The sequence below is a fragment of the Centruroides sculpturatus genome, unplaced genomic scaffold (assembly GCF_000671375.1).
Source record: "Centruroides sculpturatus isolate CEXI.00-Female unplaced genomic scaffold, Cexi_2.0 scaffold98, whole genome shotgun sequence".
Lineage (NCBI taxonomy): Eukaryota > Metazoa > Arthropoda > Arachnida > Scorpiones > Buthidae > Centruroides > Centruroides sculpturatus.
In genome coordinates, this window is record NW_019384476.1 from 833,994 (window position 1) to 978,172 (window position 144,179).

Sequence of the window (144,179 nt, forward strand, 5' to 3'; positions counted from 1 at the left end):
GTTTTACGCGATTCCGAACGTGGCGTTAATTAAATTCTGGCTAAGGTCAATTCTCTATGGAAAATCGTCATAATTACGCGCCTACACTCGGCATTTGGATAAGTGTAGGAGGATTCATTGCGATTTGTCAGAGATCTTACCCGAAATTCGAGGAAAATGTCAAGATAGTATCTCGAACTTTCCCATAACGTTAAGTTTAAATTTGACTCGCCCGATGATTTCCGGTGGCAAGAAACAGTTTTAGAGATGTCCATCGATTAATTAATTTCGTATAACCGGATAACTCGTTCCTTGGAAGAAGAAATAATAAGGCCGTTATATAACATCCAAAGTATCGACTCTCATCTCGCTCCGAGAAAGATTCTAAGAAAAGATATCGGCTATATCGATTAGAAAAATACAAATAACGATGACTACGACCGGATTATTTTGCTCCCGAAGTCACAGACATAATCTATACGTCAGAAATTAGTTGTAAGAAGTAGAATTTACCAACCAACTCTTTACATCGTAATTTCTCCGATCTCTACAGATTTGCCAACGTTCTTCCGAGGTACTCCGAAATAAATTTATGCGTAGCTACTGTTTCGATTAAGAAAGGAATCTGTAAAGTTATAAAGAAATCCATATCCATATTAAAATTTGCTATTGTTAATGTAACAAATACTGAAATAAATTAAAGTAAAATCTTTTTTCAAAAGAAATCTTTACATTATCCAAGTTTGAAAACCGTAGCTGCCAACGATAGCAGTAAGATTCTCTTACAGGGATCTTGTAGCATCCTTGTCGGAGTTTGTAATGGCTTCCGATTGGATAACAGCGAGAGGTCGTTGTAGCAATTATTTATTCACTAACCGACGAATAAACTCCTACCTGTTCGCACCTTACTTCTATTTTCTTTCTGCTGATAAGATTTGGGGCATTGCACAGTACATTTACATTCGCGCTTATATTTCTCGACGTAAGCAACGAGAAGTGGAAAAAAATCAAGTTTTCCACAAGAAATAAAAAAATTACGCGTTAACTTTGAATTACAAATAGGTAAGGCGTGGCGTGTATTAATAAGGTGTTTGCAAATCTTCTATTATTTCTTAAAATATTCTTCTTATCCACTTATTTCCTTTATTTATCGATGAAAAACCGAACGGTTTCTCGGTAAACGTAGATTTTACCGACTATTGCTAGCAGGAAAAGTATTACGTATAGAAGCGAGACACTACTAATTTGATATATTTTAAATTAAATAAATTAAAAATTGTAATCCGGCAATGTGACGATTTGGCAATAAATATTTGCTCGTCTTTCCGTTATCTTCCCCCGCGTTTGCGCGTAAACTACTTACCACGTCGGAGGGTGACCCCATTCGACCGATTTTTCGACACGTGCGTCCCGGGTCCGGCGAGAGCAACACCCGCGGCCGATGCATCTTTTATCGGTTCGAACGGCGCGCCGGAAGCGCTCGGACCCCGCGATCGATAAGGCGGACGCCGCGCCGGCGCGTTCGGCGCTTCCTCCCCACCGGATGGACTCTTCCGCCGGTTTATATAGGGGTGGCGGTGGAGGGAACCGATAGGTAGACGCGTTCCGTCTGTCGGACGGTTAGGCTTCAGGTAAGAAGTTGCTTCCGCACTTTGTGCCTCGTCCGCATTCCAGTTTAAGAAAGATCGGGAGGTCGACTCCTCGTCTCCCGGCAACGCGCGTTCAAAAGTGCCACCGTGTTAAAGGTGCGAAGGAAATTTACTCCGGGGTTCGAACCGGAGTGTTACGAAAGAGAGATTCGTGTATAAACTGGATTTCGGAGGGTGCAGAAATTCCACCGGGTTTATTATCCGATTAGTCGATGACCTTTTCTATCTTTTTACTCGACAGGTGGATAACGTAACGATTCGGAAGGTCCCACGCGAAGAGGAACTCCGCCTCGTCGCATTTGGTCGAAGGTAAGTTTCCGGCGCCTCCTCCCTCGAAAACTATCCGTATTCCTTCGGATGGAATCGCGCTATGCCCTCGCTCCTTCTCGTAACTCGCGACTTTCCGGACGTTAACGTCATCTCGCGTTGTCGCGCCTTCTCAATTGAACGACGAGTTACGAACGTTATCGTTATCGCGGTAAAGATGGCAGAATTTAGAAAAAAAGAAAACGGTCCGAGTATTTTTATCGTTACTCATCTTTTATGTAACTTATTTTCCGGGTCATATTTAAGATTTATATCAGTTTTGTTGCTCGTCCCCTCGGTTATAAAGAAGCGCGTACCCGTCTCCGTGACGCGTTATTCCTTCTATACCCGAGACAACTGTTGCACTCGTTTACCAAACGCCGTCGAGGCCGTCGAACTTGCCGGGAAAGACGAAACGAATCCTTTCTTCAAGAAACGATCTCGTTCCTTGACGGAAACTCGTGTATCTTCTCGTATAATACGCTCATCTGGCATTTTACCTTCTTTACATTGGCAAAATATTGTTTGTCTCCGGTGCGTAGAAAATTGCGAATAAATTACCGTCATTGTTTGTTACTGTACTGTATAGGATGGGTAAGCGTTTTAAAATATTTTAAAGCTATTATGCAAAGAAAACGATGCGATATAGAACGAATTATAAGTAAATTTTCTATATTTCTATGCGGCGTATCGAGTGGGGAGAAGAGATGCGCTTCCGTTACAAATTTTGTTTATAGACTAAATCGATATCCTACGATGCAAAACACGGTTCAAAATTTCCCATCGAAGCGACTTTTATTTATCAAACCGTAATTTCAATTGTTTTTTTATTATAACGACCAGTCGCGCACTTCTTGCCACCTTAATAATTTCTACCTAATTCTTAGCTAATGTTTCATTTCGTCCGGTAAAGCGGTTTATTTTCTCATTTAATCGCTTAATTGTTCGAAACTTTCCTAATAAAATCGAAGAGCGAAGTTTGGAAAAGTTCTTAATTGGATTAAATTTTATGATAATTAGTTAAGTGGTAGGAAAAGAGACGGAAGTTTTGTTTTCCGGTGGCGGAAGAAAGCGTGGAAAAGTGGCCCACGTTTCGTTTGTTTATCGTACTAAATATTTCTAATTTTTAGAAATTAATTCGAGTTTTCTGAGCAGAAAATGGAAATATACAAAAACCAATTATTTATTAATTCTAACAGCGGAATACGGTTTCTTTCCTTTCTCTCGGGAACCGTAATTTTCTTTTAATTTATAGCCTTACCTTCTCTCGGCTCTTCGTCTCGGACACGATTATAAATTTGTAAGTCGCGTGGCTGGGAAAACGTAATCTGTATCGAGACTAAGCGTAACTAACGTACAGAAAAGTATTTTTTTCGATTTTAGTCGATTCGTCTCGCTCCTTTCGAAACTTCTTCGCCGTTTACTTCACTCTCTCGACGATGGCCGTAACATTTCGAATTGCACATTTATCGACGTTTGTAGGAACTTCAATTTTTTACGTAATCGATGGGAAAGTGGAAGGTAAACTCGTGTTTGGCCAGTGTATTTTTCACGCGCAGGAATTTGCCAGGTGCAGAAAGGAAAGAACGTAAGATTTGCAGTCTAACGTAATAAAATCGCTAATTTTTCGTCTGGTTTAAAATATTTCGCTCCGAATGTAATCGATCGTACGAAATCTTCCTTAATTTGACTTACTGGCAGCGTAAGATTAATTATGTTGGAGTAAAACGACAATTAGAGCGCAAAAGATTGCGGACGTATGTAAAATGCTATAGGGACGGGCGAAAAATCAATAATAAAGCGATACATTTTCCGTTTATATTGGTTGTATGTACTGTATATACAAACGAATTGCGAAATTCGTTTTTTATATTTTTTCTGTATTAAAAAGTGGCGGAAATTATCTTCGTATCCGGAATTAATTACGGTAGTTTAAGGTTAAAATTTTGGGAAAGAACGTCCGATTATTCCCGAAGTTTTATTAGCCGAACACGTTTCGACACCTCCGACTTCTTTTAGTTTAATCGCAAAGTCGTGTCCGACGTCGTCCCTCGGAAAGGAGACGACCTGGTTAGCGGGGATCGATAGGAAACGGGAACCGAATCCTTCCTCCTTTTTTCTCTCCTTTGCCACGGAAGGAAAATATGTTTATGGAATTTTTATCTTTTTATAAAGTCGTTTATTACGAGACAACGAAGAGTAACGATAAGGAACGATTTTTCTTCGATAATTAGAACAAAAAGTTTTCTTTAAAAATCGGTCTGTAATTAGTGGTCGGAAGAAATTGTCTTCCCTTTTCGCCGATTATTAGCGACGAAAGAAAAATTGACATTTCTCTTACTTTAAAAATCATTCTTATCGAAGAAAATCGGTGGCTACCTTATTCAAAAACCTTTTAAATATTGAGGACGGTAAAATACCTCGACATAATTTGTCCCGGTTAAGCCCGAATTTTGCATTTCTGCATTAACCGGTTGACGTTATTTCAGTTTCTGTACATTTCTCGTTGGGTTCTCGATCAATTTCTCTGTATTTTCTCGGCGACCCCTAGTCTCTGTCAAATTACGACACCATCGTTTATATAGGGCATTAAATTATAGAAGCCCACTTACATTCGATCTCATCCGTAATCTAATGTACGAAATTGCGCAGTAATTTATTTAATGATACGAAATTACCGATAAGCCATTTATTATAAACGTATTCGGAAGTTAAATTGGAGTTGGACAATGTTCGATAAATACTGTACTGTATACGTTTGCATTATCTCCGGAACGATATAATTAGAGGATAAGTCGAAAAGTTTTGATATTGTTATTTAGGAATTCTTATCGACGTCGTTTTATAATTACGAAATTTAAGTTAAAAAGAATCGTTTCGGGACACGTAAGCAATTTTCCCTTCTATTCATCACCGACTTTCAGTGACTGGCGGCGAGTACCATGCATTAACTTCGTAATCGCCGCCAGTTACTGGAAAACTCGGACGTTACGCGCCCAATATCGATCGTTTGACGTGTAACACCGGCGCGTGAATAGAGGCGGACACTACGTTCGTCAACTTTCATTCCCCGCGTGACGTTTTTACGCGTTTATAAAGAATAATTTACAGCGTGGAACGCGAAGGGTATCGACGACTTAAGACCGGGGACACGCCATCGTACGAACTACACCCGTTGTGGCATTATTACGTTTTCTGTTACGAACCACGCGCTTTTAAACGGACGTATGACGTTATACTATTTGTCATACGTCTAAACCCAAAACATACCGTACGTTCGTTTGTCCGTCCAATTTTATCTCCGTATTTACATCGTTGTAACTTTATATTTTGATGGTTTTTCTTGGTCTTTTATTTTGTTTGGCGGTAGAAGATGGAAACGTACGAACGTGAAAGCGAGACATTTCGAGTGGAAAATAAAAAGATATATTTTGAAAAATAATTTCGAATTGTTAAACGAATAAAGAAAACTGGAAAAATATACTTAAATAAATCATTTTTGATTAGTTTTCTGGAAAAATAAACAATCTTCCTTCGAATCGTATATCAGAATTTTGAGAGAAGATTGTTTACTTTCTTATTTTTTAATAAGGAAGGTGGATGCAATTTACGAATTAATGAAATTTGATGAATTCAAAATAGGATTTTTGCCTTTTTTCATGTTTCTTTTTAATTTATTCTCCATTAAAGGCCGACACGAAGCCTTATTCTTCTTATAAAAGTGTATAAAAGCTCTCTTCTTTACAATTTTCCCTTCGACTTCGATTACGTATTTTCAATTGATTTCGTTGGAAAAGAAACATTTTATCTTTTACAGTTTTTATTTTTCTGCTTTTAAAAACAAATTCTATTTATATTCAAATTTATCTATTAAAATCGCAATCGTCATTTATATTTAAATACAAAAATGGATAAAATATTTGCCGTTTTTCTTCGTTTCTTCCACTCCGAACGATCGCATCCATCAATTACTTAACGACTTCTTCCCCTTACGTTTATTTACCATTTTATTATTTATAATTTTTACATTTATATTCCATCGTCAAAATTATTATTTAAACATATTTACTTATTTATTTATCAATTTTTAATTTATTTTTCTCTTAAATATTTACTTAATATCTAATAATATCCTTCTATTATTAACTTTGCTTTTTACGTTTTAATATTTTGTAATTTATCGGAGTACTTTTCTTAATTTCTCTCGAATGAAAAGAGCGTTTCTTTTGTTTTAAAATAAGTAAATTTACTTTGTTATAATTTTTTTATAAAATAAATAATTTTTTTGTCATATGACTTTTATGTCTAATTAAAATGATTAATTTCTAGTTTTTATAGCATTTTTTATGTAAAAAACTGCAATGTTCGAAATTAAATTCGATACAAAATAATGGGCAGACTCGAATGATATTTAAATTGCGAATTAAATTAATTTCTTTTCTTACTTATTTCGTTTTTTAATGTCCGACAAACTTATTTATTACCGAACTTATCGCGCTTATCTTCAAAAAATTCGTCTCGAATTACATTTTAAAATTATATTTTTGTCTTTTTAATATTTCAAATAGATTTTTATTTGTTTTATTTTAAAAATGCGCAAAAAACTTTCTTGTTTTCTATGAATAATTACGTGTTTTTGTACTCGTTCTTACGCTCCAAATTTACGTGGAATTTCAGATGCTTCCTCTTCACCAGACATTGATAATTTAATTTAAGTGTTATTCATTTTCTACTTAAGCCGGAAAATATGGAAAATAGACGAATGAAGGGTGCATAAATTACGCTTTGGAGATACTCGGAAAGTGAGAGATACCAACCTTCCGACATTGTTCTTTCCGTAGACGAGTTGTTCGGTGGATTTATGCGTAAAAATAAACTAAACTTTAAGGATTTTTTTCTGTTCATTTAATCCGAAATTCTCGAACCAGTAAATTAGCTACGGGCCAGGCTTTTGTCTTTAACTGCAGATAGAAAATAATGGTCGAAGCGGGGAGACCCGTTTAAAAACGAAATTCATTTGAATAAGGCTTACGATTATTTTTTGCTCCGCGTATTTTCGTTTGTTTCTCTCGTTTTTCGGTAACAAATGTTCTCTGGTGTTTGTCTGGTGTTTTCTTTTTCCAACGCGTGACTCGACTAGAGCCACGTGATTGGAGGCAGAAAAGTTCTGTAAGTAAAACGACGAAAGAGTCTGTTTATATATATATATAATTTGCTAATTTTTAACCGAATAAAAAAGCAGTTAAGTGTATTTATCCTTCTAATTTCCTAAATTCTTACGAAACGTCGCCTCAACTCTTTATAAAAAGTTTTATACCAAGTTTACACTGGCGATAAAGCTTTTATACTCGCGACTAATTTTAATAATAAAAAATGTAGAAAGACAAATATCCAGTGGCGGTAGAAGTTTCTTCCGTTGCACCGAGGAAGAAGTAGAAGAAAAATTGCGATTTAAATAAAGTAAATAACGGTTTTGCATCCGGTTCCCGGCCAACGAAGCGAAAGATTTCAAATTCTTTTTAATCAGAAAATGCCTTTTCGGAGACAAAAGTAGAAATTTCGAAATGGCGAAAAGTTTCCACCGATACTTTATATAATAGGACCGGGTCGAAAGTATTTAATTTTAGTCGCGTCGCCTCTTCATTTGTCATCTGTCATCGCTCGGAACAAGAAAAGATTCCTAAAGTACCGCGGCGAAAAATAACTTTTCCGAGTTCACCAAAGAATAAAAAATGAAAAGTAAAATAAAAAACACCCGAATCCATCCCCGTCTTCTCCGGTATAATTATTTATTGTACGCAATCTTTGAGCATAAATTGGGAATGCGCTCGATAAATCGAATATCTAAATCACCGTTGGATATATTTAAACTGGTGTTTGGTATATAAAAAGGAGTGGAAAATAAGATAATCGGATTATTTGGCGAAATTTGTTTCCGTGTCGGAGGAAGAACGTAATTGAAAACTTTTGTAAAAAGCTCTCTTATTGGAATTTTCAAGTATAAAATTGTTACGCTCTTAACCGTAATCCAACAGGCGTCACCGCTCGCTTTCGGCGATAGGAAAGGAGAAAAGGAACGATAACAAAAGTTAGTATGAAAAATGGGCGGGGTTACCGTCGTTTTTCGGTGTGAAAAAGTTACCGAGCGGCGACGACAGACAGAAATTCCATCAAGTCTGACGTCGCGATCGAAGTAAGAAAACAGTTTTCTACTCGGCGCGGCGCGGTAAAACGAATGTTATCCATCCCTCTTCTCGGAATAACCGGGATTACGGGAGTCGTATCCGTAAATTCCAGATTCAAATTTGAAAGATAAACGCGTTACTATGAAAAATGCTGGAGGGTTTTCTTCTTCCCGTAGATCGATAAAATTGGCAAGACGTCGCTCTTTCCGTAAAGACACTTCCGGCCGCTCTTCCTTCTCTCCTTCTTCTTCCTCGTCTCTCTTCTCTCTAATTACGCGCAAACACACTCGACCGGTAATTTTCCGGATGCGTGCGAAGAAAAAGAAGGAAAATGTCCGGAAAGTAAAAGTTTTAAATAACTTTATTGCCGTTTCTCCTTCGGAATAACAAAATAATACATCTGTTGTATGTTTAGATTCTATTTCTTAAATTTAATTTACTTTCTCTTCGTAAAAAAATCGAGTTTTTTACTTCCGAAAAATAAATTATTCTTTTTATCTCTTATAAAACAAACTCTTAAGAAAGTTTTCTTGATTATTTTAAAACATTTTCTATTTTAAACGTAACTCTTTATGCGCCTATTTATTCTAGAATTTACATTTAAATAGATTTCCGTGTAAACTGCGGCCTAAGACCCACTAATGCTGTATTACCTTTATCTGTAGACGAGGGAGACGACCGAAGGGGGTCGGTCGTGTGGCGGGAAAAGACATTTAATCGCGCGCGTTACGCGCGATTCGTCTGGCTGGTAGAGGAGTAAATTATCTTCCGTCGTATTGGGTAAAGTGGATGTCGGGTGTAGTTTACGTGCCGCGTTAAGACGGATTATTATATTGTCTTTGGAAGGAAGTAACAGACATTGTAGAGAAGTTATCGCTTTTGTTTTCGAGATAATTGTATCGGTTTTCTGTCAAAATTTCTTTGTTTCTAGCACCGGAGCCGAATTAAGACGGATGTTTCGGCGCAATTGTAGCGGTGACTGGGTTGTCTATTTATTTCCTATAGGAATTACTACGGGAATCGAATAGATAAAATGGTAATGCCGGGACTTTTAAGCGATTTTATTCATTAACATTAACTAAAAAGTAGCTGTTTCATTTCTTTTAACGTACTCCAAATGAATATAAGATTACGTACAAATTAGTCGACTTCTCTCCTTTCTAGATTTTTGCTCGGCGTAGGAAGCGCATTAGCTTATTTAATTATAAATAAAAACTCGATTTATAAAGTTTCTCGGCTAATATCTACGTAGGCTTTCCGGGCGAAGTGACTGGAAAATATTGACGTTAATTTTTAATTACATACTTCGACGAGAAACTTAACTTCTACTTTATCGTCGGAGGCGACGACTTATTACGTAATTTTCTAAATTTATCGATAAATAAATAAAAGGTTTACTATTTTTTATTTATTGGGAAGAAAAATACCTTTATTTTTTCTAAACACTTCTTTTCCAACACGCCTTCTAAAAGTCAAACCCGTTATTGCGCCGAATACACTTAATAATAAGGTTTTAATATATTTCTGGATGTCATATTGGAGATATTACACACCCTAAGAGGGAATGCAAAGCGTATTTTTCATTGGGAAACTCTAAACTGGGGATGGAATAACGATAGCTCGGCCATTCTCAAAAATTTGAATTACAAAAGTTCCCAAATATCTAAATTTGAATTTTATGAGAATTTTAAGCATTAATTCTAACGATGATAGATCGGTCGAACGTACGCGATTTGGATTACATCGGTGCGCACATAATATAAATGGGACGGAGCTTTCATTTGTTAGAGTTTAGTTACGAAAAATCAGAGCGGAAACTTAGAATCGTGACATACTTTCTACTCGACTAAGAGAAGGTTTCGTTAACATCAAACGTCATAATTAAATTTATTTCTTCCTCTCGTACCGTACGTTGCATTATAAACTTTACGGTTTCGTTGTTAGTAAATACTAATAGATTCGAACTCGTTTGTTGGCCAAAGACGTATTCTTTATTACGTGACCTACTTTCTTTAAGTACGTGATGGGGTGATTACTGTCAGAAAAAGAATTACGTAGTTCACGATACTCTCGTTTCGTAGCCAGGTATAACTTCTGTATAATAACATTCTCGCATTTTTATGGCTACGTCATCGCGGGATGTTAATTATTTGTCAAGAAAAGGTAGGAAGAGCGTGTATCCGGTAGAACACAGTAGCTAACGGCATTTAGGTCTACAGAATTTAACAAAGTTTTTGGTCTCGATGCTATCGATCGGAATCGGTAGAGTCGATAAGAAGTTTTGTCGAACAAACGAGAGTTCTGGAGAACCGAAGGCGCGAAAGTGGCCGAAGAGAGTAGAAATTTTGATATTTCGAATGTTAGAGTTTAGAAAGTCCAAGTGTGTGCAACGGGACGACATTTTAAATAACGTATTCGGAATCTTTACGAACTCAGCGAATTGTTTGTTGGGTGTTTTAATGCCGACGTTGCGGTTTCTCCCTTTGGAAACGACAGTTTTCTCAGGTGACAAACGAGGATTTAATGCGGTCGCCTTTAATAGAAATCCGAAATTAATGGTCCTCGGAAAATTTCGTCCGTTCCTCCCTCGAGGAAATTCCTTAATTAAGCGAATATTTGCTGTCGGATAACACTTGCCACGGGAAAGAGTTCGTAATGGAATAATAACGATCCGGACCGAGGTGTGTGGAACAAAGATGTCACCTATTACGGCGCTCGTCTTTTCGCGCTATGTAAACTTTAGACATCGTTTTCCCGATGATCCAAAAATCTTTTTCTGTTTTCGCATCACTTATATTATTAAGTTGCTAGCCACTAGTAAAAAAATATAATGTTAATTTACTGGAATCGACTATTACGCTCTCATTGCGCTGCAAGGTAGAAAAACATTTTCATTGTGTTGTACAAATTTTTAAAAAAGTTGAAATAATACAGAAAGATATTACGAATGTATGTAAAAAGCATTAATAATTCATACAATGTCTGAATGCATACGGGTGTCTCGATCCGTAGAAAATTGAATAAACTTTTCGAAAAAGAGAGAGAGAGTCTGGAAGAGATAAAACTAGAAGAAAAGAACGGCACGGGCTAGATGTTAATGTTAAACGTAGAAAAATATCCAAAAAACCCGCATCAATTAAAAAAACAGAAGAATTTCTTCTATCGGCATTGGCTTCGATTTGAGAAAAAGTTTGGAGTATGCGGGGAAGCATTATAGAATAAAGTTAAGGTGGCGAGTACCTAAACCCTAAGACACCCGACGATTTTCGATAAATAAGAAAAAAATTTCTGTTCTGTGTCTGGAAGAAAAGCTCAATAAGTTATAATAACATCGTCCTCTTCGGGGTATGCAGTAAATAAAACGAAAGGAAAGGAAGAAACAAAACTGCGACCGCAAGAAGTAAACATCTTCCGGTGTTGGCAGAGGGCCTAGAAATAGCGCAGTGCCGTGTCAAAGTATTCCCCGTCCCAAACTACATAAAAGTTTTATGAGCGGAAAAATGCCGCAGGAAACGGAGAATTCCTCCTAGACTGTTGAATCAAACATTTCCGGGTCACAGATATTTTGGCAGTTGCAAAAACTATTCGAGGCCGATTTTTCTTTTTCTTCTTCGCAATACTCTATTTTATTTTAAGAAAGTTTTTATTCTTTCGTGTTCGAACGTATTAATTTAAAGAAACACTCGGATGTAATTAGTGACGCAAACGTAAATTTGTGAAATTGTGTAGAACGTCGGATTATTCTTGCCGTCTTCAAAGTATAAGACTTAATTATAAGATGATTGAAATGCTTTTTTAATAAGAATAATAAGGTAATTATTAATGGTTAGACGAACAAATGGAAGTTTTTACACGTTTTTTGTGGATTAGAAGGGCGAGATATCGGGGTATTGTGTCGGGCGAATATCTGTTGTGTATAACACCTTCTTTGCGTAACAAAAATTGTTTTAAATTTCTCTTTATTCGTGTTATTTTATAATATTTGTATAAAGAATAATTTATCGAACGATTTCACCACCGAATCTTTACGATACACTATGAAAAAAATCTAGTAATTCGTTATAGATCTACGAAGTTTTTCGACCGTATTCGCTGTTTCAATTTTACAGACAGACTAAAGAAATGCGTCTATTTTTAATTTAAATTTTCATATTTCCACGTTGTTTTTCGATAATCGTTCACAAAAATGAAATCTACGTCACTCTTGGCACGGCGAATCTCTTTGTTAATTGGCCGTTTATTTCCAATCTATTTCTGTGTTGCTGCAGTAAAGCGAAATATTTCACTCTTTTAACTACTTCAAACCGGAATAAATCACTAAAAATTGGTACTTGGACGAACTTTTCACTTACTTAACGCCCATTTAACTGTTCAATCGCGTGTTAAAACACTTTTTAACCGAAAATTTGTTTAGGTAATACGTTTTAATTTAGGAAATGACCAACTGTTTCGTAAATTAGAAAGTTTTCGTAGTTCCTTATCGCATTTACGAAGATCATCGAAAGCTCTTAGAATTATTACTATTCCTCTGTACAGTTATACAAGCGAATGAATGCATCTCACGGGGATGCACAGATCTACAGAAAATTTAATTTTATTGAACTCTCCAAGTTTTACCTCGATTACGACTTTCTTCCATTCCAGACCACATATAAAACAAAAAAGATTTTTTGAATTCACTCCGGTCGGAGATACGGTTATTTTTCACAAGGGGATTGAGTACACGCCGACCGGAAATGGTTTCCCGCGTCAGATTAGCCACGTGATCCGAATACTCCAATAACAAAAGTCTCAAGCATCCGAACGTTTCCTTACGTTTCGATTAGGTTTATTGACCATAAATTGCGTTTAAAATTAAATTATTTTGGCGGAGACGGTAAAGCTGGATACGTACTCTTATTTAATTATAATCTACCCAAGCTCTGGCGTGTCGTCTCAATCCGTGGGAGACGAGGTAGACTCTGGGGAAAAGAAGAATTCTTCGGAATCTTCTCCCTCCGTGACCCTCCAGATGCTGCAAAGTTGCCACTAAAGATATATTTTATTGCATAAAACTTAATTTTAAAAGCCAGTCGCATTCCTATTTATTGGGCTTATATGAATAGTTGATTAAGATATATTCGTTAAGTCATTCATCAATAAATAATTTAGGCGAAGAATACGAAGAATTTAATAACGTTCGAACATTCATTAAATAAATCATAAAATCAATAAAGCGCTCCGGATACGTTTTCTCGTCGATACTTTTAAAAAGAGAAGAAAAACAGTTATAACATTTCACTTTTTACGTGTTTTAACATCTTTTTCTTATCGATTAACTTAAATGCGAGGAACACGTGTAAAGCGGAGTTTTGTCAACAATTCAAAGCTAAGCGATTAAGTGTAATGTCGAGACACGTCAACAAAGAAAATTTATTGTTCTTTTATGTCATTCTCCAGCCTTTGATCCCGAAGGAGCTTTAATTTGCGACAAAAGAAACAAATAATAGATGAAACGAAAAACAATTCCAGCAAAACTGCCGACATTTTAAATTCACTTTCATGTTTTAATAAAGTAATTCGTGTAGTTTACTAGGAAATTTATCAATTTTTGACGTTATTCGAGCTTAATACTACTCGAATTACATAAATACTTTTGTATATAATAAAGTTACGATGTGTAATAAAATATTTTTTGCGGGCTCGAATCATTTTTGGCTTAAAATTTCTACTTTAACGCGGTGAAAAGCTCGGACGGATCAATAAATGTAGGGATTAAAGTAGCTGCGGCAATGTGCGGAAATTTTAATACTAGTTACTTTTTTGGGGTCCGTATTGATTAGAATGAATGAATGCGGATAATGCGATAAATATGATAAATTCTTCTTGCGTGAAGATATTTTTTTTAAAAAAGGAGTTTATAGAAGTAAATTTATTCAACATTAAGCAACTTTTTTTCTCCCATTGAAAAGAAGGCGGCGGGCGGCCCAAATACCCGCTTTTAACTTAATCGAAATTTATACCGAGTGACTTAATTGCTTCGTCGTCTTCCATTTTCATTTCAGATTAAATGTAAATTTATATACGGAATAGCCCAAATATGCGTTAACCCAGTTAACTGACTTTTGAGTCGTCCCGTATAAATAGAAATGATTTTCTTTTCATCTCTATCATTACTGTACATTCTTCGTTTCGTAAAATTCTAAATGGGCATTATTTTATGTTAAAATATGTAGCGATTTTGTGTTTAATTTACGATAATATCTAATAAAAATAAATATTTTGTTTTAGTAACTGAAACAACAGGAAAGTACAGAAATCTTTTCAATAATATTTTCTAACCGCAGCGTAATTCCATAGAGAACACGGTCATTTATCGAATTTTATTTATTTGAAATGACGAAAATAAATTTTACTTTCTTTGGGCTTCTTTGCTCGGTATAAGTTATAGTTTATCTCCTTTTTTTTATTATTCTATTAATATCTTATCATAACGCGCATTAAACACGATTTTGTACGGAAAATGTCCGAGTCTCTTTCTTCGGAATCTCTCTCTCTCTTTATTGTTTTGGAGAGGGGAAAGAAGGAAGGATGCGGATAAAAAAAAATGAAACTTCATACACAATAGAGTAAGTTAAATTAAAGAATATATACAGTTATCTCCTTACGGTTCCACAAAGACGAAGAACGGAAGAAAGAGCGTAGAGTCGAGGCGCTTCCGGGAATGATCCTGTAATTCTTTAGGTAAAGATTGTTGTCGATCCACGGGATTGCCTTGTTTATTTCGTTTCTTTTCGGTTTGTAAACCGCCAGACGTCCGACTCGTCTTTTGTTCTATAAGCCAACCGACAAAATTCCTTTTCTTCGACCAATTCGACAGATCTTTAATGATTAGAAACCTTCTATTTCTTTCAAATTCTTTGAAAAGTTTCGTGGCGTCGTCTTGTGTAAATGCGCGTGCCTTATCTCTTCCTTCTGGTGTTTTATCTCTAAAACTGACCGCAATTGTTGTAATAGAAGTCTTTTCTTTACTCTTATCAATAGTCATCTGTAACTGGTGTTTGTTTTTTATTATCCGGAGTTCGCATATTCTCGGATATCGAAAGAAGAACCGAAGTTTCGTTCTTTTAAATATACGTCCAACGGGACCGAAATTAAGGTGTTATCGTAAATACGCATGTATTTTGGTAGAAGGATGATTGCAAAGATTTAATTCCGATAAAGCATTTATTGCAAACTTAGACATTTATAACGTTTGCGTCATATTAAACCAATTATTTAACGAAAATCTGAAGAAATTCGGTTTTCGTTTCGGTTCGGCGGGTACGGCGAACGAATCAAAGATATTTATAAGAACAAATTAAAAATATTGAGCCGATGCGCGTGTTCTTGGCGCCAAACGACGAAGGACTACGGACGGCTTTTGGGCAGGCAATCGAATCTTCTCTCGAAGAATCGATTAATCGAAGAAGTCGAGACAACGAAAGAGACGAAACTCTGTAGGGCAGAACGACGGATGCGGAATGGTATCCCAGTTTAAGCCCCGAATCGTAGTTTCGGTAATGTTTGCCTAGAATTACGATGGACCACATCGCACCCCGTCGGCGATTAGGTCGTTTCACACGAATACCGTACGACAGTGACGGTTTGCTTTATCGAAAGTAATTGGTGGCGAATGACGCTCTTCATATTTCCTTTAAACGCAACATTGTCCAGAGGAAGGAAGATTGGGCTTCCGACGGGCGTCGCCGTCTCTGCACCTTTCCGTTTCTTCACGTCGACCCACGGGCAGCACTACTCGTGGTCCGTAACAATGCGGAACAAAAGGATTACCTTTGATGACAGACGACAAAGCGGAGGCAACGCGCCGATGGCGGGCTTCGGTGAAATCTTACTCCCAGCAACAGCGTGTATGGTTAACGGGAACACGACGCTACGAAATGATATAATTGGATGCGTGGACACCAACAATTCCACCGAAGTAAGAATTCGGGAGAAACGAAGCCGCACGAATTTATGCCTCAATTGAATAATAATACCGTATTTCGTCTTATTAACAACCGGAAACAGTAAGAGGAGACATTCTCGATTGGAAATTAAATAGAAAAATTTGAAAATTTTCGTATTCGCGAATTTTAGATGCAGTTTTTACGTATCGACTTTAAAAACAGCAATTCGTTCTACAGACTTCGTCTTTGAAGATCGAAATATTAAATTTAAAAAAAATTTTTTTACGTCACACTCAATTTTCGCAGTTATTTTTAAAAGAATTCCAACTCGGATTAAATTATTTATTTATTTATTTAAATTCTAACGGGAAAAACATTTCGATACCCCGTGCCGCGTATTTTTGCCATAATATATTGCGAACGATCCAGCTTAAGTTACGTTAATTACAATAATAAAATCATAGTCTCGAGATCGAATTTTAACACCAATCGTTTACCCCATTACTTAAAATTATAACGAGAAAGTCGTTTCTAAATAATAAACCGAGAAAGTGCTTAAAATAGATCTTTGGATGCTTTTCGGGAATCTTAAGTAGTTAGTTACGAAAACAAGAGAAGACATTAAACGCGTAGTGTTCTAGTATTGTGGAGATTGGCAACTTAAGTTTAGGTTTATACGCGTCAACTGTCATAAGCGATACAGCTGGCTTAGATATAACTGGAAACGTTAGTCGTATACTACGTTTTCGGTTATTACATATGTAGGAAACTGTAGCGATAAGGGCGAGTTATATACCAAAGAGGTGGTTTTATTGCCGGCAATATGTAAGTAACGGCTTCTAGCTAATAAAGGAATAGGAAAAAAAGATAAAGTTATCGAGGCTACATTTTCCTATAAACATTTTTTTATGCTTTTCTTCAATCTCGAGTTATTTTCGGTCACGAAAAAATAATATTCGTGCGACGAAGCGAAGTATAAATATCATCAAATGCCTAACGCTCGGCTAAGTCTCCCTTATATATTTATTAAAACAAACCTTATATACGAACCTACTCCGCAACTACGCTCGGTGGAATTAGAGGAGGAAGTACAAAAATGTTTAATATGTATTTCTCGAAATAAAGTAATAATTGGATGGAAAAATATCTTTTGAAAGTAGTGACGTCCCTCCGGAAAAGGAAAACGAGAACCGCCGACGTAATGAAATATATGGAGCAATTTTTTCGAAAAAATGAATAAACGGAACTTTATACGCAATTGCAAAATAAACATTATACTCCGAGAGGAAGAGTACGATATAAAGCAAACGAATGTAAGAAATAAGTCGACTTATTCACTGGTGTTACGAAGTGTTCTTCTCGTTAGTACGTGCTTTTGTATCAACGAAAGTATTTCTGAGAGTTCGCTTTTAAAAAATCAATTAAATATCATCGGAGCAATTGTTTTGCTTCGTTCACCCTTCGTCGGAAATGAAGTCGCTCTAGTACCAGCGCATTTCCGTTTTATTTCTGCCTTAAAAATTGTTTATAAACAATATTATTTTTTTCAATAATTTTCTATACAGAACTTTATATTGTATTATCTATCGATTAAGTTGGCAGTATTTATCCGCATTTATTTACTACGCGACCTCACAACTAGTCTATTTAAATTTTATATCATTTAATTGCGTAGTGCTTTAGTTAAGAAATTTTAACTAATTACTTTTTTCTAAATATTTATATTTTTATTCTTAAAATCAAAGCTTTCCTTTTCGTCGGATTAAAGGTATGTTTTCATTTATCAGATTATACCTTATTGCATTTTTTCTACTTAAAGTATTTAATGTATTGGCATTTTACAACAAAAACAAAAGTTTTCTAATGTATAAAGTTAAACTAAAATAGACTCGTATTTTTCCTTAATACAAAACATGAGGCAGCTCTTTGTTAAAGGAATAAGTCGTCCTCATCCATTTTGTTTTTCGGGCTACAAATAATATGGAATTTCTCCTTATCGAATTTTATTTAGAGGAATTCTTTATTGGATATTTTTAGAGAATCTCTTTAGAGGATCTCGTTAGAGAGGTTCTTCGAGGTTTTTTTTTAATAAAAAATCTTATGAGTTTATTTAGAGATAGAGATGTACTAGCTTCCCGTGTATTTACAGCTACATTATACAATTGCGACTATAAACTTCGGACCACCCTGTTATGGGTTTATTTAGAGGATCTCTTTAAAATGATTTTTTAGAAGGTTTCTACAATTTCCAGTTATTTTTTAAATAAATTTCATAGAAACAAGGCTTAAATTTATCACTGGCTTTCGTTATTTATTTTTAAAAAATCATTGATTTTCTTCTACACAATAAAGAAAAATAATTTTCTCAGCTACAAATGAAAGGTTTGTGTTTCCTTCACAAATCATAATCATTAATTTTTAAAGATGAAATTTTTATTTGTGTTTATGTAAGTAAACGCATTTATCCAATGCTAAATCACAAACAAAACCGAAATTTTGCTTTCGGTTGTCCGTTTGTTTTGTTTAACAAATCTACGCATTAGACTTTATCGACATAAAAAATAAAAGACTACAGCTTTCCAAATACAGCGAGAATCGAAGTATTTTTATGTATTTTAGAGAAAAAAGAAAAGAGAAAATGATGATAATTCGATATTTATATAACTAGGTGTTTACATTACTCTGTTTACGCTGTACAACGCGCTCCCCCTCTATACCTGGAATAACGATCGTTTGCAAGAACGAATAAACATATTTCTAATGATGATAAAACGAACAAATAGTTTTTGGTTGATGACGTCACAAAACAATAAGCGAATTTTTGAATTCGCTTATTGTTTTGTGACGTCATCAACCAAAGACAAAAGACTTTGGCAACGACTGGATCGGATTAGGGGATTCGATGTGGCAATGAAATTCAAAATTTGAAATTTGACTGTGACATTGAAATATCTGTATCTGCGTAAAACCCTTCCAGAGTCTACTTTTATAGAAGATTGAGTGCCGTTGATAACGTGTATGAAATATTTTATTTTGGACATACGTTCGAATGTACATCCGACGAATATATTACATAAATCAACATCAATGTATAGGATCTTACTCGTATTCTTCGTATTACAGTTTTGTGTTTATGTTTTCTTTTCGTGTCGTACTTAAGACAAAACGGCTTTACGGTTCATAAATCCTTTATANATCGTTTATATAGGGCATTAAATTATAGAAGCCCACTTACATTCGATCTCATCCGTAATCTAATGTACGAAATTGCGCAGTAATTTGTTTAATGATACGAAATTACCGATAAGCCATTTATTATAAACGTATTCGGAAGTTAAATTGGAGTTGGACAATGTTCGATAAATACTGTACTGTATACGTTTGCATTATCTCCGGTACGATATAATTAGAGGATAAGTCGAAAAGTTTTGATATTGTTATTTAGGAATTCTTATCGACGTCGTTTTATAATTACGAAATTTAAGTTAAAAAGAATCGTTTCGGGACACGTAAGCAATTTTCCGTTCTATTCATCACCGACTTTCAGTGACTGGCGGCGAGTACCATGCATTAACTTCGTAATCGCCGCCAGTTACTGGAAAACTCGGACGTTACGCGCCCAATATCGATCGTTTGACGTGTAACACCGGCGCGTGAATAGAGGCGGACACTACGTTCGTCAACTTTCATTCCCCGCGTGACGTTTTTACGCGTTTATAAAGAATAATTTACAGCGTGGAACGCGAAGGGTATCGACGACTTAAGACCGGGGACACGCCATCGTACGAACTACGCCCGTTGTGGCATTATTACGTTTTCTGTTACGAACCACGCGCTTTTAAACGGACGTATGACGTTATACTATTTGTCATACGTCTAAACCCAAAACATACCGTACGTTCGTTTGTCCGTCCAATTTTATCTCCGTATTTACATCGTTGTAACTTTATATTTCGATGGTTTTTCTTGGTCTTTTATTTTGTTTGGCGGTAGAAGATGGAAACGTACGAACGTGAAAGCGAGACATTTCGAGTGGAAAATAAAAAGATATATTTTGAAAAATAATTTCGAATTGTTAAACGAATAAAGAAAACTGGAAAAATATACTTAAATAAATCATTTTTGATTAGTTTTCTGGAAAAATAAACAATCTTCCTTCGAATCGTATATCAGAATTTTGAGAGAAGATTGTTTACTTTCTTATTTTTTAATAAGGAAGGTGGATGCAATTTACGAATTAATGAAATTTGATGAATTCAAAATAGGATTTTTGCCTTTTTTCATGTTTCTTTTTAATTTATTCTCCATTAAAGGCCGACACGAAGCCTTATTCTTCTTATAAAAGTGTATAAAAGCTCTCTTCTTTACAATTTTCCCTTCGACTTCGATTACGTATTTTCAATTGATTTCGTTGGAAAAGAAACATTTTATCTTTTACAGTTTTTATTTTTCTGCTTTTAAAAACAAATTCTATTTATATTCAAATTTATCTATTAAAATCGCAATCGTCATTTATATTTAAATACAAAAATGGATAAAATATTTGCCGTTTTTCTTCGTTTCTTCCACTCCGAACGATCGCATCCATCAATTACTTAACGACTTCTTCCCCTTACGTTTATTTACCATTTTATTATTTATAATTTTTACATTTATATTCCATCGTCAAAATTATTATTTAAACATATTTACTTATTNTCCCCCTCTATACCTGGAATAACGATCGTTTGCAAGAATGAATAAACATATTTCTAATGATGATAAAACGAACAAATAGTTTTTGGTTGATGACGTCACCAAACAATAAGCGAATTTTTGAATTCGCTTATTGTTTTGTGACGTCATCAACCAAAGACAAAAGACTTTGGCAACGACTGGATCGGATTAGGGGATTCGATGTGGCAATGAAATTCAAAATTTGAAATTTGACTGTGACATTGAAATATCTGTATCTGCGTAAAACCCTTCCAGAGTCTACTTTTATAGAAGATTGAGTGCCGTTGATAACGTGTATGAAATATTTTATTTTGGACATACGTTCGAATGTACATCCGACGAATATATTACATAAATCAACATCAATGTATAGGATCTTACTCGTATTCTTCGTATTACAGTTTTGTGTTTATGTTTTCTTTTCGTGTCGTACTTAAGAAAAAACGGCTTTACGGTTCATAAATCCTTTATATATTTTTTTTTTTTCGAATAAATGCAACAACACGAAAGAGCTGCCATTAAGAAATTCTGGTATGGATTTCTGTATTTAAATGTTTTTGCTGTCGTAGAATAGTCTTTACTAAAATTTCCTCTGCGAATGTTAGGGAGATTGAAAATGAGTAACCAGTCCTAAAATTTTTTTATCTTTCCGGTCAGATGCAAATAATTATCGTATTCTACTTCACTGTTTAATAAGTTGTATACTCCGGCCCAAAAGTCAGTTAACCCGTTTATGTATTATACGTACAATTGAGTTAACTGATGTTTTGGCCTCCCTGTACTTTAATAAATATCATAAAATTTATCCTTCGATCGATATAATAATTTCTCTCGATTCTCTCAATTGTTTACTTAATATTACACTCTAGTTAATAATATTTACAGATATTAAATATTAAAATGTCGCATGCAGTCTTATTTTAGTTATTTAAAAAGAATACAAAAATTGTAAATAACAACCTGTAAATTGAAGTGTATGGGTAAAGATATATTGAATAAATCACAATCGATAGGCTTTGGAAAAGGCTATTCTCTACAGATGTATTTACTCGTTACAAATGCTTGATAAGAGAGTAGTTACATAAATCTAATCTGGTAATTACCAAGTAAGTTGAGGCTTGCTCCGTAATCGCGTACAAATTATAATGTTATGCAATCATTCATTATGCATTGTGGATATTTAATATATTGTACTTATATATCTTGTTATGGAAACCGTACAACTCTTTGCTACATAAACTCAAACTGCAATATCAGACCGTGCAAATTAAAATGTAAATCATATGTATATAGTATTAGTATATTAATTTCAAGCCTTTTAAATAAAAATTATAGTAAATGATAACGATTTTCGTGTAGAAAACGAAACATAAATTTGACTGAACCTCTTAAAGTTATGGTTTGTGATATTAGCCAACAGGTTTCTGGTTACTCCAGAAGGATTAATTGATCAGTTTACGCTAGGTACCGGCACAATTGGGCAGTATGGCGTGCCACGTACCGAGTGGATTCATTATAATAGATGGTCACCAGTAATCCTGTCCTGTTCATCCCTTCCCCAAATAATTTAATATATAAAATTATCCGTTCGCACGTTGCCAGAAGCTAAAGAAGTCGATCAGTTTAATGTGTATACGAAAAACTGTTCTCATTACCGAAAATATGCAAATTTGCACCTTACCACGTGAGGAATTTTGTAAATGCCTTGTTCCAAATACTGGAGAACTAAGTCGAGTCAGTTTGCTACATTCTTGTGTATCTACTTTATTTTACTCCGGAGGTTTCTTCTCAGAAATATACTCGAATAATCCCTTTCGGACGAAGGTTTCTTGGAATTCATTTTCTTAAAATATGCAGAAATCTGCCGACGAAAAATATGAAACTAATAATAATTACGACCAGAAAAGTTTTGGCTTCACTCCACAGTTGTAACGATAAGTCCAATTTTTGTTATTTTCTTCCTTCGCAAATCATTAAATTATCGACTACTACGAAAATATAATTCCCGGATAATTGTTTCCGAAAGTTTTCTACACGATAATGGTATTTGTGACTTGCCTGAGACGTCGTTATCCACGATATTCCGAGCCAGTCTAATCTTAATAATCGCGCTTCCTCTCTCTGCTCGAAAAGTTTGTCATTTTTAATGGAAATTCTTCATTAATTGCCTAATTTTATGTATATTATATTCGATTTTTTTTAAATATAAATGTTCGAATGAAGTTAATATAAAACGTTTTGCATGTCTGGACTCCTGGTCTTATAACATAATAATAATTTTATTTCCTTTTTTTTTAGATGTAATTTATCGGTTCTACGTGTTTTTCTCTTAAAATTGTAATAATAAACCGGTAAAAAAATTGTAGTATATCATTTCCTTCCCACTTCTATCTTTTTTTGTGTGTCCTATTCTCCAGTTTCCATCGATTTCTTAAAGTTTTAAGTTGTTAAACCATTAAAAATGTTATATATACATTGGAGGAAAATATGGTTTTATTTAATAAAGTTATAATTAATTGAAAACTTTGATTATTACACCTAACATTTATCATTTGGCAGCCTTGTTATAAATTTGGACTGTTATTACTCGTTTAGCAGAAACAAATGTGAGAATTTTCGTAATTGGTTTAGCCGTTAATTGGAAGAATTTCGTATTTAATTTATTATTTTAATAAGAAATACAACTTTTTCGTTGCTTCGTTTATAAAATTACTTATTATTTCGCTTTAGGTGTTTGTTGTAGAACATGACCAGGAACGAAAAATTTACCTGTTAATAATACGATTATAATTACAGCAATTTTTATTAATTTCTACTAAGACAAACTTTCTTTTATAATTGTAAATTCTACCGAATTCCAATGTAAAATTTTAACGTTTATAGAAAAAAGTGTGAAGTTGTTGCCTTGAATGGAACCAAAAGTGAATAGCCAATGCTCTTGCCAATAATTAGTCATTGTCATTTGTTTTAATTAAGAATTTAAGTCGATAATTAATTGTATGCAAAGAGAAACTGCGATTATCGAAAAGAGATATTAAAGTAATTATAATTTGCGATGAATGTAAATTACGATTACCGGGAGACCTTGATATTTTACTGTTCTGGGTATAACTATGGGATCAATATGTGCCACCGATAACTGGGACGTGTTCGTTTAAGGCTTTAATGACGTCTTACGCCATAATACTAATCGTACTAAAAATTTCATGTAATTAAATAAAATAAAGATGTTTTAATGTATCACGCATACATTCTTAAGTACAGGTACAGAACGTACTGTACGTATCGACTTATACTCTGGGTTAAATGTGCCCATCTATTAGAGTTCCAAACTATATAAACTAGAAACAATTTTTTTACACAGTTAATTGTTTAATTTAGCCTTAAGAATTAAAATATCAAAATTATTTTGAGGGATTTAATTAATTCCAAATTAAATCGACTATCAATTTTGTTAGCTGTGAATGATAGTTTACAACGAGAAGAAAGCTAAATTACCGAATCGACTTTCGACTGGTAGGACCGGAATGTTTCCATTTACACTGGTTTATTTCACAGTGATCTGTCCAGTATGCTGTAAACACCAGCATACTTTTGCTAATCCTCGAAACATTTTTCTCTCCATCTGGGCGCGGTGGAAAGAAGAGTAAGTTCTCAGAATTAAGAAAAATATCTCAAGGATTCCATTTAGGATATTTACTAATGTAAAATTTCTCCTTTTTGTGTTTTAATAAGATCGACATTAACTAAACAGCATTAAGATGGAAAGTTCTTTAGCGCAGTTAATTCCCTCGATGTCGTGGAGGGCATTAAGACAATTCAAAATTCATAATTATCTGTACTTTTTCTTATTCTTAAAGAAATAAATACGATTTTCTACTCGTCTACATCTTAAATTACATATAAGAATTTTTTAATAAAGTTGAATAAAATACGAAAGTAAATTTTGCTGTCGATAAACTCGATTTTACGTTGAAAAATAACCGTAATTATTAAAAATATTTACTGTAAAGTAATTATTATAAAATAGACGTTTACGGCAGTTGCGGGTGTCTATTTGGTAAGCATTGGGTTTCGGTTGGTGTTTATATTTGTAATTATTACATTTAATAACTAAGTCGAAACGAGCAAAATTAATAATTACGGTTACGGAAATATGCAAAATAATGAGAACGAAGTGTATTATCGTCGATAATATAATTTGGGGTGGTTAAATTTCGTTTTAAAATATTCCGTGGGCAATACAATTTTAAATGCAACAATTAGAGAACCCGTAATTGCCAAAAATATAAATACTGTAATTAACTTATATTCTGGACGCGGATCAGAATTGTGTTAAAGAATCCATGAGTTTTGATTTCACTTCTTGCCATAAAAATTAAATTTCTATAGGAAGAGAAGGGGCAGTAAACAGTTTCAAAGTGGAAGATGACTAGTTTAAAAATGGGATTAAAATTTTAGATAAACGTAATCTGAATAAACGAGGGTATCTTTGTTTACAATTTGTAAAGATAAATACCTCAAAGTCGACTATCTAGGGATGAAAATTTTAATTTAATTTAAAATTCTCTTCGGTAATATACTCGAAAATATTAAAATTTCAAAGTAATTTACTTATTCAAAATTTTTGCGATTAAATTTTATCTTAAAATATAATCAAAGCCGAGTGTTTGTCGTTAAGGAAACATTAAACAGTCTTTGGTACACGTCTCATTTAATTTTGTAATTTCTAAATTTCGAATAGCGTTACAATGTTTCTTTTCTGATCTTACTTTATTAAATGATTTAAATTTCTTTGTAAACTTTTAATGATTTTTAAGTTTAATCACACATTCTCGTCTTTATTTACCACGTCGACGGGATATCCGGATAACAACTCGGTATCCGCCCAACCAACTTGATTTTCATTAAAGAAATGGGGGTGGTTGGGGTGGAAGAACCAACTTATTTCAGTACATCACATTACACAATTGATATATCGTCAAAAATAAAATTAACGCGGAACTAAAACGTTGCTAGATTTTATTCTAAATTCAAATTAAATATTATAATCGTTCTTTATATAACGTATCGGCTTATAATTACCGTACGATAATCATTAAATGGTATGCGAGGGAACGGACAGCGAATTTGTTGAGTAAACAGGTATTTACAGTTAAACATTAGTTATACGTGGAAATTGCTCTTAAAATACAATTATTTTTTGATATTTTGAACGTATCCGCTTAAATTTTCCAGGAAAATTACGAATTTTAAGGTTATTATCTCGAATTTCTTTTAGAAAATTCTCGTATCGAGTACAATATTTTAAGAATTAATACTTATAAATTGTATCTAAAACAGTTTTATTTTAATTAGAATAATTTGTAAATGTTAACAATCGAAAGGCATTTCGTAATTACGTTTCTATTGCCAAAAAGATAAAAATTATATAGAAATAAAGAAATCAAAGAGCAAACTTCTCAAATGAATTTTATCATTTTTAAAGTTTGTACGGAAAGAGAAAAGAATTAACCAGTTAAAGTAAAAAGATCGTTTCGTGTGAAATTACATCACTTTAAAGTAAATAAAGTAATTATCGAAGATTTTTTCACTTTCATTTTGTAAAAGTGTCGGTAAATAATCTTATGGTTATTAAATTAAATGTGATAAATTAATTCTTGTGTTTTAAATTATATTCAATTTAAATAAATGAGAATGCAAAGAGATTTAAATTGAAGCCATTCTTCTAGAGAAAGTGATGAATCGTCAACCAAATTTTATTCGTGTTTCTAATTATAAATATTACAAATTAATTCAGTAATTTTTATAACCGAAATTATAATTATTTAATGATAAATGTTTTAAATAACTTATGAATTTTAATCGCGTTCAACGACCTTAAATGCTAATTAATAATAAGCTAAATTATATAGTTTAATTATTAGGTAAAATTGTAATTATTTAGATAATGTTTTCATTTCGCTTCGGTAAGTGAAGGAGAAGAAAATCTCTTAAAATGAAAAATAAACTACTCCAACACTATCCAATATCGCTGGAAGGTGGGCTATTTTCCAAAACCTGTTTCTTTCTTGTGGAAAATGAAGAAACAAGATACGAGTGACGGGAGGACGAGGAAAGAAAAAGTAGAACAGGATAACACTCTTAAGGTTCTATAGTTTTTTACAGTTGGCCAACGGCTAAATTCCTTTCTAATTCTCCCTGGTTATTGTCTTTCGTAGCTGTCGAAAGTTTTTCGAGAGAGACGAGACACTAATCCAATACTTTTTTTGGAATTTCTGTAATTAATCATTATTTCTTCGCCAATACCGGTTTGGCCACGTCTTCCTATCGTTCTGGATGATTTCAATCTCTTCCAATAAAGCAAATCGACCCCGAACGACCGTAATCCCTTCAAATCTACCTTTGACCTTCTCCATTTCGTTTTGAATTATAAAGACCACCCTAACTAATTCATCCTCCATTATTTAGTATACAGTATTTCAAAGGAATATTCGTATCTATTCATATTTTTGTTGATCTTTCGTCAATACTTTTCCTAAATAATTGCGGCCGTCGGAATTGCTTCGGATAAAAGGAGAGTGCAATTTCCGTGTTCGAACAACATTTATTCGCCAAAATACCCTCCAACGTTTTCTTCTTCTCTGGGGAATCGATATTCCGACGTAAAAAAAAATCCATGTTTACATAAAGCAGAATTGATATAGACTGCATTTGTCACGGATTTCAAACAGTCTGACAGATCAACAGACGGATGACAGCCCGAAAAATTCCTCTCCATGACTAGTTTTGAAATTTTATTCCGTAGCCATTACATTTATTGAACTTATGATCGATAGAAATTTTAGTAATTTCTCTTCTTAAATATCACGTTACTATTAACTAACAGATTTTAAGATAATTTAAATATTCTCTTCTCATTTTCCAGATAAAGTTTTTGGTAATCTTAGTACCGGAATTAGTATACTTTCTTACGCTGCCATTCGCCAATTAATACGTTTTTTGTGACTTCTCGATTCCAACCTGCCTGTGACGTCGCAATAATTAACGAGTTAAAAAATCTGTAAGAAATACATCTTCAAAATGACAGTATCCCAATGAGTAAAGTTTATTTTTATTGTCAAGTGGCAAACTCGTAATCTGTAAAATATTAGGGAAAGATGAAATATGCTAACACGTAAAATCCAGTACACGTACAAAGTACACCGTATTAGCGGTTGTAAAAATTGGAATGTGAAGAAAATCAGAAAAGTAGTGCGCCTAATTCGGCTGGGCTTTTATCCCCGGGGCAAGGGGTCTCTTGTGCCAAATGTATAACTCGCACCTAAATAATTAAAACCCAGGGAGGATGGAGTAGCGGTATTCCTTTACAGAATAGTCAAAATCGGAAGTAGTGCCAATTATAGCCGTTAGACAAGACGAAACAATATTGCAGGCAATTCTTTGCCTTCAACATTGCTCAGTCTAACAGTTTAAGTGTATTTTGTACATCCGAAGATCTACGTGGCGCCCTAAGAGCGCTAGTTACCCACATCTAACGTAATTCGGAAAATGGTTAGGGATTAGTACCGGGATTAGCAGAACACTCTAGTGTCTCGGAACTCTTGTATACTAGGGCATTATTGTTTGTTTCTACCACTAAAGAGAAACTGTTAATTGATACAGTTCGGAATGCATATGGTGTAAGCGCATCTCTTCGATAATAAAAAAAACGACTGTTGAAAAGATCTGTGTAATTTTATCATACTTATCGTTTTAAAGTTACTTTTATTTTGAAGTTTTTTAAAATTATATATATATATAAATATATCTTTTTAAAAATACAGTTACTAAATATTGTAATGGTTTTTCAATAAAATATTTCGTTATCCCATTAGCGGGAGTTGTTAATAATTTATTAATTGTCGTATTTAATTCTTAGTTATGGGTAAGTTTTTAATAAAGTTTTCGTTTGAGCGAAATAAAAATATAAAAAACAAGCGGTGTTCCCGAGCCGAAAGCTTTCTTTGCCGGAATATCGGTATCGACGAAATCCCGGGTATGGCCATCCCTATCGGAAAGATTCGTTGAACTTTTACTTGTGGAGGAATCTTTCTTCCACAAGTACAGTGTCTCGACCTGAGATTCCTGCATCGTCCGCCGTATAAATACAAAGAATTTCCCACTTTTCACCGAATAAAAAGACGTTTTCTGTTTGTTTACTCTCCTCTCGGCCATTTTCGGCTTATTTTTCTTCCCGGTCCAACTCGCATTTGCACTTTCTTTTTCCCACTTTCGTCTTTTCTCGTCTTCGACGTTCCTTAATTTTACTTCTTCTTTATTCGACGTCTTTTTATTCTATCGTATTTGGCCGCGCAACTATAAATTTCTTTTTCGGGAATAGAACGGAGGAGATTACCTAAAAACCGGTTTTATAATTATACCCCAAATAGTAAGAAGCTACACACAATTAATTATGTTACATTCCCGAGATTTTTTCCGTCATATTTATTGAAATAACCCAAAAAACATTTTTATTGATGTTTTTATATCATTTTTTCCCCCCTTCGATCAATCGTGTTCTCCCACCGATAACTCGAATTTAAAAGAAAAACCGAGCTCGTTTAAAGAAAAGGACGACTCTTGTGTTTTTCTGTATTATTGTTTTACTATTTTATATTTATGTAATAAATTATTTACGGGAAAAAAATAGAACTTATGAAATAAAGTTCTCCTAATCCATTTTTATAGACTTCCGTTTTATAAATCTAAGAACTTTTTCTGATATCGTTAAAGAAGAAATCTGAAGAAAATACATTTATTTTTTAATACGAAACATTATTGTTTTAGTTTTTGTTACTTGAAATGAAAGGATAGTGTCGTGTCTCTTTATATCTCTTTACCACACTTTTTTCGTGACACGTGACCTTTAGCTCGTTCGTCTTCACTCGGCTACTTATAAACACCTTTTTCTTTCGTTTCCTTTAACAAAAATTCGTTGTATAAATTCTACCGGGCCACGAATTTCGGAGGAAACGTCGATCGTGGCTCCGATTGTCCCGGCGAGAATACAAATCGTTATTTCGGGAAGGTTGACGTATTTTAACCACGTCTCCACACGTTTTTATAGTTAATTGTAGCGGATTTGTTTAAATTTTATTGCCTGTTCGCGCGAGTTTAATTTAGTTTGATGCGAGATAATTAATTATTAAAAAAAATAAAAAAATATTTTATAGATCCTTAGTGTTGATAGTGTGAAAAAGTGCGGCATTAAGCTCTTCACTGGCGATAAGCAGCGACTGCTTATCGCCAGTGAAGTGATTAGTAGTATTTTTTTTACGTAGTGATTGTGTTTATTTAATTTTTAAAAATAAAAAATTAACAGGAACTGAAAAATTCCTTTATAGAATGTTTCTTTATTCAGAAAAAGAGTAAAAATGTTTAATGCTTTTTCATAAAGAAGAGTTGAACATTTTAACTCTTCTTTGTGAAAGAGTTTGTTTAAATGTTTATCAATGCTCTAACCTAATAAAAATAAAGATAAAAAGTAAATGTCTCTATTCCACGTTAAAAAAAATGATTTTTTGTTCCCGATACAGAAAAAAAATTTACTTAACTGCAACCGATCAATTCGGTTTCTCTCGAGCTACGCGCAGTGGAATTAAACTACACCCCGTGTGTCTTTATTGTTATTTTGCTCTTGTTTATAATCAAAATAATATTTGAAAAGATTTATTTATTTATTTCTCTATCGTTTTATCAGTAAAATTCTAAACTTCTCTCGACTTAATTGGAAAATGTCTTTTTGATGAATTTCGTTTTCAGTTTTTTTTGAGAACGTCCCCCAAAAATTGCATTTTAAAACGTTTTTTTAGGTTTTCTATACACTTTATTACTCTTCACAAACAGCTGTTTGAAGAGAAATCCATCCCTCTTCTAAGTTGGAATTGAAATTTAAAAAAAAAGAAAAAAACACTGTAATTACAAGCCTGCCTTTAATTAAATAATTATAAAGATGCGAGTTTAAATAATAAATTAATTATAAGACGTAACTTCCTTGTAGCTTTTGTTTTTGTATGCGACAATCTTCACGCAATTTATAAAGTTTCAGAACTTTGTTTGGTTGCAGCGATTTATATCTTCCCTATAACTTGCCCAGGCTAAAAATGGCGCCTTATTCGTTTTCCTCGAATGACGTAACGCTTATATACAGACGTCACTCGAGAAAAGAGAATACGGCGCCATTTTTTCGACTAGGCTCAAAAGCACACGCACGACGCTGATAAATACAATATTATATCTGCGACGTGTGCCTTTCCGAGGGAGGTGAAAAGACAATGTTTAGGTGGTTGAAGAAAATTTTTTACAATTATTTTCTAGATATATATGTAGAAAATAATTGAAATCCTTGCCTTGTTGTAGGAAATTGATATTTTTATCCAGCTAATATTAAAATTGGCTCGTTTTTGGTATTGAAATACAATATTCGAAGAACATCTTTACACAACTAAAATAGTCTTCAAAAACATAAGTTTGATTTCAAAAATTCTCTCTGTCAGTCGAAATTCTACCTGTTAAATTCGTATTTTCATTTTTCCTGGGCGGTTTTCCGTTAGATGACGTCAATCGGATTTAGGGAAAATCCGGACGAGAAGAAATCCCCTCAAAATCCGAGCCAACAAACGATTTTTGCCAGGTTATCTTAAATCCGATTTCATCTCTTCCCGCTAAATCGCGGTTTTAATCGATCGGGGAAACTTTTATTCTCTTTACACGAGAGGAAAGGTTGTAGGCAGGTGAAGAAAGAGAAGAAATTCCTATTTTGTCTCTCCACTTCCGGATCCGGCTTTCCGTAACGGATCGATTAGATTGGCGGACGACCTCGGTTTCCGTTTTCCGCGGTCGAGAATTGGTTTATCGTCGGTCGAACAATTCTCTTCCCTCTTCTTCCGGTTTCCGTCACGGCCGACCGAACAGAAATTCGAAACCGGACTCATCCGGCTCTTGTCGATCGGTTGACCTCATCTTGTTTTCTACAAGAGTTATGACACTTATAACGTAATAACGGGGGAAGGCAATAGAGAAATGAAATTTTCTATAGTGAAGTGCCAAGTATTTTCGGTAGCGAAATGTCACGAGTAATTAAGAAGTGCCTTTTTACCAGTGCAACCAGCTTATTGTTTGGTACGTTACGCTTCACGCTTCGTCGTAATTGACTCGTCTACAGTAAATTTATTAACTACGAATAATTTCGTCTAGTTTTGCCGTTGCCTATCCATTTTCCATTCGTCCGTAATTAAAATTCACGACCCGTTTATCGTCCCCACTCCCTCTCGAGATATTAATGCCTCATTAAAGAGTATGTTTTTTTACATAACGTCGTTAGTAATTTATAATCGTTCGGTACCCATTAATTATCTGTAACCTCAAGAGTAAAGTTGATTTTTTATTAAGTAAATCACTATATTAATTGTGTTGAACGAGAGCCATAAATGAATTAGAATGATTTACATCCGGATAACGTTTTTCTGGCTTCTCGTCGATCCGCATGGGGTCTGGCGTAAATTACGTAAACGTGACGTTACATCCGATAATTTTCTAATCGTAACGAATACAGAAGAAATAATATTATTCAAATATTGAAAAATAATACTAACTCGCATCGAGATAAACAAATTTATTTTGTATTCTTTGAGTTTTTGGTAGAATTTTTCTATCAAGTCCGAGGGAATCAATTGAAGCAGTAAATCGACAACTAAAATTTGTGGACGTCCAATAAACATTTCTAAAAATTTAATATGCAAATTTTCAATGTATTACAGGAATAAGCTAAAAGTTGCTCCGTATTTCTCTTTAAAATAAAGCCTAGAGGCCAATGTAACAGACCCCTCATCAAGAAACAATCTAGCAACGAGTTGCGTAACTTTCCTGGCAAGAGTTAACACTGCGTATCTCGCCGTTTGTTAAAAGATTTCGTTAAAAAAAACTTGTTATATTATTAATTATTACAAAATGGCAGAAATCTTAATTTCGAGGGTAGAGACGAGTTTAATAACAACAAAACAAAAACACATTGCAAATGATAATAACCATTCTTCACTAACTCCGATCCCGCTCCCGATACGAGCCACGACTCTGTCTATTTCTCTATCCCTGGATCTTTGACCACTAAAATTTATTAGCATCGTTTCCCCTTGTACACAAACCTCCCTGAAAAATTTCGGAAGTTTTCGACAAAAGGCAGGGGAATTATTAAGCTCGAAAGTTGGTGAAAAAGACCGTACCCCCGCACACAAACATCCACACGTACAGAAACAACCCACTTTTCTTCTTATTTCTCAATGTTTCGAGATCTCCGAGTCCAAAAGTGTAAAAATCTTGTGGGTCATTTTTTTATCCAGGCCATATTTTCCCTCCGTTATAGATAACAGCTGGGAAAGTAATAAGCTTGTATCTTTCATCCACTCCATATATTATTTTCTTATTTACTTATTATTATTTTATAAAATAGCTTAAATTGGATAAACGTGACGTTATTCAATTGGCACAAAGCATCGTTCTGTAATTTTTGTAAACAATTAGAATGACGGCAAGCGCGTTTAGACAGACGTAAATTAGCAATATTCGCTTTATCCCTCTTGAAATTTATTCCAGAAAAATATAAAAAATTCTAGATAATTCCGTTTTATGACTACTATTATCATTATTTACTTTTATAATGGTTAGTTTTGACATAAAATTGAATCAATTTACTACGTTAAATGGATTTAAGGAAATATATTTTTTGTAATTTCATCTTTCCTCTCTTTCCTATGCCAAATATCATATTCGTAAATAGAAAATTAAAGAAATTTAAATTTTTAATCTCGTTAAACTAATATAAACATTCTACACTTAAATCGCCGGTACGTACCACTAATTTATTGAGCTATTAACAATTAAAATTATATATATAATAATTTAAGGCGTATGAATGATCAAATTGAAGACTGTAATAAAATATTTAACTATTTGCATATATTTTTCTATTAAATTCCCAAATAATTATTGCAGATATTGCAGAGAAATGAAGTTTTATGTATTACTTTTAGAATATTTTAATACTTCAAATGCTTAAAAATTAATTTTAAAAACAATTTAAAAAACAATTACAAGTCTCGAAGAAGTGCGCGTAAACCGGGGGTGGAGCATTTGTAACGCTATCCTCGATTTACGCGCGCTTCACGTTAAAACGAAAGTTACGGCATCGATTTATAATTTAATATTTTGTATTAATTTGCTTTTTTCTGCTCTTTAACTATTTATTCGTTCCTTTAACTTTGTGTAATTGGATTTAAATGTCGTTTGAAAAACGAAGAAATTGAATTACCCGAATTTCTTTCTTTTGGGATTTCTTAACATAATTCTGATGAATATAAACATTTGTAAACTCTTAGGTTTAAATCTTTAATAGTTTATTATTCGAAAGGCATTTTCATGTAAATTAAATTACTATTATTCTTAAATGACGTTATTTAGAACGACCGTTGACCATAAATCTTCGTTTCCTACATACACATTCTACGGATAATCGAGCGATATTTATTGAATTAACTAAGAAAAAGGAAAAAAATTATCCTATAATTCGAATTAAATTACGTAGCAATAGTTATTTAACAAATATATTTTACAATATAACATAAAACCGTGGCTTAAATCGGTGAAGATGACCAGGGCCGTTCACAAATTTCAAGTTACGACTCTCTCCACAACTCTCTTTAGAGAGGGCATAAAACCAAATATTTCAGCACTTATCAATAAAAATTTTAATTTTGAGGGCCTTTCCCCTTCGGGACCCCAAAATTTCAAGAAAATAGAACAAATAGAAAGGCAGCATTCAGTTATAATTAGCTGGAAGGGGAATCGTCGAGGCTGAAAGTCTCCTATCTGTTCTGTCTTTGATAGTAATTTTAACGTGATATTTCTGTTTATGTTAGAATAAAAATATTTGCTCAATTCATTGTATGAAATTCATTCTTTTCTGTGAAATTATTATTAAATTTTTTAAGTAAAAACGTTATCGAGAAAATAAGTTTACATTTTTATTATCAATGTAATATACACTAAATTATTATTTATCAGAAAACATTGTAAAATATTTACAGGAAAATATCAAACTTCCGAATTTGTTTACTGATATTTTATTACAATTTTTTGTAGATTAAAAATATTTTCGTAGTTGGAAGTGTTTTTTAAATGTTTTCTTAAATTAGTTTGTGGATTTTTATTAAATTTTAAAAAATATTATTCTTATATAACGTATTAAAACATTTAAATATCGGTAATTACGTTTTTTATTTAAAAATACTTAATTACTGAGATTAATTAAGATAAAATTAAACATTAAAATGACGTTACGTAAAGATAAATGCTAGTAAATTGCAGATGTTTCGGATTAAAATTAATACTTTATCAAAAATTTCAATTTTAATTAACAAATCCCCTTGATTATAATTAACATAAGAACATTTCCGTTAGAAATCAATAAAATTAAATGTCTTTTGAATTATAAAACTTAAAATTTTCTACAGTAGAATGTCTAGACTCTAGAGTCGAGACTAAACCAGCGATTCTTATATTGAGTGTACAAGCCAGACTTCGTATTACACGTGTTTAAAAGTATATGCATTTAATTATAGTAAAAAATATATATACTTAAATAGTTTATAATGAAGCACCTTTTGTGAAAAAATTGCCATTATTTACTTAATACATCACTAAAATCCACCTCATTCCGTATCTATTCGAATTTTGCGTCAGAGCTCTGTTCGGGGGTCTTCAATCATTTAAACCAAAATACGTGCGAAAAAATATGACCACCCTACTCTTAAATGAAAAATCAAGGAATTTTTATGGGAGTGCAAAAACACACTTAAAAATCCACGGAGTGAGAGTCGGAATAAATGGTCGAGAATCTCTACACGCTTCTTACCTTTAAGTCATTCATCATAATTTGCAAAACTTATAAACAGATATACTATACTTTAAAATAATTAAAGTAAATACAGAATGATTTAAGTTACTATCGTTAACGTCGCTCTTACCATTGAATAAGATGACTTTTTGTATTTAAAAGACGGCGCATCCTCGCGTATCTCGCAATTATCTTGGCCGAAACTTTACTGTGCTTTAATAACGTGAATGCTCTTTGGTAGTTAAGCGATCGCTCGTTTCGGTTCTTAGCTACGAGTCTGTAATTTGTATATGTTCGATAATTGATGGGTAGCATCCATCGATGAATCAATCTCCATTGACGAGTGTCTACCGGAACGTACGAGTAAGTGACGAGGAAGTGATTAACTATAGCAAATGCACGTGTCGAAATGTTAATTAAGGTGTGCGTCTAATAATTACCGAAGCGTATGGCCCGAATGCAAAACGTGAGACTAATTAATGGCGGTTTCTAATTGCTACTAAACAAGTGATTTTATCGAACACCTGTTTCTAATTTTTTTTATTCTTATATAGCGTTTCCTCATTCTTAAAATCCTCACTGAAAACAATAGTAATCGTTCGGTCGAGTTACGCTCTACGTCACAATACAAATTCGACTTCTGATTTTGCGTTAGAGCTGACAAATGCAGAAATCCATCGACATTTCGACGTTTCAAGTTTAATATTCAAATCCCAGTAGTGGATTTTAACGACTTTCTGAGGCACTAATGCTCACTAATGGCGTTCGATTAGGATACGTGAATTTATGAGCCAGTTGCCTACGCGTTGTTGAGCAAAATTCTTGTATAAAATCTTAAACAAGAGCACAGAAAGATCCAAAAATCTAAAAAAATGTTTTAAAAGTAAGAGAAAATGATACGAGTTACATATTTCCTTATCGAATTACACTCCAATAATTTCGGGCACGGGGGGTGGAAGTGTAAATAACGAGATAAAACTTAATTATTTTTTATATCTGTAATATTTTACTAAATCCTACATTTATTTATTCGAAATATTGAGTGCAAAAGGTTACTTTCTACCGTCTAAGGCTTCGTTTCGAGTAACAAACGATTGTACTCGCGACACACAGACGTATTGTACAGTACAGTACGTCGAAATGAATATCGATGCTACCTACGGTTTAGGAATTTTTTCACGTAAATTATTGGAGACAATTTTCTAAAATATGTAAGGTAATTTATATTATTAATTAAGTTACTTACAAGTTATCGCAGTAGAAAATTATATATTGGAAGATTATTAATGCCTGCGGAAGATGCCATCAGTTATAAAAAAAAAATTAATTTTTCCTTCGCAACAACGGAAAATAACTCAAAATCAATAAAAAAAAATATCATTGCGGTATAATGTTAATGTCGTTTATGAATTTTCGGGAATTTACATCATTTATTATGACGTAGAATGTCTAGCGTAACATCGATTTCCGAGACGTAACACTGTTCAAAAACTTCATTTCCAACTACAATCGATAAATTTTTGTAGGGGTTTGAATACTTTGCCAGTCTTTTTTGTAATGAATTCATTCTTACGTAATTTCCACGTCATTTTAATGAGATGGAAATTTCTTCTTCGTCTCAAAATAATTCAAAAACAGTACAAATTCGGGATTAAACGAGGACTTTAAATTAAACGCCCAACCTTGGAATAACCAATTACACAATTGGGAATCAGGTAAAGTTAACGTGTTCTAGTGTTATCTATTGATAGAATTTCTTTCTTGACCTGTTTTAGAACAAATATAGAAGAAAAAAACCCAGATTATAAAAATTAAAATATGTCTGGGTGACGAAATTAAGTAGACAATTGATTTTCGGCAGATAAAGATGAACAAATCTGTTACGACTACTTAGAATTTTGCTTTTTTTCTTTTAATAATCGACTCGTAAAATGCATTTCTAGAAAACATCCGCTGTTTAAGATACATTAAAGTGTTTATATTTGTGGTAAATTATCGATTTTAATTGTTTTATATTTCTGTATTTTTTCGAAAGTTACATTCTCCGAACACTTCAAACGTAACGTCGACAAACCGGAATTTTGTATTTATTTTTTAATTGTTTGCAAATAGAAATGAAACATAACTAAGAAAACCAGTTAAATATGGTATTAATAATCAAAATTATTCTTAAACTGTCACGCAAGAATTGATAAAGAAATGTAAAAAAATTCAATCTCGTTGAAAGAATTCCTTAAAAATAAAATAAATGAACAATTGCTTATTATGTTGTATCTTTTCTCGTTAATGCAGAGGATGTCTTACTACAAAATCTGTTGTAGAAGATGCGATAAGATGCGATAAACCCTACTCGATTCGTCTCGTTTTTCTTTCGTTAAAGAAGAATCTCGTTTCTTTTTATAAACGTTAACACAGACAAACACATTTATGGTATTAAAGATAATACTTTCTCGTATATTCCTTCCTCGTTCGCAACTGCGTGTTTTTCAATTTAAAGAATTTCGAAAGTTTTATTTAATATCGCTTTCATAAATTTCTCGGTACCTTATATTGAAAAATGGATATTGTTTTTATTCCAATATATATTTTCTATTTTTCATTTCTATATTTTTACTTAGTTCCTATCTTTGCGAATTGAATTCAACCGATTGCTCGATAATAAATCTTAATAAAACAATTATCTCAATATATAGGGGAGAAGTGGAACAATATAGTCGTATAGGAAAGAAGAACAATATACTTTTTCTTCTCTTTCTCTACGCAAGAAGAACGAATTTTATTTTCTTGAATTTTTCAACTACCGATTTTTTTTTCTCCTTTCGGTTGCATATTTTTCCTCGCCAATACCTTAAAATGGATTTGCATTTCATTGTTACGCGTAGACATATCTTAATACTCGCGTTGCTTTTATGGACTTTCATCGCATAAATGTAAGATAAACAATTTTGTATTCAAACCTGGGTTTAGTGCCACCTAAATTAGCGTTAAATCGAAATATATCGAGCTATAGGAATTATCTATGGTAAGGAGGCCTACAAATAAGTTGGAATTTCGACGTCACGTGATCTAGTGGCACCGCATTTGACGAGTCGAAATGGCACAGGTAAGTTATGTAATAATTCACACATTAAGTATTATGCAAAATTTCTATTGGCACGTTACGAAGTGACGCTATATCGGGGTTAGATTATACTTTACAACAAAGGACGAAACTAGTATAATTTTTTAAAATCAATTTTCATCGAAAAGATTTAATCGAGACATCTGTAAGCGTAGAATATGCACTGTACAGTATCCTATTACTTCGGTTTGACGTCACTTTAAACATTCTCACTAGAAAAAATGCAGGAAATGACGTAAAAAATGACACTATTTGGTAAAACGAATGCATCGGCATGTAAATTTTAATATTTTTCAAGAAATCAAAATCGTTTTAATTAAAATATTCTTAATCGCTGCAGTTTTAATAAGTTGTAAGAAAAATTTATAAAACTTTTAAATTTTAATTAGTGAAAACAAAAGATTTTTATTAAAATTGATTATCGTTAAAGGTAAAAACTTTTTCTTGTTATCGAGCATTCACACTCGAATTATCCTCTAATTGAAATGTATTTTTATTGATATAAGTTATTAAAATTACTCAAAGACTGTAATTTTGATAATGAGAAGTGACGTGGTTTCTGGTACATATTTTAAAATATCTTGAATATTTTTAAGTTTATTAAAAATATTATGAAAGCGTCTAAACAGTGGAAACCGTCGTTAACCGGGGGTGTCCCAAAAATCAATTAGCCACATTTTCTGTCTACGCCCGTAAATACATTTAAGTTTTTAAATAAGACAATTTGATTAAGTACAGTACCTTTATTAATTAATAAAACAAAGAGAACTTTAGAAAAGATGCCGACATTAATTAAAAAAACAACAGAAAATGGTAGTAAAATTATTAGAACGAACATAAACAAAAATCAACGACAGAAATTTAATTATAAAGACTTTTCGATTTAAATTAAATAAAAATTTAGTAAGTAGCTTTTAACGGCAAAACAATAGAAATTAAAATTCCCTTTTCGTATAGCTAATTATAGAATATTTTTCCAGTTAAAGTAGGAGAAAACCTCTCCGTCGGGTCATTCTTACCGTAAATATATTTAAAACATAATAAATTTTTATACAGCTTGATATCCTCCCCCCAAAATATTAAATTGTCTCGTGACATTTCCTTTTGTATTCGCAATAAATAAATAATAATGCTGGAAAGAAGTGTATAAAAACCTGTAACTAGACAACTCAGACCCTTAGTCGAGTTATCTACGAGACGTGTTTCAAATTAGTTGCTGTAGTACGGTCGTTGCTAAATCTTATTATCAATTATCTGTTAGCAATTAACTAGGAATTCCGAGTTTAGCAACAGTTGCAAACAGGAATTAGATAACGAGACTTAATAATTGGCTCGTTGCGACTGATTCGGAATAGATTCCCAGCAACATTTCTCCTATTTCGTGATATTTTTCCAAGACTGAGTTACTACTGTATTTTTAAGTTTTAAGTACGTGTAATTCGATTATATCTATGTCATTCTACAAAATCTTTCTTCTTCGTTATCAAACATACCGAGAATGAACGATTTTGTAAATTCTGGTGGTGAAGTATGCGAGCTGACTCAAAAGTTAGGCAACCGTATTACGTACTGTACAAGAAATTCAGCATCGTATATACGAATGAGGATCCCCTTCTGAAATTTTTTTAAATATATATCCGTATACGGATAAATATATTCGAAGGAAATCGTTAATTTTCGAAACGTCATTTAAAATGGCACGCGGTTAGTTACGTAACTGTTAACGTGTCTAATCTGTATTCATTACACAGACATTCACGTGGTTATTTGTGTATTTAATTTATTAGTGAAGAAGTTACTTAGAGTTTCTTGACATCAGATATTTTTGTTTTTTTTTTAATTTAATTTCCGTATATTTACCGAGATATATTTATTCATTTTGATGAATTTTTGTATTTATTTTCCAGGCATAACTGTTTACAAATGGTAAACAAATGCGCTTTGTCCTTCTTTGACCTTTCTTTTCTTCTTTAGGAGATTAGATTTATTTCCAATTATTTGTAAATATTACTTGAAAATTTTTTTACAATTTTCCCGAAATTCTTGAACTAAAAACACCGGTAAGGAGGCTTCTTTCGTAGTAACGACTTTCCTAGGCTGGAATTATCGAGCCACCCTGATATGTAAATAATATAAATTTTCGAATAAACCAAAGAAGGTAGGAAGTTCATCGAAAAGAATTTTAAAAAATCGGTAATAAATATTTTAACACGAGGAAGTTGGCAACGACGCATTTGCCATAATGCGACACGCATTTCTATTACCTTATTATAGTTTACTGTTTCCAGGTGTATAGTTACGACGATATAAATGCTAATGTTAACAATAGTTTTGTATCAATATTTGCTACTCCGAAGTCACTCTTTATTACCCCTTATAATGGTTATTAGTAATAAAATTCTCGTTGTATACTATTAAAATTGAGTATTGGACAGAAGGGCGAGAATAATTGAAAGACGAGAGATCGACTACGTCATCAAAAAGTTTCCATTTCAAATAGGCCTACAAAGAAGTCTTCATATTTGGAGTAGGGATTTTTGTCCTCTCCATCTGCCAATGGGATTTGCGCTTCTTTATTCTTCCGTTTCCGGAGCTTACCGCAACTCAAATTTTTCTGTTCTTCTTCGTTCCCATTTTAGACACAGACAATAAACAAATTCTCCAGACGGAGGAACGGTATTTAAAAAATGGGAAAGTCCTATTTACTTTTTCTGTGACAGCGCAAAATGATTTCGTAACGGGTTAATGATAATTAACTCGTATGAGGAAACCTTCCGGATTTTGTCTCGGGGAGGGCAAAAACATACGATTTACATCCATTGAGCGCCGAGAAACTTTAAAGAGATTGTTTTTGTTTACGTATTCTTCATCCTTCCTCACCGGAACGAGTAAGAAACGAGTATAACAATAAAAAAAAGTTAACTACCCCATAAAAAGTGGACTGTGAAACAACGCAGAGGGAAATGTCAGCGCGCGCAGAGCGTGATTATTTCTGTAATAATAATAATAATAATTTCTGTCTTGGCAGCACAAATCGATCCAGGACGATTTAACTAAAAATATTTTTACATAATTTATTTGAATAATCTTTCCTTCCGGTCCTCCTAAGCTCGTATCGATATTTGGCAACGTCTAAAGTCCACAGTCTTGCAAACTGTGTTTGGTTTATATCATACGTAAAATTACAGAGAATCGTTTGTTTATAATGGAAGGTTTTGAGTTTTGACAGACGGAAGAAAGAAGAAGAATTTTCACCCGTCACATTATCCAGTGGAAAGTACAGAACTTTTGTGTAGTGATACGAGAGACGATCCCATCACTACTAAATTGCGTTTTCTCTCCGAAACAATAGCGCGGATGAATAAATTATAACGAAAATAAGTGAAATTAATGTGGAATTTTACGAGAAACGTAAAATATATAAATTTAATTTGACTTCGTTATCGAATTTGTCCATTTGTCAAAGACGTTTCGGATTCGAATTAGGTACAAGTTGATGTAAAATTCTTCGAGGCTTTTAAATGTCGATTTACACAATTGATATTTCGCGTTTCGTAAGCGTATAAATAATTAATTATATATTAGAAGATAGAAAGACGTTCACGCCGGTAACGGCTTTCCTTTCAAAAAGTTAAAATGAATTTACTCTCGAAATTTCGCAAGAATATTAAATAATAATTATTAATCAAAATGTTTCGCCTGTCGAAACTCAGTTTATTTTTAACCGTTGCACTTTTGATTTGACTTTTAGTCGGTGCTCTTTGTTTCTTTCGAATGCTCTAGATACAAATTCGCATCTCGTTCCGAGGAATGAAATACTACTTTCGTCGTCTTTATCGTCGTGATCGAAGAAATCGTCTCCTTTATTTAATCCCTTCGCTAATTACAGCGCTTTTCTTAAAAATTTTGCTGTTGCCCAGTGCTTTTATTTTGGATTTTGAATGTCCGTATGTTTGCTATTCTCCGGTATTAACCTTTCTATATATAAATTTATGTAAGATAATTAATTATATTTCGCAATTATAATTTTCTTACATAAATTTATATTTAGTGACGTAAGTAGCTTCTCGCGGCTTCGAACTTTACGTAACTTTCTTTTGATAGAAAAAAGACGAAAAAATAATCAAACTATCCGTGGCAAAAATTACATTATTATAATTTAGTTCGTCATAATTTAAAAATTATAATAAAATTAATCCTTAAAGTCATTTTGCAAGTATAAAAGCACTTTGTACGGTCTACTTTGTACGTTAGTTCCTTACAAAGACAGGCTTATAGACTACATTTCGCATGTATAATAAAATGAAGATAGGCTTTGACTATCAGATATAAAAATTCGTGAATTTTCCCCAAAATTAAGTTCGTTACGTTAAAAATTATCAGTTTATACGAAAACAGAAAGTAATTTTAATGTTAATTTTCTCAATTATTTTGTTAATGCTCCCGGTAACGCGCTTTGTGATACTTGTAATGTGGATCGTTACGTTTTATATCACGGTCTTGAGTTCATTACTCGTACTATTTTCCTCTAGACGTTTCCAAAAGGGCCATTTTCTGTCATTCTTCCAATGTACTGCATTATTAGTTAATTCCCAAAATGTATAGTCCGTATTCAATACGTAGAATTTGTTGATACACAGGAGTAATTGCCTCGTCGATTTATCATGGCAATAAAAAATTATTACACATATAAATAAATCATTATTAAGTTTATTTCTGCGTTAATACACCAACTTTTAATAATTCTTTATAAGGATACGCTTGAATGTCGAATTCCGATCGATCTTTGGAACTAGTTGATAGTTACCTTCCAACTTATTGAAAGAAATCCAAAAGTTCCGACGTCCTTTAGGAACCCGACCGAATAATCTTTCATTTTTCGCTTCCTACCCTCTTTATGGTGAATGGAAATGGTGGTTCGGAGCACCAACATGAATAAATTCGAAGTAAAATTGATGTAGGAAAAAATTAATACTCGCGTGAAGAGTTGTCGTCACGCAATAATCGATAAGCGACGTTCAAAAGGAAAGAGATGAAAAGTATCTACAGAAGATGCGACCCTACAAATAGCCAATGAACTCTTTAAATCCGAAGTAATGCCAAAAGTTGGGGATTGGAGGAAATTGGCTGGCGAATCGCCGAAAGAAGAAGGTAAGAACGAAGGTACTTTGCGAGAATTGGAGGGTTACGGAAGTGTTTAGGTTGTTAGCGAAGACGTCTGCTTTGAATCTGTTTCAATTCCACCGACACTTTTATATATTTGGGAATAACTTTTATACACACAATTTTTGTCAATTTATTTGTCTTCACTATTTTCTGTTTGTTCCACATCTCATTACTCGTCCCAATTTCGTTAAACACCTCTAAATTTGTTTCAGATCCAAGCGGATATTCCAATCGCTTAGATTTTCCAATATAATATTTAAAACGTCACATCTCGTAATTTCAATCTTCTCTCCCCGTAACAGCGCACACAAATTTTGATAAAAGTATACTAAAATATGTATAAAATGTGAAAAATATACAGCAAAATTTCAAAATTGATTGCGTCCAGTGTCATTTATGGTAATGAAGAATAAGATGGTCTTAACTTTAACGCCGCATCTCGCATTAGCCATTACCATCGAAGATAATCCAGTTAAAGATTTAGTGGAATACTTAACAACGTCGGCAAAAATACGGAAGATAGTGGATCTACGTCACCGCTTTACTACCTCCAACCAAATCACGTCACGTGGCATTAACGCTTACCTTTAATATTTAATAGAGAGAAGAATATAGAGAAATTCCTCGATTAATCTTAAGTTGTGGAACTAGAAGTGTCGGAAATTGGAGTCTCTTAATGGAAAAATATTCGATAGATAAATCACCGTAAGTTGGCTTCTTAAACGGAACTTTCTATATGGTCTGTTAAGTGCTTAAAAGAGAGTCGCCAGCTTTATTTAACGCGGTGACCACTCCTTAAACACGTTGGAGAAACTTTACTATAAAGCAATTAAATATTTTAAAAACTTCTAATGGTTCGATACACGCCATCTTAATGCTGTACTTAACAGAAGTAGGCAAAGTCTCGATGCTCGAGATACCTCTTACTAATTTTGACGTTAATTACTCGTGGCCACACTTTATAACGTAAAAATTTACTTAGGAATTTCGCCAATAGCTTCATTCTAGCAAGTCTTTGTGAGCATTTAGAAAAATCCGAATGACTCGTGAATTTGTATCGCGCTTGAGTCTCGTGCAAATTCCAGAGATGAAGGATTTTTGCCTTTCGAGAAAGGGAAGTAGTTCATACGTCATTTCACACGTAACCGATGGAGAACAGAAGAGACCTACAATAGCCGGCGGCTCATACAGTGTGTCCCAAAAGTATTGATAATTAATCTGTATGTTTTTATTCTTTTTAAATATTAAGTATTTTTTAACAATGCGAATGGTTATTATTGTTTATTTATAGCGTAATACAACATTATATAATTATGTTTACACTATATGACAATTGCATAAAGTATTAAACACAAAATATTTATTTTGTGATGTCCCAAAAATATAGATAAGTTTAAACTTTGAACAACAGTTCTTAACATAAATTAATGAAAATTGTTTTAACGTGAAATAGAACTGCTATTGACTGCTTAATGACTTCCAATATGCAATTAGGCATTAACTTAATTAAATTCTGCAAGATTTCTAGATCCATTTGAAACCTGCACTCAATGATTTCTTGTTTAACCTCCGAAACTGTCGTACAATGCCTGTTATTCGAATAAAAATGCCTGACAAATTCTCAATCGGATTAATGTCCGTGCTTCTTGCCGGGCATTTCACTACTCGAATATTGTGATTTTCGAACCACTTAGTTATTGAATGTGAACAATAAATATTGGCATTGTCCTGTTGGAAAATCCAATCGGGTCCTCCAATTTATTCTTCAATCAGTCAATAAATTATTTTTTAATACTTCTTGATAACTTTTAGGTATCTGTCTACCAGTTAAAATCACTAAATCTGATAATCCATTAAATCCAAAGTAGTTTTACACCATAACACAACCACTACCCTGTGATCTGTTGAAAAGCTGTACTCTTCTTTCCTAATATGCCAGTAACGAGCTCATCAAAATTAAATTTCTTTTCATTACCGAAAAGTACTTAGAATTATTGGTCATTCCACAGCGTAAGATCTTTAGCCCACTGCATTTTTGCCAATTAACATTGGTTTTTTCATCGAGGTAGCAAATTTCATATGTGGAGCTGTTGAAATTCTTCGACGAACAGTGCTTTTTCATATTTTTGTTATTTTTGATACTTTAACGTTGATTATATGTACTTTTGGGACACATTGTAGTAAACGGGGGAGAAGAAGGGACATAGAAAGATATCTGCAGTTAGAAATTCGGTAAAATATATACAGTTTTAAAAGAAAAATGTTATTCGGAAAGTTACAACTATTAGATACGTCTCATTATAAATTCTGGCAATGATCCGTTCGTAAGTGACTCTGCCTGAAGAAGTTTAAGTTCAGATATACGCGAGTTAAATCTCTCCTTCGGGAATTTCTGCACCATTAAATATGGAGAAAATATAAATATTGTAAATGTAGCGGGAAAATATACGGTTTTCCACTATTTTAACAACATTTTCTTAATATTTTTTTAATTCTTAACAACAATACGTAACATAAATCACGGGCTATAAATCTATACTCAAAACGTACAGTACGTGCGTGTATCGATGTCCAACGGAACTATCGGAAGATGACGTTAAAATAAATAAACCGCCTCTTTTATGACGTAATATTTTGTTTTATGATAGGAAAGACTCGGTGGCGTTACGTCATTCCGGTGTACTGCGACGTCCGTCACGGCGCCTAACGTCGATTTCGGTTGTCGCCATCGTTTGTCCTCGTTAAGCCCATTAGGGAAGTCCCGAAGTCAGGCGGTGGCGTGTTTTCCGGATAAAAACGAACGGTAATTCGTTTTTATCCGGAACGGGTCACGGATAGCTTTCTATGACGTCACTTTGATATCACCTAACGAAACGAAAAGGCGAAGGAAATTTAAAAAAGAGTCGAATATCGGCTAGCAGTAATAATTGTTCAAATTAAATAGCAGTAAATGTAAATTGCAGATTTGCGGATCGAGTGACACCCGAATATCGGAAGAAGCGAAGAAAAGGATACGTGATAGTGGCATTCCCGTCCACAGGGACGAATACACTCGACAAGAAGACCCAAAGGAATTTTTTGGGTGTTCGAAAGGAGCATATTCTTCCATTAGCGGAAAAGCATTAACTATAAAATACAGTCTTCTCTTAACGACAGAAAAAAGATTCTTTGCTAAAATCGAAATCCTCCCAAAAAAATGTTCTGAACATAGCATTTTTGTCTTCTCTTTGATGATGTCTTTGTTTCTTATTTTCCTATACCGGCTGTTGTGTAACGTATATAACACGGGAAAGTATGTAATCTTATCAAATTTGATCCTCCAGGATTTTTGCAAATCTCGACGTTTTGAGACTCCCTGGATTCAAAAAGTCAGAAGAATGTAAAATTCCGTATGTGTGTGTGTGTGTGTTTGTCATTTAATACCTCAGGATGGGGCAGTGGCGTAGCTAGGGTTCTCCGGGCCCGGTGCGGAACCAGATTTATGGCCCCTGTAAACGGACTAAAATATTTTTGTGTAGTGGTTACATAGTGTATAACTAGATTAGAGTTGAGTTGATACTTTCCTGTGTAATAGGAGCCTCAGCGGTTAGAGCAGCCAAATGCGAAATTTTGCTTTGTTCTGATTGCCGTGAAAAATTTTTTGGTTTTTTTCTTCTGATTTTGGGCCCCTGTGGGCCTATCGCTTTCCAGGGGCCCGGTGCGGACCGCACCTACCGCACCCCCTAGCTACGTCACTGGGATAGGGTAAATATTAAGAAACGAAATTTGGCATGACTACTTGTATATAAGGGGCATCGATGATATTAAATTAATATGTACTGTACAGTACTGTACTGTACTCGAGGGTTGGGGAGTTAGAGGAGGGTCATGTGTCGCATCTGAATATGGTCAAACTTAGCGAAAATTTTACTCGTTATTGGCGTTTACAATATTTTACAAAAATTTTTACAAAATTTTACAATTTTTAAAAAATCTACCCTTAAAATTTAGTCTTTTTGCCTTTTTATAATAACTAATAATATAAAAGTTATTAAAAATAACTTTCATATTATTAGTTATTATAGTTCCTAGTACCTAGTTCAGGCTTTTAAGAAACGACACAATATATAAATTCACGATCCGGCCGCTAGGAATGGCAAAATTAAACCTTCCTGTTTACAACCTGTAAAACATTCAACATTCGCGGAGGCATTGCCCATCAACTCATTCATAACGAATGGTTGAATAAATGCCAACACAGTAGCGTGCATCCGAAGGACAGTAGAGTGCAGCCTTCGGGTTCTGACGGTTTATTTAGCCCAGCTTTCGTCTGCGGGCCATCAACTCCAATTGCTTAGTTCTACAGATGCCAGGCAACGTGTGTAGCGGCGTTGCGGTGTTTGCTTCCATATTCATCACAGGCAACAAAAAGCCAGTCGGTCTATGGATGTGGCACAGATGCCATTCTTTACGGACCGGAAAACGGCCGAAATTGTTTTACATATCATGCCAAGTTATTTTCCAATGTCAGTACATATACCAGCATTTTGAGTTCAAAAATGCTGGTGTATATACTGACATTGGAAAATAGCTTGGCATGATACTCAGATTAAATATCGTTTCCGGTTTCGTAACAAGAGTTCATTATTTTATAATTGGACTACGATACTGGTACTCGAGAGCATAATACTGTCCGCTATGTCGACTACTAAAGACTAGAGGGCTTTCTCATAATATTTTTTGTAGGGATGCCTGTATTATTTTATATGTTTATAATCCAAGGTTCACAATTTTCTACTTTTTAACCCTGTTAAATTGAAATCGGAACAAAAGCATTTGACCGAACACTAAATCTTGTGGCTGTTTGCAGGAATATTCGGAAGTCTGTCGATTACGGTCCATCCCTTCTCTTCCGCCTTACCGAATAATATCAAAGTGTTCGATTACTTGTTTGTTCCCCCGGATCTTATACGTTACTCCATCGTTTTCTTGATAAAAAAAATTGATACCATCCTAACAAGAAATTTTATCACATCCCTCCATCTGACGTGCCGAATTGACTTTCAAATTTGACTCGACTCTTTGCCCTCTTCTCGTTTTCGTATCGCCTCCTTACTATGCGTAGTTCGTGACCCGGAAGTATTGGACAAAAACTCCTTCCGACACATCTACTTCATTGTGACGAGTAGTTTTTTTGCCGGATCGATCGATACCGCTTCCAATTGTCCACCTACAACTAGAGAATTTTCTAACGTCGCTCGTTCCAATAATTGCTTTGTATCCTAAAATTATTGAGTAAAGTACATTTAAAGTCATTCGATGTCGCTACACTCGCCAGAACTATTGTCTTTCTCTTGTCTGTAGAAATTTCTACATTCATTTCCATATTACGGTGCGGAAAAACCTCGTATTTCGCCCATACCGAGTATTGAAAATTGTTAAGTTGGCGCAGACGTTGGGTTTGACACGGAGTCGTCGTCTTCGTCCTTTGTCAAGCCGCTTATCGCGATTTTAATTAACCTCTTAACTCCGGTGGGGCGTCTTCATCTTTCTTGTTTAACTAGCACTCGCTTGGCGCTGCAGTTTTCTACTCTTCTTCCACGAGAATCGGATAGGAAGGGTTTGTTCAGCTTGATTCTCTTATTATAAGATGAAATTCAAAGTCGGATGTATTAGGATTTAGTTTTCGTAAGAGACTACAAGTCGAAAAAATCTAATTGCAACACGAAGGGATTTCTAATTTTTCCATTATATCTCGTGGTGTTTTATATTTAACATGGGTCAAATACTTAAAACGTGCAGTGAGTTGTAAATTTCGTCGGAATTATACGACACTTTAAGCATAAATTTAGTGTATTTTATTCGAAGATGGAGCGTGTATTTGGATATTTTTCGGAATTAATCCCAAAGGATTAATTCTAAAAAATTACGACCAATACGCCCGACCTTCGGGACTCGTATCCACTTTATTTGGAGGTTTGACAAGTATAGAAAACGACCGAGTTGTTAGTTACGGCCAAGTCGTTAGCGTGTTGTAATCACCCTTTGTTACTTCCACTAGACTCTACCGTGTCGTGTTTTTGTGCGAAGTTACTAGAAAAATAATTTTGTAGTTTTGGTAGACGAAAAAATATTTAAAAAGACATTTAAAAAGATATATTTTAAGAAATTAAATAAACTTCTATAGGAAATTCGTTGTTGACAGTTACGCCATTAATAGTGCTATAAAAATAAGAAAGTGAAATTACTTGTTTGTTACTTAATAGCTTTCCTTTATCTTCTCGCTTTCAAACATTTCAAATTACTCGACATAGAATTTTAACGTCCATTTCTTATTTTTAATCTACAAGTCACAATTAATGCCTTAAACTTCACTCGAAGGGTGAAGAGTGACGTAGAAGAGTAAGGAGTACTGTGTAGTACGATTCCGTCGACGTCACGAAATATTAACGTCGAAGAAAAACGATATTGGACGGTTCTATCGGTAGCCGTACTTATCACTTATCATTGTTAATTCGTATCGACTCGGGTAATTTCGAGAATGTCGACGTTTCTTGCCAGAGAAATTTGTTACCGACAATTCTAGCCTATCCATAAACATCTTGTTAACGATACTTATCCATATGAAAATGCTTGACAATTTAAATTTATGTTACAGTGGATGAAACTTGTGGCCACACTCGGAGGAAATACCGGGTACTTGGCGAAAATAAAAATGGGAGAAAAGAAGGATACGGCACGCGGCGCAAAAAATATTTATTTGTTCGAAAAAGTGTTATACAAACACGGCTTTGTGGTTTAGAATATCCAGGGAGTCGACAATAAATGTTTTCGTGTGATCGAAGGCGGTTATCTGCCAACCACATACGGGCAAAGGAATCCATAAGTTCCACTCGGCTGTTACAGTTTCCGCTGTGTAACGGCGCCTTCCATTTGGCCAAAGGTTTCTTCGATGGAGTTTAGTCGGGGCATTAAGGTGAAAAAACTGTAGATGAGGCCCCGGGAACGGTAGCAGACGACGTCAGTAGATGACGATCCAGTGGCATCATTAGAGGTGTACGGGGTGCGGCCGCACCGGGTGACATCGTCGAAGGTGATGACACCAAACCGACCGCTTAGCTCTTTTTGTGCAATGTTTCGGCAGAAATTTATTATTATTTTCTTGAATATTTCTGTAGTTAGCAACAAAAACATTTTTTGAAAGCTCGGTTACGCGTATCAATATACAATGTCTACAATGCTAAAAATATACGCTAATTTACTTTTTCCGTCGAGGTTATCATTATTACCAGATTTCATTGGTAATAATTACATTAAAAATACAAATATACTACAATTATAAAAATAAATTAAGTAAATGTATTAGGTATACGTCCCCGTACGATATTGTAATTTAAAGGCGTACTTTCAATGTTGTCAGTTGTTTATGTTATCGCCATTACATTCGATAATACACGGAAATTACGATTTACGAGTATCATTACAGTAGTAAAGCACAAAACATTGATAAAGATTCTTTACGGTCTGGTATAAAAAGGGTAATGCGTAAGTCGCGTATTGGCTGGTCCTTCGCGTTATTTGCCCTTGGAATTTATTACGTCCTCTCACATTTCTGCATTTCTTCGCCACTACAAATACGACCGACCGCATATTGAATATAATTACTCGATAAAAGTATTTGTGCCAAAGCTATTTAGGCCCAAGGACGAATTAGTACATTTTTATAATGGTAATCTTACACGCATTACGACTTTTCAGAAAATCGATTATTTGCTTATAACCGAAGAACGATCGAAGCTCGAAACCTCTAAAACTTCCACTTTAAAGTGGAAAAATTCTTTGGCTGGTGTATTACGTCCACTCCTTTTATTCGCCTCCATTTCCGACCAGCAACGACATTCTCCATCCCGTCAAAGATGCTAAAATCCCCACAAAAAGCGTTAAGTGACCGTCGACCCGGAGAAATGGAAGAAGCGACAGCGCTTTAATTCCTCGGATTATATTTAAAAGGGAAACAAACCGAAAATATATAATTTCCATTCCTTCGATTAAATGCTTTCGATTTAACGTTTAATTTCAATTTTCCGTCCTACTTTAAAGGAGGCTTTTCTGTATTATCCTACCCTAAAATATTTATTTTACCGAACGTACTCGGTAATTGACCATTCGGATAAATTCCGTAACCTAATTTAATAATTAATAAGTCGGAATACGTGATATTATTTAAATGGAGTCGTAATCGAAAGGGAAATCTCTTACGATGACGTCAAAATGCATAGAGGTGTCTTCCGCTACACCGGTCTTTGGCGCCATATTTTACAATTAATTGTAATTTATGGCAATCGGAGTGAAATCGGAGTTTCTCTCATTTGAAGATCTGCCAGAGGACCTTTTCGTCCCGAATGTTTATGGCTGGTCTTTGGTAATTTGCTCGTCGGCTTTGTTTCGAATTGATTAATTAGATAAGTCACGTGCTCTCGTATTTTCCGAATTCCGACCGTTTTAACTCTTGACCACGTCGTTTGGTGACGTAACAATTTGCCCGTGTCATTTTTTTCTCCTCTAATTCTTCTTTTCTGGTGTTTTTATATTGGACGAGGTGCGAACTTTTCGTTCGATACTCGTATCGATTAACACGTTCTTGCCATTAATTAGTAGCGGAACGTGTAAACTTTATCCTCTTTCCGTACATGTTTTAAACTAGTTAAGTCCCTGCAGAACCTAATCGCTAATTTGTAAACCATGCGTAAATTTTCAGATATATTTTTTTCGATAAGTCTATCTCGATCACTCTGTTGTTATCTTCAGTAATTTAATTATTGATAATACTGGAAAATCTGATGAGACTTAATTCGTAATTTTATCGAATTTTATTTATTTTCTTTTGTTACAGAATTATGTATTTATATTTTGAATATTTAAATACTTTAATTAATTATTATAATAATATGAAATATTTAAGTAAATTTAAAAAAATCTAAGCCGAATACGCCCGGACTTTAAAATCTGCCGTAAAGAATAAAAAGAGATATACGGGATTGTCCAGAATATAGTTAATCGTTGTATACATTATAAAATCATTTAGTGTAAGATCATTTTCCAGGTAACTTTCCGGAATAAATCGCTTAATTTTCGAATATACCTCGTCTCTAGATCGAAGCCAAGAAACATCCAAAATTACTTTCCGTCGTTCTTTGTCGGTTATTCGGTTCTTCTCCACCGTCCACTTTTTACATTATAAAACGAGTAACCGTTACGGATAGTGTGGTAAAATTGTTATTATTTTCACGCATTCTTAGTTATAATTTACGATTGTTCACAGTAAACAGAAATTAACAGAGGATTACGCCAGTCGGAAGTTGGTACGAATTATGGCTTTATTTTGCATAAATTCTGAAACTTTACAAAATAAACCGTTTAATCTGTTTATTCGGACGACGAAGTAAAAATATTCTTCACTCTCGAAGACGGAATTGAAGTACTTTCGCATGAGATGCGACACACTTTCGATTTTTAATTTATCATTTTTCGATAAAGATACGGACGACTCGTTTAAAATGACACGTTCTTAAAATCGGTTTTGGCAATTTCCACACTTTTAGAATCAATTTTAAAAAATAAACAAAAGACATTTTTTCCGTTTATTTGCAGCAAGTACCAGAATAATAACAAAAAAAAAAGTTAATTTAGAAACCATCTTCTCGGTTTTTACACCATTATCGAATATCTAAAAATACCTTTACTTATTCAGGAAAATAGAAGCTGCAATAACACTATTAGGTATAAATTTTTTAATAATTCCCAAACGCATTTTTAATGTAGCGAAAGATGACGAATTTTTGATATTCCAAAATGAAATTAAATTCTTCTCCTCCCTCCGATGAGGATGGAGGAGATGTTAATGCGAGTTTTAAACGTTTTTAAAATTTGCATCTACTGGCAATGGATCGCTGTTTATGGAGAGATTTCTTCTGTCCTAATAAAGGACCTGATGGATGCTTCCACTTCGCTCCTTCTTTTCTTGTTAACTTATTTACTTTTTTCCAAATTTTTTCTCTTTTATTCTAAGAGACTTTAATCATGAATTTTTTACATTTTCATCAGAAAATATTCTTTTTTATTGTATTAAAATGAAATATTTCACTTTTGTGCCACTAAAATAACAACTCGGCTATTTCCTTCCACTTAAGGCGCCGCTAGAAAAATTAAGTTTTACTCTTCTTTGCGAAATCTTCGGATTTAATTGCATTTGTCAATTGTAAACCCAATGTAGAATTTGTAAAAGAATTTCTCTATTTGCGAATTTTCATTTATTTAAGTGAAGAATCTGTTGGTAGCTTTAATATTTTTAGCGCTTTTACTCTTAATGGCTAAAGAAATAGATTCGGAATACGTAATTTTTTTTTCTTAGTTGTTATCCAGTGATAATTTAATAACTTAAATTATTGATATTTTCTCTTAGTTCTTAATTTTATCGAGTGGAAGAGTCCGTATCCGTCACGTGATTCTGTTCCCAAATAAGACGTAGACGGATGTTTACGGTCAAAATGGAGGATATGAGATCATATTCTGTGCTTCGACGTGGCAATGATTAATAGAGTTGGAACGATTGCCGAATACGTTACTCGCTTTCTGAAGCGTAGGAAACTTACTAAAGAGGAGTGATGAGAGCCGAGATGTTTTGTCTGCGGGTTTTGTTTTCTAGATTTTAAGCCAAGTATATTATTAATTAAAATAACTTTTGTTTTCTTTTTATCCGTATTGTGTTGGTAATAAAACTGTTATAATAGAAAATCTCGCGTGTAATTTGTGTAATTAATCCAACCAGGAGTTTATTTTTCTTATATTTTTAAAGAGAAAGATACAAAATAGACTAAAAATCAGTTTTATCGCCTTTGTAAAACAGTGAAAATTGTTTGTCCATAAAATTTTATTTGGTACGTTGGCCGTTTATGAAGGGCATAAAGTGGTTCTCAAAGTCGTCGCGTGTCGTTTCCACTCAGTTTTTTTGATTTAACGACTCTCTTCTCCACCGCTGTTTCACCTCGAATCATTTATTTCGCTATAAAAATTCCAGAAAGCTAAAAAGTATTTTCTTTTCTACAGGTTCTTTCCGCTTGTCTATAACGAAAGTTTAGTTTCTCCCGTCGTCGTATTTTACCCAATTCATTTATCAATCGAGAGAAGTCTATCAGACTGTAATTGTTTATTTTATTATGTATTTACGTGTTTTTATGATATAAAAAAGACTCGGTATTCCTTACATCGGTGAGGCTCCAACTTTTCTTCAATGGAGACTCAAAATTATAGTTACGCCACTGCTTTGTATGCAATATTTTGGGTTGTCAATTGATAAATATGAGTGACGAACAACTCGGAAAAAATATATTAAAAAATTAATCGATAAAATTTATAAATGAAATATTAAACATCCCGGATGACCGTTGGTAAATCTGTATAACAGTTAATTAAATTTGTAAATAGTCAAACAATTAATTTAAAAATTAAGTAGAAAATTACAACAAAAGTAAATTAAGATAATTATTAATAATAATTAATGAAAAAAGGAAAAAAATGATAAAAACACAGAAGTGATTGGTAATTTTGATGAATAATACGAAACATCTGAAATTTGCAATTGAGAAGTTCGTAGTATAATGCAATTACTCAATTTTTATTATTACTTCAATATTTATAGTTATTAAAACAACCCGTGCTCAGAGTTTATTTAGTTTTCTTTCTTCACACTGTCTTTATCATTCGATATATCCTCTTGTGAATCATTGAGAATTCCTTCGACGTCACCAAAAGTTCTTTTCATTTTTTCCCTGTATTGCAGATGCCATCCGGCTGGTTGGTGCTGTGGATGACGTGGATAGGACTGAGCAGGTGAGCCACACGCCACTAAATATGATTTTTCACCTGTCCCTCTAACTTTTAGCTGTTTTCAGTCAGGAGGGCCTGGAATTCGAAAGCATCCTCCCCGACGATCCCGCCTCCTATGATAACCTGCAACCTCCCAAAGAAGACGGTGAGTTCTCCTTTCTTTCTTATAAGGACTGATAAAGCACGCACACGGCAATGAAAACGAATAGATATATTAATCCGTTGTTAATGAAAGTAATTAAAAGTAACGCCTTTAACGATTGACGATATAAGAAGAGTCTTTATATAAGAAGATTACTTTGGGATAACACCCGAATGCTCATCTTGCAAACTACTGATTTCTAATCCGTTCTACGATACCATTTAGGAAAGAATTAACAGATAATTCGATTTCTATAGTTAAGGGACGAGTTTTGCCACGCGTGTGTGTCGATTGCGAACTTTTTCGACTTGGTAATTGTAAGATAAAGCGAGTAAATATGTTTATTCTCAATCATATTTTTGACGTCTCGAAAACTAAAATTACTTAAAATGCGTGTAATTATTCTTATTTAGTTAATTTAAACGCGTTTCGTGGATGTAAAATACGAGCCGCGCAATACTCGCGGTACAGTACATTTAATGAGGACGTTGCACCCATTTTTCATCCAGATAAAACATATTACGACGAAACACATCCGGTCACAATTTATATTTACGTATCACTACGTTGTGACTTTGTAAATTCTATCCGATTATTTCTGCTTCCCCAATCAAATGAAACCAACATAAAATCTTTAAAATCCGCTTTCAATTTAGTTTACTCTTCTCGACAAATAAAAATTATGTCGTTTATATAATACAAAAAACGAAGAATAGATACGTGCATTTATCGGTCGAGACAGGATTTTCTTGCCACTCTTATTGGGTCGAGAAGTGAGAGAGAAAGAAGAAGGATGCGGGGGAAGATTTATGATGACAACAAACCGTCTTCCTTTAATTAAGGAACCAACTCGATTACCAATTGAGTGTCATTTCTCTCGTAGGAAAGGCCACCGTGGTCAGGTTCCACGTCACCGTTCTCAGCCTGGACTCTATCGACGAAGGATCCATGGTAAGTCCTCCTTTGTTTTCGTTTTATTTTCTCATTGTTAGATCTCGCCTCCTTTCGAGTAAGAGTTATCGGACCGGGCGATTTTTCATCTTTTCCTAGGAAGAGAACGATTTATAGCTAAAATATATGATTTTATGTAATTTTCCAGAACACTACAAGTGTCGATGATATCTATCGGTGATGTATAACCTGCGAGACGGGAAATATAATACATTGAAAATACAATATTTTATATTTATTAGGAGAAACATTATTCAGTATTAAATTAGAATGATATATAGCGAGATCTCTCGGTGATATCTGACATCAAGAAATATTTCCTATGATTTGATTTAAAGTCACCGAATTTTTAAAATTAGAAAAAATATAAAAAAACAGAGACATTATATAATTAATAAACGTTTTTGCCGTATTTCAGAGTAATTATCCAATCGAATTAATTGTATTTTCGTCTCTTAATTAAAAGTTGCAATGAGACAATACTGTTCTTCTCTTGCGTCCTTTTGTCAGTCTTTTTTATTATGTAATAATACATTTTTTTTAAAATTATGCATAGGTATAACCTTGTTTATGAGAGTAGAAAGTTGCGTACGTACTGTACTTTGTAATTTTTCTATTAACAGTTTCGTTTCATAAGTATTTACGCCTCTTATTTCTTTTCGTGACACCGCAGCGCACTTAACAGCGAAAATACCGGTGCTTCCAGTAATTTTCTGTAAGCTATTCACGCATATTTAAACATTATTTTTATAAATATTTACATTGTTCGAATGTTTATGGACCGAAATGTTTATTAAGAGATTATTCGTCACCATTTTTGCAAATAAAACGCTTTTTCAATTGTAAAAGATTTTTCAAACCAGAATCTTCGCACGCGATCGTTTGAGGTTTGCCAGCTTCCGCTTAACACGATTTTATCAATCGAGTTTTCAGATAAGAAAACGTCTGTACGTTCAAAATCCAATTATTGTGTGCCTTTAGTTTCCCGTACTTGCGCCATTTATCATTCTCCCTGGAACTGCTTTTACTAATGCGAATACCTTCCGTACTTAATGGTTGTATTTTCTCGTCTTCGAAAGATTCGACCCATCCATCACCCGTATTGAAAATTCCCGATTTAAATCTATTGTATACGAATGATGTATTATATTGTTTTCTAATGATGCGCTTTTTAAACTTTCTGTCGTAGAAGAGAACAATTTGGTTACGTCGTCTCCCGATAGTTATATCTCTTCTCTATATACATCCCTTCTACATGCAAATTTTCATTTTGTCAGTTAAATATTATAACTGATAAAAATAGACTATCCACCTCTTTCATCGCTATTAGTTTAAAATGAAATAGTATTTTCCGCATCCCACGTAGTTAAAAACAGGAAATTTTTCGTATTTTACTCCACGTTGCGCCCAAAATTATATTCTTCTTCTTCTTCTGTCTGTTTCATAGGGAGATTCTAGCTTTAGTTGCTCTTCCTCCGATAGACCCAAAATTATATTATATTTCGTATAATAATAAAAATAACTAAGGTTCTCCGTTACTTCGGGTGTAATTATTTAATATTTTATCTACGCGTTATTCGTATTGTGTACAGTCGGTTCCAAAAAGACTTACACAACTCTTGAACGGCGGGGAATCATAAACATAAAGGAATAAAGATAACACCGAGTATTGTCTCGATATGTTATATAAAAATCCAACTGATTTTTTAAATTAATTTTGTCATTCTTGTGAATTCAATGGTTTAAGTTTTATGGGACGTAAAAATTATAACAAAATAATTAATACTGTCAAACTGTTAATAACTTTTCTATCCATTTAAAAAGTATTTTTAGTTTACTGTAACACGTTTTAAGTTAAATAACGCTTCCAAAGTTCCTATGATTTGCGATAAAAAAAATAATAATGCTTTGTTTACCTTCAGCGTAAGAGCCCCTTTAATTGGTTTACTCACATTTCTCATTTTTTTTCTTATCGCCAATTAATGTAATTTTATATTTACTCTCTGAAATTTCTAACTCGCTTTCTAAATTGGACGTCTCGCCTCCTACAACCGATTTTATTTGGCAAGTTTCTATACAATTATGAAGTATATCATCGCTACTATTTTTCGTATTTTATTTCTGGCTTTTTAAACTTTTTTATACTTGTTTCAAGGGCGTACTCTCGAAACGATTTGAAGGAACAGAAAGAGGTACAGTACTTTCTAGAAGAAATTTCTTCTTTACCTTCCTACCGTTGCGTACAATTTAAAAAGCAATTTCCGCTACAACGGATTAAAGCTTTCTCGATAACATTTTATTCCTCAGATGCTATTTTTATGCCCTCTCGAAACGAGATGCAATCCGGATTTTCTCGAATTTCACTTGTGACGTGAACAACAACGTAGAATACGTAGTATGGTATACGCTCGCGTCACAAGTCAATGGTTATTTTCGCTATATAATCGAGTCTACGATAATATAAATGAGTAAATGAACTGTTTTAGAGTGTTGTAAAGAAATCAGGCTATTTCCGATAATGAAAAGTCTTTTTGGAAGGGACTGTACACATTCATTATATCGATGTGTAGTCTAAGTCGATAACGAAACGGACTGTATGCTCTTGCTTTAAGTTATATTAAAAGTTTCTCTTTTATGTTTGTCTAACGTTTAAAGTCTGAACTTTAAGGATTCGCCCTACTTAAGCTGATCCCAGGTAGAGATGCACCGAAAAAACTTTCTCGGATTGATATTACTTTTAAAAACTTACTTAGATACGTGATAATATAATTTTTAAATGTTTGTATTTCTAAAACATCGTAAATGCAAAAGATACTTCCAATTTGCGCTTCTACTTTCCATTCGCTCGTCATCCATAAAGCCGGTGAAGAAAATCGCTCCGTTTCTCTCCGTCGTCCGAACTTAATAGAGAGGTTGCGGCCGACGTTTTCAGCGCAAAAACGTGTACGTCGGACGTTCAGCGCCGCTTTCCTAAAGGCCTAAAAGTTTGGCAGTGGTGTTTAGGACATCGAGCATGATTCCACTGACTATCCAAACACCATTGTCAAACTTCTAGTCTTACAGGAATGCGGCGCTGAACGTCCGAGGTATACGTTTTCCCGATGAAAACGTCGGCCGCAACCTCTTTAATATGACAATTTCTCTCTGTTAGGATAAAACCTCTCGCATACAATTTTCAGAATATTCGGGTGTTCTCGAATAGAACGAAGACTTTACAAACTACACGTAAGAGGCGAGGTCTGCTACAAAACTTTTATAAACGATGGCGTATATTAATGTGCGTACAAATCCTAACAGACGTACGTGGCGGACATTTTTATGTCGCAGAGTTGGAAGGATCATCGTCTTCGCCTGCCTAACAATTCCACGGCCAAGTACCGTCTGTTGCCAGTCAGTTGGTTGTCCAGAATGTGGAGACCCGATTCGTTTTTCAAGAATGCCAAGAGCGTCGTCTTCCAAGAGATGACTATTCCCAATCATTACATTTGGCTCTATAGTGACAACTCCATTCTTTATATGGTCAAGTGAGTATTCTTTTTTCTTCTATTTGATTTAGTTTAAGTTTCGGAATCGACATCGCCTGGAAATGAACATCGACGACAAAAATAAGTCGATGCAAATCCTAGATTTAAGTCTCGTTTGGCAATTTCTAATAGAAAATCCACTTCGATACTTCCGAAAATTTATTTTCGTAATGATGTATTACGTGTCATTCATATTTTGACTATTAAAAATTAGCGACTTAATAATTTCTCGGGTCTAAAAATGTAATTCGATCCTATTTGAAACGTGCGAAACTTCGCCAATTACTCACAATTCCCTAAATAGTGAATGTTGCTCTTATATCAGGAGGGTCCGGATTCGATTACCGAACGAGCCATTCCTCCCTTTCTTGTTTCAGAGACCGTAACTTGATGAATTCGAACGAAAAGGAAGTAAAAGTAGTTTTTTTTCAATATTCAATGAAATGTATAGTATCTTTTTGCGAATGCATCATCATCTTGATGTAATCTCGATACGTTATTTAAAAGACTGATAAATAAAATCTGGCGCTTTGCAAAGTCTCACATATGATGTTTTTACACGTTGACAATTTTTGTTACTCCCTTTGCATAGACATTCATCTGAGACAGCTTATATGTTAGATATGTTTTTCTAACTAAATCAGTTAAGGTGATGCTTGAATATTTAAAATTATGATCTCGCGATTGGATTTCAAAGAAGACGCCGATGAAAAACGATTGAAAGAAAATTTTTGTATTTTTTTTTTACCGTTTCAGGGCGATGTGGAGTCCCTTCTTAACCTAATTCGGACCCTGTCTGATAATTCACCCCAGAAAAGTCGTCGTCGTGGCACGGAGGCTACATGACTTTTACGTATCGGTAATTATTAAACTTTCTTAAAATTTCTAGTAGATTAACGTCTGTAAGTTTACCTTTCTGGTCTTTCGAACACGTTTTGGTTAGGAATTCAATTCTCACATCCGAAATTTCTAAATACAGCTAAAGAAACTTGTGCGATTCGATTTCTTCGGTAGTTGGTGTTGAACAATTTTGAAGAAGATTTCAATGAGATTTATGGAAATAGTAATTTGACAAATGTCGAAAAGTTAGTTTTGAATTTCGAACAAGCATTTAGGAACCACGAGTTTATTTTTTAAAGCCCACACGATTTTTATCCGCGGGAATTAAAAGCACGGAACATTTCATAAGCTTTTGCAAGAACCATGGAAAAACTCCACTTGGGAAAATTCCATTAGGGTCATACATTCTACGGAGATACTTTCGGTGTAATACGGGAATATTTATATTACACGATTCATAGGATTCGTAAAACTTCTTTCGGCAATTTATAACATGCTTCGTAAGATCGCACGCAATATCTCCTTAAAACCTCTAGGAAACGACTTCCCTTATCCACAAAATTGCTTTGTTTTAGTTTACGCTATATTCGGTTATTTTTCTACATTTCCAGTTTTTATATAGGCCCTATTCGCAACTGGACCATCGGATGGACCGGGCGATTTAGGCTAAGTAAACCAAAATATTAACAATGGTCTATGTGTGGGATCATTTCTTCGGCGAAATGACTTTTCGTAAATTCTATTATTCTCCCACCCAATTATTATTATTATAGCCTAAATGAAGTCACCGCGGCCACGATGACGTCAATAGATCTTAAAATCGTCTAATAGTATACAGGTTATTACAAATGAATCATCGGGTTTTAAAGTCCTGTAACTTCCAGAGTATCGAGCCAGGTCGTCCGAGCCAGACACGAAGCAAAAAAAGAAACTCTCCAAATTTGAAAGACGTGTGTAGATTTTCTTCAGTGCTTCGTGTCAACACGAAGTTCACTATCAAAATTGTGGCTATGTAATAGAGGACATCGGAAATGCTTTCGAGGAGCATCCGTACCCAAACGCAGAACTCTCACGCTGCTGGGTTGGGCGTTGCAGTAGCGCCGTACATATGACTCCTAGAGCCCCGGACCTCACATCTACGAATTTTTATGTCGAGGTACGGCTTATGTAAAACACCATTATCAACATCTGGTTTCCCAAATGTTAATAATGGTGTTTCCCTGGATGGTCATTCAGGGAAACAACGCGTGGGGCGAACTGGGCGCTTGGACACGTGTCCTGTTACCGATAGATCATCTGTAGTTCCATAACACAAACTTAGACATTTTCTAGTTCTTTTAACATATTACTTATTATTATATCTGAATTATTGCCGAAAATACAGTTGCTTGAAATTCGATGATTCATACTCTCTAATATTGAATGTTATTCTGCACGTTATCCAATATTACGTATAAAAACTACTGTATTTCCTTGGATTCTTATTTAAAGATTTACTTAACCGATTCATTTATTACTTCATTCGTTTTCTTTCTATCTTGGAATAATATAAACGAAGATTAAAAAACAATATTCCTGCTGATCTCGAGACAATGTCTGAAGCATGTGCAAAAAGAAAAACTTATCTCGACGCGACCATTGACTTAACTTATTAGAAATAAACAATACATTAATTTTACGACTTTTACTTTATAAATTCGCTTGGTTTATCATTTCAGACTGACTCTGCTGCTCTCGTGCGCTATGAAGTTCGAATCTTATCCTCACGACACTCAAACTTGTTCTATGAAGATCGAAAGTAGTGAGTATCTTCTCTCGCGATAACCGACGTCGTCTAAATTATAAAGGATCTGTTCACTTCCCACAGTTTCATACACTACCGACGACTTGATATTCGACTGGGAGCTGGAATCTCCGCTGGTGGTAGACGAATTCATCGAACTGCCTCAGCACTACCTGGTAGATTCTTCTCTGGGATACTGCACCCAAGTCTATTCCACCGGTAACTTTTGCTCCCGCGTGTCCGTCTTCGTTAATCTCTTCTAAATCCTTTGGGATTCTCTACAGGGAATTTCACCTGTATCGAAGTGACCTTTACTCTGAAACGTCGCCTGGGCTATTACCTCTTCCATACGTACATTCCTACTTGTCTCATAGTCATTATGTCCTGGATATCCTTCTGGATCAAACCGGACGCCGTCCCCGCCCGCATCACTCTGTGCGTAACCAGTCTGTTGACTCTCTCCACCCAACACGCCCAATCCCAAAAGTCTTTGCCTCCCGTATCTTATATCAAGGCCATCGATATTTTTATGTCGTCTTGCACGGTCTTCATCTTCTCCGCCCTCATGGAGTACGCGCTGATCAACATTCTTAACGATAAGCACGTGCAAATACAAGACATGGTGAGTGTCTTTTATCTACTAAAACTACATTCAATTAAAAAAATCAATTTAGCTTTTATTCTTGTGATGGAGAATTTCTGTTAAGCATGGTAATTTATCGGTTGAGGTGTTTAACTCTTCCTCGAGGTCGTCATCGTTCGGAGATATTCAAAGAACCGAAAATTCGAGTAAATTCGTCAGTTTTAGACATTTATTACGACATTCTCTATCCTTTGAATTAACGCGATTATAATCGATTTAATTGTTAACGTATCGAAATTTTTAATTTCTTTTCATCTATTATTTCTTATAGCAATCTCGAATTCCCAATGGGATAAAGCCAGACAGGAGGCAGTCGAACGACAACCGAAACCAGAGGACAGCTCTGCTCATAGACAAGGTGTCGCGCGTGGCTTTCCCCGCCACCTTCCTAATCTTCAACGTCATCTACTGGTCCGTCTACCTCAACACCGTTTAGAACTCATCCGAAACACCGGACGGGGTTCGGACCTTCGATTTTCGAAAATCTCACGACTCGACGGGTCGGGTTCTTCGTCCGAGGCCCGAAGTATCCGCCCGGGTCGTACCTTCGGAAAGGTGCTATTAAGATTCGTTCTATCCTTCTTCGGGCAGACCAATGGTTCCGGCCGTTCCTACAATAAACGTGTCTAGAATCGAACCGACGACGCGACGTTGGCGTCTTCCGGTGGCAAAGAGGGGAAATCGACCCCTCCCACCCGCCGTACAAATGTATTTTGCTATTAATCTTTCACTTCTCTTCCCGAAAACTTCATTCTCCGGTCATAAAAAGGACCGAAAATATCGATAGAGACACTTTGTAAATTACCTTTGGTCGGCTGCTAAAAGCGGTCCGTAACTTCCTTGTTAGTAGCGTAGAGATTGCCGGTGTTTATTGTTGCCATTCGCCTCTTCGTCTGACTTTCTGCCTTCGTCTAACGCTAACGTTTTCCGATTTTTATCGACGATTCTCTAAAAGCCAAATAATTTATTCTCTGTTGACAAATAAAATCTTTTTTCCGAAACTTTTGTCCGAGAGCTTCTATTTCGTGACGTTTTACCTCGCGCTTTGTTCTAAACCAAAGCCTTCTCGCCGTGCAAATTCCGTATTAATGAAGAGAATTCGGAAGAATCGAAACACACGTTTAAACATTCCATAAGATGTTCGAGAGTAATTAAAAACTTTCCTATTTATGAGACTTATTTTGAGAGAATTTTTGCATAATAATAAGTTTCGGTATAGGCTACTCAAGAGTTGGGTGTCGTTTAATACACTCCATTTTATATTCATCGCAATTCAAATGACTCGTTCCTCTTTCTATTCTGGAATTCTATTTAAGAATCTAGAGATGAAACTTCGCATAAATTTCGTCATAACTGCATTACAATAAATGTAAACGAATTTTAAATTGAAGCGCCATGGGAACGATTTATTTTTGTGTCGACATAAATTTTTTAGAAAACTATTTTCTATCAAAAATTTCCAATTTCGTTTGTTATACACAAACAGAAATAAATTTTCTTTTATTTTTGCCAGTTTAGACAATATAAAATTGAAATACATTACGCTACACCTTATTCTATGTTAGGGTCAAACAACTCGTATAGCTACCGTGTTTTCGAGCGAATTGATATTCTTCTAACGAATATAACTTTAAATAAGAATTAATTGTGTTCTAACGATTATATTCTGTATTAAGTTAATTTGCGGAAGATCTTATTCAACAATTGACCAATGCAGTTTATACAAAGTAATTATCTACACACCAAATTTCTTCGGACCGTGGGCATTACAGTGATGATCAATCACTTCTGAAAGAATGATGGACATTATCGGTCGTGCTGTTGTATGACTGATAATACCAGTTACGAGTCTTAGTGATATAGTAGTTTCCGAAAACCGAAAAATGTTTTCTACAAAATATGTCCTTCGTCCCCTGCGAGTGAAGGAAAACCGATTTATTCAAACTATATAGGCGATATTCCCTATCAAATTACCTTTTGTTAGTGCTTACAGAAGTGCTACTCGAGCCTGTTGATATTTAGTTAGTTTCAAATAACGAATTCTCCTTACTCTACTAAGATTAAAGAGAAGAGATCCTAATTAAAGAGTGTTTAATCTAAATAACTACCGATCAGTAAAAGCGTTCAAGTTTAACCAATTAGAAAAATCTCACCCAAGATTTTATTGCTAATTGTGTAAAAACTACAACGTTTAAGCGCTTCTATTCCCCGAAATTTGCATACTTTTTTATTGGTTTGCACTGGTTTCAAGCAAATTAATGGTATTTGAATGCAGACTATAAATTGTAATTTAATATTATTTATATATAGGCCTATGTATATTTTTAAAAGTTTAATAACAAGATAAATAGATATTTTAAGTCGGAGAAAGAGGACAGGAAAATGGCGCTTGAACTAATTTGCTATTCATTTTAATGTGTCATACGCCGTTAAGAAAAGTCAATTATCCGTTAACTGTGTTTGTAAAATTAGAGAAAGAATTTGTATTCAAAGAATGTAAAGGTAAGAACCGAACATCTTTATTTTGGGCTTCATATCTGAAAGACTTCTGCAGCAAGTATTTTCTATTGCTCTTTACCCACATCTAATATTTTGCGAGTGGATCTAAATTGTTCGTATTCATTAATCATAAAATATTAAAAGTATTGTAGCTACTTTAATTAGAAGTTTAATATCGAAGGAGAAGGACGAAAAGAAAAATTATGGTAAATAAAGAACTTTATTCGACTTGTTGAAGGACAGAATTATCAAAATGAATCGTTGCAGAAAGGTAAATATTTGAAGTGGGAAGCTTTCTTCTTCTTCTTCTTCTCGCAGTTTCTTTTGTTACTTTTACTTGTAAATTCTAGGAGTAAAAGTAAGGTTTTAATCGACAAAAATCTGCATTTGTAAATAAGAGCTTCGATTTGAAATCGGCGAAAAAAGTATTTTATGTATCGTGCCTAAAGACGATGAATCGAGCAAATAAAAATACTTTTATCGACGTTATAAAGGGTGACCACGCATCTCTTTGTCGGTATCGTAAAAATTCTAAGCCGCAGACGAATGCAAAATCACACTCTCTGTCGCTTTATCTACATCTTTCACTATATCTTCGCCTNTTTATTCGACTTGTTGAAGGACAGAATTATCAAAATGAATCGTTGCAGAAAGGTAAATATTTGAAGTGGGAAGCTTTCTTCTTCTTCTTCTTCTTGCAGTTTCTAACGTTACTTTTACTTGTAAATTCTAGAAGTAAAAGTAACGTTTTAATCGACAAAAATCTGCATTTGTAAATAAGAGCTTCGATTTGAAATCGGCGAAAAAAGTATTTTATGTATCGTGCCTAAAGACGATGAATCGAGCAAATAAAAATACTTTTATCGACGTTATAAAGGGTGACCACGCATCTCTTTGTCGGTATCGTAAAAATTCTAAGCCGCAGACGAATGCAAAATCACACTCTCTGTCGCTTTATCTACATCTTTCACTATATCTTCGCCTCCCTCCTTGGAAATGGAATATCGAAGTTGCTCCGAATAATTTTACTGAAAAGTTCATTTTCTTTCGTTCTCGTTGCTAGGAAAAGCGCCTTGTTGTATCGTAATTGTATGACGTAATGATATATTTTTCACTTTTCAATATTACTAAGTTTTAAAATTGTGATATGAGCCGCTCTCTTTTAATTTGCGAACAAAAGATAGCTGCTTTTGGTTTATAAATTTTCGGCAGAGTGTAAGATGATAATTATTTTTCTTACAATATATTCTTTCATAAATTCCAGAATAATAAATTACTAAATATTAATTATTTTGTAATTTTCCTCCCGTTTGAAGTCACTCCGTCGGAAGTAGTTTTCGTTATTCCAGTCGGTAGAAAACAATAATGAATGATTTCTCACTCGAAATTCAAAGTACAAATCTTATTCTTTTAGAAAATGATTAATAAAGAGAAGGATGCATTACGATGACGCATTCGCCAAGTTCGCAAACTCGTAAAGTTGTTTGGGTAATATTTTTAGAAACTATAAATGATAAACGAAGATTTAACGAATCCGAGAAAGTTTTGATTAAAGAAAATTGCTTAATTAAGAGAATATTTGCCGTCCAGCACATTTTCTGGACTGTGAGAATAGCCGACCGAGAGAATGATGAAGCGCAAAGACACGTAAAAACGCACTATTTACTGTTTCGTGACTTTGTTGTTATATCCAGGATCTACAGAAACTCCCGCGTTTGGATGTTAGTCACATTTCCAAATTGCGGGAGGTTGCGAGAATTTCTAGTTAAGAATTTTCAATAATTCTTAGTTTAAAATGTGTATATCGTATCGTATTAGGATGAAAAATATCCCTTACTTCGCATCATCCACGTAAAAGCTTTCGTAATAAGTAAAAACACCATAGATCGGGCGGTGAATATTACAAATGCTACGTGTCAAAAGTATAAATAGCCGGATGTGGGATGGATAATCCTTCCAAATAAAAGAGAATCTTTGTAAGAAATTGAACGGAAAAGAGGTAAAAGCGGTGAAAATAGTAATAATCCATAAATTTATTAACGAATAAAACAAAATATTGTTTTGTAGGTACCACGCATCATATGAGAGATCTGTCTGTTTTAATACTTCGCTCTTATATTAATAGTCACAATAGTATACACACTTACGTCAATTTGAAGTCAGTTTAATGTTTTCTTATTAGAAAAAGTAAAAATGACGTCAAATCGACGTAAAAGCGTACTGCACTCTATCAAGTGTATAATTGGATAAATCGTGACGTAGAAAGATGGTTTTGTTCGTTTTTGCAAACTTTTATATTGGAGATAAGGACAATATTGCGATTTTCGTAAGGTATAGAATCCTTACGATGAAATTTGTCTACTTTAATATCGAATGATGAATTTTTAAAACATTCCTGTTTATTATCCTATACGAACAAAAAGAAAAATACGAATAAATCAGAATGTATAATGCGTAGAGAAAGAGGAAAGATGCCGCACAATTGAGTAAATATCTGTCTTCTTTTGTTATTAAACGTAAATAGACTCCAAGTAAAGTTTTGACAAATGTATTCTACAACTAATTTATTCGGCTGAACATACGGTATACAGAAGTACACTATAGATGAATAGATTTATCGGACGACTTTCTGGATCAAAGTCTACTTCGACGTAGGTGAAGTGTACTTTGATTTTTATATGCAAATTTGTAATTTTTAAATAAAAACACGAAGTTTTCGTCTGTCTTTTGTTTTATTTTTGAAGGAAAATTTTCTTCTTTTTACAATTCATGCGTTCTGAATGTGAAAGGTCGCCTCGACTTTAGATTTCATCAATTTTTATTCGTTTCGTTCCTTTAGTCATCATTAATGTTCTAGTATTAATTCTGTACAGTAATTTTTCGTCCTTACTTCTTCTTCCGTGCCGTTCTCCATTATATTGTCGTGCTACTAACTTGTAACAGCAGTTTCTTCGGACCGAATAATTTGTCTTAGTCGCACGATTATTTACAGAGGGTGATTTGCTAATTGTGACTCACTTTTTCGCTTAGTTTCTTTCAAGAAGCGCTAGTCAATGAATTATCTTTCTTTGCTTAATGTGTATTCCATTTCGTTGGCTCACAGCACAACCTTGCTGTTTTCGCGATTCGATGACCTCGCAAGTTTCGACTGATACTGATGGCCACTACTGTTGAATTACTTTCCAAATATCATCTAATGTTGTAGCCTTACGAAGAAAAAGACGTTGCTTTAGGAAGCCAAATCCAAAGAAATCCACGAGGCTGATGTCAGGTGCTTTGGTGGGCATGTCCTCTGCAGGAATGTGGTTCGATCAACCACCAGCCTGAAACTTCTGGAGATAAGCGGTTGTATATCTAGTTGTGTGACTAGCCGCTTTGTCATGGTGAAGCGTCACTTTGGCTTCTTCTCCAGGATACAGCTTTGGAATTTCACGTTCCAAATATGGTTTCAAAATATCCTCCACATAGTAATTAGCTTTAATTTTTACAGTTTTTGGCACTCTAATAAAAGGAAGTGTTCCCTGGCCTGTCATTCTTTCAGCAATCATAAATCCTTCAGGTTTTCTTTCGTGACGTTAAGGTATATATATATATATATACGTTAATTACTGGAATGGAACTCCAGTAATCAAAATATTTATATGTGACAGCCTGAAGAATGGCTTGTATATATATATACTTCATCTAGGATGGCCATGTACTCGCTTTTTCCTCCAGCCAAATGCCTGTCGTAGAGCTTCTTTGCGTTAGTCTTCCGGTTCTGTTTGTGCGCAGATGTGTGGCGAGGTCCAGATGCTTTTTTCTTGGTAGCTGCTTGCAGATCTTCACGTATAATTGTATTAACTGAGAACTGAGATATACCCAGACATTTGCGAACCCTTGGAGATATTGAATGTAACTCATCAGAAGCACTCGCTTGTCGCTTTTTCGTTTTGTTACTAAGAGCTCAGATAACTGTAGACTGGAAATCTTCAATTCCATTTTTGGGGATGCTTTTTTGACAGTGCGGGATGAAAGACCTTCGGAAAGAAGCTTGATGTGCGCGTCAACTTCGCTGGCAACTGCTTCCTCCATGTTTAGAACAATCAAACACAAATATTTTTAGATGTTGCTTTTCTTTGCATTCTATAAGTTTTCAAAACTTTCTCTATACTTTACGAGTAGAACGAAAGATATCGGATTGTGAATTTGAGTCATAATTAGCAAATTACCCTCTGTAATGAATTGTGTAGTATTCCACTTTATCTTCTCGCCTCGATACATTCTTAATATTTTCAAGTTAAAACGGCTTCCTTTTTTACTCGCCACCATCTTAAAACAATGGTTTTAGACTAAATTTTTTCCTTTCACGTCACATCGTTTATACGTGTGACAACGAGCATCTTTGACAGGTGCCACTAGATTGAAAAGTGAAGCCATCGCTTTATAATATTCGAGAGCATAAATGAGCTTCAGTAACTGCAAATCCAAAAAATACTAGCATTTTGTTTTATTTAAACTGGGCCGAAAGGATTTGATTTGAACTAAACACGCAGACTACACAATAATTTTTATTTCAAGCACCTTAAAAGCTACGTAATTTTATACATTTCTGGTATAAAAGATAATTCCGTATGTATTTAAAGGTGAGATTTATTTAGAGATGCGTTTAAATGTAATAGTTTCAATGTATAATTAATTTTTGTACACTTTATCTGTAATTAAAAACAAACTTCGCATCTGCGGAGTGACGTTTAAATATATTTTTCAGCGAGTAATTTATACAAAACGTGATTAAATTATTTATAAATTATTCAACATTTATGAGTTTATGAGTTATAAATATGAATAAGAAATAAATAAGCTGATATTTATTTCAGTATTATGAATAAATAAGCTTCTCGCAAAAGTTGAAAGAAGAAAATGATGAATGATTAATTTCGAGTAAAGCAATTTGCAATCCTCAAAATAATTAATTTTATGAGATAAAAAGCTCTTTAAATATAATTTATTTTGCTAATTAATAAAAAATGTTTTCATTTGTTACAGAAATAGTTTAAATTTTGTTTGAAGATAAAAAATATCAACGAAAAATATTTCATCTGACGACCAAGCAACAATAATAAAATTTAATTAAAAATATAATTACTTCTGCTAGAAAAAAATATTTCTAAATCATTTATCTCGTTGATAAATTTTTATAAATAGAAAATTTATCAATTAAATTTTCTACTTGTAAAAAGCAGCATCTAAATTTTATACGGAAGAGAAAAGATGTGGAAAATATCTTTCGTCTTCTGTATGAAATTCTTTAGATTTAAGATGGGGACCGTCTTAAATCCGAAAAAGAGTGGCGTATTAGCTAGATGAGAATATGACTACTTTAAATGAAGATGGAAACCCTCTGCCAACTCAAATTCAGAATGGTCAATCCCTTTTGTTCCCGGGAACAGAACGTATCCGAGAACAAAAGGGATTGATCCAATAATCAGTGAATTCTCGTGTGACTAGCAAAAACTCAGACAAGAACTCCCCGTGAATTTGAACGAGGAGAGAACTACGGAAGGGACGTCGAAAGAAGATATTCCTTCGCTTGTAATTTGAGATCTGGATATCCACTCTGGTTCCTGTCCGTTTATTAGAGGTGACCTTTTAAGCCATTACTATCTTAATACATTTTCTCGACGCAGATTTAATAATAAACATATATTTAAGAGTTGCAAGTTGGACATTTTTAAAACTTTATTTCTAACAATTTCTAGGTATTTCGGTTATATATAATATTCAATTTTTGTTAAATACGACATAAAATAACACGGTTTTCTAGTTTATCGCTTTACTTCGGAACAACAGAGTAATCTTGTAGTAATAACACAAACAGTCGCAGTCAAATTTGCATAATATAAACGTATTTGAATGCAAATTACTTATTCGACAAATAGTGCGACCGAATAACACTAATAATAATAATGTTACGAGGAATATTTTCGTGTCAAAACGAAACTTATAAAGGGTGGGCGTGAGGAAAAATTTTGTGAAGATGGTCGTTATTAACGTCGAATGATTTATAAAATTTCGGAAATGTTTTTATATTTAAAAAAGTGCATTGTTGAACCGACGTGCTGTATGTACTGTACTACCGGACATTGTAAGTATATTGTTTGTAATTTTTTTCTCTTATTACAACGAAGCATCTTTATGTTACGCGATTCTGGACAAAGGCAACGTCTATAATTTGATACGTTCTTGCATATTTTAGCTGTTAAATGGCGCAATATTTCCCATTCAAATAATAATACGCGGTTTTATGTCCAATATAGAATTACGTCGAGTTTAATGCGCTAACTTTTGACCACTGGCAAAGTTTGCGTCCTTAGATTTGAATTATGACGTATGCCTGTGTTATACGTTTTTAGTGACGCGTACGGTGTCTATTTTTCCTGTCATTTAAACATTTTGTAATACCGGAATGATCGAAATATCGCAACTCCACGTGTTCCTCTCCATCTACTATAAAACAGAAGATAGATTTCGTAACGATACGAATAACAATAGTAGTAGTTTTTTACTACTGTAACTTATCTCGTTGTGATAAATTACAATATACAGAACTATGACGTAATAATTGCGTACAAAAAGGGTTCGAGTGTCCCCTTATACTTATTCCTTAACATTAGCATCAGTTACGATTGCTTGGCTGGAAACAACGCGATAAGACGGTGAACGAGAAGTATTCTTACAAGAAATTTGATTATTCTTTATTTTAATGCTTAAGGAAGTGTTCGCGTATCCATTTATCCATCTTTTCTATCCGAAAGTGAACGGAAGGATGCGATCGTTTGCACGAGACTTTCTTAACAAATTCTGGTATGGAGATTTCCGTTCGATTCCGTCGTGACGTAGATCAATAAAGAGAAACAACTAGATTCGGTACTTAATACGAAATGGCACTACAGTCCTCTCGTCACACTAATCGCCATCGTTTAAGAGCGTAATGCAAATTACACTCGTATACAACTGCCGTTTCTATTATCATAATTGAATGAAGAGCATCTGTATCGAGTAAACCATATTTTATATAGATGTTTCGGCAATCGAAAACGACGTTAATTTGGCTCTTCGAAATCATTATTCGCACGGTGTCGAGTTTCGGATAAAATGAGACAATTTAAATCCAACGTCGTGACGATTATTCCGATAAATTCTTTCGTTTATCCGTTTTTTTATCGATTAAACTATTTCAAAATCGTTAGAGAACACTCTACTGGTAAGTTTTATTTTACTGTGTTCTAGGAGAAGTTTAACTCTTACTACAGCCATTAGTACAACTTAACTACCCGCTTGTAGAGTGAAGTATGACAATCGGTTAGTTACATTTCATGTTCATTCCATTTTAAATTAATGCGAAGAAGGCGAAGAACGTAAGAGAATTTCTCGTGTAAAAGTTCTGTTACTTCGCTCTTTAGAAAATTCTTTACTTCCTCTTGAAAATTTCTGCCACTCGACACTAAACTTTGATCATAATTATGAGAGTTCGAAGTTTTCTGGTTTAAGTTTAATTTTTCCCGTGTCAAATGATTCAATGTCTAAAACAAAAAGAAGCTAATTTCACCAGACACTTAGAATATTCGCTCTTTGTAAACAATCGCGATCTTGTGTTTTTATTTCTTCTGGATTCCGAAATTGTTGAAATTATTTCTTCTTCCTTCTTTGAGAAATTGTAAATGAGTCTGTCTTTCTCGGAATGCATTCTTTTCGAGTCGCGACTAAAATGTAGTCTCCGGCGATGGTTCTACTGTTAAGATCACAATGGAAATTGGCTAATTTTCTATGCATTTTTATTACAATATTTTCTTTAAGTACCCGCATGTTGATAATATAAGAATGTCCGCATTCATTCTTTTTATTAAGCTGTAAGTGGATGCCCTTACGTTTTCCCCTCTGAATTATATAGCAATTGAAGGCAAGAATTTGTAATTTTATTAGATTTATCAACGTTTTAGCTACCAAAATTATATTAACCGAAAATTAATTTATTATATTTTCATGAACGGAAATGAGAGGTTTTAGCGCAAATACAACAATAAATTTTCGTTCTACGACTAATTATCCGTTGTAAAGCGAATATTTCTCTTAGCCTAGGCTGTCGTGAATCGAGATAAAATTCCTAGACACTAGCGTAATACAGACTGTCTTCGGTGTTAAAATAAATAAAACTTTATTCGTTTTAATATCTTTCATCGCTTATTTTAATTATTAATAACAATAACAAGTTTTCTTTCGACTTTATTAGAGAATTCTTTTCTTATTAATTGTATTACGTCCAGCCAGAGACGATAATAATTGTAACACGGCCTCCGGCCACCAACAATAAAAATAGCATTAGGAAAATTTTAATTAATTTTGGTTTCGAAAATAACAATAAACATTATTTTCTTCGCTTCTAAATTTTCAAATCTAATTTTAACGGCTGTAATATACCACTATCAGAACAATTCGTGAAATATTTTCTTGTTTTTATGGAGTTTTCGTAGCGACAAACGAAAATATTTTCTCGCTCTTAATTGAAAATTGCTTCGTCTCCATTAAATTTAAGATTTCAAAATGCGAATATCAACTTTTTAATGAGTTAAATTTTAATTACTAGAATATGGAATAATTACTAATCCCGTGGAATATGGAGAATCGTCACGTTCTCGGGCTTTAGGAGACAGCGGAGAACAATAATTTGATCATCTATAATCGTTTTAATATAATTCGGCCACCTTCTCGTAATTTATGAACTTATTAATTATACAAAGAGGGTCCACGCCTGCTAGGACTGACCAGGCCTTTCCTTCTACATTAAAGTCGTATCGCTCGCTAGTAGATATAGTACGAGATGTAGAGTTCTATCTAAAAGTGAATTCGGGCTACCAGCTCAAGCTCGAGAATGAGCATCGACAAATATCCTAGTCTGCGCGTGTCTGAGGCCCTAGGTTACATTTCCTAAAATTACGTAGGACGGAATTACGTCGACGGTACAAGGCCAAGCAAAGCGTGGGCCGTCTGTCCAAAGGGGTCCTGTGCCTCCCGGAGGACTTTCTGCGGTAAACCCTGCCCTATTTAGGTCTTAAACACTAAAAAACACGCGTCCAACTACCGGTGTTCGATGGTTTTATCCACTGGGCCACCGTGGACAAAATCATTGCCGATTCGATAGTGAATTTGTACCGCTGACGATACATAAATACGAAAGTTTATGCACCATAACGAAAACATAAACTTATTATTAATACTTGTTCTTCCATTAACAAAACGATTTTCCATTATTCTCGCTCGTATAAAAGAAAATAAATATTCACTGTGTTTCGTATATCCGTTAGTTATAAATCGTCGCAATATGTGGATGATTTATAATTATCTTCATTTAAAAACACTCTTATTCTCTTCCTCCGAATTATTATTATTATTTTTTTAAAGATTTCTATCAAATCTTCTCAAAAGTGAGTTAAGTTTATTACAATAAAGTCTTTTCAATAAGGATTATCTTATTTAAGTTTTAGCAATTTAGAATTTCAAAACGATTTTTTCGTAGATAATCTTTAGATTAAATTTTCTCCGTGTAAGAAATTGGAAAGTTTTCGTTCATTTCCTATTGTTCACTTAATAAAAAGTCCTTCGTTATAAAAGGATTTAACAAAGTTATTATCAGAAATTTATGTTTTTTAGTAGTAAAAAAACGAATTTTTAATACAAAGTTTAAGATTTTTCGAAGAGATGAACGGCTCTTTCAGAAAAATCTTGCGTAATCCTAAAATATGGATGAAAAAGTTAGAGAATTGGATTTATAATTTTTAATTCAAAATACGTAAGAAAATAAACAAAGAACTAAATAGCAATTTCGGATATTTCAGAAAAATTATAATTAGAACCAACAAAGAAATTAAATTTCTTTTCTCTTTTGTTTACGTTTAATACAAACGGGAGGAAAATTGCAATTTTTAATTTAGAACTTTCGAAAGAATGTATTTATCGGCATTAAAATATAAAAGATAATCAACTTATTTATAATTTCGCAGATTTTCTTCGCAAAAAATAATTAAAAAATGACAGTTTGTTGTTAAAAAAGTATAAATTGTTTCCTCGTTTCTTAATCTCGGATTCCTTCTAAAATTCGTTTCGTTTTTCCACGAATAAGTGCGAATTACGTTAACGTTTTAATGAGAAGAGAAAGAGAAGATTCAAAAACAAATAATATATTTTACCTCGTTATAGCGCTATTCGTATTCGCATTCATTTGCGTGTAATGTTTTCCACTTCTTGGCTGCGGGCGTCCAGACTGGATCAATGGTTTTGATACGAACTTAAATGCAATCGATGGATTTTCTAGAGATGAATTATCTACTTTTATCAATTTTGTTCACTAAAATAGCACTAAATTACTGCGTTATTCGCAAGTAATTTATTCGAGATTTACTAATTATATGTACTGTACAGTACTTTGAAATTTACCTGACAAACATTTCTACGATTATACACATGCACAATCTATTCGTTATAATAAATATTGAGTTCCTCGAGAGAAGTGTTTTTGATATTCTGTTAGATAATGAATATACCAATATACTTCATTTTTTCTATCGTAAATTCAGTGATTATATAGAAAAACTATTGAAAAACATAACAACTAAGTGCATCTTATACACGGTCAGTAGTTTATTGTTCGGAGTAATACACGGTGGAGTCACATCGGACTTTCTAGTAGTTATTTCTCTGAACCGTCCGATATTAGATCGTGTTTTGGCATTTTGATTGATAAATTTATAAAGATTCGACTTCCGAACGTCTCTATTTCGAGCTCGTAAATTACGACACGTGACGAAGACTTTTCGGCCCCCTTCATCCGTCATCACCTCTTATTCACCAGTTCTCGGGTTTCGATTTGCAGTCTTTCGTCTTTCATTCGCGTGTGAACAATGTATTACGATAATGTCCACGTACAGATGTTCTCTATTAGCATCCGTTGTCTTCGTCTGTTTTAGTTATTTTATTTTAGAAACTTCTGTTACGTCGTCGTCATCCGTTAAGTCCTCGTCGAGTTCCGAGGACGAAAGGAAAAAATTCGAACCGTTTTGTACGTATTATAATAATTTAAAGCGAAATGTATATCTAAAATCTCTTTAAAATAGCACCAAGTTTTGTACTTCGGGCAATTGCTTGCAGTAGAATAGGATATTTATGGAGTAGTTTTTTAACTACAGAATTTATTCAAACGTAGCGAAAGTTGTACGAGTGTCGAGAGTAGGCTACAATACACCACGTCATAACATTAGCTATCGATTAAGAATACTTTCCGGATAATATGCAAGCGACCGTATTTCTAATTATTTCTACGGGTTGTCGACTTTTAATTAGCCACCGGATGATAACTATTAAATCCGTAACGACTCCTTAACAAATTATTTTGCTCGTCTTTAATCGGAAAACTTGGTCGCCCCGGTTTCAGCTCTAGAGTGGCTTTTACGTGGACGAAAACGAATTTCGGTTCTATAAATTCTGTTGCGAAAATTACCTCCGTTCTTAGATAAAAAGTCGTTAAAAAATGAAAATATTTGTCATTAAATAAGCAAATTTATTAAAGCTTGTGATAAAACAAATTTCGGTTATCGAAAAAATACAATCGTAGAAAAATCTAATAATATCTCCCGTAGGATCGTCACATATAAATCCCTCGTCGAAGGGATGAACTTTGAGCACGGCCATTAATTAATACGAAGAGGATAATCGAATTTTCCGCCGCAGATCGCCTTTTCGGCAGGGAAATAACGAAAATGGGATTAATCCAATTAACAATCAATAACCTAATTAACTCTCATTCGTCCAAACGGCGCATCTTCTCGGTCTTACGCCGGGAGAATTCGAACCTCGTACGTAATTTTACTCCTTACCTTTGAAGATGGGCCCCCGGAGAACTCCGCAACCGTCCCCTTTTATTTCTCCTCGTCTTTTAATGAATTGTTTGTCGACTAATTCGATCGGAATTCCACGTTTTTATTTTATTTTCTAAAGTGGCGCTTCTCCCTTGTTATCTTCGAATAAAGTAAAGAAACAAACGTGAAATGTAAAGTTTCCTCTTCTAGTTTCGTATACACTTTCCAGTTTCGAGCAATCGTCATACTTGCAACTTTTGTGTGCGGAGTACTGGAAAGACTTGCATCTGCCCGAGGGCACGATCGGTAGATTCGAAAAAGTTCTTGTTTCGTACAACTAAAAAGACTGTTCGAAACGACTCGTATGCCAGAGAAATAACGACCGACTGGCTTACACTTTTTTAATAGTTTCTTCCACTCGTTTTTCATTTTTATATAAAAATATTTCTCTCAACTCGTCTGGCTCCTTGCCACGTGAAGATTTTTCGTTCGGATAATTGTTATAACTTACAATTAATAAATTAAATGCGTCATAATTTTATCAAATCGATCCGTTTAACGTTTTTATAATGTTTATAAACTGCTATAAGGAAATAAATTACAATATTAGAGTAATCGTAGGTACTTTATATTAAGTTAAATTAGCTTCGTATATTCTTAGCCTGTGCATTACACGCTAATCAATATAAATATATAATTCTTATATCCCTGCATTGTACGCGTATTGTACAATACTATATCTAGGACAGTGTACTACGTGTGTGGGGGAGTGTTGTCTCGATAAAAGAAAGTATTGTCGGTTTTTTCTATATGATTTTTGCCACTCTGTCTTCGTTCTTGTGGATGCGGTTTTAAACTAAATGAAGATAAAGATAAGTTAATATTGTTTTCTCTTCTATAAAATAACAATACTATTGTATTGTTTCCCGTATTTTATAGCTCCGTATACAAATAATTTTTTCGTGTTTATATAGAGACAAATAAAGGAACATTATTGTGTGTTTTCTTCATCCGGATCCATTATATTCTTTTCTTCATATAAATTTTGTTTTAAATCCTACACAATAGAAAGTAATAATTTTGGAAAAGGAAAACAGATTTAGAAAAAGAAAATTGAATCTAAGAATGATGAAGATTTCGTTAAGGAGAGCGAGCGATGTTTTTCGTGTTTAGTCGAATTTAAGAAAAAAATAGCGCTTATTAGAAGAAAATGGAGATTTTCATAAAGAATAATGAGGAATAAGACACGATCTTTAAGAAGGCATTTAATAAAATATTTAAAAACGTCGTAGGCGCAGAAATGGAGACTAACCTCTTTTTCTTTATCTTAACATTATTCATAAGTTCCCTTCCAATTTTCAATGGAATGTTTAGCGAATTTTCCAGTATCATTTTCTTATGTCTATCGCTACGAGTATCATCGAATCTTTTTGATCCGGTCTTTCAATCTAAATTACTTTCAATCGGTTACGTAAAGTGTATACGAAACTAGATCTAAAATAAACCAAGTTATCGAGGATTAATTTTACAAATAATCCCAAATTTGTTTTCATACCGGGATACACGAATCTTCGAAAATAACCAATCGAACCTGCCCGCAGAATAGATATTACGATCTTTTTTTCTGTTTCTTCATCGAAGAATCGAGAAAACAATCTTGGAAATGTACAGTACACGAGCCAATTTATATTCAAACGTAAAATATAAACGACGAAGAAAGGTGCTTTTTCGTTTTCTTATAGTGATCAATTTTTTTTTTGAGTGTTGTATTAAGTGTTCCTCCCGATTGATCCTTGTCCGGAATTGGTAAACTGACATTCCCGTTTTCTCCCCACAATGTATAAGCTTTTAAATTATTATTATTATTATTATTATTTGTTTAAATTAGTTTCTTAGTCTTTAGGAGGTTGTCAATGTTTACATTTCGACTTTTAGATATTTTTTTTTCTTTTAGAGAAGTAAATATATTTTATTCCCTTTCGCCCCAGTCTAAATTTTTAAACCGAATTAATAGAGATTACGTAATTGGATCTTTTGAAAACTTTCGTAACTTTAACGAAAGGAGATCTTAAAGAATACAAATGTTTACGCTTCTTCTTTTACGTTGTTTTAGAGTTATTTGCACGAAAGACATTCTCAGATTTTTTTTATTTCTCGTCCATTATACTGATTTCCCTAACCTTTATTTCCTTAATGTTTTTCTATATTTTATTTTATAAATAATTCTTAATAATTTACACATTTTTCCTATTAACCATGGCGTAATATTACGAAATATGATGCACCGGTAGAGTAGTAACGTACAAAATTATGCTTCCGTAATTAAGTATTTCATTAAATTAGTTATGCAATCAATATTTAAAATCGTGTTATATTCACTTTTATGTTTACATAACTCTATACATAAATGATTTAATTAAGAAATTTAACGCATTCTTCGAGCTTCAATTGGGAAAGTTTAATCGGAGTCAAGTGTTTGCTTGAGTGTAAGATGTAAAATTTTACGGCAACGACAAAACTTAAAAATATTCTATCATATATATATATATATATATAAGGTGATAATGTATGTATACTTCGTTTTTACTTCTATTTGAGGTCATCCTAATCTGTGTTTTGTATTGGGAGAGTCTCGTAAAAATCTTCACTCTTTCGCAATTGCTTTGTTGAAGCTCTAGAGTAAAATAGTGCAACCATTTCTCGGAATTCTCGAATATAAATCAAATTTTTCTACTTGAATATGCGACCTTAGAGATCGATTCCGATGCATCTTCTCTGGAATAACTCCCTCGTATTATTCCTTCAGAAGTAATTTTACTTTTCTGAACGTTACTAGTGTAACATAACACGGAAAAAGTATTGTAATCACCTCAAATTTTTACTTTCTTCTTACATTCCAGGCCATTTTAACAATAACACAGTTTAAATTCCCTACTGTTATAATATTGTAATCGTGCCACATTTGACTCCCTGGGTCCTAGGAATCCTGATGTTTTGACAACTCTGAACCCAAAAGAAGCAAAAAAATGTTACCCGAAATATGCGTGTTTGTGTATGTGGGCGTGTGTGTGTTGGCGTATATTTCGTTTAATATCTCAGGATGGAGTAAAGATTAAGAAACAAAATTTGGCACAGTAGCATGAGTATAAGGGATGCACCTTATACTCAAGCTACGATGCTTTTAAATTTTGGTGGTTAAAGATCGAAAAGTTGGAAAGATATAGAGTCATATCTCGAGTGGAGTCGAACTTAATGAAGATTTTACTCGTTGTTGGCATTTACAGTTTTTTTTTTTTTTAATAAAACTCGCCTTTACCCTCAAAATTAAGCCTTTGACCATTTTATAATAATTAAAAATATAAACGTTATTATAACAAAATCTCGCAATAAATGGCGCCACACACAATTTTATTTATGTATTACGGTTAATAATATAAAAGTTATTTTTAGAAAAAAATCTCACAACAGCCGGGAAAGTTATGCAACTTGTTGATAGATTTTTGTTTCTTCAGTAGCATCATCTTTGATTTACGTTAATAATAATGTCTGGAACTTTAATTTAGTAATTTAACCGTATTCTTTAACCGTACTAGACTACAAAGTGAATAATTGTGAATGTCTGGCTAAACAAATAAAATATATAAATATAAATTTTGTGGATTGCCGAGAAAACCTACTTTATCGGAAGTTGTTTCTTTCTTGTATTTAGAAAAACGTGGATAATAAATTTCGAATTTAATCGGCAGTCGAACAGATATTTTGTTAAACTCGTTTACTGCTCATTAAAGTAGCGAAAATAGTGGAGAATTTTCGAGTTTAGCAATGAAGATAAAGAAGTAATTTAATAATACTCTCTAATAACGCGAAAGGTAAAATGAAATTTCCGATTGTAATCATAAACCAGTGTACCAAGACTACAGTACTTTGGAACTTTCACTTCTGGTGGATGATGAGCTTTGAAGCTAAGAGCTCGAATTTCCTATAAATGAATATATAATACAGCGCCCTTAATATCTATCGTATAACCGTGCTGCTTCTATTTTCCGGCGTCATATTAAATTCGAAAGTTGTCTTCTCACTCTTAAATTCTACTAGATGTTAATTGGGAAAAAATTAATTAGTTTTACAAATTTTACGGATATTTCGAGTTCAAATAATCTTCACGTTTACTCCTATTTAAATAATGAAAGTTGACCTTTGCCAACCAAATATAATTTCAAAAACCCGTTTTGTAACACGTTTTGTCATTCGAAAAGTCTGTAATTTACCTTTGTTTTCTATACAAATAAAGGAAACAAAGGTAAATCCTGCTTTGGCACTTTAACAAAACAAAAGTATTTTTATAGTTTAATTTGTAAATATAATTGAATTAACAGTTACACTTTTTCATAGAAAGATGCGCTTTGAATATTTGCTAACAATTATCTTAATTAGTGTTTTTATATAATAAAAAATTAATTCAAATGTTTTTAAAGTTAATTGTTTTAAAAGTTAATTTAAAAACTTTATCTTCTTATTTGTGGTTTTTAACGTTAAAAGATTTTTGAGAAAACAAGAGCAGAATTAGTTTTAATTTAGTGGAAAAATTCGTCACGGTGCAGAAGATTTTTAATATCAATTTTTTGTTTTTACACCTCTTCTCTGTGTTATTTTTCTAATTTTTAAATTACTTTTTATATCTGAATTAGTTCGTGTATACAACGTAAAGTAAAGCAAGTAATATTCAAATTTCGAATCAAGTATCCATCCAGAAAAACTAAAAAACAGGAAGAGATAAACGAAAAAATTAATTTCTTCCTCGCCCCTGTAAAACCCTCTTCTCTGTAAAACGAAAGATTCTGCGATAACGTGAGATTTTTATTTTATAATTATATTTTGGAAACGTTTCGAAAATAATTGATTAGCTTACCAGGTTTTATACGTAAATAATCTCTTCTGCTGGAAAAATGTAATTTAAATATAAAAAAAACACGTAAACATTGCTACTTTGTTAAACAATAGCCCGTAGTTTATACCGCAATTTCTAAGGATCCACATAAAAATAAGTAAATAATATAACTAAGAAAGAATAAAACATAAAAATCTGCATGTTTTATTTTAATTTGGATATTTCGGTTATGACTTTGGAAGGAAAATAATTCCGGTTTGAAAAAATAACACGCGAACTTTTCACCCGTTAATTCAAGTTCGGTAAACTCTCACGAAAATCGTCACACCTTTCCGTTTACGCATATAAATCTAGGATCAACAGAAAATATTGTGGGTATAACATTAAAAACGTAATCGTCTCTTGCGATAAAAAAAAAACAATAAGGCTTTTTCCAATGCTTACATTCTGGGATAGAAGGGAAATCGTACGCTCAATCTTATTGTTGCGTTAACTGGAGATAACAATGCTAAATTTATCACCTTTCTTCAAACAAGGTAAATAAAAACGACTTCATACTTTTCTTACGCGTATATTGGTAATCTCTCAGTTCTATCGGTAGATAGAACTGAGAGATTACCAATATACGCGTAAGATAGAACTGAGAGATATAAACTTTGTATCGACGTCTGTTATGATGAATTCCGTCTTTCAAGAATTGTTTCAGCATTCCTGCCGAACACACCAGATGTAGATTTTATGAACACTCCTGTTTGTTGAATATCAAATTCCACCGACCTTAAAAAAAAATTTGTTTTTCTACTTTTATCTGGAAATTTACGACATCGATTTACACCAGAGTAAGAGTCTTTGGTCTCTTATCCTATTTAAGTAGAAGCTCGGACCGACTGTCTTTTTCTGAGTACTTTTCGACGTTTGCCATTTTTTCGAATTTAGGAATCTGCCGTTTATAGGTATTAATAAAAAGAAAAGTCAATTTTTCAAAGTTTCTTTCGGACGTCTCCATTGAATTTAGAGGTCGAAAAGTACGGATTATCGTCGGAACTAAGTAAATGCGAGTCGCTACTCGAAGACCTTTAAATGGAGAACCGTTGTACCAAGTCTAATGATAAAATTTGACAAAAGGACGACACTTTCGCGTGTCTTTAAAGGGTAGAACGAGCGCATTTATTAGATATCCGATAGTTTTAGCAGCAGAAAAATCTGCCAAATAATTTCAAATTTCGGCCCGGAGAAATTGTGTTATTGATTTTGGATTAATTCTAAAGATTCTCTCCAGAGAAATTGTCAAAATTTTATAATTGATGGCATCGTCGATATTCCCTAAACACAGATTTTACGGTATTGTCGATCGTAGATAATATTCACGTCATTTTTTATCTCTTGTCCCGGATTGGATGATTAATATTTCTCGTGACATTTTCTGATTTCGTCCTGTCATTTTCAATACACGAAATGAAAATGGAAATTGTGAGGTTAACTGCTAAAATCGTCACTAAACACCTTCGGCTGCCGAGACACATTTAGGCCTATTTGTTTATACGCTAACGCTTTTATCTTAATGCATAGACCGTCCTCGGGTGACAAATTTTTGGAACTGATATTTCAAAAATCTGTCACCCGAGGATGGTCTGTGCATTAGGGTGAAAACGTTATTATTGTGAAGATAACGCAATTTTCTCTCGTTTCTTACGTAGTGGTAGTGTTTACCCCATAATTTAGCTCGAATTCAACAATTTAGAATTAGAGACGCGTACGGCTAAGAACTTTATCCCCCGTTGCTGCTTTTTTAACATTTCGTCAACGTCACAATACCGAAGAATCGTTAAATTGTGACGATTTTTATCGTTTATATTTGGTTTAAAATCGATGACGTCTTCGGTAACGTAACGTAATATCGACTTCTATGCCGCGCGGCGGGGGGTAAAAACTAAAATTCCTTTTCATATTTTAAGCTCGGATGAACGAGTATAAAATTTTCCAAAAATTGTTGGACCGTTTCGAATTTATAATAACTCACTCGATTTATTTTTTCTTAAAGTCGAGCGCCCTTATATTCCTTCTTTGCATCAAAATTTGAATATATTTTTTGAAGTGTTTTTTGCCTTCCGTTCCTCTTCCTCTTCCCTCTTCAAAGTCGAACTGTACGAATTCTTACGTTTTTCTTTCCAATAGTTTCGTCACAAAAGAAAAATCGATGCTTTGATTTTCCTCTTTTCTGCGACGAATTCCTAGTTGGCCACAAACACCAAAAATGGAAGACAAAATATTCGGGTTCGATTCTTTTTCGTCACGCGACCGTTAAACTTTCCCTCCAAATGTTTACACTTTAAGAAACAGAAATTAATTCCTATTCCCCTTGTCTTTCTATTCCGTTAGATTTATCATCGATCCCGATGATAGGGATAAAAATCTTTTAAACTTCTCGTAAAGACGTTACCGCGTGCGTCATTTTCTTCTCGTTCTTTAAGATGAAGCATAACTTTTACGACTTCTCACCATGTCTGTATTTGTCAGAATTTTCTTATTTCGTTTTTTAATATTCTTAATCCTCTCTCGTCTCAAAGTTTTGCAGTCTGCTACAATGGTAACTGGTCGTCATCTCGTATTCTCTCTCACTCTTCTTTAATTTTCTCTCTATTAAACGTTTGATCCGTCCTTTAAATATCTTTTCCAATTAATCTTTCTTTTCTTATTTATCTAATTTCTTATTCTATAATTAATATTTGATCGTTCCTTTCTGTCCCGAAATTCTTTCTTATTCTCCACGTTATCGCTCCGTATATACAAGGTAAGCATTTATCGCATTTTATTAAGGTTATAAGAACTTGGACACATTTATGAGAGAACTTTTAAGATGAATCTGATTATAAAACGTTAGTCGAAATTCCTTTATTACGCGTTTTAAACTTGTCTAATCGAACATTGGTTCGTCCTGTGACGTCATAGATTTTCCCCTTTCGCCGTGAATGCAATTGTAAAATTTAAATTCCCACTTCTTCCGGTGTTTTTCTCATTCAAACTGGTTTTCAAATGATTTAATTTCAATTTGTAAAATAGGTTTCTCAAAGACAAAATAACGTCTACAGCCTTTCGGTTAATTAGCGTTAACGACAAGATGATTGTCTTCGCTAATTACTTTTGTTACGGAAGAGAATGAAGTACAATTATTTTCCATTCTCTTCCGTAACAAAAGTCATAGAAAAGAATGATTTGGGGCGCCTTTGACAGTTGTCGGTGTGTTTTACAGCTTACTGTTACGATCCACAATTTAATTGTTTGCCATTAATTGACCTTATTGAGGATGCATTTTTCTTAATACTTTCTCTTTTTTTATATTTTATTCTTTTTACTTATTATTAGAGGAGTCAAACTTAACCCAGGCCCGATGTCTCGTACACCACTTTCTTCGTGCGAACCAACATTGAAATTATTTTGCCTGGCAGGATATTTTTTCTCAAATACCTCAGAAAGTTCTGTTACTATTCTATCGAAACTGAAAAAATTGCCATCGAAGTTTGTCTGTTTATCTAATTTACATAAGGAGTACGAAGAGCGACTAACCCGCCCGGAAGGAGAAGTGGCCGAACTTTCGACTTGTAGAACTGTTTGTATGGATAATTTTTCTCTTTAGAACTATTATATAGACTCTGTATACAACGACTCGAAGAAAAATAACATTATCGTTTCCGGTTTGAGTGGTAACGACGAAGAATTAGTTAATACTGTAGTTTTATTGAGCTGTTTAAAAGACAGAACGAATTAAAAACTATAATCAAAATTAAAATCGTCTAAGGCTCCCGGTCTCGATAACATCGGGAATGAATTGATAAACTTGACTTTAATTCCTTTTGGTCTAGTTGCTCTTTTCCTTTATCGCTTTAAGGATGATTTATAAGAGGGGAAGTAGGCAGACGCCAATTAATTATAGACTAATTGTTCTAATTAGCATATTTAGAAAGGTTTTTACAACTGTTTTGGCAAATCGTCTCCGGGTCTGGATGAACGAGCTTAATATTGTTACATTTCTCCAAGGAGCGTTTATTTAAAATAGAGGTGTCAAATATCAATTTCCAGGAAACGAAGGAAATTATATACTGTTTTTATTGACCTCAAGAAAGCTTTCTATACAGTCGATCGTGATTTGTTACGGTGTAAGCTTAGGAGTGTGTCTTTCTGCGTTTTTCGTTAATTTACTTAAGAGTCTTTTCTCTAATACTAGAAATCTTATAGAGGATTTTTCCTTCTGTACTTATACTGTATGTTGAGTCCAATAGGGGGTTACCTCAAGGAGAAGCATTGAGTCCTGTCCTTTTTATCGTATTTTTGAATGATCTTCCTGACCCCTGAGAAGTCAAAGCTCTACGATTGAACTATCTTCTCGTGTTGAAATTAACTGTCTTCTGAATGCTCTTGGCTAATTCAGCTTGTGCGCTTAGGGAAGGACTCGATCTTACTCGGAGATGTCAAGATAATTGATTGACAATTAATTCGGAAAAGAAAACCTTAAAAACTTAAAACAGACAATGTCGGTTTAAAGTTAAATTTTAAATATCTAGGTATTTATTTTTCTTCACGGGGCACATTTTCTTATCACTTAAATAAAGGTTTACTTGACGCAAGAACTAAAATCTCTAATCTTATCAAATTATTTATTAAAATTAAAGCATCTTCATTAAGAAATTATTTTATATTATTCGATTCCTTGATTGGACCAAGTATTTTCTACACTTTTCCGGTTTGGGGTGGTCTGTTAGTGGACAGATTTGAGACGATACAGTTGTTTTACTTTAAGCGGGTGTTCCATATTAATAGATCTGTCTCGAGACCCGCACCGAAAATGGAATTGAGAAGATCTTCCCTCGCTATTATTTTATCGATAAATTTATTTCGGTTTTGGAGGAAACTTACTGACCTACCGAAAGACTATTATCGAAAGTTGATATATACGAGACTTTCACGGATAAATAGTAATTTTTTGAAGCCGTGGCCTGTTATAGTTAAAGGACTATTAAATAATATTGGACTGTCCTTTAATTGTATGTATATTTTAAGTGAAAGTTCGTTCCTTTTGGATTGCGACTGAGAGACTTATATTGGTCACGAGACGTTCGTTATTCGAGTGAAAGGGGTTGGGACTCTGGAACTCTTCTTAATGGAATGTGGACTCTAACGCTATATTTATTATCTAATTTGAGTTACAAAATAGTTATTTGCTGCAAAATTTAGATGAAATAGATTTTCGATAAACTTAAACGGTAAAATAATTAATGTCTGGTGTGACGCCGAGTGTTCTTTTTGTGGAATGACAGTAATGAATATGAGAAAACACCTTTTTGATTCTTGTAACATCCGAGCTGCTATACTGACACGTGATTTTTGTTATCAAATTTTATTCGGTGACAGTTTCGCCGTGTTAACATTTTATAAATTATATAAATTTTTTTGTTCATGTATCAAAAAGTAACAATGTTATTTAAACCACTCCTTTGTAATAACACCCGTTAAATCAAATAATAAAGATCGATGGATTGATTTTCCGTAATTCCTTCTTAAATAGCAGGAATTAAATTGCAATGTTCTACTTAAGCTAGCTTATTTACGAAAGTAGCTCGAGGTGTAAAGAGATTTTAAGAAAGGATCTCCCAATGTCGACTGTCGTTTATTGTTTAAAGGTAATCATTAACGACGATATTAAACAATGTCATGGTAATTGCGTAGTGTTCTCTTCTCCGACATTCCTGTTTTCTTACGAAGTTTAACAATTACGATAAAGCTATTTATATATTTTTATTATAATTTCGAAACTTTAATTTTGCACGGAGTGGTCTTTAATACGAAGATTTTTCCGCCGAGTAAATCGAGAAGAAACGAAGCGATGCGGCAATATCATTGCAACCGCATTCCTGACTTTATTGGTATTTCTTTCTTAATGCCCGTCCGAGATACGAGTTATTTTAATCAAAAAGAATATCTTAATAAAATCGGTTTTGGGTAATTTCCAAAATAATTCGAAATTCTTTTCGAAAAAGTCAAACGGGATTAATTTGATATTCGAAGTTTCTCTTGTGGGAACGAAAGAACTCTTATCGAAAAAAATGCATTTGTGAACCGTCCCTCCGGATTTTTTATCGTCGTTTTTTAAGTATTTGGAGCATAATTTTCTAAAAAAGATAACAGACTTTATAAGTTCCCTCCGATTTTACTTGATAAAATAAATTTTTGTATTTATAAAAGAAATGTTAATCTGTAAGAAAATGACACCTCTTATTTACGTTTAAAATTCTTTTTGATCCGATCGTAGTAAAATTTAACCATTTTTTTCTTCTCTCGGTTGACATTGACTGGAGTGAGAGTAATTATTAAAACAACGAAAGCCGCATCGACGAAGTTATAAACAGACGGAGGATGAGGAAGCAAATCTCCTGCTTTCGTTTCACTTCTTTTCTCTTCTCTGTATTTTTCTTTTAAAAGTTTTTAAACATTATTAATCGTATTCTTAATTTCTTTAATTTATAATATACGCTCTCCACCTCAAACACATCCTCTATGTTATACTTTTCCCGATAACGACAGAGTCGTGCCGATCATCTACGTAACTCCGTTCGGAGGAAAATTTTTGAATTGAAATAACGTAACTTCCGGTTTGTATCGAAAGTTCGTATATAGTTAATCGGGGCTCGGTCCCAAGTTTCCATATTTGGTCTCGATTTTCATCTATTTAATACCGTTCTCGATATTAAGGAATGACGAGCGGACAATAGACAGACGGACGACTGCGAATTTATTGGTCTTCAATTTTTCCAAATTGCAGTCCAAATATACCATCGCAATTTCGTACACTTTTACACATATGATTTCAAGTTTTTAATTGAATTTTTACGTAATTTTCTGTCTTAATTCGGATTACTTTCTCCGATTACGGTGATGTTACGCTTTCTAGTATCGGTTTAACCGAAAAACTCCCCCAAAGTCATAATATTTTTGACAATCTGCTGATATTCCAATTTTTGATGCATTTTATCTCTCCGTAAACCGGAAGGATAAAACGAAGGATCGCCCCACCTATGAAAGTAATAAAGCTATTTACAATAAGATTTAAAATATTTTTGGAGATTTTTCGGGAAGCTTCGAATACAATTAATTTACACTCGAAAACTATCGAGGGTCAAAAGCTCTTCTTCGCTTAAGATCGATATCGTGCTTGTATAATTCATTCGAATCGTTTGTATTCGTTTACAAACAGTATCTAAGCGTGGGAATGTAATACATAACTAATTGGTATGCGAAATATTTGTAAAGAGAAAAATACCTGGCATTTCCAAACATCCTCGTTCCGCTTTAAGACGTGATTTTAAACTATTCATTGGACTTACCAGCTTATCTTTAAAACTTGTATAGATTTTGCGTGTCGTGTATCAAAGCTTTAAGCACGCGGTCGACTCGTTACATATTTCCGAATTAAATTTGGGAAAACATCGAACACGCTTTTCACTTATCAAAAAGCGCAGGCGCTGCGAGAGTGTAAGAGAGAAATTCGATCGTACGCACCGAGTTTTTCTTTCTCTCTAATCTATCGAGTGAACACAACGTTTCTGGGGCTTTTGGCCACGTCTTCTAAATTCTTCTATATCGACGGAAGCTTTCTTTTTCTAGTAACGAACAATTGGCCAAAGGTAAGATACTTTCCACACCCGTTCGAAACTCCTCTGCCATTTTTCTTCTTCTACGCTTACGCTACAGGTTTGTGAACTGCGCACTAAAGTAGTAACGATTCGAAGGAATGAATATCGGACAAAATTCTAAAAATAGCTTCGGTGTCATTAATATAATAGATACGGGCCGTAAATCCGAGATCTCTCTTAAAAAATCAAAACAAATTTCTTATCGCACCGATGAATTTCTGATTTAAAAACTCGATTTCCTATCGCTAGTCTACGGACGTGGAGATTGGGAGAGAGCATTTCGTCCACTTATCGGACGATTTATTTAAAATACAAATATTTCGAAAGAAACGTGCTATTCGTGAAATTTTGGTGTATATAAAATTAAGGAGATAAAGACACTAGTGTTATCGTTTTTTCTTTAAATTATCGTCGTTGTTTTAATCGCGCTTGGATGCTGCGGATATCGCCAACGACTTTCTTCCTCAAAATCTCCAACGGCAAAGATGGAGTAAAGATTGTATTACGTGGTCACGCCAGATAAATTACATTTCCTTATCTTAAAATGGTTAAAATAATTTTTATACGTCGAAGACATCGTTGGTCAGAGTAAGTTACAACGGCGACTCGAATGGACATCGTTTTAAGTAATGCGAAACCGATTGAGATCGAGGAAATTATAAACAGAGGAATGTTTATCGAATAAACCATACTCGATGGATTTCAACCGGGTTATTCTCTACGGATGCGTTTGCTGGTCGACGAGTAAATCTCGACTGGAATTACAAAATATCTCCTCTAATTATCTACAAATTGTAACGTTACGCTCTATTGTTTAATGCGTGACGTCTAGTTTCGTCGACTGTTCGCTGGGCTCTCTTATGACGATTAGTACTTTGTACCGCTACCCAAACATTACCTGAGGTTGGGTCGGAACGGTCCGGATGGCGGGAAATTTGACAAAACGGTCGTCCCGTTTCCTTCAATCCCGTGATGCAGCCTTTCCCAAACTCTGTCGACTGTGCGTGATGTCTTTACGTCATACGGGTTGCTTGGTCTTCAAAGTTCTCAAACAATACGTACAGTACTGTACGTTGAGAATTTGAATGCGGTTGGGCCCGCGCGAACCTTTTCCTACGAAACCGGGGTAGCGATTTTAAGGTATTCCGGTGACATTACATACGATCGAATGGCAACTGTAATCGTTTACGTACCTGTCTGAGACATAGAGTTCCGTATGCCGAACTTTGCGGTAATCGAGCAATTCTATGGGGTGCGTAACTTTTCTGGCACGAAGTGTATAAAAGTAGTGGACAATTGTTTGGGTGAAGATAATTTGAAAATAGTGCTATAATTAACGCATTAGTGGTCTGGAATTCAAATTCTGTCACGACGGCGAAGTAAAGCAAGATTGGGCAGTTTAGTCACGTGACAAAAGTGAAAATAATACTGACCGTGGAACAACGCGCTAATTGTCTCCTTTGGATTTTTATATTATTTCTACTAACGGAGAATAATCTTATAGGGGAAAGAATCGCAACGGGTCGCAAAGTTTTCTCCGAACCCGAGAAAAATCTTCGGCTTTCCCTCCCTCTCCATGCCAAAGACGGTGCCATCTTCATTTTTTTTTTTTCTTACGTGACAAAATTAACTAAAATGAAACTCCCGCCTTGCTTCGTTATTGTGGCAGAAATAAACTTCATACAATTCGTGTATTTATTACGACACGGCTTTCAAATTTCCACCCCATTTAATTACCTCGTATAGTAAGATTCGGAAGAAATTATCATAGCTACGAAGGCATAATACGCACAAGAGACTGTTCTGTTTATTCTTTATAGTTTTACCAATTTTTAAATACGTGTAATAAGTATTTTGTTCTTTATTCTTTCTCTAACGAGCACTCGGTTAAGAAAATCTTTTCTATAATCTCTTCATAAATGTTTAAAAGATTAATTTGGTTTGTTCACATTTTAAACACAAAAAATTCAACAGTTATTTAAGCCGTGTTTGCTTAACAACGAGAGATTTGCTTGTTGGCGGCTCGTTCCTACTCATGCAATTTAATGATAATCGAACGGATAATTATCAGCCAGTAATTATGCTGTATAAACAACGATTATAATATTTAGTTTTGAATTTAGAACGAAGATTGACAACGGAATTAGTCACGCTTTCTGTTTACAGAAAGTCAAGAAATTCGTCTAAAATTCTAATTATATTAATTAACTAGTGTATCGACTTCATCCGTAACAATATTTAATGTTTACTGGCTGTACTCCTACCTATACAGTAAACCCGTATACTTTACTTAAATAATTATAAAAAGAAAAATGACTAGTTACAAAACTCGAAAATTCAAATTTAAATAAGGAAATTATGAGTATTGATGTATATTAACGTCGTAAATGTGAACATTTTCACGAAATATTAAGTGGTATACGATACTGTAACGCTCTACTTTCTTACACTGGCAATCCATTGTCACGGAAGATACAGAAAGATGTAGGGAAAATGAGACAAAAGAGCAATGTTACCAAACGCGAGAAATGTTAAAAATTTCTGAAAAACTTTATTCGTTGCAGTTTCTCGTTTACAAAGAAAAGTAGTTTTTCTGATCGTTTCTGCTTGTTAAAGAAGAGCCGCACAATAGATCGGGGATAATTCTGTTCGGATTTGTTTTGTAGAAAAATTGCAAAACTTATAATTTAAGGAAGCTTCGACCATCATCTTTCTTCCTATAATCTTCTACTGTCGATACGAAAGATGACGTAAATTACTCGATGCATTGTAAATAAATTCCATCGGTACAATCTTTTCATTCGTAAACAACGTCTAAATACTGTCCAACTACAATTTGAGAAAATTGTTAAAAAGAAATTTTCCTAGTACAAAAACTTTAATTACATCTTAGTATTAAAGAGAAATTACTGGTTAAAGGTAATACTTGTAAATTTATCTTTGCTAAAGTTTCTTTTCGTCAGTCTAAAAATGACCAAGTATTCATTAATGTGACTCGCAGTTTAAGCTACTTGCATTTGGTTACGTGATCTGCCTGGTTCGAAAGGCTCGAACGATGAAAAAAATCCGTCATCAGTCATACCCAACCAAAACTGATATTTAGAGAATTAACTAAAGTAAAATATAGGCCTATTACAGTTTTGTTCGGGTCATTTTCGGACAGTCACCGTGCATATTTATGAAATACCCGCGTATAAAGCGAATTATACAACCGCCGTCTTATAAAATACTGGTTGTCATTCTGTAGTTTCTCCAAACCAATTATTATCTATTGTCAATACGAGTGCTTAGTAATTAGGTAGTCGATTGGAGAAATAAAAAAGTTCATTTTCTCTTCCGGAATGACTAATTTATCATTTATGTATGAAAGGTAAGTTCTCGACAAAGTTTCGAGTGTACTCGAATTTTCCTCCTCCGCCTTTTATTATGGAAACGTTTCAGTCCTCTTCACCCATCGAGTGGATTCGTTGCCGAATATTTCGTGAGACCGATCTAGAAATTCCTAATTATTTAATTAAAAGAGAAGATTGATGGAGTGAAGAGTTCGTTAGTCTGTTCGTTTCCATTCTAAGAACATCGGATCTAAAACGCAGATTGTTCTGTTAATTTCCTCGATTCGAATTCGCTTCATTAATTTTACTCATTTGGAGAAGAGCGGAACAAATTACATTTTTTAAATTTACAATTGAAAATGTTTTCTTTAATTAATAAACTGGTGCATTTATAAACACTATTTTTAGACCATATATCAATAAAACCCAAATCTATTCGACAGAAAATGTTACAAATGCTAACGCAAATATTTGGAACGGACTAAAAACCGAAGCGAACACCCAAATTAGAAGGAAAAGGTGTTAAAGATAATGGAACTGGGTGGAAACTATCGGAAGGAGGAAGATAAATTAGATTGGATATGTACTTAGAGGGAGATTTTTAGTTAGAGGACATAATTAAAGGACGAAAGAGAAGGAAACGACGGAGAAAAATTGTTACGCTAGATGAATCGATGCAGAGAAGGACGAAGGAGAGTTGGATGAAAGATTACTGTTGTTACTTTATACCAGCCACTTAGGTAGCAGATACTAATAATGATGATAATGATGAATGCTTTTCGAATTGCTCCAAAACTCGCAGTTCCGATTGTTTTTCTTTTTTTAAAATCAACTTACGCAAAGAAGTGTAATCGCTTTTTACATTGTTGGTGAGATTTGACATTATTAATATATCAATGTCATATTGCTTATACAGTAGAGCGTCGATTTTCCGAAAGTCAATCATCCGAAAGAATTTTAGTCGGCAAACTTAAATTTTCGCCAGTGCTGTGGCGCTTCAATCTTTGGCTATGTCTTGGGCTACTCAAATATTTTACGTTTTTGATACTAAATTAACATCTGAAGTATAATTTTTTATTGTTTTTATATTTTTCAATATATTTATTTTGTTTGTACAAAATAAAAAAATAATTTTTAACGATACAATAGTCTTTGTTCGGCTTAACATCGACGAAAATTCAACGCGAAGCGACACGCAACGGAGAAAAATTTCGACATCGGATACGTTAAACTATTTTTTCGTACGTAAATCGGTTATCCGAAATATCAGTTATCCGGACAACCCCAGTCCCCAATTGATTCGGAAAATCGACGCTCTACTGTATTAAAAAATCACTCGCCGCTTGTTTGTCAATTTACTAAGATAAAAAAAGAGGCTTTTTGTGATATTTTCTCATTCGTTCTTTTTTGAGAAGTCTGACGCGTAACTAAACACAAACTTCGATTCAGCGTTATCATTTGTTTGTCTCTGAAACCGGAACTAAATTGATTACGTCGCTAAACTAAAAATATTCTCGTGTAACCTATACATTATACATACAGGGATCTACGCCTAATTTTAGTTGGAAAGTCACGCGATTTGATTGATGCTAATGTTGCGAGCTTAGTAATTTATAGACATTGAATAAATTTTTCCTTAAAGATCCGTTGCCGTTTTACGAGGATGTGACTATTTAGAAGGGCGCTATATCAAGGCCTAAGTATATTCCGTTGTTCACGATTATCCGCTTCTCTCGAGTTTACAACAAATTCTTCTCGCTATAGGAACCGTAAGCTTAGGATTGCATTGATTAGAAAGAAGCAAATTCAATGGAAATTTGTTTTTTTTTTCTGTTTATCCGGCATTTCAAATTAAGTAATTAGATTTATCGTTCTTTATTTCAGATTGTTCAAACAGAAAATATATCTTTTCAGCTATTTTTATGCAAATATTTCTTTCTCTTCTTTTTTCTCTTCGACAATGGAAATAAATTCGTGATAAAGGAAGCGTAATTAATAAAACGAATTACATTTACTTTCTCTGTTTCATCAATTTTATATTCTTACACGTTTCTTTTGTAAGGAAAGAGCGATAACTCGATTGAAGAAAGTAAAACTGTTCACACCTTCTGTCATTTTTAATGTAATAACTACGATGAAAGAAGGGAAAAACTCCGATTATTGGAGGAATATTCTTCTAAAAATAATTTTATGCTCTATGACTATGTTTAACAATAATATTAGAAAAGATAACAGCTTTTGATTGTATTTATTATATTGTTAATCATTATCACTCGCTGCCTTGGGTGTGAGTCTATGTATATAAAGAAGTATTCCCGTACAGAAATCCAACTTGCATTAAGAATTAGACGAAGGTAATTAGAGAGTTATTAATGAAGAGAAACTGCAGTTTGTTTACAGAAGAACGACGAGATTTATAATATATAAAGTTTTAATTAAGATCGTATTTATTCAATAAAGAATATTAATTCAATTTATATGAGTGTATTTACCTGTCGACAAAAATCAAAATTGTTCGCATGAAAAGTTATTTGATTTACGACGTAGACGAAATTATACAGAATCGTTTGTTTACAGTCGAAAATATTTTTTGGAATATAACTGAAATTTTGAATCAAGTTATCAAATGTCTGAAATTACAGAATACATGTGTAATTTCTCTTCCTTTTACTTTCCCTGTTGTTATCGATCGCCATACTTTCACTCTGTTATGTATAAGAAATGATTCCCCTTCCAAGATTTTTACATTTTTGGACTCGAGAGACTTCGAAACTAAAAAAAAATTGTGGATTTTTTCCAGTATGTAGGGATGTGTGTGGGGGAACGATTTTGTTCATACAAACGAATACAAACGAATAAACTATTAAGGAGATAAATGAAATTGATGCAACAATTTACAAAGAAAAATAAAATATATTCATTCGACCTTACTTTCTATCGAATTTGTCCATCAAAGATATTTAAACGAACCCATCAGCGGTGGGGTGGATAAAACTACCGAACACTAACAGTTGGTTGTGGGTTCGCTCCTCACCAATAGACCGGTCACGTGAAGTTATCTGTGTTTTCTTCGCGTGTTTAACACAGGTAGTGACCAGTTTCTCGTAGGAAGTCTTTCCGGGAAGTATCCCCTTGGCAGATCGTCCACGTGTCTCGTTGCCGTATCTGATCCAATTTAAACGGACATTTGATTCGAATCCAAATAAAAATTTTCTTTGGCATTTCAACTATGGATTGTTTATTATTCTGTTATGGTATTAGTTTATGTATGTATCTTGTATTAACGCGAAGTTAAAATCTAATTTCTATTCTCATAAAGCGTCTACTCGTGCGAGGGATGTGGAGCGACAGTTGCCCAATCTGTCGCCAGATGGCTTAAGGCGCTGTACCCCTCCATGGTCTATCGTGTCTGCGTACGTATCTAGTCAAGAAACGGTCTCACAAAGTATTAAAGGTTGCTTTAAATTGTCAAGTTTTTACACGAGAAATTATCACCGCGCTTTACAAATATTTGAGTTAAAGTTACGAGTATTACTGCAGTAAATTGTCTCGATATTCGACCTTTCACTGATAAAGATTTGGCAGTGTTACGTAAACATAAGTGATGCGTCGTGAGATTATAGTAATCTTTGTAGTAAATACACACGACCTAGCGCTAAACTGTCCTAGAACTTCCGCTGTTTACTTTCGCGTTGTTATACATAACAGGGGGAAAGTATAATAATCGGTCAAAAATGACCCTTAAGATTTTTATATTTTTGGACTCGGGGAACCTTTGAAACGTCGAGAAATGCAAAAAAAATTGAGGATTTTTTTCTATATGTATAGAATTTAATGTGGAGGGCACGCTTTTGTTCGTCCTCTTTGAAGCTTAATAATTCCCGTGTTTCCTGTCGAAATTTTCTAAAATTTTGCAGTGAAGTTTGTGTATCAGAGGGATCGGTGATATTAAATTTTGGTGGTTAAAGGCCGAGAGAGTGGGGAGATAAACGGGGTCGTGTCATATCTCGAGTAGGATATGACTTAATGACTATTTTACTGGTTATTAGTATTTACAATTTTGTTTTTATTCCTACCCTTAAAATTGAGGTTTTTGCCATTTTATAATAATTAAAAAAATAAAAAGTTTTTTAAAAATAAAATATCGTAACAGATTGCGCCACCAAATGTTGCCGGGAAAGTTAAATAACTCGTAACTGGATTTTTTATTTTAGAATTTATTTTCGGTATTCTTATTATTTATATACGGAAGCGAACCTATAAAATATTCATATAAATCTTCCAAATAATGCTTAAGAAAATTCAATTTGGATTGTGGCCAGTTTAAAACAATTCTTACTTAATTAATAAAACAAATCAAAGAAGTTAAAACGAATAATATAAACATCGTTTGGTGGAATTCTTGGCACAAACTCTGCTCCCAAAAAGCAGAACAATTAATCTTTTGTGGTTGCTTCATTTAAATTGTAAACCGTGTTCGTTGCGTACTTTTTGCCACATATTAATTAATACATTATGTATCCCGGAAATTATACAATTCTCTTAATAAATAATAATTATTTTAGACAAAATAACAAAATCGACAGGATTTATTACGCTCTTTAAGCGGAGAATAACAGAAAATAGAAAAATAAAAAAGACGAATTAGTGCAAACGTTTTCGATGAAGAGAATAAATTTAATGAGACAAGAGAAGTTTCAAAGTTAGGAGTCGTCTTTTAAAAATTAAGAATAACATTTTCAAAATCTAAGGAAATCATCATCAGCGTTTTTTTTTCTTCTTCTTCTTCTTATTAGCACTTAAATAGAAGATGGAGGTAAATGCCTGAAAGCAGTTCACAAAGTACTGTACAGTGCAAGGGTATAATAGTTTAACCTTGCGTGGAATTCGGCAGAAGTTACGTGAGCGTGATTATGTATACAGTGTATTGACAATATGTAAAATACTAATACGTAAAGACATAACAAAGTAACGTTTGAAACGAATGTATGAACAATCGTTCGATCCACGTATCGTGAATGAACCCAAGTATATTCGCCACAGATCACTCGTATCTAATAGCCAGTTGACATTTGTTGACCAAACGGGTCTTAATTAATCTCTTTTCTCATAAATACTACGGATAATCACCAAGGATAATCACCAAAAGGGCTGGCTGCTATTATTACCCGTCCTTCTCGGAGGTAAAAACGTCACTATAATAGCCATTCCAGCTGTTAATGGCATGAACAAATCGACAGTTAACAGACTCGCGAGACCAAGTCTATAATGCTGAATTTGTTGTAAAACGTAGTTACAGTGCATAAAAGTTTATACGCATAATTGTTAAAAGTTTGCTATTTTTTTATATGGCACAGGCTCCTTACGCAATAATCAGAGTAAAGAAATAACTTGTACGGAGCTTTTGAGTCATATTCTCGTGTAATGAGTTTGTTAACGATGGATCATATATTGTCAGCATAATACTGAGTCTCATAAATAGTAAAAAAATGTGTAAAGATATAGCACGTGATTTAGGCCTACTTGTAATAGGATCGGGGTCCTCTCGGCTAGTGGTCTGCCGAGGGCATCCCGACTCTTGTCCACTGATACCAACGCCACCTCGGTGTTACTAGAACGGTCTAGGTGGCGGGCTATTCGGTAAATTGATCATCCGGTTTTTTTCGACCCGATGATCCTTCTCTTCTCAAACTCGGTTAGTTGTTTATATGGTCTTCGATTGTTGTGAAAGCAGCTGTGGTGATACAGCGTCCCTCTGCAATAGGTAAACTACAGGATGCCTTTGCGCGCTTTTTTATACACCAAGGGAAACGCAATCTAACGCCGTCTGCTAGACTTACGCAATGAGTCATCACGTTATAACTCTAATCACTTCCATACCTGCTCGAGAATTATCGGAATGCCAGGTTTCGCATTGATACGACAACCCCTTTTTGGTGCGCTAATTTTTACGTCAATGTGTATTTTGGCTTTGATTTCGAAAGAAAAATTAATCTGGTGTAATTTGCCAGATTTTAAACTTTGCAAAATATTTTCATTAAATTTTGAAAAGTTTCTTGCAATTTGTTCAATAATCCAGAAATCACTAGTTGCTTTGGCAGAAAAGTTCTTTGTTAATACGAAATCTGTCTGGTCTTTCCGGAACGTCGTGCGTAGGTTTTTTTTGCAATGCTTTCTCTGCTATAATAGCTGCACGCTGTCTCCTAGGTATAAAATTTTTGTCTCATTTCACTAAACTTGTTCTATAAATTTAAAAAGTTTACGCTATTTCTTGATATTTTTTCTTATTTTTTGTCATATTTCGCTTAAATAGAGATAAAAACTATAATATAGCCTAAATGCAATAGATTTTGCAAATAGTCTTATTTAACTGAGACACTGGCACATTTAGATTATACAATTGGTTACAACATATCCATTACGGGAAGACCTGATCCGTAGTGGGATCCAGCGTGGTTGTATCGTTAATTTTTACAGTAGTCGCAACAAACCACTCTAAAAATTTTCCAATTCAGACGTCCACAATCTGTTCAAAACGGTAAAGTCTTGTGAAATTTTTACCATCTACAAATCGAATAAAATAATATGGAAGACTTCCTTCTATTCCAGAGATATACCCTTTTTCGATTCCAAAAACTAAAAAACGAAAGCTACGTAACTTTTCTATTAGTGAAGGGGAAAAAAATTACGTCTTTACTGTCTTTCGTTTTGTGTAGCCTGTGGGATAAGAAAGAACTCCTTAAAAGAAATGCCACATTAATTCCTTTATTATGGTTAATACTTTGTTCTTTTTCGGATTACGTCTGATTCCCAAGTAAAAATTTCTGGCATTATTTAGATATATCTATCGGACGTATTGGCTAACTTTTTCTGCTGTTTTACCCTATTAATTAGCAATTAAAATGAATAAACACGATTAAAGCCGCGTTATTTTCGACAAATATCCTACGAAGTGTTTAGCACCAGACACTGTTTTCGGTTTTTATCGATATTTCTCCAACTAAGTACGACATCCAAGCTTTTAAGATCGCAATTTACCAAATTGTCATTAAAATTTTTACAACGATCAATCATTTTCTGCTTAAAGCAGAGTAATACTCTACTTTTTAATACACCGAGTCTTTATACGCTGCGTTTTGCACGTACAGTACGAGGATTCAATTTCTCGTAAAATTTTCGGCTTCTAGACTCTTAAAATTATTTTTTCGCTTCGTTTCACGTGTTAAAAAATACTTTATGAAATATAATATTATTCCAGTAAAATATATTCTGCGAAATACACATTATATTTGGCAACGTTGGCCTCCCAATGCGAAACGTGCCCTCTCGAAACAATCGCACTGTAGTATCAGGACCAAAATAGTATTGTGACGAAAAGCGTAACGATGATTTACGTTATCGAGCATTTATTCGGAATTAAATAACTTCGAGTGACATTACTTTTAATATTTAAGACAGAAATATATGAGATGACGTTTCGATTAATCTTAAGTTCTAAACAAAGAGTGTAGGAAATTGAAGTGTGGTAACGAAAATAAATCCGAAGTATAAATCGCCATAAGTTCGACCTCTACGGTAACATTATCCGTCGTGCCTGCAAGCCGTATTTAATATTTAAAATACGTCACAAATATTTGGTAGTTGATAACTCCTTAACCACGTTCACCCCTTCTTCAATTCTCTAATGTTTTAATGTTACGTATCCGTTATTTAACAAAATGACTCGCTCTCTGGACTAGTTCACAGATATTAATTATCTACTTGCAAACTTTTAAATAACCAATTATGTATAATTAATTACTTATTGAGAAAAGCAAACACACGATTCCATATTGATGAAAAACAGTTCCGTCTTCGCCATCTTTCGTCTTCGTTTCTGCGAAATTAAAATGCAATTCCGAAATAAAACTTACGAAAAACCAAATTTTTTTGTAATATTAAATAAGGAAATATAAAATTTCATTACCCGAGTTTCTGAAATATTTGTGACGCAATCATTTCATATTTCGCCAACTTTTTCTACTCTAATCTTGCTCCGTCCGGAAGATGTCTGTAGTTAGCGACTTGATAAAATGTAAAAAGTTATTTTATTATTCCTGTTATTCGCGATTTAGACTACTTTAGTGGAAACTATTAGACCCGACTCGTTATAAATTGTGAAAATGATCCGTCGGCGAGTGGCTCCGTGTCAGAAGTTAAATGCTAAAATTCCGGTACACGTGACCGTAAGTATGTCCTCCGGGAATTTCTAAGCCATTAAAAACGAAGAAAATGTAAATAACTTAAATGCAAATGTCGTAAATGTAGCGGGAATATATTCGATAAGCCGCTTTCTCTGTTTTTAAGAGCATTTTTTGCGACTCGTCCTCTATTACGTCGAGTTATAAAGGGAGGAAGTCGGTCGTTCGTCGTCCCTATCTCTTCACTATCGACCTTACAGCGTTTCGTATTCGTTGGGTAGCCGTGATCTAGACCAAACCCCAACGAGAACGAGAATATTCCTTCGGAAACTGAATTGTCAGATTGTTAAATAATCTGTAAAGACATGGTTTAATTGTCGTAAAAGTACAGATAAGGTATTTAGAAACTAATATGTTAAACATACCGGTATATATATATATATATAGACTTATAGACTCGCACTTTTTAATAGTGTAGTGTACATGTACTGTACAATGCACTATATGCAGTACAGTATATGTACAATGCGATACAATGCATACTCGTACACCTAATCGCACGCAGGCAATGAACAATCTTGCGTGTGATTCGGTGTTATATCTCGTAAATTAGCAGTGTCTTTAATAGAAGCGTAGAAGCATCTCATTTAAGGCAAATTTGCTTAGACTTGTTGGAAATCGTCACCACACCAGCGCCGAAAGAAGACACTGTTAACCGCGTGCAGTGTAGCAGTTATGTGGCGTAACTCTTCTGGCAATTAACACGCAGAAATACAAATTTTCTAATTGGCCTATACTTTAATGACGACTCGTATATGTATACCGGAATTATGTTTATACATATACGTTTTAATGTAAATCTGTACGTACAGTATGTTTCCGTATATTTTAAACTTTTCACTATAATAGTTCGTTCGATAACGACGCGCCTAATTAAAAAACTAAGTTAGTTACTCTCATTTCTGTCCAATTTGCTAAACACACGCAACGAACCGACGTTTTGTATTTTTTAAAAGAGATTATTCTTTTTACCTGGCGTAGTTGTCGACGGAAGTTTGGACTGTTTTCGTCGTGCCCGCTTAAGTGCGCGACGATTGTGTTTTGCCGGATCGATCGATACTTCCACGAATCGTCCACCTATAATTAGAGAAAACTTTCGAGTATCTCTCGGTTCAACCCAATAATTCCTATCTTTCTCCATCCGGAAATTATTTTTTAAATTACCTGACATCTTTCGATGGCACGAAACTCCTCCTCGTTCGTATCTTCTTACTTTCCTACATTCATTTCATCGTTATTATACGAGAGCATCTTATTTTTCGTATTTACCAGGTCACGAAATTTGTAAAATTTATGTACTCGCTCGATGTGACGTCCAGTTAGTGTCTTCTATATTTTTTAAGCCGCTTATCGCGAATTTGACTCTCTTATTCTTTACAAAAATAATTTTTAGTGACGACGTCTTTAGTGACAAATGGATTGTTTCTTTTCATCGAATAAATTCAAAACGATCCTTAAAAAATAATGTTTTCATTTTGAATTGTTCGTGTTAACATTTATTTCGTTTTTTGAAGCGCCCTATACTTCTAACTCTTTGGAGGATTGAAGATATTCGCTGCGATTACAACTGCACCCGTTCCATTCCTTTTATAGACAAGGAACGAGGTGCGTTGAAACATTATTGCGTGATGAATCATCTTTGGCGATGGGATTGGCGGGTTTTGTTTGCACTATTGGACTTTCTTATTCACGAAAATACAACCAATCTGATCTTTAAAGATATATATAAGAATATCTTTATTGTTGAGTTTCAGATCCGGTTAATTTCAAAGGCCGTATTGTCCTTGCAACTCAAAAATCGGTGTGGAAACGTAACTACAGATAATACAAATCCATGGAAAACGTTTAGAATATACAATAAAGTCTTATTGGAGTTGCTGCGAGAATATCAACCGACACGGATTAAAGTGATTTTACATACAACTGTATTATACTGTACAGAATCCATACTACGTATAAAACTGTATTGTTCGAAACAAAAATAGACATTTCATTCATTGGGTGATTAAGATTATTCACTTTAATTTCAAATGAATAAACCAAACTATTTTTCCAAAGAAAGAAATGTTTACATAAAGCGGATATTGGGAAAAAGTTTTTGAACACTTCTAAATTTAAGCATTCGAATTTGAATGGAAGGAACCGTTCGCTTTAAGAGGTGTTTTTTTGCATCATTTTCTAAGAAAACAGTGGCATTTTATCTGTTTTTGCCTAAACGATAACCCCCAATCAGAGAATTTAGAAATGGTGTGAGAAAACAAATTATAAAGCTATTACGAGGTAGAGAAAAACCTAAGAAAAGTTTGGTTTCAATGTGTGTTGACGTGTCGTTAGGAACTGTAAATTACACTCGAGGAAAGTTTAAAGACAGGAGCCGTAAAACCAACGAGGATCAAGATTACCTATTGAAAATAAATGTTTAAAAAAATCGAAAAATGTCTTCCAAACAATTAAATACGGAATGGAAGAAAAATAAAATAAATGTTTGTGACAGAACACTAACATATAGACTGAATTACATAGGATTTCCATTTGCAAAGCCAACACAAAACCATTTCTGACCAAGAAACAAAAAAAATCGTTTAAAATGGTCAAAAATTAAATCGCAAATGACTGGAAAAACGTTATTTTTTTAGAAAAGAGTCATATGTGCATTGGGTGTGATAATAAAGCAGGAATTCCTTTAAAGATGTCCAGATGAGAAATTTAAGGAGCGCTACATTTATAACAATTTTAATAATTTGAGGCCGCGTGTCAGCTATTAGATCCGGAAATATTTGCATTCTTAATCGGGCTGTAACAGCGGAAGGGTGTGAGGGAATTTTAGAATCGTTTCTGATTCCAACAATCGAAGATCCCTTTGGTGATGCTGATGTCGTTTGCAGGACGATAATGGCGTATGCCATCAAACTAATAAAACAAAGACTAAGGACCCGCAAGTAGCCCAGATTATAAACTCATCGAAAATTAACGGACAAAGTTGAAAATACTAGTCGATGAAAGGGTATCAACTGATAAAGACGAACTTGAAGAAGCCATTAAAATTAGCTGGAGTTAAAATAACTTCGGAAACCTCCTGAAATTTGATGGTGCCAAGATGCATAAAAGATGTAATAAGATTAAGAGGACCAACAAAATATTAACTTCTATTATTTTGTATGTGATCTTTTTATTATTACCGCTGTTCAAATACCTTTTCCAATACCGTTTTATGTAAAAATAATTTTTTGGAAAAATGGTTTGGTCGATTCGTTCGAAATAATAGCGATTAACACTTCATAACCCATTGAAGAAAATGTGTATTTTTGTTTTGAACATTACGTTTTTATTTTGTTGTAAAATGAGCTCAAACTAAACGACTTTATTTTTTACATCGTGTTCAAATACTTTTTGCCAGGGGTTGCATTTAGTTACATTTCAATTTGACCCGTTTATAAGTACTTCCGGTGACGAAAACTAATTGTTGCACATACAAAATTTGCATCTTGTCCGTGAAACTCGAGCGTATGTAACGATTTTGGAACGGTAGTAATTTCTCAAATTAATTAAATGTCCTCTTTGATCGAATAAATTTCGAAATGTTTGACACTCCCTATTAATATCTAACCGTTAATATTACCGCCGTTTATTATTAATTCGGCTATTTAATGGGTGTCTCGAGCCAATTTCCTTATAAATAACTACAATGGAAACTCGATTGTCGGGACCCGGGTTCTTTCGGATAATTCAGAAACTCGTTTGTTTTTGTGTTTATGGTACAGCAAATACCACGCACGGTAGGCTATATGTTACGGTATTTACTCAAAATCCGACGTAATGTTACGTATACGCGACTCTACAGTGGACAGATGACAGTGATTTGTAGTCTGTAGTAGGTTACATTCAACGCTACACGTTCTCTTTTTCTCGCTTTCTTTTTTTCTTTTTTTTGAAAATCGAGTGCATTCGTACTGTATATTTATTCATCGAGTATTCTCAAACATTTTTTTCGTTGCAGATCGATAACCTACTTTGAAAAAGTGAGTGTTTATTTAAGACACAATGGTTTATAATTTACTATCTTGGCAAAATATGGCAAGATCTCGTAGTCTCATATACAAAACCGGTCGATAAATTTCGCGTGAATATCAACTTTTTTTTTTAAATTTCGACTTAAAATTTGAAGCAAAACCCCAAAAGTCCGACCTATCCGGGACAGACAGCGCGTGAAAAATTCTCGGATTTTCTCTCACGGATTCGATCCTCCCCAGAGCTGTAGGCTGACGTATTAACACCGAACCGAATTATATTTGGATCGATCAACACATTTTTGAAGTTGTTGCTAACTACGAAATTCTGCGAATAGTTACGAGTAGCCTTGGGTAAAATAATACTTTAGAGTTTGGACATTCGTAGTAGCAGTAACGATCGATAGTAACGATGTTATCGTCTTACTTTCTTCTATTCTGTACGGATAATCCGGGTTTTTCGACTCTTTTTATTGTGACCGACAAACAGATGTGACGCGAATTCGATTTCCGACATCTGCCACAAGTGTTTTTATTTATCGAACACCCGTCGTTCGAAGGAAGAAACTAACAAAAAGCATAAATTTTGTTTCTTTTTACAGCAGATAAAAGTAAGAAGACGTCGTACACGACGAGTACAATGTATTTTATGTCGAACATAGTTTTAAAACTATAACAACAGATTTTACTCGTGATATAAAACTAAACGCAGAATAGGACTCTGCAATAAACTTTACTAAAGAAAAAAGACGGGAATTCGATTCCTGTTGAAGTCGAGGAATCCCTTTATATCCTACAATAGGTTCTTTATCGTCAAATAATTTGATTAGATTATTCGCTTTAATACGATGTAGTGTACAGTACCAATCTACTCCAGAAAGATTATCACACCGTTCGAAGGGAGTCAATGGTCGAAGATTGTTTGTACACTTTGAAAACAGCCAGTACAGCGGAGCTTAATGAATTAAATCCTTCCTTTATCTCGAGATGTGTTGAGGATTGATTGTGTGAACGGTTGTCGTTGTATAATCTACACTAATGGAAGCTGAAAGAACCATTTCTGCTAATGGAGAAACTTTGTGGAACCACTGTACACAGAAACTCTTATATAGAATTTCTACGTACAGTCGATAATCTCATCGAGTGATCAGTACATTTAATAATAATTACATTAACTTTAAACGTAATAACTCGTTACTAAATAGGATACTACAGTAGATCCCTCTATAAGACGGTAGATACGTTCCGTTCTTTATGAATCAATTTTGTAGGAATCATAGTTTACGGACTACGGCTGTTTGAAAGGTTTTCTTTCATAAAATTAATCGATTCTAGACTAATTCGACTCAACATTTCCAAAATACGTATATTTTTTTGAAAATAATCCGTATAAACTACGTTATAAACAAAAAATTGTAGGATTGCTTACCGAGTGTGTACCGTTCGACTACGCCCGTTGCTAAAGCTTGGTTTCGTCGCGGAACAGCGCATCAAATTGCGGCCGCGATTTCTGATATTATTTTTCTGCGAAAACTTCGTTGACCTTTGGAGACATCATTAATATAAATAATTTTTATGGCCGTTAAATAAGAAATGTTTCTTTCACAAGAAATGTATAAAATTACAGTACTAAACAGACGATAGGTCGCCTAACTCGCCGTAGCGTGACGCTAGACGGCGAAAAATATATATTTAATTATAATAAAGTTACAATAAATTAAGTTAATATATAATTATATATACAGTACCTAATTTATATATAATTAATATATAATTATATGTACAGTACCTAATTTATATATAATTTATATAATACTGTCCAGACGATAGAAATCTCTCCGTAGCGTGGCGCTACGGACGGCGGGTAAGTAGTTCGGCTGCCCGATGACGTTTTACGTATTATAGGAGTTATTTTTACCGTTGTTTACGGATAATGCCACAATTTTTATAGGAATCATAACTATAGGAAACGGTTTTATAGGGGGATCTACTGTATATGATATTGCTGTAAATATTAAAAATGCACGAGAAGCATTTGTTGATATATGTTTTATTGGAGGAAATGCATTTCGGATCTTAATGACCCCTCTTCAGTCCTTAGAATGATTCATTATTGGTTAAAATTGACATTAAAGAAAATATTGGGTAATGACTGGGTAGAATCTATTTACAAAGGTTGCCGTAGATGGGTAGAAGATACAAGGTGGGCGGTGTTTAAAATACCAAAAGAGTAAACTAAGTATTTAAGGATGATCCGAACTCTGCTCGCCTCTACCTTAAGTTCACGGTTGCACTCGCAAACCCGAAATGCATTTCCTCCTATGAAACCTATGTAACATATCATACAAATGCTCCTTGTACGATATGTTACTGAACAAAAAGCCAATAGCTTTTAATTCTTTAAAATCCACAACAAAACCAGTAACGGAAAGTTTAATTAAAGATGTGGACTATAACACAATTATCAATATTTCGTTCAAGAAATACTGATAATTTAAAAAATAATTAGTTATATCGATTAATTGTAAATATTACACGGCAAATCCACGTGTTTTCGAGCATAAGGTTTCGTTAAGGTGCTATGTGATGTCAGTTTTGTTTTATGGAGTAGAAACGTGGACCTTAGATAAAAATACGTTAAACAAACTTGAAACATTCGAAATGTGGTTATATAGAAGAATTTTAAAAATATCTTGGACAGATAGAATAACAAATGAGGAAGTTTTGGAAAGAATGGGGAAAGAAAAAGAAGTTTTAAATACAGTTAAAAGAAGAAAGACGGGGTATTTTGGCCACATCATCCGAGGAAGTAAATATGAAATTTTGAGAAATATTTTAGAGGGAAAAATCTGTGGAAAGAAAAGCCCAGGAAGGAGAAGGAAAAGTTGGTTAGGTAATATATGTGAATGGAATAATAAGAAAGCAGAAGAACTAACACGTGAAGCACAATTGAGATTGTTATAATACTAGTCCTACATTCAGAAATGAATATGGAACCAGAAGAAGAAGAAGAAGGTTTCGTCTAGGTACTGTACGTATGTAACCAAACTTCTCGCTTCATTTACTAATTTTAATGAATGAAGGACGAAGAGAAAAATACAAGATAGACGAAAATAACAAATATCAGTAAAAGTTGAAGAAATTTTGGATAACTGCAGGAATTTCGACATTAAATTACGACCGAAAACACTAGCCAACAGCCTAATTGTATCTGAAAAAAAACACGAACAAACTCTTTATTTTTGGTGCGCCGAACACGAATTTGATATTTAGAGTCGTCAGATAGTTTCAAGGTATAATGTCTTTTCGTATTGTGAAAATTTATATGTTTACCGTCATAACTTGTGTTCAAGCTATCGTCATAAAAGTTTTATTATTTTAAATTATAAATATTAATCTTTCTTTCACAATTTATTGATAATTATAAAATTTTCTAGTTTTCTAAAGAACAATACGACGAAGAATAAAATTACAGTGAAATTTATAACCGAAAATATCCGGGAATCGAGAAGCGAAACAATTTTTCCGTTGGCTTTATTGGTTATTTTACAAACGAATTTTGTCAGACCAATTCGACAAAAAATCTTGCCTGAGGCAATTTTGACTTTATCATCAAATATAAAAGATCTATATAATAAATGGAAGTTGTATGTAATGAATGTACGAAACGACTTTCATCAGAGATGCTCCAGAAGTTGAGTACAAGTCACACAAATCAAAGGACCGCATTTAACACAGACTACGAAGGACGGAGTAAGTTACTCGTACATCTTATATTACGTGGAAACGGCAGCTATTCGTTGAATTTTATTGTTATATTCGCGTTCGGCACCTCGAAATTAATAAAGAAATGCATAAACACATAAAAGCCAAATAACTTTAAGTGATAATTTGTTACCCCTGTGTAATTTAAAAGATAATTAACTAATGAAATATTTTCAATAATAATATCCACGATGGATTAATTAATGATATATATATATATATATTAAAAATACAATACAGGCTGGAATATCTTGTCTCGTCATCCCAATAACGATTTTCGATACAATCTTTTCGTACAAGAATATAATTTCCAATTCAGGAACTTGTCTAATAACAATGCACGAATAAATAAAGGAATGTTATTCGAGTGTTATAATTAAAATCTATAATTAATCAGTATATAAATGCATTATCTTGTATACGCAAACATAGAAGGATAATTTTACTGGAGATCTTAGAAATCCTCAATTTATAACGAAAGGAAGCCCGAATGACCGTTTATGACACCAGAAAGATCGGTTTGTTTACCGAAGGACTGATTATATTTTTATAAAACTTTCAAAGAATATATTTATATGATTAAGGGTTGTAATTAAATCAACCTCGGTGTTTATTTGTCTATAAAGAAGAAAATCAAAGTAGGCTATATTCTCTAGAATACAGTCGACCCCCCATAACACTGTTGATTATTCCGTTTTATATGAATTCCATGTTGTATGAGTCACTTAGATTTTATAAATACATGAGCCGTTCACAGCCCGGCACACGCATTTGTAAAATCTAAATGACTCGTACAACATAGAATTCATATAAAACGGAATAATCAACTGTGTTACAGGTGGTCGATTGTATATAAATTTCAGATTTGTTCGTATGTCAAAGACAAATTCGAATTCAACGTGACACAAATACGATCTTAGCGGTTTAAAGTTACGTATATCGTTATATATTGTTTAAAGTTTCAAAAGAGAAAATATAAACACTTCGATTCGAATATAATTAGTGCATTTAATATAGGGCCTATATTTATATAACAGTGGCATGCAGGTATCGTAAAGTTGTCTGCCGGATTTGCCGAAGAGACCAACGAATTTGATCAATGCTTGCATTCTGTTCGTGTGTTTGCCGGTACACAGAGATTAAGAGTGATTACGGTCATTTCGCTTTATCGAATGGAAAATTCCTGCATCCACTAACTCTATCATGCGAGAATAAAGTTCGAAAACAGAGATAATGGGGATGGAATTATCTCTGACGTGTCGAACGTGTCTCTTACGTCATTTTTATAGAGTAGCTGACGGTGTAAGTAAAATATTTTGGACCTTTCCTTAACAGCTTGCTTAAACTATTGAATAATTCACTAATGATCCACGCTTTAATGAAATTTGTTTCGTTTGCATTTATTATTTTATCTATCGATCTACTGGGAAGTAAAATTAAAAAAAAACAGTGACGTTTAACGCGCTTTTTGCCGCCCACCTATCGCAATACCGATTAAAATAATAAGAGTTTTTTACTTTTAATTTCTTTTATTAAGTTATGGCAACGTAACACTTGGGCGATCTGCCTAGAAGGGATACCTTTTTAAGGGTAGCTGGCCCTGTTCGGGCGTTACAGACGTGTAGAAAACTCGGAAAACTCCACGTGGCCAGTCTGTCCTGACCAGGCGCGAACCCGCGACCGGACTCCCAGTGTTCAGGGAACAGAATCGCTTGGCCACTGGTGGCCTAAAATAATAAGAGAGACCTCGAATGAGCATAAAAGTGATAACAATAAATAACAGTAATACTAAAATTGCTTTGTGTCCGAAAATTATTGCATAAAGTATATCTAAAGTCCTTCAGTGTCACTGCACTCACCACAGTTGTAGCCTTCTTCTTTTCTGTAGAAATTTTACACTCATTCTCGTATTACGGTGCGGATAAAATTCGTATTTCGCCTCTACCGAGTGATGAAAATTGCTAAGTTGGCGCAGACGTCGGGTTTGAGACGGAGTCGCCGTCTTTGTCCTTTGTTAAGCCGCTTATCGCGATTTTAATTAACCTCTTAACTCCGGTGGGGCATTTTCACCTTTCTTGTTTAACTAGCATCCGCTTGGTGCTGGACATTTATACTCTTCTTCCACGAGAATCGGATAGATCCAAGTCATCTACGGTTATTATCGTGATTCTGTTATTAAAAGATAAAATTCGAGGTAGAGCCTATCAAAACCTAATATACATAAACTGGAAGTTGAATATTGTCCCGAAGCGTAATTTCCTCTATTATCGTATGAAATATCATGAAAGTTATCCAATTTATCCGCTGTGTCGCGTGTTTTATATTCTAAACATAAAACAAATCGAAGTTTTATATGATTTTTATTATGTAAATTCAATGCGATGGAAGATGCATTTGGCTCTGTTTTAGAATTATTCTCGAAGGAGTAATTCCGAAGAATATCCAAACCTTGAAATCGGGTGACCTCCGGGACTCGTAGAAACTTTGTTTAGACGTTTGCCAACTTCACCCATTAGTTCTAGTTCTATTAATCTGTTGTAACTGTCTTTCGTAACTTCGACTATATATTCTCGATGTGGTTGGTGACGTAGAATTGTCTATACTTTGATTCCATCGACGTGACAAGGCATTATCAATGACAAAAAGTGGTATTAATAGTCTACCAATAGTCATACACGTCACCTATCGATGTTAATTTGTATCGATAGGACAATTTCGTAAATATTACATTTTATTGAACTTGGAGTTTATCCCAAATAAAGTCTTCCATCAACTCGTAGACAAACTTGTAACTGCTGATGGGTAACAAAATGTTGCAATAAAAATATTTTACGATTTAAATTTGTATAAAACTAAATATAATAAGTGTGGTTCTTTGTAAAATTTCGATTTTTAAATAGTTATTTGGAGCATTTTATATTTAATGCTTTATAGCTTTTTCAGAAAAGCGATTATTTGCTTATAACCGAAGAACGATCGAAGCTCTGAACCTCTAAAACTTCCACTTTCGAGTGGAGAAATTCTTTGGCTGGTGTATTACGTCCACTCCTTTTATTCGCCTCCATTTCCGACCAGCAACGACATTCTCCATCCCGTCAAAGATGCTAAAATCACCACAAAAAGCGCTAAGTGACCGTCGACCCGGAGAAATGGAAGAAGCGACAGCGCTTTAATTCCTCGGATTATATTTAAAAGGGAAACAAACCGAAAATATATAATTTCCATTCCTTCCAATAAATGCTTTCGATTTACCGTTTAATTTCAATTTTCCGTTCTACTTTAAAGGAGGCTTCTCTGTATTATCCTACCCTAAAATATTTATTTTACCGAACGTACTCGGTAATTGACCATTCGGATAAATTCCGTAACCTAATTTAATAATTAATAAGTCGGAATACGTGATATTATTTAAATGGAGTCGTAATCGAAAGGGAAATCTCTTACGATGACGTCAAAATGTATAGAGGTGTCTTCCGCTACACCGGTCTTTGGCGCCATATTTTACAATTAATTGTAATATATGGCAATCGGAGCGAAATTGGATTTTCTCTCATTTCGGAACCCTCTCGTGCCTTTGGAATTTTCTCATCGGTTTTCTCTCCACCGATTAATTAGATAAGCCACGTGCTCGTTATGCTTGGTTTAAAGTCTCTGTTCTTTATTAGACCACGTCATTTCGTGACATAACAATTTAGTAGCTATCCTCTTCGTCGTCCTCTCTATTTTCTCACCTCTAATCCTTCTCTTTTGGTGTTTTCGTATTCGATAATGTATGAACTTCCCGTCTAATGATCTTATCGATTAACTGAACTTTTGCGTTAATTACCTGTAGAATGTGTAAAGATTTTAATTATTTTTCCATTCTATTTCATTACGTTTCTCTATTTCATTCTTATTTACAAATATAATATAAAAAAACTTATACAATATTAGAAACCTAAACTTATGGAATTCTTTTTACTCGTACGTCTCTTAGATTCTCTTATTGAAAAAGTAATCTTGTAACAGTCAAATACGTTTCTCAATCTGGCTTCTATTTCTGTATGAATTACTATTTATGATGTACGAGTACAGTAGACCCCCCCCTATAACACTGTAGATAATTCCGTTTTATATGAATTCCGTGTTGTACGAGTCACTTAAATTTTACAAATACGTGATCCGTTCACAGTCCGGCACACGTATTTGTAAAATCTAAGTGACTCGTACAACATGGAATTCATATAAAACGGAATAATCAACAGTGTTATAGGGGAGTGTTATAGGGGAATTTCGGTTATAATAATCCACAATTGTGTCTCTATCCTTAGATATATATTTCTCTCGTTTTATTATTCGCCGAGATTAGAATTACTGCACAAAACATTCTTTTTTCTGCAGTTTTTTTACTGTTTTGTTTCTCGGCCGGTGGATCGCGATCCCCTTGGCTGTATCGTAATACAATCGACGAAGAACTTACGAAATTATATTACCGTTTTTATATAGTTTTGGTATAATTTATGACTAGTTACAACAATTCAACAATGTTTTAAATGTTTTTAAAATTTGCATCTACTCGCGATGGATCGCTGTTCACGGAGAGATTTCTTCTGTCCTAATATGGAGTCCGACGAATGCTTCCGCTTCACTCCTCCTTTTTTGATTTATTCCTTCAATTTTTTCTCTTATTCTAAGAGACTTTAACCATAAATTTTTCATACTTTCATCAGAAAATACTTTTTTTTATCGTGTTAAAATGGAATATTTCAATTTTTTATGCCGTTAAAATAACAACTCGGTTATTTTCTTCCAATTACAGCCGAGCGAGAAGATTTACATTTTTTATTCTTCTTGGTGGAACCTTCGAATTTGATTGCTGTTTTTTGAATTAGGAAAAGAATGTTGAATGTACAAAAAAGATTATTTGTTTGTGGATTTCGTTCATTCTCTTAAATGAATAATTCGTCAGAATTTTGATTTTTTTAACACGTTTTCCGCCATGAAAGAAGAAATGAATTTATTATTTCTTTAAGTAAAGTATAATATAAAAGGATTTCGAGAGAAAACTTTTTTCAGATTTCTGTTTAGATAGCTTGAAGGAAGACTTCTTTGTTTACAATTTCTGATCCAATTAACCAGAATTTAGAAACTTTTCCACTTTTTATATCGAGAAATCTCTGTTTTTTTAATATTTATTTTAGTTTATCTTTATCTGTTGATTGTTATTACTGAAGTTGGAAGAGGATAATTCTATAACTAAGTGTAAATAAACATCTTATAATCTAAATAAGACGTAGATGGATATCTGTGACGGCTGGATGTCGTAATGATTAATAGAATCGAGGTAGTCGCCGACTGTATTACTTATAAGCTGAAGAGAAGAAAGTTACTAGATAAGAAGTGATGCTCTTCCTCTTGAAGGATTTTAATTTCTTTCGTGAAATCTTTGCAATGTCCAGTGAAAGAATCTTTATTCTTTATCTGCATTTCGTTGATAATAAAATTGGTATAATTCTTCAATCTCTAATCCAAACCGAACGTAATTTTCTTTTTTCTTTATACGGAAAGTTACGAGTCGAGGTGGAGATGCGTTTCGTCGTTCTTTCTTCCGAAAAGAGAAGCGTAAAAATCGTTTCTCCTTAAACCTTTATTTATTGGTCGTTTATGAACGGTCCAAAGTGGCCCCGGAAGTCATTTCCATTTTTATTTTCGATTTAACGACCGCCTTCTACTCGAATTTTTATAGTATTATTTGTTGCTAGAAAGTCACAACTAGTTTTCACGGGAATCTTGATTCAACAATTCTAAATTAAATGAAATCCAATTAAAGGTTCAAATGAGGAAAGGAATTCTTTCGTATAAACATGACAAATAAAAGATTAAGTTCATATTCATTCTTCGAGTCCTAACAATTAGTAAAATTAACAGACCTTCTTTTTTAACTTGTATTTGTTTAATTGATAGAATTTAATCGAACTCGAAGCGAGGGTCGATCGATTCGTATAGGCCATCTATCGCCAGGCTAATATTCCACTCTATACTTAAAGATATAACGAATTAAAACTGATATTATTCGATTTAAAATTATGTTAATTAATAAGTTATTCGACTTTTAATGATTTTAAATAAACTTACGAGCATTAACATGCACTTTACATCATACGAAATGAGATTTCTAAATCTCTATGTACTAAATAACTCGATACATGTATCGCTAATTAAATAAGTTGCGTGACCTTATATAGGCCTGACCTATTTGCATTGCACAGGCGTTACACAATTCCAAATGACCTTATAAATACANATTATTTAATGGGTTATAACTAACAGAAGGTTAAGGGAATGATCAGCCGATCATCCAATCCCTAGAGGATTAGTAAATATTTTAGATAAATATTTAGAATTTAATTACTGTAAACTTTTATTACTCTTCGTGAAAAATTATAGTTTCTAAAGCCTCTCGATGAAGGGTTCGTCAGCAGAAATACGCTAGTTTCTCTTGATAAATGAACCATTTACTTCATGAAAAAGGTATACTGAGTGTGGACAAACATTTCACTAAGCGGTCCTATGAAAGAAAACGCTCAAGACCACGCTCTCCCACGGTTTACAACTCATTTTTTGGCGAGTCTGGCCGCTATTCCTTTAAGTATTTCTACTAAATAAAAAAGTTTTTATATTAATCGTGTAATTTAAACTATTCCGTTATTTTTTACAGGAACCTCTAGACAAAAATTCCCGCATACGAAGGAGGGTATGGAATGCACCACATCAAAAGCCCTCTATCGATTACCAATGCATTTAGTTATTAGGTAACAGAAGCGAGATATAGCCTGGTGTAATGTTTGTGTGTACAGCCTGTATATTGCTCTAAATAATGTAAAGTAAATAAAAAAGTAAAAGTCAAGAAACTATTAAAGAAATTTACATCACTGACGAACTTTTCTTAATTTTCGTCAAGATTTTTTCATATTTTTGATATATATCTGTACTGTACCACAGAAGAAAACGATCGAAAATGAAATTTTACTGTACAGCCGGTAAGCGGGCAAATTTCTGGTTTCCCCGAGCATCGTTGTCCTAAATCTCCTCCATTCCTCAATATAACGTAGTCTTTCCTTAATGTCGTGTTTGTGTATGAAAGTAAACATTGGGACTTTAGGTTTTCTGTTTTGGGTTTTAGGATTTGTTAGAATCTTTCTCCCAAAAGTTGAACAACCTAATCTTTTGCTTCCAATGGTTTTTGTCGTTTGATAAGTGATGTGTTCTCACTCTTCTGCATCGGTAACTTTACTACGATGTATTATATTCGCTTCTTTAAATCGTTTTTTTAGATGAGTGGAAGTTTCTTATAAATGTCCTTCAATGTAACTGTACGAGGAAAATGACTGACAGGATACCAAATCGGCGTTTGTTTACATCCTTTTATTTGCTGAATTGTTACAATATTGAAACATCCTTCACGCGACACGTAATACAAAAGAAATGATTACGCATTTTTGACACGAAACATCTCTAGTCTTCGTCGAAAGATACCTGGTTGGCATTACCCTTACGTGAATAGTCTTATAGAACTCTCGTTGCGCGTAGTATCTTCTGTAAGCCATCATACTTCAATTGAGCAACAAGGCCGAAACAAATAGTATTGACGGGTGGAAGATTGGCTGGAGCAGCAAACGTTGTCTCTTCTTTCTGATTGGGTTGATTTTTAGAAGTTTCTCTTACAGCCAGCCAAGATCTACGACGTCAAAGATAGTCGGAACCGGAGAACCGCTTTGCTTGTTGACGCCACCTTCCCAATCTTCAACGTCATCTACTGGTCCGTCTATCTCAACACCGTTTAGAACTCATCCGAAACACCGGACGGGGTTCGGACCTTCGATTTTCGAAAATCTCTCTCTTCTCGCCATGCAAATTCGACATTAGTAAAGAGAATTCGGTTGAATTAAAATTAAGTTTATAAAATATATTTACTAATTACAAATAATACAGAGAGATAAAAGTGTAAATACATTTCTTCTATAACATCGGCGATTTTCATTCACCTAAATTTACTTTTTTTCATTTTTTTCATTGTTTATAGATTTAGTGTAGCGTAAAGAGACTTGTATATATAATATAAATTTTTGTAATACAAAATTAATTTTAGTAAAATTAGTGAAATTCGCTCTTATAAAGTACAGTACGTTCTCGTGACGTACCCTAACTGTGTACCAAATTTCAACTTTCAACTCCTAACCGTTTGGGCTCTGCTCTTACAGTATTATTATTATTATTGTTATTATCATTATTATCCTTATCAACCCATCTCGATTATAAGTTTAATATCTGAATGACGGCGATAAAACTAAATTATGGTAAGTAAAGAACTTTATTCGACTTGTTGAAGGACAGAATTATCAAAATGAATCGTTGCAGAAAGGTAAATATTTGAAGTGGGAAGCTTTCTTCTTCTTCTTCTTCTTCTTCTTGCAGTTTCTAACGTTACTTTTACTTGTAAATTCTAGAAGTAAAAGTAACATTTTAATCGACAAAAATCTGCATTTGTAAATAAGAGCTTCGATTTGAAATCGGAGAAAAAAGTATTTTATGTATCGTGCCTAAAGACGATGAATCGAGCGAATAAGTCGGATTTGAATAAAAATACTTTTATCGACGTTATAAAGAGTGACCACGCATCTCTTTGTCGGTATCGTAAAAATTCTAAGTCGCAGACGAATGCAAAATCACACTCTCTGTCGCTTTATCTACATCTTTCACTATATCTTCGCCTCCCTCCTTGGAAACGGAATATCGAAGCTGCTAGAAGATCACTTCCTTTCGTTGGCGCTGCTACGAAAAGTATCAAACTGCATTGTAACTGTATGACTTAACGAGTCCCTTTATTCTTGGATATTAGCAAATTCGAGGATACATTAAAGAGTAATTGTTGTATACAAAAAGAAATTTACCCTTTTGGACTGCACTTTGAAAAAATTATAAACCTATAAATTCCCACTGTCTGTCTGTCATTCCTTAATCTCCAGAACGGTGTTAGATAAATGAAATTCAACAGCAGATATGAAAGGTTTAGGGGCACGAGGTTCCGGTTAATTGTATACGAACTTTCCACGCAAACAGGAAGTCACGTTATTTCGATTCGAAAATTTTTTCCCGGAAGGAGCTAGATAGACGACCGGCACGACTCCATTACTAACGGAAAAGTATGACGTACAGGGGAAAGACACTATAGTACTAATTTGAGGCGGAGAGCAGATAACTTAAATTAAATAAATTAAAGATATGATTAATCATATAAAAGCTTTCAAAATATTATATCAGTGTTTCTGGACGGGAGCGAAAATTAGTTTTGGGTGCAAAAATACTTAGAATCACACCAGACAAGAATGTAAGTAACATTATCGGACGAAAGCAAATGGACCCGTATAAAATAAATAAATACACAAATGAATAATCAATTTTAAATGTCGCGAACACACAGCTCCGTACTTGTCGATTTCTATGGAAAGGTGGAGAAATACTGTACTGTGTTAAGATAAGTCGGTAAATATTACGAATGTATCCCGGTAAAGACGTTGTTTAACAGGAAAAGATAACTTTTTTATCATCTCCCGATACTCTGTACTTCGATACGTCTTCATAAAGACATATAGACATTAACAGCCAAAAAATCAAGGGCTTACGTCTTCTGTCGGGAAGAGGTAACGAAGAGAGGATATTTATTTCGTATAACGTACGAGAATGACGTTAACGGGGTGTTTACGGCGGTAAGAAACAACGGTATTATTATTTATTATCGCGAATGGTCTTAAGAAGAGGTAGAAGATGAGAATCGTAAAGGAAATGGGGCAAGACGACGCTAATTCATTACCGACAAAATCGATTGGCTAACGTAAACAAATTTGAAATTTAAAGAGAAAAAATAATTAATTGTCATTTATTGGTTTAATTGGATGCCGTCGAACAGGAATTATAATTAATTTCAATTTATATTACCCGAATGAATAGGCTTCTTCGACTAATTGCCGGGACACGTTCGATTTGTTGTAGGATGAACGAATTATATTTTGTTTTCTTTTTTAAATGCAAATTTGTAAAAATAAACGTCCGAATTCTTTTTAAAAAAACGTCAAAAAACTCTAAAAGTTTTATTTCAAAATAGTTAAAATTTATATTAAAAAAATATCTTTTGAATTTTAAATGACGTCATCGCATTCCACTCCTCGATAATTTGCGTCATAGAAAGCGCTTGCGTATGCAAATTAATTCTTGTTCCATTCGTGCATACAGCCGCACCGCTAAAGACTAGAAGAAAATTACGACGATAAAATAAAACTTTTAACACAGAGGACGAAAGCGTTTAGAAATTAGAAACAGATGAAAAATCTGCACAGAAAGCTACAATTTTGGACTAAACTAGGGAATAACTTCATCCGTGGTACCCTACTTGGTGAGTAAATTTTCATTCTAGAAAGTAGTGACGGGCACTTCGCGAGGTAAATTGCAGCTCCGAATGAGGTAATTGGAGGTATCGGAGCCGTAGACAGTGTGCACTGGAGTAAAAAAGTCAAAAGATCCGATGGTCTACACGTCCTCCTACTGCCTCTTCAGAGCTGCATTTGTACCTTTCCGAACGAATTCGTTCGTCGATAAAATATAAATATTTCGGCTTAATATAATATTTACTTGGTTTTGCATAATTAAATAATTTAAGTAATATATAAATGAATACGAACTTCAAAATAATTCGCTGCAGTAGTTTCGTTATAACTGTTCATTTCTGTCTTGAAACCAGAGAAGTACCCTAAACACATTAACTATGAACGTTGTTTATTTTTGGTCGATGAAAATGCACCAGGTTCCATCGCTTAATAACGCTTTGATAATGTTTTCGACTCGAAAGTGTTAATTCCCGTGTTTATACGTAGCTAACACTACGGAACGAATGTAACGACAATGTTCGGGTGTGGCTCAAAATTCGGTAAACGAATAGTTTCAAAATGTAAAGTAAACGGGTTGACAAAATGACTTTCGATAAAAGTATTCGGATCGAACCGAGGAACCGAACTGTATTAGGAATTAGGCACCGAAATTATTACGAAAACGTTGCCGTGAAAGCTTCTACATCTTGAGTTAAAATCAATTTTTTTCATTTCTTCTTCGGTCATTTTTGATGTGTTTCAGCCTATAGTCCAATATCTATATAGACTTACGTTTACTACGTCAATCTTTTGGTTAAAACATTGCGAATGTGGATAGTTTTACGTAAGCCAGTTATAACATTTTTCTATCGCACGACTGTATTTCGTACCAATGCCGGAAACTCGGTGCGTAAAAAGGTATTTTATCTAAAATTTTAAGTACTATTATTCAAAAAAGCTGATAAAACGGCCCCACCCCTTGGCAGAACGTCCGCGTATTGAGTTTCTAAACCTCATTTAAACCAAATTTGTGTCGTTGATTGTGAACACAAAGATACGGTTATCGGCCCGTATTAACAAATATTCTCGTATGTAAGAAGTCTCGGGTGTTTCTTCGTTGGGAAGGTGTAATGGATTCGATTCTTCTTTTTACTTTAAAGCTAGACAAAAGAGGGAGGAAAACAGTGACGTAGGCTGATAACAGTTCTATTATACTGTTTCGTATTGACATTGCAATAATCCCGGTCTCTTAACGAGAATATCTCGATGGTTCATCGTAAGTAATTTGTTTTCCGACAATACGGAAGCTTCACGATTGCAACGATCCACGACTGTCAGACATCAGTACAGAAATTATTGAGTTATTTTAACGATTCCCAAGCGGGAGTAGGCAAAAAAATTAATAATGACGGATGTATTATAAGAATATTCGGGTTCTGCGTTGAGGCCTTTGGCCACGTCACGGCACTGGATGCTTAGTTTTAAATTATATATTTTGTTATACAGTATTTATCTGTCACTCCTCCAACTTTTTAAAAAGGTTTTTACATGTTCGGCGCTGACTAAAGTTTCCATAAAACACGTTTAATGTAAAAATATAATGTAAAAAAGTAACTATAAGTTTGATAGAAATGACAGTAACTTAGGTTATTTTTGCTTGGATATCGTTAACTATAGGTAATTAATTCTTAAGACTGCGAGTGACCCGAGGGCATAACTTTCGATTTTCAGTTCCCTTCTTGTCCATTGATATTCTTTCGATATATTCTCCATTAGTACGATCGAAAAATTTTATACACATTTTCATTGAATTTTAAGGTCTGCGATGTAGAAAATTGATATACAGACAGGCCTGTCTAAAGGGACCATCTGTAAAGTCATATCTCTCGACTCGCTCAAAAAGGGCACTCTCAACTCGGGCTGTAAAGTATCCGTAAACTGAGACGATGGTACTGTACAATTTACTCATTTCTGCACCCGAGTCTCGAGATATTTTTATTTAATAAAACTAACGTTTTCTTAATTTTTTGATAGTACGCCAGTAAAATATCCCACCGAATACATTTCGCCAAACGAAATTAAATTTTGATGACGTGAACGTATGCGGTGTATTTACGTCATCGAAAACATTACGGTTGCTCTAACATTCTTGTATATTTTCTTATTTTAAAATTGACAAACGAATAATTTTTAAATTAAATTTTCTTATTTTATCGAGTCGGTAACCCGTAATTACGGAACGAATCTCTTTATGAAATAATCAATTTGGAACGGCGAGGGGATCTTTGAGAAATTGCCTAGAATTTTCTAAACTGTAACAGTTGTCGTTAGAAAACGTCATAAATTTTGAAGTTAATTAAATATATTTTCGCTGGAATGTAAGTAAATTGATCCGGAATAAATAGAGAAATTTAAAATTCTGCCAATTAATTTTCTTGCCGCGAATTATCTTATTAATTGAAGACCTATTACTGTATTTTTCGGTAAGAGTCCGTGACAGTTGCGGGTGAATAAAAGCAGCGGGCTAGTGACTAATTTCGATACTGAAAATAGCGAGATGTTTAGATTCTATTTGAATTATATTATAAAATATCTTCTAGTTTCTTCCGTAGGTCTACAAATATCGAACAAATTGACAATACTGTACGTCGACCCCCCATAACACTGTTGATTATTCTGTTTTATATTAATTCCATGTTGTACGAGTCACTTAGATTTTACAAATACGTGTGCCCGGCTGTGAACGGCTCACGTATTTGTAAAATTTAAGTGACTCGTACAACAAGGAATTCATATAAAACGGAAAAATCAACAGTGTTATGGGGGATCGACTGTAATTGGACTTATTGCCCGACAAGAAGTTATGTGAATATTCCAACATATTTTATGGATATTAACAAAATTTCATTTGAAGCAATATTGTCTCGAGATATTTTCGATTAAATTAACTTTATAAATAGTTTGATGTAATTTAAAGTTTAAAGAAAATTCTTGTCAAAATTTAGGATGGAGTTTCAATTTAATATAATTTAATTTCACCAGTAGAAAGTGTAGTCGATTATTAATGGATCCTTCTAATGATTCGTTAAGAGATGAGAGAACATTCGGATTTTTTAAACTAGAGGATGATGATGGTATTTTATACTTCCGGAGACGATAAACTCGCAATTATTTCACCGACTATTACGATATGAGCTTAATTTTGAACGATTTCCAATAATTTTCTCTATAAAATGCCAGATTCTCGGTTTGCTAAATGAAATAAGTATTAAAATTAAAATATAATCGATAAAATAACGATCGATCGGTATTTTTTCTAGTACTCTTTTGTGATAGAAGAGTAAATTGTTACGTCACAATCGCCAGAGGACTATTCTGGATATTGAAAAAGTTTTAGAATATTTCTAGAGGAAATCGATCTAAAATGACACATCCCGAGGGAAATTTTTAAAAAGTCACAATTACTCTGTATCTTTATATAAAACATTAGTTAAGCGGCTGACATCTCGTTTTACCTTTAATGAATAATAATAAATAATAACAATATAACGTAACTTGTAGAGATAGAAGGATAGTTTGTCACTAATTATAAAGATTACTTAAATTTGAAAGCTCAGTTATTTATTAATTAAATTTACCACGACGAAAAGTTGCGTAACTCGTACACGAGAAATTATTTATTGTGACATCGTCACAATGCCCGGCTGTAATTTTTAACCGTATTTTTCATTAATTTAAATTAAAATATACGCTCTCCGTCTCAAATTAGTAGTGGCTCGTCCTCGCGCGTAGTACTTTTTCTATAACGACNATGTATAGAGGTGTCTTCCGCTACACCGGTCTTTGGCGCCATATTTTACAATTAATTGTAATATATGGCAATCGGAGCGAAATTGGATTTTCTCTCATTTCGGAACCCTCTCGTGCCTTTGGAATTTTCTCATCGGTTTTCTCTCCACCGATTAATTAGATAAGCCACGTGCTCGTTATGCTTGGTTTAAAGTCTCTGTTCTTTATTAGACCACGTCATTTCGTGACATAACAATTTAGTAGCTATCCTCTTCGTCGTCCTCTCTATTTTCTCACCTCTAATCCTTCTCTTTTGGTGTTTTCGTATTCGATAATGTATGAACTTCCCGTCTAATGATCTTATCGATTAACTGAACTTTTGCGTTAATTACCTGTAGAATGTGTAAAGATTTTAATTATTTTTCCATTCTATTTCATTACGTTTCTCTATTTCATTCTTATTTACAAATATAATATAAAAAAACTTATACAATATTAGAAACCTAAACTTATGGAATTCTTTTTACTCGTACGTCTCTTAGATTCTCTTATTGAAAAAGTAATCTTGTAACAGTCAAATACGTTTCTCAATCTGGCTTCTATTTCTGTATGAATTACTATTTATGATGTACGAGTACAGTAGACCCCCCCCTATAACACTGTAGATAATTCCGTTTTATATGAATTCCGTGTTGTACGAGTCACTTAAATTTTACAAATACGTGATCCGTTCACAGTCCGGCACACGTATTTGTAAAATCTAAGTGACTCGTACAACATGGAATTCATATAAAACGGAATAATCAACAGTGTTATAGGGGAGTGTTATAGGGGAATTTCGGTTATAATAATCCACAATTGTGTCTCTATCCTTAGATATATATTTCTCTCGTTTTATTATTCGCCGAGATTAGAATTACTGCACAAAACATTCTTTTTTCTGCAGTTTTTTTACTGTTTTGTTTCTCGGCCGGTGGATCGCGATCCCCTTGGCTGTATCGTAATACAATCGACGAAGAACTTACGAAATTATATTACCGTTTTTATATAGTTTTGGTATAATTTATGACTAGTTACAACAATTCAACAATCTTTTAAATGTTTTTAAAATTTGCATCTACTCGCGATGGATCGCTGTTCACGGAGAGATTTCTTCTGTCCTAATATGGAGTCCGACGAATGCTTCCGCTTCACTCCTCCTTTTTTGATTTATTCCTTCAATTTTTTCTCTTATTCTAAGAGACTTTAACCATAAATTTTTCATACTTTCATCAGAAAATACTTTTTTTTATCGTGTTAAAATGGAATATTTCAATTTTTTATGCCGTTAAAATAACAACTCGGTTATTTTCTTCCAATTACAGCCGAGCGAGAAGATTTACATTTTTTATTCTTCTTGGTGGAACCTTCGAATTTGATTGCTGTTTTTTGAATTAGGAAAAGAATGTTGAATGTACAAAAAAGATTATTTGTTTGTGGATTTCGTTCATTCTCTTAAATGAATAATTCGTCAGAATTTTGATTTTTTTAACACGTTTTCCGCCATGAAAGAAGAAATGAATTTATTATTTCTTTAAGTAAAGTATAATATAAAAGGATTTCGAGAGAAAACTTTTTTCAGATTTCTGTTTAGATAGCTTGAAGGAAGACTTCTTTGTTTACAATTTCTGATCCAATTAACCAGAATTTAGAAACTTTTCCACTTTTTATATCGAGAAATCTCTGTTTTTTTAATATTTATTTTAGTTTATCTTTATCTGTTGATTGTTATTACTGAAGTTGGAAGAGGATAATTCTATAACTAAGTGTAAATAAACATCTTATAATCTAAATAAGACGTAGATGGATATCTGTGACGGCTGGATGTCGTAATGATTAATAGAATCGAGGTAGTCGCCGACTGTATTACTTATAAGCTGAAGAGAAGAAAGTTACTAGATAAGAAGTGATGCTCTTCCTCTTGAAGGATTTTAATTTCTTTCGTGAAATCTTTGCAATGTCCAGTGAAAGAATCTTTATTCTTTATCTGCATTTCGTTGATAATAAAATTGGTATAATTCTTCAATCTCTAATCCAAACCGAACGTAATTTTCTTTTTTCTTTATACGGAAAGTTACGAGTCGAGGTGGAGATGCGTTTCGTCGTTCTTTCTTCCGAAAAGAGAAGCGTAAAAATCGTTTCTCCTTAAACCTTTATTTATTGGTCGTTTATGAACGGTCCAAAGTGGCCCCGGAAGTCATTTCCATTTTTATTTTCGATTTAACGACCGCCTTCTACTCGAATTTTTATAGTATTATTTGTTGCTAGAAAGTCACAACTAGTTTTCACGGGAATCTTGATTCAACAATTCTAAATTAAATGAAATCCAATTAAAGGTTCAAATGAGGAAAGGAATTCTTTCGTATAAACATGACAAATAAAAGATTAAGTTCATATTCATTCTTCGAGTCCTAACAATTAGTAAAATTAACAGACCTTCTTTTTTAACTTGTATTTGTTTAATTGATAGAATTTAATCGAACTCGAAGCGAGGGTCGATCGATTCGTATAGGCCATCTATCGCCAGGCTAATATTCCACTCTATACTTAAAGATATAACGAATTAAAACTGATATTATTCGATTTAAAATTATGTTAATTAATAAGTTATTCGACTTTTAATGATTTTAAATAAACTTACGAGCATTAACATGCACTTTACATCATACGAAATGAGATTTCTAAATCTCTATGTACTAAATAACTCGATACATGTATCGCTAATTAAATAAGTTGCGTGACCTTATATAGGCCTGACCTATTTGCATTGCACAGGCGTTACACAATTCCAAATGACCTTATAAATACATCTTCCCGTGTCCTCATTAAAAATTCAATTTCAATTCTACGGTTTATAATCCACTTATAAATTATAAACGATTTTGTTTACGAATAAACAAACTTATTAAAATTTGTTAATAATATCGTGAATTATTTAATGGGTTATAAATTGGACATCCTTAAGGGAATGATCAGCCGATCATCCAATCCCTAGAGGATTAGTAAATATTTTAGATAAATATTTAGAATTTAATTACTGTAAACTTTTATTACTCTTCGTGAAAAATTATAGTTTCTAAAGCCTCTCGATGAAGGGTTCGTCAGCAGAAATACGCTAGTTTCTCTTGATAAATGAACCATTTACTTCATGAAAAAGGTATACTGAGTGTGGACAAACATTTCACTAAGCGGTCCTATGAAAGAAAACGCTCAAGACCACGCTCTCCCACGGTTTACAACTCATTTTTTGGCGAGTCTGGCCGCTATTCCTTTAAGTATTTCTACTAAATAAAAAAGTTTTTATATTAATCGTGTAATTTAAACTATTCCGTTATTTTTTACAGGAACCTCTAGACAAAAATTCCCGCATACGAAGGAGGGTATGGAATGCACCACATCAAAAGCCCTCTATCGATTACCAATGCATTTAGTTATTAGGTAACAGAAGCGAGATATAGCCTGGTGTAATGTTTGTGTGTACAGCCTGTATATTGCTCTAAATAATGTAAAGTAAATAAAAAAGTAAAAGTCAAGAAACTATTAAAGAAATTTACATCACTGACGAACTTTTCTTAATTTTCGTCAAGATTTTTTCATATTTTTGATATATATCTGTACTGTACCACAGAAGAAAACGATCGAAAATGAAATTTTACTGTACAGCCGGTAAGCGGGCAAATTTCTGGTTTCCCCGAGCATCGTTGTCCTAAATCTCCTCCATTCCTCAATATAACGTAGTCTTTCCTTAATGTCGTGTTTGTGTATGAAAGTAAACATTGGGACTTTAGGTTTTCTGTTTTGGGTTTTAGGATTTGTTAGAATCTTTCTCCCAAAAGTTGAACAACCTAATCTTTTGCTTCCAATGGTTTTTGTCGTTTGATAAGTGATGTGTTCTCACTCTTCTGCATCGGTAACTTTACTACGATGTATTATATTCGCTTCTTTAAATCGTTTTTTTAGATGAGTGGAAGTTTCTTATAAATGTCCTTCAATGTAACTGTACGAGGAAAATGACTGACAGGATACCAAATCGGCGTTTGTTTACATCCTTTTATTTGCTGAATTGTTACAATATTGAAACATCCTTCACGCGACACGTAATACAAAAGAAATGATTACGCATTTTTGACACGAAACATCTCTAGTCTTCGTCGAAAGATACCTGGTTGGCATTACCCTTACGTGAATAGTCTTATAGAACTCTCGTTGCGCGTAGTATCTTCTGTAAGCCATCATACTTCAATTGAGCAACAAGGCCGAAACAAATAGTATTGACGGGTGGAAGATTGGCTGGAGCAGCAAACGTTGTCTCTTCTTTCTGATTGGGTTGATTTTTAGAAGTTTCTCTTACAGCCAGCCAAGATCTACGACGTCAAAGATAGTCGGAACCGGAGAACCGCTTTGCTTGTTGACGCCACCTTCCCAATCTTCAACGTCATCTACTGGTCCGTCTATCTCAACACCGTTTAGAACTCATCCGAAACACCGGACGGGGTTCGGACCTTCGATTTTCGAAAATCTCTCTCTTCTCGCCATGCAAATTCGACATTAGTAAAGAGAATTCGGTTGAATTAAAATTAAGTTTATAAAATATATTTACTAATTACAAATAATACAGAGAGATAAAAGTGTAAATACATTTCTTCTATAACATCGGCGATTTTCATTCACCTAAATTTACTTTTTTCATTTTTTTCATTGTTTATAGATTTAGTGTAGCGTAAAGAGACTTGTATATATAATATAAATTTTTGTAATACAAAATTAATTTTAGTAAAATTAGTGAAATTCGCTCTTATAAAGTACAGTACGTTCTCGTGACGTACCCTAACTGTGTACCAAATTTCAACTTTCAACTCCTAACCGTTTGGGCTCTGCTCTTACAGTATTATTATTATTATTGTTATTATCATTATTATCCTTATCAACCCATCTCGATTATAAGTTTAATATCTGAATGACGGCGATAAAACTAAATTATGGTAAGTAAAGAACTTTATTCGACTTGTTGAAGGACAGAATTATCAAAATGAATCGTTGCAGAAAGGTAAATATTTGAAGTGGGAAGCTTTCTTCTTCTTCTTCTTCTTCTTCTTGCAGTTTCTAACGTTACTTTTACTTGTAAATTCTAGAAGTAAAAGTAACATTTTAATCGACAAAAATCTGCATTTGTAAATAAGAGCTTCGATTTGAAATCGGAGAAAAAAGTATTTTATGTATCGTGCCTAAAGACGATGAATCGAGCGAATAAGTCGGATTTGAATAAAAATACTTTTATCGACGTTATAAAGAGTGACCACGCATCTCTTTGTCGGTATCGTAAAAATTCTAAGTCGCAGACGAATGCAAAATCACACTCTCTGTCGCTTTATCTACATCTTTCACTATATCTTCGCCTCCCTCCTTGGAAACGGAATATCGAAGCTGCTAGAAGATCACTTCCTTTCGTTGGCGCTGCTACGAAAAGTATCAAACTGCATTGTAACTGTATGACTTAACGAGTCCCTTTATTCTTGGATATTAGCAAATTCGAGGATACATTAAAGAGTAATTGTTGTATACAAAAAGAAATTTACCCTTTTGGACTGCACTTTGAAAAAATTATAAACCTATAAATTCCCACTGTCTGTCTGTCATTCCTTAATCTCCAGAACGGTGTTAGATAAATGAAATTCAACAGCAGATATGAAAGGTTTAGGGGCACGAGGTTCCGGTTAATTGTATACGAACTTTCCACGCAAACAGGAAGTCACGTTATTTCGATTCGAAAATTTTTTCCCGGAAGGAGCTAGATAGACGACCGGCACGACTCCATTACTAACGGAAAAGTATGACGTACAGGGGAAAGACACTATAGTACTAATTTGAGGCGGAGAGCAGATAACTTAAATTAAATAAATTAAAGATATGATTAATCATATAAAAGCTTTCAAAATATTATATCAGTGTTTCTGGACGGGAGCGAAAATTAGTTTTGGGTGCAAAAATACTTAGAATCACACCAGACAAGAATGTAAGTAACATTATCGGACGAAAGCAAATGGACCCGTATAAAATAAATAAATACACAAATGAATAATCAATTTTAAATGTCGCGAACACACAGCTCCGTACTTGTCGATTTCTATGGAAAGGTGGAGAAATACTGTACTGTGTTAAGATAAGTCGGTAAATATTACGAATGTATCCCGGTAAAGACGTTGTTTAACAGGAAAAGATAACTTTTTTATCATCTCCCGATACTCTGTACTTCGATACGTCTTCATAAAGACATATAGACATTAACAGCCAAAAAATCAAGGGCTTACGTCTTCTGTCGGGAAGAGGTAACGAAGAGAGGATATTTATTTCGTATAACGTACGAGAATGACGTTAACGGGGTGTTTACGGCGGTAAGAAACAACGGTATTATTATTTATTATCGCGAATGGTCTTAAGAAGAGGTAGAAGATGAGAATCGTAAAGGAAATGGGGCAAGACGACGCTAATTCATTACCGACAAAATCGATTGGCTAACGTAAACAAATTTGAAATTTAAAGAGAAAAAATAATTAATTGTCATTTATTGGTTTAATTGGATGCCGTCGAACAGGAATTATAATTAATTTCAATTTATATTACCCGAATAAATAGGCTTATTCGACCAATTGCCGGGACACGTTCGATTTCTTGTAGGATGAACGAATTATATTTTGTTTTCTTTTTTAAATGCAAATTTGTAAAAATAAACGTCCGAATTCTTTTTAAAAAAACGTCAAAAAACTCTAAAAGTTTTATTTCAAAATAGTTAAAATTTATATTAAAAAAATATCTTTTGAATTTTAAATGACGTCATCGCATTCCACTCCTCGATAATTTGCGTCATAGAAAGCGCTTGCGTATGCAAATTAATTCTTGTTCCATTCGTGCATACAGCCGCACCGCTAAAGACTAGAAGAAAATTACGACGATAAAATAAAACTTTTAACACAGAGGACGAAAGCGTTTAGAAATTAGAAACAGATGAAAAATCTGCACAGAAAGCTACAATTTTGGACTAAACTAGGGAATAACTTCATCCGTGGTACCCTACTTGGTGAGTAAATTTTCATTCTAGAAAGTAGTGACGGGCACTTCGCGAGGTAAATTGCAGCTCCGAATGAGGTAATTGGAGGTATCGGAGCCGTAGACAGTGTGCACTGGAGTAAAAAAGTCAAAAGATCCGATGGTCTACACGTCCTCCTACTGCCTCTTCAGAGCTGCATTTGTACCTTTCCGAACGAATTCGTTCGTCGATAAAATATAAATATTTCGGCTTAATATAATATTTACTTGGTTTTGCATAATTAAATAATTTAAGTAATATATAAATGAATACGAACTTCAAAATAATTCGCTGCAGTAGTTTCGTTATAACTGTTCATTTCTGTCTTGAAACCAGAGAAGTACCCTAAATACATTAACTATGAACGTTGTTTATTTTTCGTCGATGAAAATGCACCAGGTTCCATCGCTTAATAACGCTTTGATAATGTTTTCGACTCGAAAGTGTTAATTCCCGTGTTTATACGTAGCTAACACTACGGAACGAATGTAACGACAATGTTCGGGTGTGGCTCAAAATTCGGTAAACGAATAGTTTCAAAATGTAAAGTAAACGGGTTGACAAAATGACTTTCGATAAAAATATTCGGATCGAACCGAGGAACCGAACTGTATTAGGAATTAGGCACCGAAATTATTACGAAAACGTTGCCGTGAAAGCTTCTACATCTTGAGTTAAAATCAATTTTTTTCATTTCTTCTTCGGTCATTTTTGATGTGTTTCAGCCTATAGTCCAATATCTATATAGACTTACGTTTACTACGTCAATCTTTTGGTTAAAACATTGCGAATGTGGATAGTTTTACGTAAGCCAGTTATAACATTTTTCTATCGCACGACTGTATTTCGTACCAATGCCGGAAACTCGGTGCGTAAAAAGGTATTTTATCTAAAATTTTAAGTACTATTATTCAAAAAAGCTGATAAAACGGCCCCACCCCTTGGCAGAACGTCCGCGTATTGAGTTTCTAAACCTCATTTAAACCAAATTTGTGTCGTTGATTGTGAACACAAAGATACGGTTATCGGCCCGTATTAACAAATATTCTCGTATGTAAGAAGTCTCGGGTGTTTCTTCGTTGGGAAGGTGTAATGGATTCGATTCTTCTTTTTACTTTAAAGCTAGACAAAAGAGGGAGGAAAACAGTGACGTAGGCTGATAACAGTTCTATTATACTGTTTCGTATTGACATTGCAATAATCCCGGTCTCTTAACGAGAATATCTCGATGGTTCATCGTAAGTAATTTGTTTTCCGACAATACGGAAGCTTCACGATTGCAACGATCCACGACTGTCAGACATCAGTACAGAAATTATTGAGTTATTTTAACGATTCCCAAGCGGGAGTAGGCAAAAAAATTAATAATGACGGATGTATTATAAGAATATTCGGGTTCTGCGTTGAGGCCTTTGGCCACGTCACGGCACTGGATGCTTAGTTTTAAATTATATATTTTGTTATACAGTATTTATCTGTCACTCCTCCAACTTTTTAAAAAGGTTTTTACATGTTCGGCGCTGACTAAAGTTTCCATAAAACACGTTTAATGTAAAAATATAATGTAAAAAAGTAACTATAAGTTTGATAGAAATGACAGTAACTTAGGTTATTTTTGCTTGGATATCGTTAACTATAGGTAATTAATTCTTAAGACTGCGAGTGACCCGAGGGCATAACTTTCGATTTTCAGTTCCCTTCTTGTCCATTGATATTCTTTCGATATATTCTCCATTAGTACGATCGAAAAATTTTATACACATTTTCATTGAATTTTAAGGTCTGCGATGTAGAAAATTGATATACAGACAGGCCTGTCTAAAGTTACCATCTGTAAAGTCATATCTCTCGACTCGCTCAAAAAGGGCACTCTCAACTCGGGCTGTAAAGTATCCGTAAACTGAGACGATGGTACTGTACAATTTACTCATTTCTGCACCCGAGTCTCGAGATATTTTTATTTAATAAAACTAACGTTTTCTTAATTTTTTGATAGTACGCCAGTAAAATATCCCACCGAATACATTTCGCCAAACGAAATTAAATTTTGATGACGTGAACGTATGCGGTGTATTTACGTCATCGAAAACATTACGGTTGCTCTAACATTCTTGTATAGTTTCTTATTTTAAAATTGACAAACGAATAATTTTTAAATTAAATTTTCTTATTTTATCGAGTCGGTAACCCGTAATTACGGAACGAATCTCTTTACGGAATAATCAATTTGGAACGGCGAGGGGATCTTTGAGAAATTGCCTAGAATTTTCTAAACTGTAACAGTTGTCGTTAGAAAACGTCATAAATTTTGAAGTTAATTAAATATATTTTCGCTGGAATGTAAGTAAATTGATCCGGAATAAATAGAGAAATTTAAAATTCTGCCAATTAATTTTCTTGCCGCGAATTATCTTATTAATTGAAGACCTATTACTGTATTTTTCGGTAAGAGTCCGTGACAGTTGCGGGTGAATAAAAGCAGCGGGCTAGTGACTAATTTCGATACTGAAAATAGCGAGATGTTTAGATTCTATTTGAATTATATTATAAAATATCTTCTAGTTTCTTCCGTAGGTCTACAAATATCGAACAAATTGACAATACTGTACGTCGACCCCCCATAACACTGTTGATTATTCTGTTTTATATTAATTCCATGTTGTACGAGTCACTTAGATTTTACAAATACGTGTGCCCGGCTGTGAACGGCTCACGTATTTGTAAAATTTAAGTGACTCGTACAACAAGGAATTCATATAAAACGGAAAAATCAACAGTGTTATGGGGGATCGACTGTAATTGGACTTATTGCCCGACAAGAAGTTATGTGAATATTCCAACATATTTTATGGATATTAACAAAATTTCATTTGAAGCAATATTGTCTCGAGATATTTTCGATTAAATTAACTTTATAAATAGTTTGATGTAATTTAAAGTTTAAAGAAAATTCTTGTCAAAATTTAGGATGGAGTTTCAATTTAATATAATTTAATTTCACCAGTAGAAAGTGTAGTCGATTATTAATGGATCCTTCTAATGATTCGTTAAGAGATGAGAGAACATTCGGATTTTTTAAACTAGAGGATGATGATGGTATTTTATACTTCCGGAGACGATAAACTCGCAATTATTTCACCGACTATTACGATATGAGCTTAATTTTGAACGATTTCCAATAATTTTCTCTATAAAATGCCAGATTCTCGGTTTGCTAAATGAAATAAGTATTAAAATTAAAATATAATCGATAAAATAACGATCGATCGGTATTTTTTCTAGTACTCTTTTGTGATAGAAGAGTAAATTGTTACGTCACAATCGCCAGAGGACTATTCTGGATATTGAAAAAGTTTTAGAATATTTCTAGAGGAAATCGATCTAAAATGACACATCCCGAGGGAAATTTTTAAAAAGTCACAATTACTCTGTATCTTTATATAAAACATTAGTTAAGCGGCTGACATCTCGTTTTACCTTTAATGAATAATAATAAATAATAACAATATAACGTAACTTGTAGAGATAGAAGGATAGTTTGTCACTAATTATAAAGATTACTTAAATTTGAAAGCTCAGTTATTTATTAATTAAATTTACCACGACGAAAAGTTGCGTAACTCGTACACGAGAAATTATTTATTGTGACATCGTCACAATGCCCGGCTGTAATTTTTAACCGTATTTTTCATTAATTTAAATTAAAATATACGCTCTTCGTCTCAAATTAGTAGTGGCTCGTCCTCGCGCGTAGTACTTTTTCTATAACGACAGGGTCGTGCCAGTCATCTATGTAACACCTTTCGGGAAAAATTTTCGAATTGAAATAACGTGACTTCCGATTCGCGAGGGAAGTTAGTAAATAGTTAATCGGGACTTCCTGCCCCTAAGATTTCCGTATCTGGTCTCGTCTTTCGCGTAACTACCTTTGTTCTCGAGATTAAGGAAAGACGGACGGACGGACGGACGACAGTGGGGATTTATAGGTTTATAATTATTGCTACATTCCGAACAGCATATAATGGTAAATTTAAATGTATTTTGTAGCATTTTTCAAATATAACTAATGTACCGTTTTACCCCGGTGTGTGATTATAGGTCAGTTTCTCCTACAGTTATTTATTCGAAGTTTCTTAAAGTAATTAATTATTTAGAATAATATTATAATAAGAAAAACGTAGTTCTGATGATGATGATGATGATGCCACAATCTATTCTCGAGATAAACTGATAAAATTCTTTGTGGCGTTTTGTCCAAACGGTAGTGTTTTTCTATTCTCTTTCGTCGCCTGTTCTAATCGATTTCATTTTTTATAATTGTTGTATACTGATATATATATATATATGTGTGTGTGTGTGTTAAATAAATAAATATTGAATAATTTCCATTTCTTCAGTATATTAATTTTTTTAATGTTTCCGCATCAATCTTTGTCTCTCTTCCTCCTCTTTTCTTTCTTTTCGTCCGTTCTTAGAATTTGATTGGCTATTTTTCTTCTTAGGTTTGCCTTCATCAGTAGTATTCTTTGATGTTGTCTACGTGCGGTTCTTCTCCAATAGCCTCGTTCGATATTCTTTTTAGTCTTTTTGTCTCCCTCCGTTTGTTCTCCTTTCATTGTTCTCGAAACTGTTCTCTCGCCACTTCCGACTCTTCATTCTTACTCGCAGTCTTCCATTCCCGTTTCTAGGATGAAAATTTCTGGTCGATGTTTTCCCCCTTCTCTACGATTCAGATTGGCTGGCATTTCTGTAAAAAGGCATTTTATTGCCGTTTAATTAGTTATGTTGTATTGTTCCGGAAGCTTCTCCAATGCGTCACGAATCAAAATCTTCAAACGCCCGTTTAGTCCAATAATATACGGTCTATCTGCGGTATAGGAAAACGAAAAAGCAATAAATCTTACCGTATACTTAATTAATTTAAACGAATTATCTGGAAAATGTACAATCGAGAAATTTGAAAACACTGTATTTTACATAGAATATAAAGTTGATGTTTGCCGTGTTATTACCGATTTCCGAGATACAACAACAGTTTCTCTCGAACTTTGCCTGTAAGAGTTTTAATTACGGGCTTATATTTCTAATTACTTGACAAATTTTATTATTTAATAATAATTTTATGGGTTATTGACTCCTAATTAGCCACTCGACGATAAACGAGAAACCTTATTGGCGATAACGAGTCTTTAATCAACATTCTTCTTCGACTTTAGGCGCACGTTACTGTTTATTTACAGAAGCAAAAAATCTCCATCGAAACAAGTTTTTTACAACTGCGTGTTTAATTTCGAAAAAGTCGAGTTTGCGTTATTCTTAATACATCTTACTGTCTTCATCGATGATACAATACTTAATTAAAAATACAGTCGACCCCCTATAACACTGATTATTCTGTTTTATATGAATTCCATGTTGTACGAGTCACTTAGATTTCACAAATACGTGATACGTTCACAGCCCGGCACACGTATTTGTAAAATCTAAGTGACTCGTACAACACGGAATTCATATAAAACAGAATTATCAACAGTGTTATAGGGGGTCGACTGTACCACTTTTTAATTAAGTATATCTTTAAATATAACTTACTCTAAATTTTTAAACGTAATTCGTTAACTGCTCAGATTACAACAACGGTAGCTTAGGAAAGGACGTGGGTTCGGACTGGATCACTTCAGTTTCTTCTCACCGTGGCGCTGACGTAGCAGTTGCATCCTTTCTTCAGTTTTTACCTTTACCTTTGGTAGCGAATATATAACAGTAAGTTAAGCTATTAACTCTAGTCGCGTTTAATGCATTGGTTGTAACTTGTGCGGAAAATCCGACGTCTCCCGAAAACCTAAACGACATTTTGGACGGGACTGTACAATTTGAAATTGTACAGTCCCGTCCAAATAGATTTAATGATTCTTGTAAATATTTTGAGTTTAACTACGGTTCTTCCAACACCACCGCATTTTCCCATCAGTTGTAGGGGGACGGGATAAATAGTTGACTCGTCTTCTCTACACATCTAAGGGGAGTAAGACAAACCAAAACAGGGTTATTATAGCCCAATGTCGAATTTAAATGCTACTTTGTTTTGTCTCGGACGTCGCAAAGGGAAATGTGCCACCGCTTCGTTTCCACGTGGAAAAAATGGTTACGAATGAAAAACATTCGTCATTAAGCTTTGTTAATCGGAAACGTCGCTTTTCGACAAACATCTTGCCGTTACTCCAAAGAAAAATAATCAAAGGAAACTGTAAAATGGCTCCCGTAGAATCGTCGTACCTAAATCCCCCGTCGAAGCGATGGGCTTTGAGCGCGGCCATTAATTAATACGGAGAGGATAATCGGATTTTTCGCCGTTTTCGGCAGGGAAATAACGACAATTGGATTAATCCAATTAAAAGCAATAACCTAATTAACTCTCGTTCGCCCAAACGGCGCATCTTCTCGGTCTTACGCCGGGAGAATTCGAACTCGTACGTAATTTTATTTTCCTCGGAAGATCTTCTTACTTTTGAAGACGGGAAAGACGCCGATGCCCCCGGAGAACTCCGCAATCGTCCCCTTTTATTTCTGCTCGTCTTTCGATGAATTGTTTGTCGACTAATTCGATCGAAATTCCACGTTTTTATTTTATTTTCTAACGTGGCGCTTCTCCCTTGTTATCTCCGAATAAAGTAAAGAAACAAACGTGAAATGTAAAGTTTTCTCTTCTAGTCTCGTATACACTTTCCACTTTCGAGTAATCCTCATCCTTGCAACTTCGTAGGAGGAGAACATCTGCCCCGGGGCATATCGGTAAATTCGTGTCAATCGTCGGTATCGAGTCTTTTTATTCCTTTTAAAGTTGCAATTTTCACAAAATCGTTAATTTTTCGTCTTTAATATTGTTTTTAATACAATATTTTACACTGTACTGTACGTATAAATGTAGGCATCCGCTTAATTAACCTCGAAAAAAAGAAACTAAAAATTGTTACAAGAATTTTTGACATTCAAAGGTGAAAAGACATACAAGTCGACCCCCCTATAACACTGTTGATTTTTCCATTTTATATGAATTCCATCTTGTACGAGTCACTTAGATTTTACAAATATGTGAGCCGTTCATAGCCCGGCACACGTATTTGTAAAATCTAAGTGACTGGTATAAGATGGAATTCATATAAAATGGAGAAATCAACAGTGTTATAGGGGGTCGACTGTATATGTTAAATAAAATTTAATTGCGATTTGTCATCTTAACCGAGTTAATTAACCGAATATAAATGAAATATATATGCAGAGTGGTGGTATATATTTCTTTTCCTCCGTCCCTTCTATCGAAGGTGCCATCGTCATTTTAATCCATAACGAAAATAGGGCAAAATTGCCAATTACGGAGTTAGTACGTATTTTTTCCTGCGCTACGCGACCGTGCATCAATAACCTTCGGGTGTGTTCGGCGAAGCATTTACCCGACATATTTGAAAGCGCCTTTCGGTATTCCACTGGATTTTTTGGAATACGCTACAAGAATATTATGTATTTCTTCGTGCGCTATTATTCTGTAATTGTTAATGTTGCCGTGTTTTGGTTAGGGATGGAGATTACCATAGCCTTATCCGATAGAAGGGATGGACGGGAGGAAATGTTTACCGTCGTTACGGCACGACTTTGATAGGAGCTTAAATAATAATAATAATAGCGAGGAATATATAAATTATTATTATGTATCCGTTATACGAAATTGTATAACGCGAGCATTCGACTCGTTATCGTAACGCTACAACTAAACTGGTTTGGGTTTTTGGATGACGTTCTAACCTTACTTACATCATTAAGTAATCTAGCGATGTCGTAGTGACGCAATATGGCTTCCCGTTACAACGAAAAGCGATTCGTATTGTCCGATAGTTTCTTCGTAAAATTCTCGTCCACGAGAGCTCGAAATGACATTTTATTAAGTAATATAATGGCATCCCGTTACGAATTCTCCCGTCGGAGAAAGCCGCTTTATCTACGATTATTTTTCCTCGGCGTACTCCCGTAATAAATCTAAGGGCGGCGAAGTATCTAGGAATCTTACGTTTCGGGGAAGAAATCTCGAAAGACAAAGTTCCCGATTTACTTTATCTAAAGCGGGTTCGGATAAAGATAAATCGCGTAGGTGACGGTATTTAGCAATGTATTTTGTGTCGAATTTAACGCGTTAAGTAGTGATTATTCCGAAGAATCGGCGAAGAATATATCTTTTTATTGTGAAAAAAACTCGTGTGAAGACAAATACTTGTGACTTTAGTTTCGTATTCTCCAGTTACCTTTCTTTTGTACATTATTTTATTGTTCTTGTTTGCTTATTATATTTTAACGGTATTGTTTTTCTCGGCTGGTTCTACCTTACGAATTCAAAATAAATTAAAAATAATACTAACGAATAAACTGGAGAATGCCTCCTGCCCGAATTTCTTCGCGTTTGGACGCTCCGACGCCATATTTGACCTTCGACCTTCGAAGTAGATAGTTTACGATAGTTTATAAAACGGAAAACTTCGTTAACAATTGTACAGATCCGAGTTTAAAATCGTTTTCCAATTGGCGGAAATAATTCCGAACGATTTTGGCCGATTTATCGAATTTATTTTCTCGTGTGTTTACGGTTTATCACCCTTTCTCGTTGGCAATCGAGTCTGACGACTTCTAGCGAAACAACAGAAGCATTTTTTGTACCGGATAAACTACGATTTGTAAAACAAAGGTATCTTCTTTTAGCTCCATTTTGTTTGTCTTTCAACTGCATTTAAAGTAAACGTTTATCCGGAAAATAAGAAGAAACATTTCTTTCTTTCCCCCTTTTTCGAGAGACACTGCGAAGAACTCGTTGAATCGATTCGATAAAAATGTCTACAGAGCACTTCTTTCGTACTTATTTTGCATTTTCCATACTATTTTAACGAAGCAGACCGTGGAAAAAATATTAATTAACGATAGGAGGAACGATTTGAAGTAACCCACTGTCCAATACACCTGAAAAATAAGCAAAATTGAGGAGAGGAAATAAAAATAAGAACGTTTCTCGCTCTTAACAATATTAATTATTCTCTAAAACCAAGCTTCAATTTACTCTGGCTTTAGTTGCTTTTCTTTGTTATTTTATTACTCGGGCTGTTGTTTTTACGTATTTTTAAAAATTTTAGTTTGTTTTTCGGTTATACAGTTTAACGAGTAGACAAAATAGAAAGCATTATTCGTTTAAACAAAATGATACCAGTCCTTCGTTAGCCGTTACCCTTTAATGTCGGCTTCTCCGTCGGGCGTGGAAGATTGTTTTCCGGCCGCTCTTAATTCGATTTTTGGAGAAACTTCGAAATAAATCGCTTTGTTTTTTACACAGAAGACGACGTTCTGCCGTTTTATACCGACAAAAAGTCGTTTTAAGCAAACGGAAGGTGATAAAAGTGCAATTTGTGCGAAACGTTAATAACGAAATTCCTAAACGGAATGTGGAAATTAGTTCAATACTTGACCGAAAAAGAACACGAGGAGCATCTGCGTAATAATATAATTGTAAATCTCAAGTATAGTGATCCCAGGATTAGAGAAACCCGAAGAATAAATTTTTCTCTAAATTTTATTAAATTCCAGATAATAACAAGATTAAACTTGTTCATCTCCATCCTCCGAATATTAAAAATATTCGAGAATATACGACTTTAGGAAAATTTTGAATTTTTTAACGTCACAAACTATTAGTTGTTTTTAACAATATCAATTCTCCAGAGCAAAAAAGTCTCGAGATATCCCGAGGATCAAAAAATAGTTTTATAATCTCTAATTTTATCGCTGTTTTCTTTCGATGTCGCCGACAAAACCGATTACAAATACTAAAACTTTTCAAAAATACAAACCTATTCGATCCCTTGAAAATTTTTACGCAATGAACTTGTAAAGAGCGGAATTAATTTTGTAGAAAGTCGGTTTTTTCTGTCAAAAACGGGTGGTTATCCTCGCAATTCTAGAACCCTTAAATGAAGAACCGTTGTATGAAGTCCTAACGATAAAATTTGACAAAACGACGACACTCGGGTGTGTGTTTAAACGGTAGAACGAGCACATTTATTAGATAGTTTTAGCGGTAGAAAAATCTGCCAAATAGTTTCAAATTACGGGCCGGAGGTATTGGTTTTAGATTAATTCTACATCGATAGAAGCCGCTAAAACGAAGACGATTCTTTGAATGAAACGAATGAATTCTCGATACTTTTCCAAAACTTGGAGTTTGATTTAGGTTAAAAATGGAAAGAGAATTCCGAAGTGAGACTCGCGAGATCCTTTCTTCAATCACGCGAGTTGTATTGTCTACGCGCCACACACTTATTTTGTGTTACATCAAGTGGTACCGACTGTGTTCTGAGAACGACACCTTCGATTATTGTAAAATTATGTCGAATTGATTTAAGATCGCGCGATATCCCTGCGAAATGTTCTTATAATATCTACACACCTGGAGTCAATTGTGTTTACAATCACGCTATCGTTTTTCTGTCTAAACACTGAAATTTCTTCTCGATTCGCGTTGTTTGCCGGACGACCTTTTATCCTAACCTCTCTACTTCTAACCCAAATATCGTCTCGCACCGCTGTATTACGGACAGATGACGACTTTTACGATCTGGATACCGAGTAACAGAAGTTAATAGACATAGTGTAGTCTTTTCGTTGTGACAGATTCTGTTAACTTCTGTTAATCGGGAGCTTTACACTTATCCTCCTTCAACCCTTTTGTGGATATTTTTTAATTCTCGTCCTGCAAATAATTTCTATAGTAGCTTTGACGTTTCTCTCCCGTCTCGATTCTTTCCTTTGTTTCCGCATTATTGCTCTGAACACAATGAATTTATCACGTTTTACTACCGAAGAGTGGTTAGATTTGTTTTCGCGTGGCGCGCTGCTCCACTGTGAAGAGCCTTTTCACATTTAAATTAAAGTAATCCCACAACTCTTAGTCGGAAATTTTATGTTTTTTTTTTTTTTTTTTATCTTCTCAAGCTTTCATTTTACATGGAATTTTTTCGGTGCGTGGCGTTAAGGAGCCGGTAATCTTTTTGTTCCGTGACGTTGCAGATTTTTATTACTCTTCGAAGCATTTCTCTGGCTCCGTTTTGACTGCGGATTTTACACCGATTATTTTAAAATTCTTTATAACCGGGATGTTTAATTTTCACTTTTATCTACTTAATTTTCCATCCGGCCGTCTTTAAATCTTTCGATAAAGTGTCCCGGGAAGAGGTTTAAATATTAAATTCGTAAAGTTCTTAAGGATTTGGAAACTTCGTGACTTTTCACCCGCTGTTTTAAGACGTATGCCGAGGTGTTTTATCGTTAATTTGAATATTTAAAGAGTAATTTCCTAAATAAAAACTTGACTTTACCACCACCGTTTGGACGAGTGTTTGTGTTTACGAAAGAAATCCCATTGCTTAAGAAAATAATACGTTCGAATGTAATAAAAGTTAAATTTTCTTTCTTTCACTCGGTTCTTCCGTTTTCACTAAAAGAAAAAGGATTTAAAAATTAATATTCACTCGTCTGGGCAATTATTAAGGATAGTTGAAGCTAAACGAAGGATAAAAAGTCGAAAGCTTCTTCCATTTCGTTCCTCGGTTCTTTTGCCATTCGTTTACTTCTCCAAACAATTCTCCTTTTTTAAAGAGAGATTAATCCTTGTTTTCTTCGAAAATTTTCTCAAAAAAGTACCTTTTCATATTAAAATGGAAGATTTTAACTTTTTTAAATTCGCGCTTTTTTTCGGGTGCTTTTCTGATGGCAACCGTCTTCATAAAATTAAATTTCTTTTCCATTCTAAACTACGAGTTTCGTCCTGGACATTATTTTTTTAAAGAAAAGAAAAACTTTAGGCATTGTTCACTTTTTTAAGCGTTTTTATTTTGCGGTTGGGGGAAATGGCACATTTTTCCCCTTTAATGAAAACGTCGGGTGCAGTTTTGTTTATTTGTCGTTTTGGATGCAAATGCTAAATTCCGGAAGGTCTTTCGAAAGTACAAATTCAGTTGTAATTTATATATTAATCCATTAAACATCCCTCTAATCCCTAACTGAATTAAAAAGAAATCTTCGATGTCTCTTTAATTAAAATTAATTTTCTGGTAATGACGTAGACACGAGAAATGATTGGAAAAGTTTAGCGAGATACTAGAGGTGAACATTTTCTTACGACGTTCTTAGAATTTAGGATTCTTAAATCAATTTAGGATCTCTTTTTTTGTGATTTACGGACACTAAACTCGCCCTTAAATCAAGATATTCCTAAGTGAAACTGGCGAAACACAGCAATGCAATTCCGAATACAGTATTTAGTTATTCGGTGAAGTTCATCAATAATCTGCATCTCTCCTCGTCCACTACCCCGTTCTTTCTTAACTAATTTAACTTCTTAAATGAATTTTTGCTATTCTATAATTATTTAAGGAAGAGAATCAAGTCTTTTTGGCCGTTTTTGATGTAAATAATAGAATGGAATATGCTGGAAGAACATTGTTTCGTAAGATTGGAGGAGAAAAGTGTGAAATTCTATTGTAATGATCTCGTGTCGAATTCTAAATAGCCTACATAGATTTGTGAAATTCTTAAGAGATTTTCATTTAAGATCGGAGATGGGATAATACGTAGAATCCTGGAAAGCTCTCTTAATGTAGAGAGAGGATTTCAAAAGCCTTTTTCTAAAGGATACCCGGTCCTTATGTCAATACGATAGTGAAATTTTGTACTTTTACGAAATTCTTTCAGAAAGTATTAAAAGAGTAATCTCCGTTGTATTGAGATTTTTCTTCATTTTC

General features: G+C 33.9%; 1 protein-coding gene across 1 annotated transcript; it reads left to right on the forward strand.

Moving 5' to 3' along the window:
- The first annotated feature begins 1,579 nt into the window (after positions 1 to 1,579).
- LOC111621333 (glycine receptor subunit alpha-2-like) lies at positions 1,580 to 64,725 on the forward strand. Its single transcript, XM_023363431.1, has 10 exons — positions 1,580 to 1,610; positions 1,870 to 1,937; positions 55,801 to 55,850; positions 55,913 to 55,992; positions 56,873 to 56,940; positions 60,238 to 60,464; positions 63,023 to 63,105; positions 63,172 to 63,306; positions 63,372 to 63,709; positions 64,002 to 64,725. Exons 3-10 carry the CDS (start codon positions 55,801 to 55,803, stop codon positions 64,164 to 64,166), a joined length of 1,146 nt encoding a protein of 381 aa, XP_023219199.1. The 5' UTR covers positions 1,580 to 1,610; positions 1,870 to 1,937; the 3' UTR covers positions 64,167 to 64,725.
- Positions 64,726 to 144,179: the final 79,454 nt, after the last annotated feature.

Excerpts from the sequence above, each read along its gene's own strand:
- LOC111621333 (XM_023363431.1), top strand. The coding sequence starts at position 55,801 with ATGCCATCCGGCTGGTTGGTGCTGTGGATGACGTGGATAGGACTGAGC. Across the intron at positions 56,941-60,237 it reads CTATCGACGAAGGATCCATG|ACGTACGTGGCGGACATTTT; the intron begins GTAAGTCCTCCT and ends AAATCCTAACAG. Across the intron at positions 63,307-63,371 it reads CACCCAAGTCTATTCCACCG|GGAATTTCACCTGTATCGAA; the intron begins GTAACTTTTGCT and ends GATTCTCTACAG.